At 38.5% G+C, this 144,179-nt stretch overlaps 1 protein-coding gene across 1 annotated transcript; it reads left to right on the forward strand.

Moving 5' to 3' along the window:
- Positions 1 to 53,871: 53,871 nt before the first annotated feature.
- LOC121950051 (contactin-4) lies at positions 53,872 to 112,244 on the forward strand. Its single transcript, XM_042495970.1, is given in 22 exon segments — positions 53,872 to 53,932; positions 60,045 to 60,168; positions 60,483 to 60,658; positions 64,074 to 64,169; positions 68,805 to 69,008; positions 69,556 to 69,658; positions 69,831 to 70,015; positions 75,838 to 75,980; positions 76,766 to 76,895; positions 77,225 to 77,375; positions 86,908 to 87,035; positions 87,618 to 87,790; positions 89,216 to 89,333; positions 92,464 to 92,622; positions 95,592 to 95,702; positions 95,705 to 95,740; positions 97,376 to 97,446; positions 97,858 to 98,092; positions 98,183 to 98,298; positions 107,444 to 107,624; positions 111,036 to 111,148; positions 111,969 to 112,244. Coding segments are annotated over 22 exon segments (3,090 nt in total).
- The last annotated feature ends 31,935 nt before the right edge of the window (positions 112,245 to 144,179 follow it).

The following is a 144,179-nucleotide window of genomic DNA, read 5'->3' on the forward strand; positions in this document are numbered from 1 at the left end:
TGTTCCATCCTTTGCCATTTCCGCTACTACTATGGACAGTAATGACACCTGCAAAATCACCCATTCACTGCAAAATTACTCCTCTGCTGCAGATAGCTAGTGCTGGACCTGGAACAACCAACGACACAGCTCTCTTCCTGCTTTTATTCAAGGAGTGTAAAGAGGAGAAGTCACGGTTTCAAAGTACATCACACAGTTAAAGTACAGCACATATGCAGTGAAATATGGTTTGCAGTTGCAGAGCAACTATTTCACTATGCATGTGCTGTACTCCAATTGCGTAATGTAATTTAAAACCATGACTTCTCCTCTGTCCACCCTCCTTGCTTTTGTTGCCCAATGGCTGACGTGCTTCCATTTGTGCCATAAATAGATTCTTAATTTTTCCCGGGAGATTGTACCCGGAGGTAGGGAGAATTGTATTGTGAAAACTAGGCTAATAGCAAACTAATTTTAACACTGTTTTTCATTGTTCTATAGCCATTACATTATGCAATCGACATTAAATTCAGAATTAAATGTTTAAACAAAAACTAAATCTCTGGAAGCTTTAAATAGGCTCACAATATGACTAAGTATGGGATCTGAATTAATTATACAGGCATTTTTCATTTCATCTTGACTTTAAGACTTAGTATCAGTAATATTTGTCATCTTTAATTTTGACAATATTTTCTTATATTTGTAATGTATAACTACAATGATTGCGTACTAGGCTCTTAGCACTGTCAAAATACAGATGACCTACTTAGCAGTACTATGCCTTAACTCATCCTGTTACACTGACACAGGATTTTTAAGCATTTATGTGTGCTATTCAAAAAAGCACTTCTTATTATGTCTGCTGTTTTGATCTTCACATTTCAGCGACTGTACCCCAATTACGGTATATCAGGTGAGTGCTTTGAGTGTCAGTGCTTGTGCGTCAATGACATGATTTCACATGACACAATGGTGTGTGATTCATTACGTTACGCAGCCGGTGTGCGTTAGTTCTCCTCGTGCTGATGGTCTAGTTCTTTATTCCAGGCAGAACCTCAGTGATTAAGGCTTCAGCAGATCTTTCCGGTGATCCATCAGATTGGGAGTGTTTAGGAGAGTATATATAGAAGTTTGCATGAACTCAGTCAAGGCTGAATAGAGGGTAACAAAACAGCAGAAAGTCTCAGATTAGAACTTTAATTCCCGCTGCCTCTTACTGGCTGAGATGTTGTAATGCTGAACTCGAGTCCAGCTGGACAGATCGTCTCTGACCCTTTATGTTGTGATGTGGGCTTTGACAGCACCCAGACGTCTCCCCTCCTGAGCTCTGGGCAAAAACAGACGGTGAGTGTTAGCTGTGATAGCAGAAGCAACTTTGAGTGCTGGCCTATCAGAGGCACACTGGCTGTGGGAGCTGGATGGGATTTGAAGACCTGGCCCTCCATTAATCATATTCAAATCAGCATCCGACCAAATGCCTACTCTAAGCTCCTCACTTCTCACTCGAGCTTATCTTAATATGGACAGATGAAGCCACAGTCTTGTTTGTCATTTCTATAGTCATTGTAATCATGCTTCCATCACTCATTACTGATGATGTCAAAATTCTTGATGACTTTACGATGTGCAGCCAGGTTGTTTACTAACATTTCATTAAATGTTAGCAGCAGTAATCAATTCCAGCTTCACACCGATTCACTTAATGTATGCTTTTAAGATGAGAAGATATAATAGTTGTTTTGTTATGAACATGGTGCATCATTTGTGCTGTCCAATGATCTAAATTAATAAGAGAGGTTATGGTTTAGTACAACTCTGAGTAAATCTTTGTTGTCTCATGCCACAGTTTCGACTTCAGTCCAGCATTAGTCAAAAATAGCAAGCGGTTCTGATAGATCTATCTCAAATATACAGCTGGTCAAAGAACTCTTAATTCTACTAAGAGCTTACTGAGATATATGCATGTTTAGAAAGATAAGAATTTCATTATGCTCTCAAGGACTATAAATGTCGAATGGGAATTTGTCTCAGATGGCTCGTCTCTGTCTGCATCTCAATGATATTCAGCACTACACGGAGCTTTAAGAGACGTATTTGCCTTTTGTGCCTATTTGAACAATTGTTCTGAATGGAAAATAATATTCACAACACCACTGCAGACTGCAATCAAGTCTAACCTTCAGTACAGAACATCCTGTACGGACACAACTCAGTCACCAAATTGATTTGTGAAAGTGTACATTTCTGCAAACCACAGAACATTACATTTCAGATGTGAATATATTAAAATTTAACCTTTATTTATGTTTGGGTTTTCAATTTTATGTTGTGATAATGCCTTGGTTAACGTGCGGTTAGGTGTAAACAACCTGCTCTCACTCCTAACTCATCAAATACTTCTGCTTGGTCAGTGGCACTAAGGCACCAAGGCACCATTCAATGGTGGTATAGGACACAATGGTGGTAGCACGTTTGAGGAGGCCACTGTATGTGTCCTATGTCATTTTTGCCCCACAGTCATTTATTTGTGCAGCTGGCGGCATCAGTTTGTAACACAGCTGAAAGATGATAAGTATATGATAAGTGGTTGGCCAGCGTCAGTTTGAAAGGCTGTCGGTAACATGGTAATATAAGGAGCTGGAAAGTCCTTAAAGGGTAAGTGGGAAGGCGGTCTATGGATCCAACAAACACTGGACTTTCGCTCAGGAGCCCACTGTCCGCTTCCTGTATGAATATTGAGCTGTGGTGTTTTTTTCCTAAACCTAACCACCTGCTTTTGTTTTTTAAACTTAACCACCTGCTTGTTTTCCTTAAACCTAACCATTTGCTTTTGTTGCCTCAAGCTAACCATTTGCTTGTGCTGCACAAGGAAATAAACATAAATACGAGGTGTTATACCAACATAAGTTTATTTTGTAAAAGGACTGTATGCATCTAATGAGCAGAAACTGTGCATTTTCTGTAAAAAAGGATGTGTATTTTGAAAAAGACACAATGCAATCAACAGGTGTAAATTGGACTGCCGTCCTGGATTGTCAACCATAGATTCAGGAGGATAAGTGGGATATGTAGAGAACGCAACTGGCTGAGTGGCAATATTTGACAAATTGGGATGAGAATGTGTTGATTGGTCTCTCACAGTGAAACAGAAAAATGAGAAGCATTCGTGGTTTGCAGAAACATACAGTGCCTCCATTTTTTCTGGCTACAGGACTGATGGACGGGTAGCCATATCAAAGAAACTTTATTTGCATGTATGTTATATACTGTGAAGTCTTAATGAAGCATGATGGCATTAAGTCCAAACTAATTACCAGCTCTAAAGCTGCTGCTGTTTGCTGATGAATCTCTTTGTTATAGTGTGTTTGAATTTCTCTCTGATGATGTACAAATTTATGTATTACATGTCCTTTTATATTGCGTATTCATGCAGCATAAAGGGACACGGTGCATCCACTGATGCGATCACATTGCTTGACACTGCTTGAAATTTTGTTAATTATATTTTTATGCAAACAATAATATAATTAGTGTTTTCGCTCCGAGTATAAATATCATTTAATTAAACAGTTTGTTACAGAAAAGATTAATTGCTATAATATTCCCATTTTCATGCAATACGTCATGCTCTAATTATTGACTGAACAGATGAATCTTGCTCTCACCTCACAGGCTAAAAGAGACGTCTGTAAATTCTCCTCTGTTGCTCGGGTGCTGTGATATTATAGCTGTTGTTGAAGTCATAAAATACTGATTGTAAAAAAGATCCATGTACAAATACTGGCAATATGTTGAATGTCCACTGGGAAGATTTGATGAATTAGGAAACCTGTCATGAGTAAGACTTGGATTATGCTACACATCTGTCCAACAAAACCTGACTTTTTCACAAGTATTATACGCTAAGCTGCACCAGGCAAGCTCCTGTGTTAGAGGTGCCAAACGGTTGCAAAAGGGAGCAAAATGTAAATTTCAGAAAGCTGAAATCCTCTAAGGTGTTGTCAGAAAAATGCACACAGCACAGCTATTTTCTCTGGCTGCTCTGTGACGCTTCACGGCAAAGAGAAGCAAAAGATGTTAATGAGTCAGGCTTTCTCTGGACACTGCTCTTGTTTACTGCGCCCGTTAGTTTGGAATTTTGCTTTTGCAGTAAGTTTTGATTTATTGTTCCTGTGGGTGAAGAACTGAATATACCTGGCTTCCAAATTTGATTTAGATTAACAGGGTGAGGCTCTGGGGTCTCTATCAGTGCGTGTCGGACGCTCTCCTCTGCTGCAGCTGTGATTTAAGATGATAGGCTGGTGGAGTTTTTGCATGAAAATCTTGTTGAGTGTATATTTAGCTGTGATGGAAGAAGTATTCAGACCTCATTCAGTCCAATATTCACACTCTTTTACTTCTTTTTTTTTTTTGGTCTCTACAACTCCTGTGGGAAATATCTGGCTCTACAGCTGCTGAATGCTCCACTGTGTTCACCAGTTAGTCTCTAACTGTGTCTGTTTGCTGTTTGCTGCTGAGCAGGTTATATTCAGTGGGTTTTTGGAGCTTTATCTTTAAAACAGTAGTCTACCGTGGCCATAAATGAAGCTAAGAGCAGTAAGAGTAAAACAGAACACTAAAGCTGTTGGTCAGACAGCTAAACAATGAGCTGAAACTGCTGACAAAGCTTCTTGTGGTAATTCTCTATAGGTTTGATTAAAGTTGCTTTAGATAAAAAAAAAAAAAACACTTTCCACAATGTAAAAATACCCCAATTAAATACAGAGCCCTAGATTCATAACACTACTTAAAGTGATACTGGTCACTTAATGGTTAGACCCAGAATACTGACCAACTCTGCTCTCCATCTTTGAATGCCTGTCATTTATTTAATGTTTGGCATTTTCTTATGTTTATTTAAGATTACTGTATGCTCTGCTATACTCTCTGGTCTTCATTGTATGCCAAACATTTTCAGGTGCCTCCTTATTTTTAATATGTAAGTCTGTTTGAACGGACTGACTACTTGTGCACATTTATTGAGTGACATGAGCTCCCGTCTTTTCTTTTTTTTCCCTAGTACTAATTACATTTAAGCCAGACACAAGTTTAGATTTGTTACAGTAATTGTCTGTCCCTCGCTGTGAACAATAATAAGTCAGTCAGTCAGTCATTTTCTGTAACCGCTTGTCCTCGTAAGGGTCGCGGGGGGCTGGAGCCAATCCCAGCTGTCATCGGGCGGAAGGCGGGGTACACCCTGGACAGTTCGCCAGACTATCGCAGGGCCGACACATATAGACGAACAACCATACACACTCACAGTCACTCCTAAGGGCAATTTAGAGTCACCAATTAACCTGAGCTGCATGTCTTTGGACTGTGGGAGGAAGCCGGAGACCTCGGAGAGAACCCACACAGACACGGGGAGAACATGCAAACTCCGCACAGAAGGGCCCCCGCCCGGACCAAACCCCGTTCCAACCGGGATTTGAACCAGGGACTGTTGCTGTGAGGCAACAGTGCTAACCACAAAGCCACCGTGCTGCCCCTCAATAATAAGTCACTTTGCTAAATTAAAAAAAAAAAAAAAGTGTATGAATTTTGAATTTTGGTATTGAGTTATTTACAAATAAGCATTACTGTTATCAAAAGCGGTACTATAAAATCCTAATGATACCAAAACTATATAGATAAAGTGATCACAGCCAAAATACCCTGGATATGGCCGCTGTCACCTTGCGCTGGTAAAGTCATTCAGAGACAGATTCTGCGCAGCAGTTATCTCCGCGGCAGTGGAGTTCCCACCAAAACACCCATCAAAGAAATTGCGAGCAGCGCCATTGAACCTAATAGGGCTGGGTATTGTCAAGAACCTCACAATTAAATTCAATTTCGATTCTTTGGGTCCCGATTCGATTCGATTTGATATTGATCCAGTTCCTTCGATATCGATTCTGATATCGATGTCGGTTATGTGTGTTGATGACAGAAATACCCAGATAATTCATTCAAATACCTTCTAATATGTGTTCAATAAAGCGTGCATTATCTGTCTTGATTTAGAACAGACACCAAAACTTATTTTACCATTACATGATTCTTTATTAAATAAAAATTAAAACTAAAATAAATTAAAGTACAGAAAAGTTGACATTTTTGCCTGAGCTGAACTTAACAAAAGAAATAAACTTTTATGCAGGATTTGTGTGGGATCCACAGCTTTAGCATTAGCAACCGGTTGCAAAACATCTGCGTGGTCGGCTCCGATTGTTACATAGGTTCGTCGTATTGTTTCAGTGTTTTAACACTGACTCACGAGGCTCACACACAACGTAAACACTATCAACTTCGTGTATCCTAACGTCGGCCTTTAATGTTGTCAGTGCTGATTTTAACACACTGCAGCTTCACACCACTGTCGCCATTTTAATGAATACACAAAGGATGTTGTTGGGGGGTCAAGCGGGGCATCTGAACTCACACTCCGGCGGCACTCACACTGCCGCTGCAGGAGCAGGGCATCATTACAACGCAAATAATCGATTTCAGGATTTTATAAATCAATATTGAATTTGCAAAAAACATATTGCAATGCACTGATAATTGTTTTTTTTTTTTTTACCCAGCCCTAGACCCTAAGCGCACGGATTGGCATACACAGCTTTCAATCATGGTGGAATTTTTCTTAAACCTGCTGTGAAATCAAGCATTTCAGGTTGCAACAATCCCAAAAAACAGCCCACAAAATCCTGGAGGGACTGATATATACTTTTTGGATATTACACCACTGACCTTTAGGACCTGACTTTGAGAATGTGCTGTTGCAGGAATTGTTGAAGACTTAGGAGGAGTCTTATCTATCAATTATTCAGCTGGGTAATTAAAGTATGACCTACCACCTCACCGAATAGCTATTACATCATTACCATTACACCAGTTACATCAGAGCTCACTGTCTGACACTCCTAACAGACTCTGATGCATGTAATAATTCAAAGAAATGATGGGCGCTCTTCGACTTAAATCCAGTCCTGAGGAAAACTCAAGTGGTAAATAATGAAGCTGAGTTTGTTGCCAGACACAAAGCAGACCAGCAGCATTACTTAAGGACTTCCACTAGGTGATGGCTCGAACACTGCGGGGTGGATAACCTTTTGAAAAGGCTACAGGGCAGATAACCTTTTGAAACATTTAAACATTCATGCGGTGGCCATTAACTGTGATGCATGTTAAATCCTCTTGAGTTGTGAGAGGTTTCCTGCTACTATTTGCAGCCACTGGACAGGCTTTAATAATTAATTTTCATAATAGCCCTAGAAATCCCTGATTACATATTCAGATTTTACAGGGAAAGCTCGGAGGATTAATCTAATTGTCTCCTTAAATTACCAACCCAGCATAATGACTTTGACTTGATTCGACAAAATACACAAAACAGCAAACACCAAATATCTTGCAGTCATTTTGTCAGCAGCCATTTGCGAGGGGGCGGCCCTTTGGTTTACAAATGAACTACTGAACTAACCTCTCAGGTGAGTTGTCATCTCACCTGTCATCAGACTGTCTGAGGACCTAAAGGTGTCAAGGGTTACGAGATCTCTGGTTTAAACAAGCTGGCTCCAGCCAAAGGTCACAGACACCTCCGTGCTACCAAACCCAATTACAGGACCGGACTAGCAATGGAATTTAAAACAGCCTGCACCTGCTTTCAAAGCCAGTGCTTGCAAGCAAACAATATTGCCTGAAAAGAAGACGATAATTACCGCAGGAGGGTGTATGTTCACTCAGTTGCTGAGAAGAGGAAGTTGTCTTTTTCTCTAAATTGCTCTCCGCCTATTTCTGAACAATGTCTACATTTGTATCATAATTGTCTACAGGTAGTTTGTTTTGAAGAGCGTAGTTTCTCTTTGTTGTTGCTTTGAAAGACTCTGCAGACTTTGCTTTGACTACATTTGCAACGTGTAATTAATATCACATTGTATTAAACTGTTAGTGAAGCTCCCTTGTGACCCTAATCAGAGTAACTGGGTATTGAAGGCCTGCAGTGACACTGCCATTCAGCACTGAATGCTGTTTTGAAGTTGAGGAAGAATTGCACCATAAACAACAACAGCAAAGTCATTTTTGTTTTTTATTAATCAGTTCTAGTGCATGTTTTCATTGTCTGGCCACTTTTCTTGCCTCAGCTCTAAAATAGACATAATGTTAAAATCAGGAAACATACATAAAGCTTTTGTGATTCCTCGACAGCCCTTGCTCAGGTGTTTACAAACCCATAAACTGTAGCATGTATCCATATCCTGGAGTATGATAATGGGGTTCAGTTACTAGAGAGATTTATATAAAATTCCTTAGATGTGATTGGATCACTCAAATCTGGTTACATTGCATGACTGCTGGATTCTCACAATACCAGAAGATCAGACAAGAATCGCTGAATCTCAAGATCACATGGAAATCATTATCAGGCTTTAGGAAATGCTCCTCACAGTGTCCTGTGGGGATCTTGAGGCTGCTGCAGGTGTGGTTTAAGCCCGATATACACTGCAATTTTGGGCAGTTCCAGACGAAAAACAACCAGCATAAAAAAAATGTGATGATGTCTTTGGTCGTGACTCTAGAACAGAGAGGTTCAAGTATGGCCATTAAGACACTCATGTGATCAAAAACAGCTTGGGATAAAATTCTGACGGTGTCAGAAATTTGGGATGACCATCTTACTGTGTGACTGCTGTTACAACATATGTCTACTGACCAACCAAGAGAAATGCGGCGTTAAATGACGCACTGATCAGTGTGACACTGCTGAATGCTAGTTGATGCTAAAACTTACTTCGAGTTCTCGTTGCCAAATTTGCAATGAGAGCTGACCTCTTTTCCCCAGCGAAGACAGCATCCACATTCTCCTCCTCCTCTTCTTAAGACATTTTTCTACCTATAAATGCCACTATAGCGAGGGCTCGACTCATGTTCATTTACATTTTTCTCTTACTGCTACAGCGGCGTAGACTGATTACGTACCCTGATGACGTTTTGTTTCTGCGTATTGATGTCAATGGATGTACGGCCTGTGATTCAGTAGGCATTGTCGTCGTACAGTCTGCATACATCAAACTGATGTCTTACCCAAGGTTATTAGATCCATGTGACACAGTGTAGCTTGCACTAAACTTATAAGAAAAATCTCAGCCTGTAGGAAGCTGTAGGTGAAGACACAGATAGGTGACTGTTCAAATCAACAATGGCTTCTCTTGAAGATGTTAGCATAGAAGAGTAGATACTACTACACAAAGAGGTTAGTGTTGTACTGATGTAACTTATATAAGGGAAGAGCACTGCATCTTTTCTCAATGGAAAGTATTTTTTTGCTTTTCTTCTGACAGGTTTCAGCAAGACATTTGATTTGCCAACTGGCTTCGCTGGTAGTAGTAGACAAATCAACAAACAAACCATCTTGTATGTCAGGTTACAAATGTGGGTGTTGCTAACAAAAACAGCAATGTGATACATGAAATCCAAACACACACCTCCTGGTATGATATTGCTCTGCTGGCTATTCATTGAGCATTGAGTTTTCAGATTGTCTGTCTATCAATCCATCCGTCCATCCGTCCAGTCTGTCCGTCCATCCGTCCCTCTTATTCTCGTGAACACAATATCTCAGGAAGGCCTAGAGGAAATTTCTTCAAATTTGGCACAAACGTCTGCTTGGAGTAAAAAATAATTAAATTTTATATTCAAAAAGTAAAAAATCATAATGTTTTGCGAAAAAAACACTTTATCTGCCATTACATCGTGCCAGAAGGGAAGACATTTGGTCAGATACTGAATTGGTGACATGAATTTTAAAGCATCCATGTTTTAGAACTTATAGCTTCTTTGCAGCTATATCTATATTTAAAGTCGGCTGTCATGGCAACAAAGAGTCACCCCAAATTACATTTGCTCGCATACATTTATGTTTGAAACGGGTCACTCAGTTCAATTATTGTTATGTTTCACTGGAAGAAAGAAGTGAAGTGAAGATGAATTTACAAATTAGCAATAGATTAGAAGTTGAGTCTTTATTCTTTTTAATAGGGCCAGATCTTTGTGAACCACAGTGGTCCTTTCCTCTTTAGTTTCTCCCCCAGCACACTGCATCTAATTAATGTCCATAAATCTTTGTGGTGTGGTGTGTTTTTTACACAACACGTGGCTGGTGCAGTGGATATTTTCATTGATTAGCTTAGTTGACATGATTTACCTCAGTAATCAGTTTTCTTGCACCTACATACTTGCAGGACACAAAATATGATGTTTTCTTTGTGTGGCTATGACATCAATAGACTTAAATAGAGAATGAATAGCTGGATGGTTTAAAGGAGGTATAAAAGCACTGCATTTTCATTTGAGCACACAACTATGCAGGCTTTCAGCAACACTTAATGTTTGTCATCACACGGTAGTGTTGTCAGTGAATGTCATAGCTTGAATTCCTTCGCACTAAATAACCTGCATACCAACCAGAGTAATACTCTACAACACCAGCAGACAGCAGAGACGGAGAGCATTTAGCAATAGTGTTGGGAGTGGCGGTGTGAATCAACCTTGTTTCATTCCTTCCTTGACGCCGTGCGACATGTGTTTGATTGACATTCCTTTTTACCAGGAAATGCTTTGGTTCTTGTTCTGCATTGCGGCGGTTCCATTCCAATAAGTCCTGCCACCAAACTAATTGGGCTTGGTGTGAAACCTCAAATAGTTCAACAGGCTCTGACAGGCAGGAGAAAACAGTGATTGGTACAGTTGCATGCGCTTTAATAAAAGCTTGTGTGAAGTGTAGCACCATAGACTGTCACAGGTACAGGAAAAAAAAAACCTCTTTCACTGTTCTGTTTTTGACAACTAGGGAATCCACTGACAAGTTGCCCCTGTGTATTTTCTCATAGTTCCAGTGGGAATTTAATGCATTGTTCTGTGAGACAAATTAGTTTCCTTGATCAACACGAACAAGGTCACTGACTGAATTGTGTTGTTAAGCAAAAAGCAAGAAACAAAAATGACAAAAAATAATCTTTACAGGGTCATATGGGCCCTGTATATGCTAGCCTCAAAAAGATACATAGCCATGATTATATATGATTACATTTTTGCATTTTGGTTAATGCAACAGAGCCCTTCAGCCTGTTTCCTGTGTCTCGGCTCCAAAGACTTTATATTGTGGATCATATCTTGTTTTCTCCACTGTGCAATTGATCTTAGACTGTGAAAAGGAAACCTGCCAGCTTTACATAATTGGATTGCAAAAGATTGTTTCTCTCTTTGAGGCTCACATCAATCCCTGTACCTATTAGAGGGAATGAAGTAAATCTTATTGTCATTTCAATTGTCTTTTATTGAAGGTATGCATCAGAGGTGTGCATCCTATATGTCATGCTCCCCGGTGTTACAGTCTCTTCCTAAAGACAGCAATCAGATTCAAGCGAATATCAGTGAGTGACTGATTGTTTCAAGCAGCCTGCAGCCCAGAGGCAGGATATGCTCTCTGATCACTGCTTGTGTGTGCTTAATACTTTACTTCCAAATTGCAGTGACATTCTTAAACACAGTATATTTTATGCCTCCAGGCTGGCGATAGCTGTGGCCAGAGGCATTATATCTGTGGACTGTCCATCTCAATATTGTCAACATTGCATTTCAAGAACAACTCGAGGAATTTATTTCACAGACGTCCACTTGGACTCTAGGATGAAGAAATTTGATATTGTAGTCAAAGATCAAAGGTCAAGGTTACTGTGACCTTGTCTGTTCCATTCTCTTAAACTAGGTATCTTAAGAACACCTTGAAGAAATTTCTCCAAATTTGGTACACGTCCATTTGGACTTGTGTAGGTTTTGGTGATCATAAATCAAAGATCTAAGTCATGGTGAGCTTACATCCATCTCATTCTTGTGAATGTGATAGGTCAAGAACACCTTGAGGCAATTTCCATCAAATTAGACACCAAAATTCACTTTGAGTCATGGATTAACTGATTATATATTGGTGGCCAAAGGTCAAGATCACTGTGAACTCGTTTCTTGCATTCTTGTGAATGTGATATCACAAGAACAGCTTGAGGGAATTTCTTCAAATTTGGCGCAAACGTCCGTTTCGACTGACGAATGATCTCATCAGAATTTGGTGATCAAAGTTCAAGGTCTCTGTGACCTAATTTTTTACTCAGAATTACCCAGCTGTTTCTGGCCATAACTCTTGAATTCATATGCTAATAATGACAAATCACACAAATACCTAAGAGGATAAAATGATAAAGCGATCACATTTTATATACAAAAGGTTAAAGGTCAGCTTCACTGTGACATCATAATCTTCTGCAAAAACACTTTTCTGTCCATTACTCAATGTCATAACACAGGAACAGAATGGGAGACGTTTAGTCAGATATTGAATCAGTAACACTAATCTTGGGTGTCCACCTTGAAACTGTGCTGATTGTATTGATCTTCCCTGCAGCTTGGGGGAAGATGCATGTGAAGCATGTGTGTTTTTACAGACATGGATGTAATCTGGAACTGCAGTTTAAAAACCCAGTTTGGTGTATACATGGTGCAGTTAAATAAGTATTTTATGAGAAATGAAGTGCTTTAACTGTAGCAATAAACTGAGAAAAGATTGACAGGTGGAGACTGTGTGCACATATGTGACTGCTCAGATTACACAAACAAATAAATAAACCCCCCTCCCAATGCCTTCAGTGCTCTAAGCCTCTTTCCCCTTTGCAATAATTTCACTCTACTTTCCGCCACAGTAGACTGTTGTGTGAGCTGTGATTCCCAGTTTCTGTGCGCTTGATAAGGCCGTGCTCAATTCATTACGGTTTGTCACAGGCTGCAAACGACATGTTCAGTGGACAAAGGCTTTGCATACTAATTTCAGCCCTCACTACATTTTCCAAGCAGCAGCAGCAGCAGCCAGGTGTGGTCATGTCCCGAAGAGTGTTTCACCAAACTATCCCCTAGTCGCTCCTCCACTTACTACTGCTTTCCATTATCAAATGCTAAATGTTTGTCCTCACGCAGAGGTGAAGCACAGCATTTAATTGGTTGCTATGATCGACCAGGACAGCTTGTATTAAAGCGCATGAGAGGGGATTGGCAGGGCGGTTGTGATCTGCTACTGTGGGGATCAAACCAAAGTGCCAGAGAGGTATTTTACTGTGAAATGAGATCCATTCATTAACTTTACACCCTTTAGAGATAAAAGAAAATTCCAATTAATTACATCTTGGGTCCTGTTTTTGCCAGCTTTGGCAATTGTTTCTATTAGTAGAGATAATGTACTTACCGAAGTACTTGCTGAGACCTCTGAACAAAGTGTTTTACTTTTCTAACCATAACCATACCTTATTTGTCTTAAATGTAATCTTTCCTTAAAGGTAAACAGTACCATGCAGAAATTGTTGCTTGCAATTTCTAAGCAGTATTGCTATTGAAAGTTTGCAATTTTCGTAGCTTTCTTCTTGGTTGCATGCTGCTTATGGTCTGATACCCGTGCGCTACCTTTTTAAATTGTCCTGAACTCACCATTACATTGTTTACATAATTTTTAAGGAAAATCTTGCATAGCTTACCTTTTCTTTAACCATACCCCCCATGCCATGTGCATATTTTGTAGAAAGCAAGAATCTTAAAATGTTGGCATCGGTGGAACATAAATATAAGTACATTTATTCAAGAACTGTACTTAAGTACAAATGCATCTTTCATGCCACTTTGTACTTTTACTCCACTACCCAAGGAACTAGTTACTTTTTATGTTTGAGTTAAAAAACATAAAAGGAGTTTATAAGATTTTGTTATAAATTAAACTACCCAACAGTTTATAGAACAGCTGAAATGATAAGTCGATGAATCCAGTGGCTAGGTGACAGAATTAAAAGGCAACTATTTTGATCTGCATTAATCTTGTTTTCTTTTTAAATATCTGTTTCTGTATTGGGTACGTTAACTTTAAATACTTAAAGTACATATTCATGATTATACTTACTTTTACTTTAGTAACATTTTCAAGTTTCAATACAATTCTCAGTTTGGTATTCGTACTTTTACTCAAGTAAAGGATCTGAATACTTCCTCCACTACTGAATGTTGACATTGGACACAAAATAAATATCATCACTGAATATAATTCCAGGTTTTGCAGTATTTCCCAATATCAATGTTTTTGTCTGACAGGGTTAAGACGTTGCTACAAAGAAGTCTGACAGGGCAAGAAATGTGTACTGTCTGACAATCAGACAGGTTGTAAACAAGATAACAGTTCAGCTTGATTATCCAAACCACTTTGGGACCACTTGCAGTGCTGGGTAGCTAACCCTGGCTAGCCAGCTGTCTGCAGATATCAGGCTGATGTGTTGTCAAGAAGCACAAACAGCAGCAGATGAATGAGAGTGCAGATCTTTCTGCTCTCTTTCCACTGAAACTGATTATTGAAGTGGTATGTATGGTATAGACAGTACATAGTTGTGAGGACTAATCTGTACTTTTATTTAATGTGCTTTACTTAGACAGACTCACAGGTGGTGCAGGTTTTTCATTCTTTAAAAGATACAGTCATGTTTCAGTGGAAAAATGTTTTTGTTTTTTTTTTTGGAAAAACTATCGAAAAATGCACCAAACTATGAAATTGTATGAAATCCAAATTTTGGTTACTTGAAAAGCAACTGCTGGCATATGATCCATAGTTAGTGGTGCAATCGTAATGGCATTATTTTACAAGATTACCGTGTAAACATCAGTAATCATTTAAGGAAAATATGAAGAAGATGGGAGCCAGCTACAACCCCTCCAACATGGACAAGCAAGACTATCACTGCATCCATATTTACATCAGAGGCACCATTGCAAGCGTGGAGAAATCAAACACCAGCTATGATCCAGATCACACGGATCAGTCTGCCAAACTTGCATCCTGCTAGCCATTGTGGATATTAAACTGGAAAACCTCCAGGCCTGTGTCACTTGCAAACGGGATATCAGGAACTGTAATATCCTTTGTTTTGCCGAAACTTGGCTAAATCCTTGAAAACGCCATTCAACCAGGTGACTCTTTCACTATATCTGACATAACAGAGGCGTGGGCTCAAGAGTGACTGAGGACTGGTGTGACAGTCCAAATGTGAGGTGCTATCCCATTCGTGTAGGCTCATGGCCACAAGGGTAATTAAAACTCTGGATCACTGCTATACGCCATTCAGAGGTGACTACAGAGCAGAGTAACTACCCAAACTTTCAGCTACAATGAAACTTTTAAATTCCCTATTGCTAGCATCCCTTGCTTTATAGATTACAAAAGCCAATCGCCAAAACCAGTCTCTAAATTATGCCCAATAACAAGTTGTTTCTCAATCCATCTGATTTTTGTTTACAAACTTTTGTAGGTGGGCAGCTGGGAAAAAATAAAAAGGTGGAACAAAGCAAACTTTAACACTTTGTAAGTAGAATCCCACACAACAAAACACTAATTCCAAGCAGAGAGAAGTAATAACTTTAAGAGGGAACTGTCTTACACCAAAATGCTTCTCACAATCGACTTTGCTCCGGTTCAGGTTATGCTCACTCAATTCTGTCTGTCTGCTTGCAAGTTGCATTTTTGTTCCCACAGCTGGAGTTCCTGCTGCGTTGTTGGAAACCCTGTATGCGATCAAGCTTTGACTTGTGAGCTCAGCAGCCCTCTGCCTCTCAGAATAGTTTTCTCTGAAATGCAAAACAGCCTTTTGTGGTATTTTGAAGAAGTTTGTAGTGCACTTTATGTTACCTTTTGGGCTGTTTTTTAAGAATTTGGGGTAATTTTAGTGATAATATTTGTACACTTTGAACTGCTTTTGGTGGCTGGAAATCTTAAATCACAAGGATACTATTAATCTGTAATTTCAGCTTTGTACTCAGACAGGACACTAAATTTGGGCTTGCATTCATTTATACCTCCAACCACTTGGTCATTCACCAGCTCTTTGGCTACCAGGTTATCACTGGTAACATGTAATCATAAACAGAAAAGTGTAGCCTGACATACATCTGTTATTCTGCTCATGCCCATGTTGTTTACTAATGCAGCTCCCTTCACCACTCCAATCGCCTTTTTCGCTCCAAGAGATTATGTTCATGTATAAGTTGTCCGCTTGGATTTCTTTACAGCTTAGCGTCCAATTCCAAATAAATTATTTACAATGTATGGAGGCCAAACTGAAATGTTGAATATGTAATTTTCTTATATGCATTAAAAATTGCATGTATGCAGTTGTATTGTCACAATACTGGGATGTATACCTTCATCCCAATTCCTTAAAAATATCATTATTAGATATCACAAGTAAAGCTGACATTCTGGGAATACAATTTTTTTTTTGTTGTTGTTTGTTGTTTTTTTAATGTATATTTTCACAGAAATTTTAAATTTCTATGAAAATATAAATATAAAGACACCATGAAATGACAACAATGCCTTTTTCTTTCTTTCTTTTTTTAGAATGTTTTTGGGCTTTTTGCCCTTATTAGATAGGATAGCTTTAAGCGTGAAAGAGAGAGAGGGGGGATGACATGCAGCAAAGGGCGGAGGTTGGAATCACATCTGCGGTCACTGTCACGAGGACATAGCTTTGGTACATGAGGTGCACGCTCTACCGACTGAGCTACTGGGCGTTGCAGTTAAAACAATGCCTTTTCTTTTCTTGGATAGTAGCAGAGAACAGCATGATGACTAATTACCATTAACAATAAGAGAGAGCAAGAAAGCGCTGCTGGAAGGAGTGTATCACTGCTGCAAAAAATGAACATTGAAATCATCTTAAATATTCATAATTAATCTGTCTCAATAAATTTGTATTTTTGACAACACTAGCACATGGTGAAAATGATGCATTTTATATTAGTGCTTTTTCATTACCATACATACAGTCAGTTTGAACATCAAACATTGCACATTGTCTGATGTAATAAAATATAAAATTTAAAGCCAGCATTCAATAGTTGAGAATCCTTTTTGTTTTTTTATTCAGCACTGGAACTGTAAATTTGGGCAAGTTGTTTTTTTCCAGACTGATCTTTCAATGAAATGTAATAATGATGACAATTGTTTCTTAGACTTGATCTAAATTTAATAGTTTTAAATTTTATCAGAACCAATAAGTATTTTAACCCATATTATAGGTAGCGTTCTGTAAACAGACCCAGAGCATCCAAAGTAATAACATGACACACAGTTTTTACAGAATAATACAGGATGAAGACTCTTGTTGCCATGGAACTGTAAAACCAAACAGTATATTTTATTTGGCTTAGAAAAGCAATGTTTTTTGTTTGTTTGGGTTTTTTTTTTTTTTTTTTTAATCCAAATGGGTCTCCTTGCTTCCATTTACTCTTTACTCTGTCACAGAGAGGGACTTGGCCTGCTGATGTGCAGCTGGCTCATTCACTGTTGCTTTGAAGCCACTTGATGCCTTGGAGAGGCTTTCGGCCTGTGTGACCTGACATCAGCCTGCATGTCCGCCTGGCTGTAAAAACAGACACCAGCACTGAAGTCTTGGAACTAACATGTTTCTCTGTGTCTGCCAAAAGAGTCTGAACCAGAACCCCCACCCACTGGCTTAGCTCAAGTCCAATTCTGCTCCCTGTCTGTCAGGACAGGAACAAGGGAGAAGCTCACAAAAATTGAAATAGCATATGCATACTTTTGCATTACATGTAGCGGTATGTCCACTTAAGACTCTAAAGTGAGATTTATACCTTTATGTTGAATCCACGCTGCAACTACAGCTCTGTTAAGATGCTTACCCTACGCTGCACTGTGCACCATACCCTAAATGTACCCTACAGTGTACTCACACCATAAAGTACACTCTATCATATGCCTCGTCCTTTACCTTACCATACACTGTACCCTACACCATACCACACACCTTACCCTATACCTTACACAATGCCATACCCTATGCCGTACCCTATGCTTTACTTTAGGCCATACTCTCTGACATAGAGATGAAACTATATGTCGCAGCAACATAGTGCACATTTGTGCATTTATCGAGAAAATGTGTCTTTAGCCAAATACAATTGTTTTGTGAAACAATTCTCTGAACCTTGTGAATAATAATGGAGCCAAATTTTGAACTTTTGTTCAATATTGTCAATATTGGTTTTTGAAAAAATCGAACTCTACTGCACTTTACAGAAACCCACATGGCATAGAAACCCACTTGCAACTAGCATTTTGGAGGTGTAATTGCAGAATGGCACAGAAAAACCACTACAATAATATATGTCGTACACCGCTTGCGTAGGCTGCAGCACAGACTCTGTGTAGACGTTACACAGACATTAACCAAGGCCGTGGACTTGCAAACCGAACAAGGATACACATGCAGGGTCTGTGTACATGTGTACATTCCACACATGTGCGCTACAAACATGGTGGTGACCTCCTGACACAAAGAAGAGGAGCTCCTTTGTTTGTTGGATTGGGCTGAACTTAAAAAAGTTTGTTTTTTTAAAAAAAAAACAAAAAAAAAAAAAACAGAACAAACAAAAAAGAAAGCAATGGAGCAAGGATCTAGTGTGTACAGTCAAAGCAGTCACACATTTTGGGCTGCGGTTTCACGCAAACTCCACGCTCTGCATGGAACCCTGGCTTTGACTGAACTACTTACTTACTTACTGCAAAACGAGTCCAAAAAAGTATATCAGCACCAAGGAGAGCTCCTTAGTGCAGAAGTCAGTAAAAGCATTGACAGGCCTTGATTTCTGCCACCATCATGTTACAACAGAATTTATGAGCAAGTAGCTTTCAGTTGTGATGGAAAGGGCTAAGGATTTCCTGCTCTGTGTCAGTAGATGTACTCTGCTAACACATAGCTCAAATCCTGAACACATTAATCCTGAACTGATTAAATGAACGCATGCATGTATGTCTTTGTTTAAACTTTACACAGTTTACTTCAATCAGTATTACATTCTGGTCTGTTTGAATTGTTTTTCTTTTTGTTCCCGAATAGATAGACAGATATATATATATATATATATATATATAGAGAACAGGTGTATTCAGAGAGAATTATATGGAAATAATAGATAGATAGATAGATAGATAGATGATAGACAGATAGATAGATAGATAGAAGCTAAAATCATCCCCTTGGGAAATGATACCATCTGCATTATAAAGGTATCCCTCCCTGGGATTCCCGTTTCTTTGCTTTGTGAGAATTTTTTTACTTTGTATTGCATCAGATTCATGACTATTTCTGGATTTCTTTCACTGAAATGCCCTACTCCTGTCTGAATCTCATTTTGCACCATTTTACTACTCATGGATGATGTATAACATACAGAATGAGGCAACCCTCCGGTTCCCTTGATAAAATCCTCAGTGAATTTGTCAAAGTGATCATGAAGGTTGGAGCTACCAATGTTGCTCCCAACAGTGAACAACTATCTTTCCTCAGGGTGCAGATGAACCTGAACAACATACAAAAGCTGCTTTGAGGCCCGTGCACAAATTTTACACTGGTCTACCTGCTTGTGTGTGTGCAGTTAGATGAGCGTGTCATTGTAATGTACATTTTGATAACCTTATGCTGATGACATGTCTGTTTTCCTGAAACCTTGTTATTGACCCAAACTTACCTTTCCCCTGGGTTCCTCTAACCACAAAAATCTTTTGCCTCAACCCATGGTTTTGAGGCTGAACTAGATTTTGCTTTAACTGTACTTTTATCTGGGGTCTTTAGCCCCACTACAGCTAGAGGTCAATTGCTAAAAATCACATTCACTGTGGATTGTGGGTATTGGTAAAACTTAGGTAGCTAGATAAAAAGTGATGATGATTTGACAGTTGTGGGTTTAGCCGATGTAGTTAGGTCTAAGTCAATATGATCTCATTCCTACTCATCCTGTTCTGACACTTGGGCAGTAGCCCTTGGCGTTATTATAATGACGCCAGTGGCAGCCTTTTGTGTTGTGTCTTGACACAAAAAGGATTGGCAGATCTTGACCATGGATATATAAAGAGAGCTGAATACAGCACTGGAGGCTAGAGTCATTCCTAATAAAGTTGCTCAGTGGCCCATGAAGCCAAAAACGTTTAAAAAAAATGTATAAAATTACTTTGACTCTCCAAATGTTATCAGACCAATTGGATTAAATCCCAGTAGTGAAAACAGTCATTTCAAGGAGGTTGTGACACTGTCTACTGATTTACAGATGTCTCTTTTACAATGTAAGTCTGTTGGAAAATGTCTCTATGGACCTCATGGCATCATGTGATGCACTCAGAAGTTATTTCACTGTTTGGCCACTATGAAAATTGGCTATAAAGCCTGGTGCACTTCCTGGGGGCCCGATCCCCAAGGAGAAATTGTCAGTGGTAAGTCATGTAAGTCAGAAAGAGCTGGTGGTTAGATCAATCAACAGAGCTACCTGGTTAGGGTTAAAATCGATCGTGGTTGACTGGAGTCACATGAGTTGACTCACATAATTAATAGCTGATTCAACAGAATAACTAAACATTGATTTTTAGTTCCACACAGAACAAGAACACAGGTCTTCTGGGTGAAAGTCCTGTGTTTGTTGAATTCATCCTTCTCTCATCCACCCTAAGTGCATTTCCTGCTCTTTATACTGCATCTGTTGTTCTTAAAGTTGTCACAACAGTGTGTGGCTTAGCCTTGTTAACCGCCTCCCAGCTTTTTTTTCTGGTTGCTCTTAGAAGCACCCTAGTTGTGGGAGTTCAGATACCAGCATTATCAGTTTCTCCATCTTGTCTTATTTCTGCTTCTGCCATCCTTGCTTTTTGATAGACTAAACCCAGGTGGCAACCCCCAAGAAGTTCAACACGGTGAACTCTGCATGGCAGAGAAAACTCTGTGCACGTGGGCGACAACAGCTTCATGCCCCTGTCGCCTTGTTCAAAACTGCTTCCCTTCTGCTGCTTTGCCCTCACTGAAATGACTGGAGCCAGCGAGTTTCTGCCAAGCGGTGTGAAAACAGCTTCACTTTTAGTAATGAAGCAGACTGGTTTGCTAAGGAGTTGACCGAAAACCCATTGCATATCATACAGATACTTAAGGGTGCCCTCTGCGTTATTATAGATTCCGAGGGATGGATTTTGAAGCCCTGGGAGTGAGGTCAGGCTGCCTAAGTAGATACAATGTGGATAAGGCTGTGTCATGCCTCTGTAGGGGTGATGGGTTGGCATGCCGCATATCTGACTTTTATTATTGTCAAAATAATCACAACACTTTGTTTTTTGACTCCTCTTTTTAATGGTTGTTTGTATAGCTATTATTAATTTTGCGCCATTAACTGGTATGACAATTAATGACACATTTGGAGAAAACCTTGCATTCATTACCATTAATTGAGGTAAGAAGAAAGGCTCAGTGGATGATAAACGAGTTGAAAGCTCTCAACGCCGAGCCACCTGCAGTCAGAAGTGCTCTAAGTTGTTAATGATCACCAGTAGCAATTTTGCCATCAATTAAAGTGACAAGAGGATGTCAAAGGTGCCTCCACAGGAAGTCTCTCTTCTACAGCGTTGAAGCACTGACAGGAAAGTGAAAATGAGCCTTTGGAGTGCTGACTGCAGCAACATAGTTCCCCTGTATGCGCCAGATAGTGCCACTGCAATTAAGAGGCGAGCTTGTCTAATGGGGCAAAAACATGATGAACATGTGGAGGCCACCAGTGTGAAAAGGCTCGGCAGCGTGAGCCGTGTAAAGGCTCTGAGCTTCAAATAGACTGCGAGTAAATCTCCTCTTAAATGATGGCTAGCAGATCAAAGTCACAGGACTTTAGCATGGATAAAGAGCACAAAGCATTCAGGGGAGTTCAGGAGAGTAATACAGGGCTTTTAAGGAATGTGGCTCTTAGACACAGTGACAGCCATTTTCACACCCACTCTTAATCTCCATGCACAACAGCAGCACAGACCCAGGAGCTGCACTGTTACTTAGCCATAGTCTCATGTATAATGGATGATGAAATGTGTTGCATGACTTCAGCGACCTTTGCTCTTATGATTACTGCATGAAGATCGCAGTGTGTTATCCAGCTGTGTGCTGCTGCGTTTGCCATGGAGAACTGTTCTTTGTTCCTTGTTTTCTTAGAGAGCGAGTGCCAGGTCAGGAGCCATTGTTGTTGTAGGTTTGTAAAACCCATTGGGACATTGCATGTGGTATTAGCGTAAATGAACTTGACTCTGTGTTCAGGGCCAGCGCTAGAAAGCACAACGTGATTTTTGACCTTATTTAACATTGTAAACCATGCAGGTTAATGTTTTTGTTTTGGTTTTTTTTCTTGCCATGCTAGCACCATGGCAATGTTGATCCGTCAGCCTGTTGGTTGAACATTTTGGTCCAGACTAAATTATCTGCTGGATGGATCTCAATGAAATACGGTACAGATATCCATAGTTATCAGAAAATGAATCCCTCTGACTGTGGTGATCCCCTGAGTTTTCATTTAGTTCCACCAGTAGGTTGAAATGTTCACTTATTCAGTGAAATACCACAAGATATTTAAGATGGAATGGCTAAATATTTTATGACATTCATGATTTCCCAGGGGTCAAATACTAATGACTTTAATGTTCCCCTGACTTTTCCTTAAGTGCAGGGGTCCTTAGTGTTTCTCAGGCAAAGGACTTGGCTCAAAAAGAGATGGAGCAGGGGCACCTTACTGCATATACTGTATAAAGTTGAGTTGCATTTGAGATTCTGGTTCGTCTTTAAAGTTTTTTGGTCCTTTCATGTTTTTGCTTACATGTAGATGCTAAATTAGAAGCAGTTAAAGCATGGCTTGATGCATTAATCTTGCTCTTAGCATTTCTGCTGGTGGTTTCTGAGGTGAACAATATGTCAGAGTCTGTAGCTCAAAAAGCTACAAAACAATTCATTGTAGTTTACAAGAATGTCCATACACTTGGAATAATATTACAGCTAATATGCTCATATGTTTAAAAATACATAAATGTAAGCTAACTAGTTCACCTTGGTGATTAAGGACAGGTTATGCACAGGGATTGAGTGTTAGCTAGCTCACATGATTTTATAAGGGTTCATGGGCGACAGCATATCATTAATTTTTTTTTGCTGTGTGTTTTGCGATAATTAGCTTTTTTGATTGTTATAAAATGCTGAACTAAGATGGTGAACACAATAAATATTACAACTGCTAAAACATATCTATTAGTGTTGTTAGTGTGAGCATGTTAGCATGCTGTTAGCATTTTGTTTATAGCAAAGCCTCACAGAGCCGGCCACAGAATAGTTTTATTTTAGAAAAATTTAAGTTTTAGAACCAAAGAGTTGCCTGAGAATTAACTGCCAGTAAGAATGATTTGTTTAACTTTTAAATTTTGTATATCCCCTATGGCTTCTGAATATGCTATATTGTGCAATCGTTCAAAAACTGAACTGCATTAGGCCGAGTGTCCATATATTGTTTTTTTCTGATTACCTGCGTCTTTTTGTAATTGTTCCCAATGCCTGCAAGAAACACCTCAGCCTTATGCTCCAGCAGCACTTTGTCAAAAGCTGTTTTTCAGAGACACCAGAAAGTTTGAAATTCCAACTTACTTTCGCCACAAAATCCAATTCTGAGTTTCTTAAAGTTCAAGTAGGAAATGTCAAGATTTTTCTTCCACAGTGTTTATGAGACCCTCACTGTTTTTGAGACCCGAACTGTTCATGAAATGTAGTCATATTAATGTACTATTATCTTGCAGTGTGATGGCAAATTCAAAATTCCCTGCCGAATGCTGTTGTTGAAACAGCCACCATATCTGTGTTACTGTATATTTACATATTTTTGTTTTCAGCAAGCTGGTTAATGTGTTTTTTTGGTGATATTTGTTGCTCGAGTACTTGTCATATGCACCTCTTGAATACATTTTCTCATCTTAAAGGTGCAAGACATCCCATACCTCTGCAGACACCACTGTCATGCATTTCTTATCTACAGAAATTGGCATTATTATTTAAAAAAGTAGGGCTGTAGTGAATGGCATTTTTATTACATTTGAAGTGTAGAGGTTTTGATTTCAAGCTTTAAATGTCTGTCGTCACTATGTCGTGGCCACCATGAGTGACAGGTGAGTGTCAGTGACAATTTGCTGTCATTCAGTGGTTAGGTTCAGTTTTTGGTTGTACTAACCAGTCCTCTATCTGGCCAGACATTAAATTTGTTACTTTAAGTACATTTTGTTTAACTGGTTTTTAAGCAGGCTGAATGGATTTTTGGTTACATGTCTGAAATAAGGTCTGTGGTTAGCACAAGAGACGTTCACGTTTTGTCAGTAAATACCCCACTTGCAAACTTTGAAGCTTTTATTTGTCTTAAAAATGGCGATTGCTAACAAACAGATAAATGAGATTACAGAACGTCATCACATTGAGCCGTGCCGAACAAGACTTTACAGCCTCGTAGCAGTAGCAACGCGACTGTATTGTAGTTTGTTATAGCTTAGCAATAGCTTTTCACTTTGGGTGATAACATTAAGGCTTCAAAAATCCTGAAAGTGGTTTTCATTTGTGAAGATTATCATGCTGAACAAAACATCCAAGTATCATAAAGGTTTGTCTGCCACAGAGCATACTTTCTGTTATGTTTCAAAATCCAATGGAAAAAATCCATAGGCTTTTTGAAGAGGGAACCAGGGTAAAGCTAACTTCCTGGCTGGCCTGCAGAAAAAGGGTCATCCCTGGGGCACTCGATATGGTCACCTTTAGCTCCAAAAATCCAAGATGGCAATGGCCAAACTGCCAAACTCCAGGCTTAAAAACAGTAGTCCATGAAAGTCTTACCATATCTGCAACTGTGCAGAAATACAGGGTTTAAACAGGATGAATCATGCAAAAATAAAAATGATATGAATGAAGCTTTGAACTGGTACAGCCCGATAAATAAGCATTAAATGCAGTAGGAGGAATACACGTTTTCTTTTGCTTTTATCCTTCAACAAATAATTTAAGGTTGCACAGTTTTCTCAGGAAGGATTTTTTTTTATCTAGAGAGAAATATTTGCTCATATAGGCTAGATGTTTTATCACCTCATCAACTACCTGTGTAAGTTTCAAGAAACCTTTATCAACACCACATTTGCTATTGTCTTTGCTCCCACATCATTAACATCTGTGGGATTTTCTTGTACAACAAAACTTTAACCTTCATTCTCACAGCTTGACTTATGTGTCTCTTGTGTAAATGGCAAGCAGTTATCTTGTTAGTGCCTGACAAAGGATCCAGGTGGCTTGCTAACCAAATATAGACCAATCACCAAGAAGTACAAGGACACGCTCAGGCAACCTTCGGCACACCTCCATGCACTGACCTGTTTTATTTTTCCATCTCAGTATTCATTGGCTTCAATTTTTTAAAAAGTGGTAAATGTCATTAGAGAACCTCAATAATGAACACCAATGCCTATTCCAGATGTACCGAATAGTTTTATTATCCACAGAGTGTTAGAGCATTCTTCCCTCAGCTGTATAGACTGAATGGAGCTGGAGACCTGGCAGTAATGGGTGTCTTGTGTCCTGGGTTGATATGCTCAGGCTAAGAGTCTGTGAGAGACACAATAATTGAAACCTGAGGCTGGGGATGTGAGCTTTTACTTTGGGCATTCATCTCTAGTAGCAGTATTAACATTATTAACTTAAGAGAAGAAGAAAAAGGCAAGACGGACCATTCTGACCTGTTAGGCTGAAGGAAACGTGAAACTCAGGGTTGACGATATGCGTTGGGTGCTTAGGTAAAACCAGAAGTGACTGCACCCCAAAATATTGGCATATTTGACTAACCTGGGAGTTTGTCTAAAATCTGTGTGATGGCCTGATTGCTTGTGTTTCTTGTCCTAGCTGTCAAACTTTTTAATAGCAATATTGCCACATTTCCATCTAGCAAGATGTAGCAAATGAAGGCTCAAGCCGCCATGTGCTGATTTCAGCTTTTATAAAAATAGTTGTCGTTACTCAGCCACACTTAATTAACATAAACATTGTCTTGATTAAATCTTGGCTGCATCGTTTTATCTGATTTTGTTTCTGTTTCCTGTTTCTAGAAGTCTAGAAATAGGGTAAAGGTTTGATTATGCTTGGTACATTCATGTCTTATTTAGTACTATAGCCACAAATCGGGCCTGTAGCTTAATGTATGTAAAGCAATGTCATTTAAATGGAATCAGATTAAGATATTTTCTATAAATTATTCAGCTCCCAATGACAGAAATGTGGACAAAACATCAAAAGGGACATAGGAACTGGAATTGTCATTTCAGGGAACATCTCAAGCACGACATAAATAATATCTTCCGCCACAGTCAATAGTTCTCTGAAATTTGACATTTCTATAGCTTTACTTTGAGAGTTAATGCTCAGCTGTATTATGATATGAAGCCTTTTTAATCCTCTTGTGAAACTGCATTGTGTGCAGGGATTGTTTTGCTCTTGAAGAGGCGGTTCTTGATTTTTGCAGAGCGTGACCCTTTAGCAAGAGAAATCCCAGGCTATTTGCATTCTGAAATTGAAATGTCTCAGCTTTGAAAACAGGTGCAGTGATGTCCTCTATGACTGTTTGTGCACCCACTTTGTGTACAGACCAATGATGTTATTTTTTTGATACATGTAGTTCTGTCAACCCCCTTTGGCTGGAGTAGCTGCTTGAGATTTGACATTTTGGTGACAGCTGTGGAATGAGTGAAATACAAGGTGCTTTTGTGACCTGTGAACCAAGCTTTTTAGCTTTTGACATCTTTATATAACTGAATATCATATCATCGCTATATGTTATGTGTTTATTTCATGACTGCTGTGTGAAACAGTTAACTTTTGATGAGCTTTGACAATGGGCCATCACTGCACAAACAAGCCTTCCAGTATTAATATAGATTAACCGGAGGCTTCTCATGTATTGAGAAAAATGAAGAAGCAGCAGCAGAGACAATTGTTCCCCAGTGAGTTCTGCTCCACGATTCAGTACCACAGTAATGAAAACAGAGAATAATGTACTCCATTACATAATTTCATTACCTAATTTCCCACAGAGATGAGTATCAGCGTGTGATGTAATATATCTTAACTTCTCATCATGGATCTGGGGAGTTAAGTAAGCTGTTTTTGGCTACACAGCATTTAGAATACACGGGGTGCTTGATAAAGGCGGGCTCCAAACATTTCTTTAAATTTAGTTTATTTGTCAAGTGGAGTGCTACTGAGGCTGTGAACAGTATTTTAGTGTCCTTTTTTAATGGGATTTTACAATGTTGACATTGAAACATCCCAGTGGGTGATGGCATAATTGAGAGAGGAAGAGAAGTTGAAAGGTGGACTATTGCATGCAATTTTTCTGTAGGCCCAAGTATTAATGACTTACTTGCAATGCTGCTTAGACACCTTTTGACTCACCTGCTGGAGCCCATGATATTTATAAAATGTTACTAGTGTATTAACCCCCTAGCCCCAAAAAACAGTAGGCAGTCCAGCAAATGAAAGATATTGATCAGTGAGTTTGGCAAATCTTCATGATGGTGATGACTACTTGGGTCACTAAAAGGTTACCATTTTGGCCATCTGGCAGCCCACAGTCCATCTGATCTGTAGATAAATCAGAATTTTTACTGTTTAAGCAACCAGTGAATGCCATTAGCACCATCTAAAACCTGTGCCCTTTCATTGGTTTTTGTGGAGGGTAGGTTTAAACACAATTTCCAGCTCAGAAGTTGATGATCGAGAATCGTTGGCAATGGACGATGTCGGAGGCCATCAGCCTAATAGTCATCATAGTTAGATTACCTTGTACTGGAGATTACAAAGGTTGCATTACATTTGGCTGTCTTCAGTTTGAAAAACATAGCTCAGTGGTCAGTGAGGGTCTAACAAAGGGAGCTGTGCGGTGGCATTACAGAAAATACAGGATTGAGTGTTTTTGGGCCGTACTAGTGGTTGCATTGATTTTAACTCTTCTTTTTAAAATATTTCTTTCTCAGGTTCCCCAGCTGTACACAGCAACTATCACTGAAATGCCAATGTTGTCACAGCATAGTTCCCACTATGCAAACATGGACAACTTTCCCCACGTCATATTTTTGGCCTGCATATCATGTTTTTCCAACATCATTTTTAATGGGATATCAAATGAATGACACCCTCAATTAAACACCAATAAACCCTTTTCTTTTTTTTTGTGAAGGAAAACAAAGCACAAAACACATCATCGTCATCATGATCATTTGGAAGCTAATCAAGTAAAACAGATTTCTGTAAATTCTTTAATTGTACCATCTATAACATAATTAATTTTAAGATGCTTTTAATAACATATCTTCAATGCACCGGGTGAGGCCAATGTCTGCACACTGGTGAGAGAAAGCGTGCGTGTGGGTGGAGAGAGGGGTTTAAGCAGAAGGACTGCTATCAATTGATGTTGACCGTCTGAGACCCCTAAATCCACTGGCCTTTGTTGTTTTAAGAAGCTTTGAAGCCCTCCTCATCCTTACAAATTAAATTTAGACTGGAGCGTTTTGCACAGGTTGAGGGGCTGTAATCTTCCCTTTTGACAATCTGGCTCTCGCTTAACAAGCTAATAGACGGGCAGCCATTTGATCCATGCACTGCTGCAGAATGCACATGAAAGAGCCATTGTTAACAACAACATCAGACATGAATGTAATCTATATGTTAGCTCAAAGCTGGTGTGTACAGATCCTTCCCGCAGGCTCTCACTGAGACTGACATTTAAAATCTCCTGAGAACTGAGAGCAGACTCCTCACTTCATCAAGCGCCTTCCAAGAACAGAACCTCTGAAGAGACTCAACTGTGGAAGTAACAAAATGGCATGAATTTTTTATGTAGTAATTGTATTGTGGGGTTTCGTCTTATGTTCATTTCCCATTGAAGTCGCTTGCTGTGAGCCTCCCAACCCGAGCAAACTCCTTGTAGACTCACTCCCAGGATGTCGGGATAATCAGACAGTCATGAATCTAAATTTCGCCTACAGTGAAGCTCAGTCAGAGCCTTGTCAAGAAAAGCAGTGGCTGTTTACACCCCACCTTTACAAAAGTTAGTCATTTGCTGTGTGACCTACTGGAGGAGAGATGATAAAATCCCCCTCTCTTGTCTGAAATACCACCGCTGTCTCCCACATTATTCAGGTGACTGACAGCCACAATTGCCCAGCCAGCAAGACGAGCGGGCAGTGCCGACAGAAGCCTGAGTAGCTGTGATGATACTGTATGGTGTGATAAAGCGGCTGTACAGCATCAGCAATTTATGATTGAGCCTTTTTTTTCTTCAGCAAAATTTGTTTTGGTGTTTTTTTACATCAAACAGAGAGCTGTCACTGCATTGCTCTGAAAACAGTAATTTTCGGTGGACGGTTTTTCCTTTCCTCAGCTTATTTTTTTTCACAGGTATAATATGCTGAAAGCGCTCGCCAAAACACTTTTCATTTCAATTTTAGTTCACTTTACTGGGGCAACAAAGATGGGTTGATTGGTTTTGGTGGCATTGTCATTCTGTTTTGCTTTTTTGATTGCTTGACTTTTAAAACTGGAGAAATGCTGTAATTCAGCCTTACAAAGTAGTCCTCAAAATAATACAAATAGTTTCAAAAACATCCTTGAATTTGCAATTTTCAAAAACAGTCACTTAGACACAGTCTTCACAATTGGTTTAAACCTATCTGACTGTCAGCATTTTCCCACAAAAATTAGCAGGGCTAGAAGTGTTCTTTTTTTCTTTTTTTTCATGTAGGCAAACCTGCTAGAAGTTTGCAATTACGACTAGACCAGCGCTATGTACACAGCTCTACAAAAAACAAATAAATGTTTGGGGTTTTTTGTTTTGTTTGTTTGTTTTCAATGGGTCATGTCCAACATCACAAAAGTGCAGGAAAACAGTATTTGTAAAAAGTGAAGCAGCATGAAGGCTAGTAAAATGGTATAGTGGTTACTGTTTCTGTTTATAAGTTGATACTCTTTGAATCTTATTTTTAAATTTGGTGGAAACTAACTTGGAATGCTGTTGAAGCACTGTTTGGCAGGAGATGGACACAATTCGTGATGGTGCTTCATTAGTCAGCAGACTTCCTGAATTTTTTATATTGTGTATGTGTGTCCTCGCTACATTTGAATATTTTGAAGCCAGAACTCTTTCTCTTTTTCCTTAGCAGCAGTTTCAGATCAATGAATGAGGGGAGCAGCCGCTGTGAGGGAATGCTAACTTTTAGACCCAGTGCAATTAGTGATAAATTTTTACTTTCACTGGCATTCTGTTGCTGGGTCTGTGCCCAGAGTACGCTCTGCGCTCCGAGATTGTGGTGAAAAGCATAATTAAATGATATATATATATATATATATATATATATATATATATAGTCCAATAGTGCTTCTAATGAATGGTGCAGCTCAAAAAAATATAAAATCAATACGTGGCAGCAAATGTTTTGATTGTGGTGGGCTGCCAAAAAGAAATTAATGTGTGGAAAACCCTGTCACTCCTCTTTCCTAAACCTAACCAACAAAGGCAAAGAGTACTGGCTATTCAGAGGGAGGGTAGGGCATGTCATTTCCTCGCTATCCTAGGAAATGAAAATTTGCACCTCTATGTCATGTTTCCATCACTGCCAGTTGTAGCCGAACAGAGCTTAAGGCCAATGATTGCAGTAGTCACAGTTTTTATTTGATCTAGGAATAGAGACGGCTGTAACCTTTCCCATTAAAGACAAAAAACGGGTGCTGGTGAGTGTTAATTGTTTTTTGTTTTGTTTTGTTTTTCAAGTGGAAAAAGGGCCTCAGTTTCATGAAACTATAACACTATCATAGCAATCACAAGGGCTGTATGAATGGTACAGCAGTATGAAAAATCTATGTGATTACTCCCTCCTGGGTTATAATCCTGGTTCCCAGACAACTGCGCACTACACCTAGAGCGCGTGTAAAAAGAGATTATTTTAGTGTCATAATGGATCAGGCTCTCATTACTCTCTGCACCTGTTAAACACAAATTTGACAACATGTTTAGATTTCCATTTCCATCTGACTCTGAGCACAATGTCTACACAGGCTGTGTAGTGAAAGCAGCATGTTAGCAGAGCAGCAGCTTCAGTGCTCCATCTGTGTCTACACAGTCTGCATTCAGACACAGTATGGAGTGTGGGTCACCTGTGTTTTGGTTATGCAAGGAAGAAATTAGACTTGAGACATTAAAATACACTTTAAGTCACATTTGTTTATTTGCACAAGTTAAACATGCGCTATTACACAGCCTGTCCAGTGAGCTGCATTGTTTAAAATAGAAGGGCATCTGTTACGACTAATGTGTGTGATAGAAAACATAGCTGAAAATCCCGCTTTGTTGACAAGCTGTAAAATATAGCCTTAGAGCTAGCTATTATTTCCTCTTACCCTGCACTTTGGGCTGTCACAGACTTTAGGCTGTTGGGTCTGTGGGGGCCAGAAACCCCTTTTAGGGATATGTGTGGCAAAATGATGTAAATGCAAATATGAAGGTTGTACAAATGTATTGTAATGCAATTATGTGTTTCCTGGTCTGGCAGGACCATCCTGATCACAGTAACTCTCCTTGTCTCAGGCTGAACTTTCTGCCAGCCCAAATGATTTCAATCCACCATAGTCTAGTTGGGCCAATCAGGGATCTGCTCTGTGGCTGAAAACGTCGGCAGTCAATCACGTCCTTATTACGTCATAGTAGCTGACGTAGCTTGCAGGCTTCTGCTTTCAAAACAGTAATAGCAGCTTGTGCAGCAACAAGTAAGCAAAGCTTTATTTATATAGCACTTTTTAAATCATGCAGTGACAAAGAGCTTCATAAATACATATATACACACTTGAAATACATCAGTGAATGACTTAATTGAGTTTCAGTAAATTACAGTATGGAACACAGTTTAATGAGGAACAGACAAGATGAAAATAAAAACATTGCAGGTGGAGTTGCTATAGGAATGCTTGCCTATAAAGGTGGGTTTTAAGTAGATGTTTAAAATAGTACAAGGACGCAGCTTATCTGATGGAATGGGTAAGATTGTTCCAGAGGGCAGGAGCTTAAAACAGCAAATGCAAGATTACCTTTTGTTTTAAAGTTGGAGCGGGGGATGGGTAAGAGACCAAGATTTGTGGATTGGAGTGGTCGAGAAGTAGAATAAGGAACAAGGAGATCAGAAACGTAATTGGGGGCGAGGTTGTGCTGTGCTTCTGTATGTTATCAAGAGCTGACTTAAGCATTAGCAGAGTAAACACAGAAATAAGGGAAGTTAATTCAGTAATAGTCGTTAAAGAAAAAACAGTAGAAAGAGGATGCACACGCAGAATTTCTCATGGGAAAGGACTTTTTCACTATTTTTCTGACTGGATTTGGCAAAAACTTGATTTACTAACTGGCTCTGTTGGTGATGAAGAAGATGCTACCCTGTACAAATACATATTTTATTGTTGTTTGGCCATTGATTGGCTAATGGAGGAGCAGATACAAGAGGCTGCAAAACTTGGGATCACAGCCTTGCAGATTGGTGTTCACAACGCTTCAGACAGACAAGTACCCTGCCAGTTGGTATTCTGGAGTCTAGTGCTTAGGTTCCGAAAAAGAAACATGGTAAGGTCTTGCCTTCAAATGACCCAAAGGCCACACAGTTCTGAACACAGATCTCCTAGGAGTCCTGTGTTTTGTGATTCTACCACCAACGTAACTGACCTGCTACCTGGACAGCTCAGGACCATTTCCTTGTTAATTCCGGCCAGTGCATTGGTCACTTGATTCCAGCCTTCCAAAATAATTGGGGTTATGCATGAATTACTTGCTCGTGATTACATGGGATATGCACAAATTCTGCATTACTTTTCCTAGGAAAGCGTACGCTCATTGCATGAGAACAGCTTGAGCCACAGCTGTGTTGAGCTAGCCGAGCTAACATCGCAACAGGACCAGCTTGAAAAAGCTAAGAAGGCCTTAGCATCCTAAGTAGATGACCTTGAAAATCGTTCTAGACAGAAACTGAGAATCGATGGCTTACCAGGGGAGACTGAAAGAGGTTTCGCCTCATTATTTGATCTCACAGCTCGTCCATAAAGTCACTGGACGTGAGATTTTCTGGAAATCAGAATTGGAGGCACCAAACGTTGGCTATCCCCACCGAATCCCACAACCTTCAGAAAAATGAGTGTGTGCTTTGTCGGGCCAGAATGGACAAAGAGGACATAACATTTCAATGGCAACAGGATCCTGTTCTTCCCTGACCTGAGTGCACACAGCAGGCAGGGTTCAAGGATATCAAGGCTGAAGTCACTTTTATTCTGTGCCAAATAGCATCACTCTGCATCACCAGCAACAGTTACAAACATCACTGGACATGTTTTTACTTTCAGATACTGTGTTAATATGAGGTGATGTCCCATTAAAAACAAAATTATAAAAAAAAACATCACTGGCTCCCTCTAGTCCCTCTACCTAGCTGCAGCAAAGTATCAGAACAAGACACACAAGCTGAGTATGGGCAAGCTTCTGTGCAGACACACCACAGGAGATCATATCGGTCAGCAGAGCACACAATGTGACTCTAATTACCAGACTGAGGTCTCCATCATCTAGTACATGTTGGATGCAACCAGGCGTGGAGCTACAACTGTCCACATTCCCAGCGAAGACACTGATGTATTTGTGTTCACAGACTTTTGTTGCTGAAAGGTGGGCAACACATGTCACCTGCAGATCGAAAGATGCGATGACACGGTTTTACATCTGTTCAACCACCACCTCCTATCTTGCCAGGAAAGGGAAAGTGTCTCGGTGTTCAAGGCCATGAAAGCAGTACTTGGTGACCTGCTTTACTTCATTGTTAAATGGGGGCAGGGTTTCCTCCACATTTATTTGTCCTTGGCTGCCACAATTGAAACATCTGCCACCATCAATAGGTTTTTTAGCGCTATTGAAATATATATAGCCTGCGATTATTCAATGTGCCACACTCGTCACAAATGGAGCAGCAAAACACCAGTCGCAGTGAAAGTGAAACTTAACCATTCATTTTGCTTGGTCTAAAAGTTTGCATTTACTCACTCTGCACTCTGCTTCAACTCTGATTCATCAGTCTGATCAGCTCTGACAACTGAATTATCTATGCTGCAACTCAAACTGCTGCTGAGGGATAAAAATATATATAAAATAGTTTCACCTGTGCTGCGTTCAACGACCCACAGAAACACCAGAATTTAGAGATGGAGCATAAAACAACAAAGAAGAGCGCACAAGCTGGAGGGAAAAAAAGGGCTAAGCCAGCAAGCCAAATGATTTTCAAATGTAATCAGTCAACATCAAGGATTAGATGGAGAAGAACGGACACCAGCTGAACTTGCATTGCACAGACGTGAAAAAATAAACTGGACGCTGCATCAGTTTCCAACAGGATTTCAGGAACTGTAATATCCTTTGATTCACCAAGATTTAGCTAAATCCTGGGCAGCACCATTTAGCCAGGAGGCTCCTTGTCTACATGCCGATCCGACAGAGTAGAGGACTCTGGTGAGAGAAGGCGTGTAATTTACATTGAATATGGTGGGAATGTGAGGTGCTGTCCTGTTCCTGCTGTGGATCATTGAGAATGACATTCAGATGCAGCTGCAGCATGGCGCTGCCCCTGAGGCGACCATGCGGCCGTCTTGTTGGGTTAGGGTATGTGCGGAAAGCTAAATCATCATCATGACACAACCAGAAACCATGGAGTACCAGAACCATTCAGAAACATGGACAGTTCTGAAGCAGCAGCCAGCAATGTAAGAAGACGCAAAAACTGAGAAAATCGCAGTGCATAAGTTAAAAGAGTTGATGAGATCACATTCCATTGGAGTTATTCATTGCATAATTCTGTGTGACAAAGAAATTATTGGTTGGTTGATTAGTATGGTAAACGTGTTGGCAAACTGTTACTTAATACACATACGCAATAATGGAGCAACAATACTATTTATTTTGGGTAGATTTTCTTGTTACCAGGTGAATGTAAAGCTGTATTTACATATGTATTTATTTTATACAGGAGTCCCATCATAGACACCTCTGGTGTAGGTAACATGCTTTAATCATACTCCTTACAGAAACTGTTCTTAAATATTTTCATTTACCTTGTGAAGTGAAACAGTGGGAAGGTCTGTCTTGTTTAATTATTGTATATGGCTTTGCTCCGTAGAGTCGGCATGTTCACAACATTTTATTCACTTCACATGTAATGGAGAAAAGTTACCCCTTAAATGCTGACTGCAACACACCTAATCTCTGGGGTTATGGGAGATACTTATCAATCTTTTCAATTACCCTTTACGTTACAGAGAAGTATAAGATTACTGCATAAACTTACCAACTCTGCATTGCCATCCTAAACGGGTGATTTATTTCTACAAGAGATAATACAATCTGAATATAAATAGGCTGCACAAGCCCCTCAAGGAGGTTGGTGTTTATGCAGTTTATGCAAGCAGGGATCATATGTCACATATCTGCAGGCCAGAGGGCGAATTATGAGGATAACAATGTTACTGTCTCTTCCAAGCAGCTCTAGGAAGAAACTAACTGACATGGTTTCTTGTGGGTGGTTTATTCCTTTAAGCAATCTTTCCTGTAAGTGGAATATTTAAATGAGCAATGCATAGTTGTAACAAAGTACTTATTATGATTGGCAGCTTAGACAAATAATGTACTGCATCATATCTTTGTAGCAGCAAGTGCTTACTGTATTATATTTACAAAACAAAAACATCTATTCATTCAAACACTATTGAAGTGGTGTCTGTTGATGAATTTGGCTCACTTTATTTGCTTTAATGTTTCAATCGCTGTCATTTTCAGAAACCTGCAGGGCTTTTTCCGGGTGTTTTCATTGAATGGGATACAGATCCCTGACCAGCAAATGCATCACTTGTACTGGAAGCAATCAATTGGAGAAGAAAGGCCCTGACGCAACACAGTTGAATATTTGGAGGCCCTGAACTTTGATTCCATGAATTATTCATTTGCGGCACTTTAATGAATGTGAAAAGAGTTTCCCTATCATTCATAATCTGTACAGCTGCTGTAATGGGACTCTCTTGCTGTGGGCACTTAGTGGGGTTTCCAACAGGCCATGTGATACCTGGGCATGGAGAAGAGGGGTTGAAATAAATGCTCAGTGCACGCAGAGATGGAGAAAAGCCTAGAATTGTCACACCATAACTGATACAATTTCAGGAAGGAAAAAGATGTATGATAACAGAGTAATGCATCATGATTTATATTCTAAAAGTGCTCTGCATCACAATAACATTTTCTTTTAAAAAAAAACTAAAATCTTTATTATTTTTCACTTGAGACATTGAAACTGTAATCTGAATTGTCTTTGATTTATCACTCACTTTATGAATTTAGTCATGTACTGCTGCTTGTTCCTTGGGTATGCCGTCATTGATGTCAAAATCTCTGTATTTGTTGTCCGGATAACTATGGTGGCTTGTTGTACATGTTAACCAGTGAGGTCTTCTACTTCTAGAAGAAGCCTCGTTGTTGCTGCCAGAGTCATAAAATGCATTACTTTTGTAGTTTGTTTTTTTTCCCTAAGAGTCTGACTCTGACTCGACTATAGGTTGAATCTCATCATCATAATGTTGTGTTCAAGAACAGACCTCTTTTGTAATTGAGATTGATTGGTAGATTTCCTTGAGTATTTAATTATCTACTGACTTTCCATGAAAAACTGTTGTGAAAGAATGGCAACACTGTCAAAATCTACATTAGATTCTGTTCAGGGATTTTTTGCGATATTCATGGTTAATGTATTGAGCTGTGTTTTCAGGAATTTTCATCTGGCAAATGCTGCTTACTGACATTAGTACTTTTCAAGTGCTGAACTGAAGACCTTGTGCTGCTCTGACAAGAAAAAAACACGCATTGAAAAAGATGGTATAGATTCTCAGTCATCCACATCATGGTAATTCTTAGTGCTATATCGTTGGCATTAGACTACTTTTTAGAGTTTGTTGTAGACATTTCACTTCTCATTCAAGAAGCCTCTTTAGTTTTAACTGACTGGTGGGGAGTTGCAGGCTTTAAACCCTGCGTGGGAGTGAACAGTGCACCAAATTTGAAAGTGTACCTCTACTGACCATCTTTATTGTTCATGTTCTATCCTAGAGAACGTGAAACACTGGTTTCAGTGGGGTACTTCACAAACCTCCACCTTAAACCCTTACGGCCCGCTTCAATAATGCATACGCTCGCATCGCTCTGCACACAAAACATGCTTTTTTAAGATCAGGCTATAAAAAATTTATTACACTTATATGATTTTCTACCTTCATTGAGTTAGTCCCAATATATTCATTAATTTTCCAAATTTTAACCTTTTAAATTGCCAGGTTGTTGTTATGATGCCAATATGTTTTTAGATGGAACAAAATAATTATTTTCACTTTACTACATGCAAAGTGAACTTTTTTTTAATCATAGCCTTGGATATGTCAGTGATTTACCGCTGCATTCATTGTGACATTGCACCTAGTTGAAATAGCATGTATTTTCTTCATATGACAATGGCAAAAAATTATGTCATCAAGTGGAAAAAGTAGAAATGATGGTTTTTAAGGCCTGTTTTTGCCAGCTGGGTTAATAAGAAAGAAAATAAATAAATCATGAAAGCACTGTAATCAAGTTTCAAACCATGCTTTAAGACTTACATTTAAGACAAAATAAATGAAAATAAAAGCAAAACAATATGAGGGATTTATGATGACCTGAAAATGAAGTTAAGTTAAAATTTCGTTAAGGTAGCAGCCAGAATGTATTGCTTTCTGTCCTCTCTGATGGAGAAGCCAAATCAAACAGCAGGTATATGCAGCCATGCATCCAGGACCCAAATGTGGTTTTATCCCAGTCCTCCAGGAACAGTGCCTGGCTTTGAAGCTAATTTGACATGGTGGCCAAGCCATGGCATTGCAACTTCTGGGTCTGTCACGTGATGCCACTGGGCCCCGAAAGACATTTCCCCTTAGACTTACATCGGGGATGGTGTGTTTGTAATTCAGTGAATACATTTTTTTCATTTGAACAATCTCTAGTTATTTATTTACCTTATGGATTTGATCCATTCGGCCCAATAACATTTGGAATATCTAGAAAATGATTTATAATTTAATTATTTAATCCCCATTCAAGTTAGCAGAGAGCTAAACCAGAAGGTAGCCACTCAGCAAGCAAAAGTATCTAGCGGCCTGCCCTATGAGTCCAACAGTGTAGAAGCAGAGTGGAAGATCTGGATAATTTTACACACAGAAGTCGAACTTTTTTGGCTTCATGTGCCACTGAGCAACTTTCATAGGAATATACATGTCTCAGTTTCTGATTTTTTTTCCTATTTAGTATGCCTACACTGTAGAGAGGTTGAGTCTGAAAATGTGGTAGAAAAATTTGGAGTGACCATAGGTCGTGGGACTGAACATTTCAAAGATGTTGGAGATAGACTTGGTTATTAATGATTTTCACTATGAGACAAGCAAAAAGGAGGAGGAGAGAGACTGCAACTGCAGATATGAAGAGGGATTACGGGGCTATATTTTTTTTCTCATATAACAAGTAAGTAGCCTCTCCTGTATATCACAGAAATAAATTAGTTGGCCCAGGTGTCTCATCGACACCAGCAGGTGTTAGCCTACAGTCTGTGTCGCAGTGAATCATCTTCCATCTAAGAGGCTGAGGCTGGTTATTGTTAGCCTTGTTTCATTGTATTAATACAGGATCAGAAGGGGCTGTAGTAGGCAGACGTGTATATAAGTATGCTTTCTATCCACTTTCTCAGATTGAGATTCTGGGAATTGTAGTCTATACCAGAACCAACATTTAGGTCATCCCTTATATCCTATATCTGACTTCATGAAGGAAGAGCAGCATACTCTTGAACATGTGAAAGTGGACTGTATGTCCCAGTTGTGGGTCTACCTTTTATTGCAGACAATATACCCTTTAGGTTTTGTCAAAATCCATTTTATTTTAAAGACGCAACATTCACTTAACCCTGATGTGACAATAGAGACAGAGTTTTTCTTTGTCCACCTCTGGAACTTGTTCAGATCATTTCCATAGAGGTGTGTGGACTTTTGTTTGTCCTTTTCATAGCACTGAAAAAAAATACATTTGAAGAATCTCAACAAAAATGTGTCTTCTAATAACAATGTCCAGGCTACCACTGTTGACCGGACCTCTCTGTCAGCCCTTTTTACAGGGACTATTAGGGCTCATTTATGCTTAAAGTGATACCCCTTTTTCACCAAAATAAGCATGTGCAAGCAGGTGTTTTAAATCTGGGTAAACCCACTAAACATAGGCTATAGGCTGCTTTCTCATTGCCAGAAGAGCAGAACTGTGTACACGGCTCTGCAGCAGATGAGTATGTGTGTGTGTGTGTGTGTGTGTGTGTGTGTGTGTATGGATTGTTTTAGTGTGTCCACTCCACATCACAGACAAGTTAGAAAACAGGCAAACAGTAGAAAGCAGCACGGATAGAGGTCTGTGGAATCTTTATGGCGGTTACTTCTCTTTGTATGTATTTTAATTATTCAGTCTTTCGATCAATGTTTTAGCACTACTTAGGGGATTATGGGTAGTAATTATTGGTGCCACGTCATTACATCTCGCGGGTTAAGTGGCTAAAATTAGCACCTTCACTCAGGTGTATTGTTCAACTCTTCAACTCTGCCCTTTAATGCCATCTATTGGCTGTATCTATGCTATCATAAAGTATGCATGGAGACTTGATGACACTGACGTTTACGTTTGAAACGGACATAGCTTTTTTCGTTCATAGAGGGAGAATAAATGAGTAATCACCTTGTTAAGTTGTTTTGGCTAACATTAACATCGATTCTTGAGGGTTGATAGGAGTGTTGAGACTGAAACATCCACTTTCAATGGCATCCAGAGTTGGGAGGTATTCCTTACTGGGTTTTGTCACGTTGAGCTTTCTACTTTGCATACAGTACTTTGATTGATTGGTAATCTAAAATGTATTAATTACTGGAGCTATATTGACCTCTATGGAAAAAAAACATGAATTATAGAACATTTTGAAGCCATTTCTGATGAAATACAAATTTCACATTAATAATAAATCATCTAAAATTTAGTCAGCGTAGTGTACAAATATGACAGACAGGACACCAGTTTGCCGAAATGGAAACAATTCAACAATTTCAAGTGTTCAAAAGATCCACTCTCTCAAACAAGTTCCCAAAGAACGCTGCTTAAAGCAGAGCTTTATGTTTTCCCCTTGCATAATACCAAAGACCTGTTACCTATTTTTCCCAAAAAAAATACTCCTTGGTGTAAAATTGTTTGCTATTTTCTTTTCTCGAGAAAAAGACCCCTTTTTCGTCTGATGTTTACAGTGCAATCTGTTGAATATAGAGTGTTTTTTATTATGGGCAGTGCAAGCAGGGCTCTATCCACCTGCAGAATCAATCAGTCTTTTTTGTGATAGCTCTGCTGGAGTCTATCTTGCTGGAAACCAAATTACACTGAGTAAATGGCCTCTGTGGTGCCGGTGCAGACATTTAGGTCATTATGATTAGTTTTTGTGTGTCTGGAAGTACTACATGTTTGTGATATCTGACTTTTTTTGTCCTAATAAATGCAATCTTGTACGGAAGCTCATTTTCCTATTCAGAAAAGTCGGACTAATGTTTGTTCCAATAGCACATGCCTTATATAATGGTCTCTTTAAGAAGGAGATTTATGCCTTAGCAAGATTCATTAAAAATGCATGGACATTACGCCAGAAAACACTGTATCTGGTGTAATTGTCTATTATTGGTTTACATATTATTAAGTGTTCCTTGTATAATATATATTTTGTACTGTGGACGTATTAGAAAAGACTATGCGACCATCTTTGTATTTTTTGTATTGTTATCGTCAGTGTCTTATAAGCCCATGTGGGCTGGGCACAATTGAGTGCATGACCCTTAAATAAACTAATCAATCAATTAATCAGTCAATAATGGTATGATTAGTCTTCTTTGTGGACTGACAGCTGTTCAACACAGTGGCCTGAAGGCTACACCTTTGTAGTCCTCGTTCTGCAAAGGAGGCAGCCCTTTAAATGGGTCACAGCTGCTGACACAAAGCACAGTGAAGAGGAAGGGTGCTAAAGTGGGAGCTAGGAATCATTATGTAGTCTAAAGTGCACCTTCCTATTGAAACCAGATAGTTTTCCAAGTTTAAGGTAGTTGCTCTAGCATGTAACCATCAAGATAAATTATGTTGAGTTTCTAGAATTATGAGTACGATGAATAAACCAGAAAGAAAGTCACTTTACCCATGTTGAGAAGTAGTGCCACTGAATTATCTTCAAGTAAATTTCCCAGTAACATTTGTGTGACCTGGCTGTTTCCAATATGTTACAAATTTTCGTTTTTCTCTGTCTCTGTCTCTGTCTTTTGTCTGATAATCCTTGTTAGGGAGTAATGCCACTAAATTAATTGTACTACCTTTACTGGCAACGGATAGCATATATATCTGTATCACTTTTGATGAACCCATTGCCACTTTTGCATAATGAAAGTAGGCTGCCAGATGTTAAGGCCCATGATTAGCTGCCAGTCTACTGCTAGTCTGCACTATTAGAAAAGATTGCTGCTAACTATGATAGCTAGCTATTGCACCCCGCATTCTGCCAGTGGATAGCATAACTGCTTTCATGATACGTTTTGAGTTGAGTATCATCATCTCATCATGAGTTTGCTCTGATATCCTTTTTGTAAGTTGCTCATAGCTTGCTACTTTGAAAATGCTGAAGAGTTCCTCTTGCTTGTAGTTTCCAATGACGATTAGCTTGTAGTATCTATAAAATGCCCCAGGAATAACATCTATCTGTGGGCCAACATGGAAGTTAGCATCCCCCTGGTTCCCTCGATAAAAAGCCTATGGGATTTTTCCATTTTGGATTTTGAATTATTGCAGAAAATAAGCTCTGTGGCAGACAAAGGTTTATCATGCTTACACATTTTTCCATCAAAATGATCTTCACAAATGAACATCACTTTTTTGATTTTTTGAGGTGTAAATGCAAGCACCAAAAGTAAAAAGTCAACGTTTCACAAAGGCTTCAAAATGTATAAGTGGGTCACACTGATGTAGCCCAGTTCATCTTGTTGAACAGAACACATGAATCTCTAAAGCTTTAGACCTTATTTTGGAAATCTAACCAAAAACCCCCTTCGGAAAAAACATTGACTTCCAAACAAGGGAAGTGCTAAAATGTTAACTTATTTCAGGGCTTTAGGAGTCATTCCTGCACCCTCATAGGGGTCTTGAAGTAGCTTCCCTCAAGACTGCTGTTACCCAAGAGAGTTGGTTATGATTTTTTTTGTTAGGCTACTACTATCTGTACCACAGTTGAATTGCTGTAGAAGCAAGAAATAGACTATTGCAATAGTTTGAGCCGTTCATTCATTTTTATTAAGTGTCATGCCTTTTTTCGCCCACGTGGGATGAAAAGACACTGTTATTTAATATTTTATTTTTATCTTACCAAACACATTATTGCACAGTTTACAATAAAAAGGACAGTAGAAAACAAAGAGGAACTCTTTTTTTTTTAAATTGTTTAGACAGAACATTGGACATATTCGCCTCTTATTCTGGAATCATATACCTTTCAGTTTTAACAGTCAAAGGTAAAATACCAGATCTCAACTGAGTACATAGAGATCTTTGTTTTTTGGACAAATTATATACAGCATTATTCTTCGTACCACATTGAGTTTTTATCATCCGAAAAGCACACAGTTTTATTTAGTCCGTATATCGTCAGCTCACTGTCCTTTGTCCTTGGCAAACACAGATACTCTAAACAAACCAATATTGACTTTTTCATTATTAAAAAAAGAAAAAGCCTCACTAAACCCACAGTTGCAAAACATTGTCCATATATCTTTAGATTAAGAACAAATAATTTGTTTATCCTAGATAAATATTTGCATATTTAAATATTTACTCATTAAAGTAATGAGCTGCTTGGGTTATGCCTGTACCAAGCACATACTGTATATGACTAATATTATGTAACTTACCACAAGCATAATTAGCATAATTTTATTTCAGATCAGTGACGCTTCAGTTCATGCATAAGTTCTACCAGCCACCAGGCAAAACACATCATACTTATCTGTTAACATGAGCAGTAATGCAAGGAAACAGACTGGGGTCAATATCTTTAAAAGACAGCATTTTATAGTGGCTTCTGCATGCATGAAACAAAGTATTTTTATTATACTGTATTTCTGAGTCACTTATCTGTCCTTGAAGCTTATGCATGAGTAATGGAACAAATACAAGCCTATGAAGGACTATGTAAAGTACACTGTGGACTGTATAAATACAGCTTATAAATTTATAATCTTTTCACAGTGTATATAAATATTGCAAGACCATAGTGAAGGCATTATTTTGGAAAATTTCTTGTTGGTCTAGATACTGCAAATATGACATTGACAGTTGTCTGTCCCTTTCATTCGTGTTCTAACAGAGAAGTGAGTCTATTTGATCTCTAAATGCTGATTGAATGCGCTCATGCACAAAGAATGTATTTTATTGATACTCAACTTAAGGCCTGCAGGCCAAATCTGCTCCCCCAATCATTTTCCAGTGCCAGAGTTAATGAAACAGCATCAAAATGAGCATTTTTATTAAAAAAGTGCCAGTGGAGAATCCCCTCACAGACCCCAACAGAAGTTCTAAGCCCCTAATGTCTCAAAAACCAAGAAACATCCTAAAATCCTAAAAATGTCCCAACATCCTAAAACCCTAGAAATGTTCTAAAATCCTGGAAATGTCCTAAAATCCTAGAAACAACCTGTAAATTTTTCTAAAGTCATGGCGATTTCCTAAAATTCGAGAAACGTCCCATCATCCAAGAAACATCCAAAAATCCTAAAAATGTCCCAGCATCCTAAAATCCTAGAAATGTCCCCAAATCGTAGAAACATGTAGGGGGCTGCTGCGACTGGCCCTGGGCCTCTTGTCATTTTGCAAAAGTGGCCCCCAAGGAAAGCAAGTGGAATAGCCCTGCTGTGTTTGTTTAAAGGATGAATTGTTGACAGCAGTAAAATCATGATTTTAATGGAATATAATCTTAGACATGTCCTACGCTTTTACAAAAAACATTTATCCATTCACCCACAGCCCTGTTTAGTTTAAGATTATTTCTGCATATTTAAGTATTCATAAGCAAACCTCAGTCTGCACTACATTCAGTGAGGGCAATGTTTGTTAAGGTACATGCTGTACATTTATTCTGTGTCGAGGGAGCGGACTGAATCCTGCTGTGTCTTGCAGATTGTATCCTTCCTGCTATGCTAACTAAACTCTGACCGTTTCAGCCCTCATGTCTTTACATTATTACTACAAGGACTCTCAATATTTCCTCTCACCATGTGTCTCTCTTTACATTCTTTCTCTTTTTTTTTAGCTGGCCAAAGGGCTGATTGTGTCTTGGCTGTGGAGGAAAGAGCGAGCAGACTCCTCTTACTCTGTGAGTACTCAATCAGTGGGAAACATGCTTGTCTGTTGGGCTTCGTGATTTATTGCATGCTATAAATGACTGCGACTATAGCTGTTTTTCCAGGTGGAGGAGCTGTGCTAGCATACAGTAATCTCCTCTTCTTTGAAATGTGTGCATGGTCAGTGTGTTCTTGTAAACTACGATCTATTATTGCAGATTATTTTGTAATATGTTTTTTTCTGGTTATATGGGTGATTATTTATTTAAGAATTTTATCAAGAAACATAACTTATCTGCCTAAACAATTCAGTTCTGTTCAATTGGACAGATAGTTGATATATTAAATCGTTAATAGTCATGAATAAGGATAAACATAGACATAGTTACACAACCCTCATTTATGTCTTATTTGTTATATCACAGAAATACATTAAATAACCATGCTGTTGTAATACCACATCATGTGGTAGTGGCATGTATTGTGTTGAAATAATTTGTTGGTTAAAGTTAATAAGATATTGTTTCGGGTAAAAACTATATTTGTTATGTACAAGTATGCTGTTAATTGACATAAGTGCTTCACGTAATGTGACATATGTACGTAAAGGACTTAGTACATTAAGTTAAAGGCTGTCCTCATTGACTTTTAGTTTAACAATGGACACAAACAGCATTCTTCTGGGTGAAAGTTCTGTGTTTGTTTGACCCTTCCGCCTACCAACCTACTTTGTACTTCCTATATCACCGATGGGGCAAAAAACTAACCACATTGCCTGATTCTGCATTGGCACTGTTTCAGTGATGCCAGCATATAATTACAACATGCCACAATGTGATGTGGTGTTAAGAGGTTGAAGTCATTTTGCATTTGTTTTTGAGACCAGGATTGATTTTTTTTAAGAGTAGATTGTTGAAGATGCTAGAACTGAAAATGTTTCTAAAAAGGGCTCACTAACAATCTTCTGTATCATCAATCACAAAAATAAAGGGGTAATTACAGCTATAAACTGTCTCGACAGTAAGCACTTATGTCTTTTGCTGAAGCCCTATGATGTGCAGAAAGAGTAAACTGGATGTTTCGGGCCAATACTCACATAAATATTGAGTTTTTAATTAAAACTGGGTAATAGGTTGCTCCCCATGGATTAGAGGTTAAGAAGCCAACCATGGCAGTTACAACATCCCCAATTCAGTCAAACTTGGAACCTTTGCATCTATTTCTACCTAATTTTCTGTCAATTCTACACTGCTGCACCGAAAAAAGGAATAAAAAGCCCCCCAAATAATTTACATCATATGTGAAGATATTCTTTTTTTTAATTTTCTATTTCTGACCTCATATATTTTTGACAAGGACACCTTAAATGTGGAGAGAATAGCCTAATGCAACTTCAGCATTTTTGAGTGTGTAAATTAAAATATATATATATTATATATATTATATATACGGTATATCCATCTTTATATACATACATTATATATATGTATATAAAGATAGAAGATGTGTGTCCACTTCTTTGCACTGTAGCCACTGAAGCCAAAATATCCTGGATACAGTTGCTGCCATCTTGCATTGGTGGCATCATTCGGAGCAAGAGTCTGCGCAATAGTGGTCTCAAAGTGGAGCAGTGGTATAGAAGTCCTGCCCATACACCCGTCTAACCCAGTGGTAAGCAGTGCCATTGATCACGAGCACACTGCACACATAGCAAATCCCCTTTTTATAACATCAAATAACGCATTAAAACCAAACTTATCAGAAAAATCAATTATTGTACAAACAGCAGTATGATAAGGACTACTGTAATCATAATACACGGGTCATGGGCTACACCGTGTTTGAGTTTATTCTGGTCCCATAATATCATTTTTTCCAGAAAAAAGTCGTTATTTAAAGGTCTAGTGCAGGATTTAGGGGACTATATTGGCAGAAATGGAATATAATATAAGTATGTTTTCCTTAGTGTGCAATCACCTGAAAATAAGACTTGTCATCATCTATAACCGTAGAATGAGCTGTGTATATCTACATAGAGAGCAGGCCATGTTGCAACACCATGTTTCTACAGTAGCCCAGAATGGACAAACCAGTCACTGGCTATAAATAGGGCCATTCGTGTTTTTGTACTGGCTGCTTTGGTTAGCATCCATTCTGCATTAAGCAGCACTGGAAAAACACAGATTTTTTAACATGACAGTGCTTTATCCAATGTTTTTACCGGTTTAAATCACCGGGTCAGCTTGTTTCTGAGAGAAAAGAAACCTATGTGGATAACTCAGCCTTGAATGTCTGGATATTAAGTTATCAGGGAAAAAAGGCGAGCACACGTTAGCAGGTGCTGGGCTAGTGGCCTGTGTACAATGAGCCGAACAGAGCATGAGAGAGTGAAATTGCTTTATTCAGTGTTTTTGCTCATTTTAATCCTTTATTTTGGCAAGGAAGAAACCTCTGTGGATAATTTGTCTTCTTGTTAAAATGTTCTGATTAATGAACACTGAAAAACTTCGAACACACCATCCGATGCCACTAAATTCGAACACACCATCATAGGCATAAGTCCACTCTTATGGATGTGGGAAGTATGGCATTAATATTTACAAAGAACTGAGAGAACTTATGAGGTCTATCTATCCTCTCTCTGAAAAGTGAAGCAAAAAAAATTGATTCACAGTTACACAAATAAGTATGCAAAGGATATAACGCAGAAGTTGGTCAGTTCAGCCTCTTTGTATCATCACACTTTGAGTGCTTATAATTATTCATCTCACATCCGAGGTCTTCCCTACACTTTGCACGCCCAAACTTCATGTACAGCTCTGTTTGCTGAGTCTGTACTGAATTGACAGGATGTTAGCTTTCAATATTCTCCTCCTCCTCTTAGTCAATGAGTAATATGCACTTGCACTGTGAGTGACAGTTTGCTACCCCAGCTGCAGCACCGCTCCTGCTCCCTTGTGGCTGACTGGATTTAAGAAGGACTGCAATCTGAGATCAGGAGGCTTTTCCGGATATTTACAGCCTGGCACCTTCTACGATGAAACAAAGCTGTGAACCGAAGCCTATAAGACATGTTTTAATATGAGCATTAGTTTATTGAACAATTACTGCAATGAGGGGGGCTATATGTTTTCAGGCTGCTGGGGCTCTGAGCCATGATAATGTGGTGTCAGTTTGATGTCTCTATGGAGCCTTGTGCGATGCTGAATGGCGCTTTTACCATGGTATGCTCCCCCCTCCAAAAATGAAAGCCTTAATTACCTCTCACAAGACTGCTGAAGTTAATTTCTGTAGTCACGTGTTCAGCCAATTACTCAGTGTGTAATGAAGTGGAACATGGCTCACCAGAGTTCACAGGACACCCTCCATCTCCCCTTTTTCTCAGCCTAGTTTGGCTATTCCAGAGTGGAAAGCTGATCATCACTAAACATTAAACCAGGCAATGCTTCACTCTGGATACATACATTTATCCGTGTCAATATCCATTCCTCCTTTAATCATTTCTCCACAGCTATCTCAATATCATAGGCTAGCGAGTGAGGCGGGGGAAGCACATTATCTATGCCGGGGTGTTACAGTATTAGGGATTATCCCTGACAGATAGTTTCCCTTCCAGGCACCATTAGCTTGGCCTCATCCCATTTGGTATTTCCAACACCTGCGACCACCATCCGCTGGGCACAAGAATTATTACCATTGTATTTTTTCTAGGGTATATAAATTAATCATGGGGATCACAAGCAACTACTTTAAATTTCTGGACTGTGACCAAGAAACACATCCTCCCCAAGGATGCCGAGGGCCTATGCATCATTAAAACAGAGCTGTGCTATCTGACAGAGGAACAGTGCCAGCTCCCTCACTTATATACCTTACGGGATTGTGGCCTCTGCATTTCCACACTATGCATAATAGCTACTGTCTTCGGCTAAATGCAATCAGGGTCCTTGAGTCTGACTTTGAATGCTAAATGAACGAGGGACACGTGTTTGCGAGTGGACGAAATAAAGTTGATCAGCTCGAAAGTGAATGTGGACAGCTGACTACAGCGAACATAAATTAACATCGATCACCGGGCAGAGCACGTACGCTAATGACTCAAGGCTGCAGGGGCTTGTTAGACAACCTCCGCAATGGACTGTAATGGTTCCCATATCCTCACAATCCACTAAATACCAATGGCTGCAATTCCTCATTGAGCATCCTGCGCATTGGCAAATGATCCGTCTGCAATTCACATGCATGAATGAATTATATGGATATAAATGTAGATATTACCTAGGTGTTATATGTCCGATAATGCAATTAGACCCACCTAATGCTGCAGAGAGGGGTAAATGCTCCACAGTACAAGCCTCTTAATCATTTAAACTCAAATTCAGGCTCAAAGTGGCAAAAACATGAATCAGTCTAATCAATACGAAGAACCTTGCGCTCTTTCATATGTATCGGTTTATAAAGCAGCTGGTTGTTAAGTGTCAGTCAAAACCATGAGACCACTTTGAAGAGGCAGGTTTTTCAGTATTTTCATCTGAGTCTAATTTGACTCGTTCTGAGTTCCTCCGCTCACATGGTGCTCGGCAAGCGCTTCTGAATTTTAAAACATATTGATTTGGAATTACTTACAGGTGCCGGCCTATAACAGTATTGATTACAGATAGGCGTTTTGACAAAATGTCTGGAAAACATTTCGCATCGATTTAAAGTTTCTCAGGGCCCAAAATAAAAAGCCCTAGCATCTAACAGTAATTGCCACGTACAGCTTTATGTCATTCACTTAGCACCTATTCAGCCAGCACCTTTATCAACACATAGTTTTACCCAGGGGTGGATTTTGATTTCGAAGGGTTGAGAAGGACACAGTTAGTACAGGCACAAATCCTCAAAGGGGCTTTCGTTTTTCAGATACAGCATGCCCATATTTTCTCATCATTTTGATAAGTCCTCCTCATGAAATAGATGATTGTAACAAAAACATTTCATACAACAAAAAGTGGCAGAGTTGATCAACATATTGACTTACCCCATAACAGATAGAGTGCAGAATGAAACCACTCTAGAGATGGTAGAGGGACCCAATTAATCTCATGTAACATTTTACCATTCGCTTAGATTTAGTTTAAATATTCACTGATAAAACACTAATACCTTCCCTACACCTCAAAGCAATATGAATATCAAAACATTTATTTATTATAAAAATAGAAGCTTTTAAATACAAAGTTGTCATAGGCAGCAATTTTGCACACCAAAGAAAATTATTTATACTCAAGGTAATATACAGTGGTATGTTGTTACAGTTTCAGGCCATTGATAAGGTAAGGTAAAAGTAAAAGTGTAATGTGAGGATTAAAATGTTTTTTTTTTTCAAATGTTACCATGAAAAAAAGCATGCAAAAGAAAGAGTTTTAAATCTTTTTTTGTCCTTTTGGAGATTTATGTAAAATTATATTTAAAACCTATCATCTCAATGGAGCTCAAGATTTCAAATTCCTCTACCAATGTTTAAATTACACATTCTAAGCTCCACTATAATGAATATTGTTACCACTTGTGAAGATTTTATACAGATTTTTCAAACTTCTTTTAGTTTTCAAGCTGCTCTTATTTCCGTACCCTCCATTCATTCTCTATGTAATTTCCTACAAATTCTAAGTTGCAAACATTATCCAACGACCATACATGTTTTTTAAAATAACACATTGGACTGTAAACATTGAAACCAGCCTGACTTTAGCATTAGCCCTGTCTAGGCATTTTTGTACCAAGCAGGACTCTCAGAGGAACTGCCCATTGGGGAACTTCCCTAAGAACTGCATACCTTCAAGGACTTTTTTTTCTGTTTGCAGTCATACTGCTGTGCTTTTTTTGCTGTGTTCGACCAATCAACATACCAATCTGGACCAATCACTGTACACTCAAGTCACTTATGATTCTACTTGCACTGTTTGAGTACCTACTTTGAAATAGAAGCTAAAAAAGCCTCCCTCAAAACAGCACTCTGAGAACTTCGATCGTTCCTAGTTCTTGCGATGAGGACTCTACAAAAAGGTGGTTCTCAGAACTATGTAAAACTTTCTAAGCTGACTCTAAATTAGACTGAAAACAGCACGAGGTAAAGCAGTTTATTGAAGGATCAATCATAGCTCAGAGTCCCAAGTAGGTCAAAAGAATGTGTCTTCTTCTTCTTCTTGTTACATGGATAGAGTTTCTTTATTGGTTTTCTCCAGAACAGGCAAATATTATCTATACAGTGAGTCTCATAAGGAAAGACATCAACCAGATTTCCTGTCATTGATCCATCGCTCCATATTTGATTGAGACTTATAGCAAGAGTGTGGTCAGGATGGCAAACAAAAACGCAGAAGGTTAAAAAAGTGGAAACCAAATCGATGATGATGACTGACAAGATGAAGCTTGGATGATCAGTATTGCGCTCCCCTAGAATAAATAATGGAGAGCAGAATAAATCTGCTTCACTCCCCACACGGCTAATGATTTTTCTCCCTGCTTCCCTTCATGACTGGTGATTCTTCCTGTTTTGTTGCATCCATCTGTTGCTAACAATTTACTACAGGCACTGAGACAGAAAAGGACAAAGAAAAGCTGCAGGAAAAATACTTTTTTGGTGAAACTGTGTGTATTTTTTTTATGAGAGCTCATATTTGCACATATAAAAATTCTCAATTTTGTCTGGGGTGAGGGATGGAGTGGGGGGTCCACACCTCCAAACACACAACTGCCCAACTACCAAACTTCTCTACCAAACTCACACTTTGGAATTTGTGCTCTGCACATAGGAAAAATACCTTCTTTTAATGCAATGGGTCAACACAACAGTAATAGTTTGCTTCACAGGGTGGTTCATATCAAAAAAAAAAAAAAAAAGCTTGTAACAGAACAACCTGTACTGGCTGGTTTTGATAGGAATACATTTACAGTCATGGCCAGGTTTTTAGAAATAAGTGAGTTCCAGAAGTTTTTCCTTTAATGGAGCATATTTTGCATTTCAGGACGAGCAAAATTCTTACCAAAATGACACATGCAAACATAACCCAGGCTATGGGATGTCAAATATTCTTTGAGACTGCCTATTCAAGGAAAAATGAATCGACCCTCTCCCTGGACATGTTATATAAGAAAATATTTTGCTGAATGCAGTTGCTTACCTTTTATGTTTTGCACTGTTGACCAAATTTCTTCCTTGGTTTGCTTAAATTGAGCAGTTACTGGCATTCATATATTCACATGTCTTGTATGTTTATGTGAATGTCATAACATAAGATACTGTTAGGATGTGAGCAGTGGTGGGAGAAGTATTCAAACCCTTTATTTAATTTCTCATACTACAATGTAAATATACTTACAAGAAACAGCCCTGCATTCAAAGCCTTACTTTAGTAAAAGTCTTATCAGATTAATATACTTTAATAACTTTAAATACTGATTGTGCAGTAAAATGGCCCCTGTCAGTGTTTTGCTATTATATGTGATGTTTCATTTCATCCTTCAGTTTATTGCAACATTCAAAATCAGAAAATACAATGGGTCCACTTGACAGGAAAAAACTTTAAAGTTATCGAATAAATGAAGTGGATTTGAAATTACAATATTTGCCTCTGAGATGTAGTGGAATAGAGGTATGAGGTTGCCTAAATTGGTAATAGGAAAGTACAGCTACCTCAAATCTGCACTGGTACAGTAGCCTATTTGAGTCAATGTAGTGTGATCCTTTCCACCACATGATGTGAGTAACTTTGACCAAAATAGTACAAGAAGCATTTTAGCCATTTGTATAAGGTTAACAAACTATAAGTATATTTTACATTATTTGAACAATCCTTGTTCCCTCCAAAATTAAATGCAAAAAAGCTGATTCATACTCCATTACTCCCCATTACAAAGATATCATATGTGTTAAACAGAAGTGTAGGTAATGCAGTAGTCAATGCACATTATGCATTAATACTGACTATATGAGCCATGTTTGCTATCTTCACTTGTCCATGCAATTTAAGTGCAAATAAATGCCTGAAAACATTATTACATGCGTTGCAATTTTTAAAAGGAAATTATGCTAAAAATCAGGCATTTCAGGTAACAGTTATTCCAAAAAGAACCTGCAACATCCTGGATCCGTATCTCCCACACAGAAGGCTATGTTGTTTATAGCTGTCATTTTTTAAGTGTTTTTTACATCGTTCAGATGAAAAGACAGTGTTTCTTAAAAGGTTTGGATGTCAGTGACCTAATAAAAGCTGGCTACAGCCATGCATACAGTCACAACATTTAAAAGCATGTAACAGAGATATCAGGCTGTGCTTTTACATGTCTTGAATCTGCATTAATTGATTTTGTGGCCAGTGGGGGGCAGCAAAAACTAGCTGTACATAAAAAAGTTGGTTGTTAAAGTTAACTTGTTAGCAAATAGTAGCTTATGTACACAACTTTCAGACATGGAGCATATTAGTACTCATGTTTTTGGCCACCTGATGCATGTAAATCCCACATCCATGCTTCTTAGAGCTAAGGGGAAAGGCAGAGTCAGGTGATGGTTCTCTGGGGGTTCAAATAATGATTATAGAAGCTTTTAACAGTAGGCTCAGAGGTAATATCCATATACCCCGACAGCACCAAAGTAACATAAACTGCACTATGTTACTTGTAATGTTATTTGACAAGGTTTGCTAAATTATAAAAGCTTCTTTTTGTAGTTCTAAATCAGCAGCAATAGTTCTTGGCATCATGATTCACGGTAGATGTTTCTGTCTGTTCGTGTTTTGAAGCGGTTTGAATGATTTGCCCAGGATCGTTTTTTCTGCAATAGTACAGTTTGTCTGCATTCATTAGTATTCCCTGTGATATATACCACACATTGATACATCGCACATTTTGCTTGAGTAAATATGTTGAACTAACAGTATTTAGAAAGCTTAGCATTACCTTTGGCAGGCTGCTCTACTCATCTGTTGCTGCTGCTGTGAGCATCTTTTTCTCTCCTTTTTTTTTTTTAATGCTTGACTTCTCCTGAGAGATAGTGTAGCAGCGGTATGTATACACTAAATATCAGCTCCCCGGTATCTGCTGTGAGCTGGCCCTTCGGCACGGGATCTTGGCTCAGCTTATTTGGTTGAATGAATTATTAATGGCTCACCGATTTTCCACAAGTTCCAGCATGTTTTCTATTTTTTTTTCCAGAATGCTTGTTGTAGACTGCATCTTCTCATCTCCACAGCACTCATTTGCCCTCCTTTTCTTCCAGAGCCAAAAGGAGGAGCGTCTGCCCAGGAAATATTCTTCACTTTCTGGACTGGATGGGAAGGAGGAGAATCTTTGACCTTGGAAAATGAAAATGTTGTTGCCATGGGAACTGTTAATCCTTCTGTCACTCAAAGAGTGCCTGGCTGGTGAGACGCAAACTCAAGCCGCCTTTCATGACACACCTGATATGCATACAGTGCATCTCACACAGGGAGGGTTTGCCTCTTTCTCAGGCACATATCATTTCATTTGAAAGCAGTCTCAGAAGGGTTCATTATTTTAGTAGCTTTTCTTTTCAGGTAAATATGCTACGGTTTTATGCCTCTGCGCAGGCGACAGCTGTGGCCAGAGGCACTATGTTTCTGGTTGTCCATTCGTACATCTGTCCGTCCAGCCCATTCTTGTGAACATGATATCTCAAGAAGGCCTTGAGCGAAATGCTTCAAATTTTGCGCAAACCTCCACATGAACTCAACAATGAGGCTAGATAGATTTTGGTGAAGGTCGGTGACTTTGTCTGTCTCATTCTTGAAAAAGTAATATTTCAAGAACATGTTTAGGGAGTCTTTTCAAATTTGGCAAAAACATCCACCTGGACTCAACAATGAAGTCAATAGATTTTGGTAGTCAAAGGTCAAGGTCACTGTGACCTTTTTTTATAACTAATTTATGTAAAAGCGATATCTCAAGAACACCTTGAGAGAATTTCTTCAAATTTGGCATGAATGTACGAGTGAATTCAAGGATGATCTGATTGAATTTTGGTGGTCAAAGGTCAAGCTCATTGTGACCCTACAATTTTCTCATTCTCCTGAAGGCATTTTCTCTTGAACACCTTAAGGACATTTTCTCAAATTTGGCATAGACCTTCACTTGGATGGGGTCACTGTGACCTTGCATCCATCTAATGCTTTTTAACGTGACATTTCAAGATGGCCTTAAAGGTGAGTTTCCTAAAATTTAGTACAAATGTCCACTTGGATTTGAGGACGAATTTGCCAATCAAAGGTCAAGGTCACTGTGACCTAACAAAATGCGTTTTTGAACTTTAAAAATTGATAATTATGATTAAATTTCACACAAATGTCTGACAGGATAAATTGATGACAGTTTATATCCAAAGGTTAACTTCACTGTGACATCATTATGTTCTGCAAAAACTTTACTGTCATTATTCAACATCATTAATCAAAGGCGGACAGAGAGACATTGATCAGATACTGAATTGATGACACTAATCTTGGGCGTAGTGTTTAAAACTATGGTTATTGTATGGATTGTCTGTGCTGCCAGGGGAAGCTGTGTTTGAAGCATCCATGTTTTCATAGACATGGATGGAAACTATAAGCTCAACTTGATTGATTAGCAAAAGTGTACAACTGTGTGCAATAATTCTAGTTTTTGTTTATTTGTTTTTTGTTTTTTAATGTGGAAAAACATGACCAAATCTGGAGATTTCACTTGGGTTTTAAAGAACTTAATGGAGCAATGCAGAGCAAATAACCTCAGAGGCAGACATTTTAATTTAGTGATGAAGTTTTGTTTTTTTAACAAGATGAAGTCACAGGGTAAAGTGAATCTGCCTTGTGTCATTCTAAAGATTTACTGTTACATTTACATCTTTATCTCATATTTAACCGCAGCCAGAGTTTGAACGCTAAATGTGACTCCATGTTAGATTTACATTCGAAGAGAGACCAAACGAGAATTCACTCTCTGGTCTTTTTACACCTCCCTGTTTTACTATGCAATTTCCTAGCTTTATGTCCAACTGCTGGCTCTTACGTGAAATGTGGTAAGCACTATAAAAATCCACACTAACTCTTTTCTTAACGCTAATTTATTCTGCACGCCATTCTCAGCAACTTAGATCCACTGTGTGCGGAGGCGCTCCTCTCTGCTGAGACAAAGCAGAGCAACATTATCCTTCAGTTCCTTAATACCTGTGTGAGCTACAGCTGAGGAGCTAAAATCTCTCCAAGAGCTCTCACTTTATGTGTGGATACGGTAACCTGTGCAACAGAGAGAACCAAGTGAGATTTAATGTCGACAGTCCCATTAGACAGATATACTGTATACTGAACTTAAGCCAACCATTTACAAGTAATCAAACAAATGCATTTAAATATATACAGCATATGGAGTGGGACCTGTTTTATTGTTATTCATGCTTTCTTTTCCATTGATTTAGCATCAGATCTCAAGTCAGCAGTTTCATTTTATCTTTGCAGCCTGCAAACACAAGAGAAAAGAATGAAGGGTTATGCAAATAGCAGTGCATCCCGTACTGTACATACATACCGGCTACTGAGCTCGCATTTGCATGCATTCCCATGAAAACTAATTAGGTACAATATTGTGTGTGTGTATGTTTGTGCGTGTGTGTGTGTGTTTGTTTTCGTGTGCTGGTGGTCAGTCCAGTTTGGTGTGTTTACAGGGGAGGCCTGTTTTCAAGCATAACACATAAACCCCCCGATCATTTCCCAGGTGAAATAGCCCGGCTATTAAAGGTTCATTAATTTGTTTAATTTAAAGGACATCGCAAGCGGGGTGAAAATGAAGCACCTCTCTCAGAGGCCGGGGAAACAAGGCCCTTACCTGAAGCAAAGACTCCCTCTCTCATTAGGATGATGATGGTGATGATAAGGGAGGGAGCACTCTGTGTCCTAGTCAAGGTTAGAGACAAAAGGAAAAAAGGGGATGATTTTTCAACAGTGGCGTGTAGCTCGGCGTATCACGCACAGTGTCAGGGGAAAGGGAGGCTGGACACCAGTGTGTGAGCGTGCGTCCATTGAAGAAATGTTAGATTTCATGGGAGTAATTAGTGCAACATCGGTTAATTACTCCTGTGTATTGATCGTTTGGCTGGAACTAACCAAAACAACAAGCTCGACTAAACAGACACACATACACAAACAACATGCATACAGACAACAGCTTTGCAGGCTCTCGAATAATTAAATAATATCCAGAGAAAAGCAATACTCTGATGCTGAAACTCTCATCGTAACATCTTAACCAAGTTATCCTGCATGCATTTAGATTATAATTCATTAATGCAGAACTCAATTAGCCAGGTGGGTTACTTGTCAATCTTTCTAATTACGTTTGACGTGCAATATAGCTTAGATCAGTGTCTGTTTGGATTCTCCACACAGTGAACCAGATGCAGAAAGAATGCCTTTATTGTCACTGCACACTGTACAATGAATTTTGCTGTGCAGCGCTGACATGGTACATTATCATTCCTCATATGCACTCACACTAACACCCACTCAAATATGCACACCTGCCATACAGATAAATATCAGTAATAACAGAGAAAGATAAAATAGCAGTAATAAAAAGAAGTGGCATATAAGAAGCTAGTATTTGTACAATGTGCCAAATGCTATTCCACCAGCACTGTATGAAAATATTACTACACGTTATATACAGTGAGCGTGAGTTTAAATAAAGAGTAGTGGATTTAGTGCACAGTGAAACACCTTTAAATATAGTTATCACTACGAGTAACAGAGCCTGTTTAAAGTGTGCTGTGAAGCGATTATTAGCTGAAGCCCTTTTCAAACAGCAGTATTGGGAAGCATGAGGCTGTTGTAAGACTGATATTGTGTAAAGTTTGGAGATTACTGACTTTTAATTTGTCTCTTTCCAAAATCTCCAGATTAAAGTTTGTTTTTCCTGCTGCAACATAAGCCACAATCGTTAGCGTGTCTGGCTAATTAGTTTGATAATTCCACTAATAACAGCATTACCTCCACAACCAAGGAGGAAGCGTATCCCTAATAAAATTTTTTTGGTGAATAAAATCATTAGTTTTAATTAGCCAGCCAGCTACTGCTGATTAAATCTGCTAGCAACAGCTGTCATTAAAGTCTGCAGCAAGAAATCAGGAGCCAGGACCACTTTTCTTTTTCTTTAAATGCGTTTAGTCAGTGGTTTGACAGGTCAGCATTTGTTGCTCGATGTGCCACTCCAGTGTAGGTTTTGGAAGCTGAAGGATAGCATGTCAGTGTGTCTTGTTACATGTATTGTGTCTTTTCAAAACAAATTTGTGGTTTCACAGGATATGTTCGTTTTCCACTTGTTAATGCTCACAGTCTATTTTAGGTTTACTTCCTTAGGTTCAGGTAACAAAAGAACATGTTTAGGTTTAAAAGAAAACTTCATGGTTTGGCTTAAATTAAGTATGATTGTTTCTAACATAAATGTCATGTCATGTGACGTATAACGTGACATACGTCACTAGAGTAGTATACAGTACGCTACACAAAGTAGCACACTATGTTGTTATTGATAAGTTGACTTTTCACAGGGGACACTGGGTGCCAGGGTGGAAGTCTGTAGTTTGACCCACACACCTCACCTCCCACCCGTCCAATGTAGATTCTCCTACTCTTTACACTACAGAAGTTGCCCGTCAGAAAATACCATAGTCAAAGGGTACCCTGGTGCATCAGGATCTGACCCTGAACGCCACTATCAAAGTGTCCATATTTGATGATTTTAGGGTGAAATTAGGATGATTTTGATTATTAAATCAGCTTCTGTTATCATTGAAAACTAATGTTTGTGTTGTGTGAGAATATAAAGTGTAGACAAGGGTAGCAGTAATAATAAGGATAAGCTTTAAAGAACAATCAATTCATTGGCAGCCTTCAATACTGTTGTTTCTTTTATTTTTTTCATTTTTTCAGACTCAATTTGCTTCAATTTTCTGAGCACTGAGTCAGAAATACATTTGCCCAAAGTCAGTTTTTACTTGCCCCATATACAAACTGTTTTATATATTAGCAGTTATCAAATAACAACAAAGATTGAGCGAGTGTACACAAAGTCCACGATGTCAATTTGTGTACACTCACTCAGTGAGTTCTGTTAGATCCTCGTCGCACTGCAATTGGGCAATCACCTTTTCTGTAAAAGCTACAGTGGAACACTCTGCCTGCCGATGTGAGGAGCTGCAGCTCTATCAGGACTTTCAAAACCACCTTAAAAAGACTGCTCAGCTCTGTACTCACTGCCCTTGACCTTTTGTTTTTAATTTTAAAAACATTCACTTGTGATATACTATTGTGTGTAGCTTTTTATTCTGTGTTTTGTGAGTGATGTGCTTTTTTGTGTAGTTTTATGTTGTCTGTCTTGTGTCTTTGTATCACTTTATATCATGTGAATTATTTGTCTTGTGTATGTCTTTTCTTTTTCTCTTGTTCTTGTACAACTTTGTATTATCATGTCATCGTGCTGTGCACTTGTTCTGACCCGCCAAGGGACTGCAGATGCAAATTAGCTCTAAGCTATTATCTGGTGTGGTGAATCACAAAATAAAGTTAAAAAAAAAAAAAAAAAAACGTATCTGCCTTGCTCTCAAACTTATGGTAAACTGCACAACACATAGTTTTACTTTTTCCTACATCCTCTAATGCCACTCAGCTCAGCTCCTGTTTCCAGGATAATTGAAATGCATGTGCTCATAAAATTTGTCTTTACTTGCTGCCACTTTCTTGCAAGTGCCGAATTGGTGTATGTGCAACTCTCAGTCAACTCTCATCAACAGGAAGCGAGATGGCTCTCTCTTTAGCTACCTCCCAGAAAAAAAAACTGTTTATTTCTTTTATACTCCTTGCCCAATCTGGCAAATGGTAAAAAAAAAAAAAAAAACTCACTTACTGTATTGCTCCACACCTGAGTTGCTAGATTTACTTGCCTGATGTTGATGGTGGCATTTTACTTGCCCTGGGGCAATCGAGTAATCCTATGGTTGAGCCCTGATCAGTGCAACAATATATTTTTTCTCTTCCATTTCCTGTAACTGCTTTTATTCCCTTTCATTGGTAACTTGCAAATAAAGAAAAAACCTGTTAGCTCCATGTTACAGGTGAAGTCATTTTGCTGGTATTTACACTAATAAAATGACAGCTGTGCATGTAAGCAATCCTGACAGTGAATGTGGACAGAAAAATAAAAGACAACTTCATGACTCATGTGTCAAGCGCCGCTTAGAATATGCCAGCTCGGGCTTATTTTAAGTTAATTGCTCTCTCATCGCGCTGCATTATCTGCCTTGTGACATGTGCACAAGAGGGTTTATTAAATGCAGAATCCACTCAAAGAGCCATGTTGGCAGCTAATTATATGGGTGTAGGCTTTATATACAGTTTTCTGAGCACCGAGTGATTTATTCTGCATTAATTCAGTGTCACTTGCTCAGCACCATTGTACAGCTAATGTGTTTTTGTTTTTTTTTCCATGCAGAGAACACTCGGCACGGACCTGTCTTCACCCAGGAGCCCAGTGACAGTATATTCCCCCTGAGTACTGATGATAAGCAGGTGTTTATTAATTGCAAAGCAAAGGGAAACCCACCTCCACATTATAGGTAAGTGTTTTGCTGCCCTTTAACTGTCTATAAGGCAAGACTACAGTGTGTTGCATCAGCAAATATGCTCACTGAGCTGTTTACGATACCAGGCTGCGCTACTGTATCGGCTGCATTTGCATTTCAGTGTATTCATGCTTCAGAAGTGGGAGGGTAATTACATTTTTAACCATGTGTGTCCTTGTGGGATGTTTTCTGTAGTTTTTCCCAAACACTCCATGGAAGATGAAAAGGATCTTACAGTTATAGGCAGTCTTGAAAAACTGGAGCGAGAAGTGTTTGATGATGATCTTTATGTTGTAATTTATCTACAGGTGGAAAATAGATGGCAGTGAAATAAACACAGAGAGCGATCCAAGCTACAGCCTCGTGGAGGGGAACCTGTTGATCAGTAATCCTCATGTCATCAATCATGGGGGAGTGTATCAGTGCATCACCACCAATGCGTTCGGGACTGTTGTCAGCAGGGAGGCCAAAGTCCAATTCGCATGTGAGTCTCGTGCATTTTTGTATGTTCTATGCATGGTGCAACTGACATGAAATCGTTTTTCCCTCTGATTGGTTGTGATATTATGCATGACTAAATTGATTACAAATTTTTCGTAGTAGGGCTGCAACTAATGATTATTTTCATTATCAGCTGGTTAATTAATTATGTGACTGACCATCAGACTACCAATCCAAAAAAACAACAGTATTAAGTGTAATAAAATGGAAGACAAAAACCAGTGGACCTCAATAACTTTTTTTTCTTTTACCATTTATGCTTCAGGGAAGCAGAAACAGCAGAAAGCATTGAAACTGTGTCAACATTTTACAGTAACAAATGATATATATTGTTATTTTGTTCCCAGTAGTAATTATTTACTTTTAGTAGTTGCACATTTTAGTATATGCATCTATTAGCTGTAGCAAGCAAGCAAACTTTTAGCTATAAAGCATGCCAGGCGAGTATACTAACATTTATAACAACATTATTAACATGAGTTGCTGATTTGACGTCATAAATGCATAAACATGGCGGGCAAAAGTCAGTATTTGGTCAATAGTAAGAAACTTTTTCATTAATTCAGGTATAAAATATTTTGCTTTTTATATCATGTTAAGTCGAATATGGTGTTAATGTTAACTGTTGTCCAAGAAGAGTTACCTAGATTACATATAAAAATATATGAAAATGGAATCAGCAATCAGCCTCTTGTTTAAACGGTCTTAGGGTTAAATGGAAACCCGTCTTCTTTTTAGCTTCCATGTTGTTTGCACTGTGCGACTTTAAAGCACACGAACACTGCGAAGTTGGAAGTTTATAAGTTAGCCAAGTATGAGTAATAAGAGCCATAACAGTGACTATTACTGTGATAGGTCTCACTTTCTCCATGGTTATTCCATCAACTTTAGTTGAAAACTAAAGAGTTCTGGTCTAAATTCTATCTAACAGCCAAAAGCTTTTCGACTGAAAGTCACAGACGTGTAATCTTATCAAACAGGAGTCCCTGAACTAACGTTTATCAACTGAGGGGTCCTTGACATGAAAAAAGTTGAGAACCAGTGAACCATGAATGATTAATCGATTGTCCAAATATTTTCAGATTTTTTTTATTATTTTCAAACCTTTACCAGCTAATGAATTAATTGACTAATAAATGCAACTCTAACTGAGATAATGAACAGAAACTACTTTTGTAATACTAGTCATTTGTCTGTTGGTCCACCGCTTTGATCCAGAGTGAAATATTTGGATAAGCATGTATGCAGTATTTTGAGCTAACATGGGACATTAACATGCTAATGGTAGTGACAAAGTAACCATTTATTTATTTGATATTAATTACTCACCCTTTGTAATGTTGAATTTGTCAAGAAAAACAGTTTTTCCCCATATGCCTCCACAGTGAACTTAGAATAAAAAAACCCCAGAAAATTCTTCATGAGTTGACGTAAACGGGGGCCGTGTTAGACAACATCAAAACTATCAAAGCAATGTTAACGAATGCTCACAAATCGAGTGCAGCATAATTAAAGTCTCACTTCTCCACTTGTAGTCAGTACTACCCACACATGCATTTTCATGCCTTCAAAATCTTAAATATTTAACACACTTCCACATACTAGTTACACGCATGGGCAAGCGTGTGTGTTTGAACTCTTCTAATGAGGTGAGTTCAAACAAACACATGCTTGTCCAGGCACGCTGCTTGTCCAGACTGTTTACGCTGAAGTGTTTTATAGTGTAACTTTTTAGCAAAAATCGATGTGTTTTAGAAGCACTGAGCATATGACCAGATACATGAGACTTGGATTATACTGCACAAGTTGTGTGAGAGTTTGCAAACAGATATTTGTTATTTTTTTGCTGCTGTTAAATGTGGTCGTCTTTTACATGAATTCATTGAGAATTCTTCCAGCTTTTGGATTCTTCGTTCACCATGTAGGCATGTGGGAAAAACAGTTTTCTTCACAAATTGAATGTAAAACAGGGTGAGTAATGGATAAACAAATGGTCGTTTTGTGGGTGAAGTATTCTTTTCATCTGCAAATATAGTAGTATTAGCATGTTTAGATGCTAAACATTAATGTAATTTTGCTCCTATTTTGGTTATATTTTTATAGTTTTGTTTGCAGTCGTAAGATTTATTTATTTTTTTAAATCTGCAGATTTTAGCAGGCTTCATTTTCTCAGTGTCACGCCAGAAAAATGGTACTTCTCTGGGGTGCACTGAGGTTATTTCCTTGACTGTGCCAGTTTGGTCTCTTGGTGATTTGTCCACAATAATTACCTCAACCAAAAGGAGTCCTCACTAGCTGTTTGCAGTGTATTTGTGCACCGTCTTTAACCCTTTGAAACTTTAGCAAAGTGGCTGGACCTCTTTCAAAAACATGGGAAGAAGGCATTGAGCAACAAAAGAAGAAAATACCTACAAATTATCAAGAAATAAGTTAAAAAAAAAAAAAAAGAAAAAGTACAAGAGAATGACCTGAAAATTATTTTTAATGTGGAAATAAATTAATACAAAAATAAAAAAATCAAAATAAAATAAATTTGGAAATGGCCTGGAAAGGGTGATTAAAATTCTAATCATTCTGTAACATAATTTTAAATACATAATTTTGGTATTTATGAATGTAGTTTTTCCCTGGCTTTTTTATTTTTCCCTTAATATTTTTTCTCAGCCTTATCAAAAATAATTTTCTAAATTTACTAGTGTCTTCCAACATGTGGAACATTTCTTACCAAGTTACTGATTGCCTTTTTTTTCTCCAGATTTTTGAGAGAAATGGCACCTGTTTGTTGGGGTTGAAAGGTGTAAATTTACGTGAAAGCAGTGCAAAAAATATGATGTTGTTCCAGGTTTCATAGACTTAATAAAGGACAGTTTACAAAGGACATGTGATTGGGCGTGATTGTCACATGTCAAACGTGTTATTTCTATTCCCATTGTATTTCCAAGTGCGCCATTTAGGATTGAATGTCAATTGCCATGTCGGAAACAACTGTGTTATCTCTTTGTACTAGCCTGTAGCACAGATTTTTTTTTATCAGTCAAGTACTGATTGACCACTGCTGATATTTGCTTGATCCCTCCTGGGACTCGGCTGGTATTTTTTAGACTTTGGAATTGATATGTCTTCCCGCTGTTTATTCTCTCCCACCGCACAGCAGCATTTAATTAAAGGTGAAAGTAATCTCTCAAGCTTGATTGGTGAGGGGCACGTTGGTGCACCCTCCACCAGATCTCCTGCGATATTGCCAGGGGACTGTCGGGTTTGACTCGTAAGCAATGTGGACAGACAAGGAAATATTCTGCAGAATGAAATGCCCTTCACTGGATGTCACCTTTGTGTAAAGTTATTTCAGTCGTCAAACACTGAAAAGTTGTTGTTTTTTTTTATTTCTCGTTCGACAGTTCTGCAGAACTTCAGCAGGAAGACGAGGAACACGGTGTCAGTGAGAGAGGGTCAAGCTGTGGTTCTGCTCTGCGGCCCGCCACCCCATTACGGAGGTACAGCACTGTGTCCTAACTCTTCTGCATTGTCTGCTGTAGTCTCACACTCCTGCTTGCCTCAGCAGTCTTTATTGTTCCTCACTGTGCGCCTTATTATCTCCCTGTAACACTGCTGTGTCTCTTTTTGTTTTTATACCTTCCCCACCTTCTCTTTTCTTTCTTTTCGAACTCTGTGACACTGTTTTCCACCCCCTTCTCCTTATCTGTCAGATGCGGGAACTTTTTATGATCAGCCACTGCTTTACCTGCCCGGGCCCGTGTCTTCACATAGTTCATAGCGTCACACTTCTTAACCTTGAGCTCACTTTTCTCGCCCATATGATCTGTGACCATGCTGTCATCTATAAAGTCTCTAGTGCTCCACTTCCTTCAGGTTTTTTTTTTTTCTCGGTGTGGGCAGGTTATCTTTTGGGTAATAAAGTCTGCTGGTGGCTGCTGCGGCCGGGGGAGCATTTATCCCATGGCACAGCTGCGAGTCGGCTCGCGTGTCTGTGTGCTGCTGATTAGCAGACCCTCAAAGTGGTCCGCACTCCTGCAGCCATTCGGTGCCCACCAGCACAATTTCACGCCAGCGTCCCAGCCTTTTCTGAGCTCGCCGCTGCCAGCTGAATCCTACGGCCACGTGGGATTCCACACTTTAGCAATTTGCCCTCCAGCCTTCCCTCCCTCCCCCTTTAAAAGCCTCCATCTCTTTATTTTTTTTCCTCTTAAACACAGCATAGTCACACATTTGATGGGATTTGCACGACACGATAATGCTAGCTGGAGGTGCTTTAAAATTGAAAAATGGTGTTTTTTTTCCCCGTTGCCACAAGGTTTAAATAATGTCAGAGCTTCTGAAATGCTTGTTGATGCACCACTCGAGGAGCACGCTGATGCACCTCTGTAAAAGAGAAACCATCTGAAGCTTCTTTGAGCAATCAATAGGTAAGTGGTCTAAAAGGAAACGTGCTGAGAGTTAAACTCTGTCAGAGGACATGAGATTATGTGCCTGCAAGTCCTCTGTTGCTGTGAGACTGCAGCTCTTAAACAGACCCACTCTCTGATAGTCCCTAATCATGAAAGGTCTGTCAGTTTCTGCCCTGACTTTCCCCTGTAATGATTTTAATTCACTGTTTTCCCTCAAGGAAGCGAGTGGGACTTTTTAACCGTCTGCCCAGTCAAAAGGGCTGACTGCAGAATGTCATGTGTCTGATACAGGAGGGCTGCACTAACAGCCAAGTTCACAATGCGGTCCCTGCAGACATCTTTGCCCCGACCGTCTCCCCCCTGCTGTGTCTGTGTTTTACACTGCCACATTGACATTCCTATCATTCCTTTTCATTCTTTATTTTGACTTTAATCCTCCTCATTGTTGTTTGTGACAAGCGTTAGAGAAGGACTGAAATAGATGCATGCCATCAAATCTATAATATAGACTACTATAAAGGAAGAATATAGGAACTAAAAAGCTCACGTGTGATCTGCTAACATCAAATTTCACTGATTTTTACTGCGATTCAATGGGCCTCATGCAAGAAACAATATACACACATATTTTCTCATGTTTTTGTTGGTATCCACGATTTGTTCTTATTTTGTTCATGCCCATTGACTTATGGGTTTTCTTGTTTTGACTCTTCTCTTAGGTAAGAAAAAAATAAAAAAAAGGTAGCGAGCACCTGTACCAAGATAAGGGAAAAATATCTTGTTTTCACAGACCACAAATTGTTGCCCAGCGCAAGGAAAAATTTAATGATTTAATCAAATTAACATTATCTTTTAGAAGTAAATGGATTATAAATGTCAGGGTAGAAGAAATACAACTATACTTTGTGCATTGATCCCAGTTATTTTAATTTTAGTTGCTGACCAGAGTTGGAATGTAAGTAAGCACATTTACACTTTCAACCTCTACTCCACTAAATTTCAGAGGTAAATGTTACACTTTATACTGAACTACTGCTATTAGACAAATGCTTTACAAATTGCACACAAACAATATGAAAATATACAAGTGCAGCTGAAGCAATCGGTTGATTAAATAGAAAATTTGCTGGCAACTATTTTTTATAATTCTGTAAATCATTTTTCATGCTAAAAAAAAACATCCCATGGTTCCAGCTCGTCATTTATTCTGTATGTATGAGGACCTGCTGCTCTTCCTTTTAATTTGATTGAGTTTCCCTGTCTTTCACATTTATTTTTATTTCAATCAACAATAAACTTGTGTCATTTTCACTACTGCACTTCTTCTTGTAACACCCTTTTTTGGTGTCATCTCTTCAGTCTTGGCCATGTGCCAGAGTGTTTGCACACATCACAACACCTGTCTTTATATAGTAGTGTTAAGGGTGTGTTACCTGTGCTAATAGGTGACTTACAATTACCTTCAAGGGTAAGCGCAAATTTAGATGGTTAAGAAGGCTTGGTGCATCTGGAGTTGACTTCTCTTATATTTTCTCTAAACAGAAAATTTGAGAGGAATTTTAGAGAACGTTGCTGTGAATGTATGATAGCACATACATCTGACTGCGGGAGGATGTTGAGCGAGGTTATGCTTCTTAACAGGACGACCCTGCATCCTTTTGCTGGAGCCCTCAGTGTCAACACCCCTGCAGAGCAACACAGCAGGCTAATTCAAAAGAATGAGGGGGCTGCATTATTTCACACAGTCTGTCTGAACTCAACCTTAGTACATCTCTCAATACTTACTGACTTCCCGACTCAGTCTGTGGCACTCAGTCCCAAGCCAATTCAGTCCTTCTGAAGACAAAAAGCTTTGGAAACTACAAAATTCAATTTTTTGAAAATGAAATATTTTTTTATAAACCACTGGGCACTATAATAAATCTCAAAAGAAAGTGGTACATTTGTTGTATTCAATAGATATGGACTGATACACATTTGTGGTCATGTGAGTGTCTGTGGAAGCAGAATGGTTTATGTGTGATTGACTCACATTTACTGCAGTGCCCAAAAAACAGCTCCAATGTCAAGTGTAATAAAAGATGCCAAGCCACCCAGTGCAACAGTGCTGCTGATTTATGTATTCTGTTATACATAAAATCATTTTGATGACTCATCCTATCCTTAGGAGTAAATGCATAAACAGGCTAACCCTGCACACGATGTACTTATATTTTGTGGTTTGTAGTAGTTGGCAAAATGATGTCATGGGGCTGAAGTGTGGGTTTGGTTGTCAGTTGGCTCAAATGTTCCTCTTTAAAGCGACATATCCAGCCAATTTCACAAAGCCACACCTACTTTTGAGGGATCAAATCAAGCCTGAACAATTTAATCCTTTATATTTTGTAATAATAACCCTGCTCACATATTCTGTTTAAAGTACCCTATTATCAAGAATGTGCTTGTTTCTGTTTGTTACTAGAGCGGGTCAATGTCTGTGCATTTCCCTAAAATCTGACATTCAAATGTATGCCTCGCAAACTGAGATTAAGGCCATGTTTAGACGACAGCAAGCCTACTGAGGTGAAAAGGTCTTTCCTTTTACTCTTTTAGTAAAACTGTGTTCATATGATATAATTGTGTAAACAATCCTGGTATACACGGATCCACAAAAACAATTGAAAACGCTGTAGTATGCATGCCAGGCCAGTAGTTGGCGGTGTAACATTTTAATGAAGCACTAACTAAAGAAGCTATCTAACTGCCATCTAGTGAGGCCTTTAAATAGGCAGGCTTTAACTACATGGACAATATTGTGCAATCAATTCATGTTGATTTTGTTTTTTTTCATGGGATTTGTTGGCATAAAGAAAAATATAAAATATCACCAGCCTCATCCTTTGAGGTCATCTTATGTTTTTGGCAGAGAAATAGATTATCTCATAATTTATTTATAGCAATATATCTTCCCATACTGAATATGTACTGCAGGTCTTGCAGTTATTTTGGGAATATGACTGGATGGTGTTTTTGTTTTTTGTTATGCCTCTGCAGCAGTGATAGCCGAAGCCAGAGGTATTATGTTTTCAGGTTGTTCGTCCATCCATCCGTCCCATTCTCATGAATGCAATATCTCAAAAACGTCTTGAGGGAATCTCTTCATATTTGGCACAAACATCCACTTTGAGTCAAGGTTGAACTGAGTAGAATTTGGTGGTTGAAGGTCAAAGGTCAAGATCTCTGTGACTTTGTCCATCTCATTTTGTGAACACAAAATCTCAAGAAGGCCATGAGGGAATTTTCTCAAATTTGCCACAAACGTCCACTTGGACTGGTTGAAGTTCAAAGGCCAAGGTCACTGTGACCTGACAAAACATGTGTTTGGCCATAAATATGCTAATTATGACAACATTTCAAACACTGCCTAAAAGGATAAATATTAAAGTGATGACATTTTATCTCCAAATGGTCAAAGGTCAGCTGCTGGCCTTTACTCAGTGCCATAACTCAGAAACAGAAGTGGAAACATTTGGTCAGATAGTGAATTGGTGACATTAAATTTGGGTGTCCACCTTGAAACTGTGCTGATTGTATAGATCTTGTGTACTGATGGGGGGAAGATGTGTGTGAAGCATCCATGTTTGCACAGACATGGATGTAAACTGTGAGTGCAACATGACAGATTTGTCGAGGCACACAACCACAAGGCAGTACTTGGAGTTACATATTCTCTTTTGTTTTCAGAGATCAAATATTCTTGGGTTTTCAACGGACAGCGGAGTTTCCTGCAACAAGACGCCCGTCGTTTCATCTCTCAGAGGACAGGCAACTTGTACATAGCCAAAGTTGAAGCCTCGGATGTGGGGAACTACACGTGTGCGGTGAGAAACATGATGACCAACACCACCGTGTTCAGCTCTCCAACCCCTGTGGTGGTGCGGAGGGACGGTAAGCATCCTCAGTTCGCCTCCGCTGCCTCCTGGTTATCTTGCGCAATGAACTGACACGTGCTGTCGGAGGGAGGGCGAGCCTGGGAGATAAATCGCTTGTCTTGAGCATGACACTGTTTTTGCTTTTGCTTATGAGCGAGGATTGTTTTTCTTTTATTCTTTGCACCATCCCAAAGCTTCTGAACTATACAGGGTTATGTATTCGAGAAAACCTCTCTATCTGCATGAAGGCACACATTTACATAACCAGAAATGTAGCTGGCAAATATGCATGCAGGCACACACACAGCAAGGAGCTTGCCACACATACTAAACCCCATCAGGACCATTTATGTGTACCACTTCAGATTGGAGCTGAGGCAGATATGTAATCCAAACTCATCCATCCGCTAAGCCAAATGCTGTTGTATACGCCGTCAACACGCACTCGATCTCTGCCAGTGTCATCCGCACCACGGCTCTTACATCCAATACGAATTACAGGAAAACTGCATGTCCATGTTTTGTGTTTTGACTGATGTGATTTGCTTTTATCCCCAATGCAGCAGTGATGGGTGAATACGAGCCAAAGATTGAGGTTCAGTTTCCCGAAACCCTTCAAGTCTCTAAAGGATCATCAGTGAAGCTGGAGTGCTTTGCCTTAGGAAAGTAAGTGTCAGAAACATTAGCACAGTGCAGCTCTGCCCATCACATTGCATTGTCAAATTTATGAAGCGGCCAGACACACTCTGTTACAACAAACAATCCCGGCCGCAGTCCTTCTGGACAGAGTGAGCAGGAGCATGTGGCCAGCGTGACCTTTTGTATGTGACCTCTGCAGCCCTGTGCCTTCCATCTCATGGAGAAGAGCTGATGGAAACCCACTCCCTGGCAAGATAAAAATCAACCACTCCAGTGGGGTTCTGGAAATTCCATATTTTCGCCCGGAGGATGCCGGCGTATACGAGTGTGTAGCTGAAAACAGCAGAGGACGAAATGTTGCCAGAGGGCAACTTGTATTCCACAGTAAGAGCCTCGTATACTTTTGCTTCCTGTTTCATGGAGATGACTGCTAATGTTTTGCATCTTAATCAGTACTAGTTAATATCCAGATATATTATATTTGTTGGAAAATTATCTTAAGTGCTTTACTATTATCTAAAATGGTTGAGTTATTTTCTCAGTGTGAAATAGCCTCAGAATGCCAGAATAATGTGGAGGTAATTTGTGCTCATTAGGCCTCATGCAGCAGCGTGCTTTTACTTTTTTCTCATATTTTCTCTTAAATTTCAACTCCAGGGGGTGTATTCACAAAGGAGTCCTAGCTTAGGAGTGATTTAGGAAAGGTCTCGAAGCAACTCAGTGAGGAGGTGCGGTTGACGCTGTTGCTAGATATGATACATTATTTTGATAGATGTGATTGGCTGTCACAGACACACGGTGACACCCAGTGGAAATGAAATTAACTGCGTCACAATATGAGACTGTGAAGTGCTTTTTTGTGATTATACTACTGCGCTGTTACAGTTTCACTTTATTTTTCATTATTGTGCTGGGTTGAAGATGTGAGAATGACTATAAACATTATCCCTGCAAGATGTAATCTTTTGTAACATGCATAAATGCACTTGTAGATAGCCTGGCCTTTAATATGACTCAAAAAGGGTCCCAAAATCCACGTAAACATAGAATAGCAGTTAGACATAGAGTGCCTCACAAAAAATTATTTATGATTATCTAAATAATTGCCCCTGAATTTTACAATCAATCAACTTATCATCTCAGCTGCACTTGTATAATTTCATATGGTTTGTGTGCAAAAAATTGTAAAGTAACTAGTAGCTAACGTTTTCAAATAATTGTAGTTGAGTAAACTGAACATAGTTTCCCTTTGAAGTGAGGTGGAACAGAAGTAGAAAGTGGCATGAGATTAAGTACTCAAGTATATTCATATTTGATCAGTCTATTCATAGTTCTTCAAATTTGGTAAAAACATTCGAGTGGACTCAGCAATGAACCAATTAGATTTTGGTGTTCACGGTGACTTTGCATTTGTCTCATTCTTGTGGAAGGGAACATCTTGATGGAATTTCTTCAAATTTGACACAAACATCCACTTGGACTCAAAGATGAACTGATTAGAATCTGGTGGTCAAAGTTCAAGGTCACGGTGACCTCATAAAACATGTTTTTGGCCGTAACTCCATAATTCATTTGCTCAAATTTCACACAAATGTCTAATTGGATATAATGATGATGTTCTGAAATTTTATATCAAAGAGGTCAATGGTCGACTCTGACATCATAATTTTCTGGAAAAACACATTCCTGGCCATTACTCAACATCATAACTCAGACATTTGGTTAGATACTAAATTGGTGACACTAATCTTGGGTGTCCACCTTGAAACTGTGCTGATTGTAGAGATCTTCTGCATGAGAAGCATCCATGTTTTTACAGACATGGATGTAAACTATTAAGTGCAATTTGCGCAGAGGTATACAACCATGTGTTGGTAATTAGGGTCAGTGGACCAATGGTATTTCTTTAGCCCACACATTTAAAATTCAATCATTGTAATTACTCAAAAACATATAAAAATCTGAAATTCATTGTATGATATTAATGCATTTCTTTTGTCCCTCAAATTAATTCTCTTACCTGAGAAAAGAGCAAAAATAAGAAAACATTGACGAATCCCAGTACTAACAGAATAAGAACAAATTGTGGATTCAAACACAGAGAACATTTTATTCATATATTGCTTCCCGCACAAGGCCCACTGTCTGCACTTTTTCTGTGATAGTGACATTAAAGATCTCCCTATACTGGACATTTCTTTAAAGCTGTGGCTTGAGGTAGAAAATGAGATTACTCATATGTCAAGATAGGTCTACCACCTCCAAAGAATCAAAAGAAACTGGCTGTCAAACTGCAGGCTTTGAAATTAGTCACTGTCTACATCAGTGAGTGTTCACAACTGTCTCCTATAGAGAGATAAGAGAGTGTCCACTATTCCTGTCTGCTGTCTGTTTTGATGTACAAATGGAAAAGATGGATACTCGTCTGTACATTTTTAATTTTATGCAGAACTTTTTCACTTGCTGATTTGATTCTAAGCCTTCCAGTTCCTTCCAGGTCAGCATTGCCAACTATGAAGGCATAAGTGATTGTAGACACAAAGCTGTAGTACGGCACACCAAGGCAGGTTTATTTGTCTAGCACATTTCATACACAAATGCAATTCAAAGTGATTTACATTATCTATTCAAAAGGAGATAAGTCATTTAAACCATTAACACACCAATTCAAAAGATAGAAACCCTTTCAAAGAAATTAAAAATGTAAAAAAACAGCAACAAATTTAAGTGCAAGGTGGAAAATAATTAGGGCCGAAGGTTCAGTCAAAGGCGGGGGAGAACATAAAAGAGGCTGAATTTAAGGGTAGTATTAAAAGTTGGGCCCAATCAGAAATCTTGAGGAAGTTAGTTCCAGTTCTGTGGTGCAGAGTAAGTAAATGTTGCTTCTCCATGTTTAATTTGGATTCTGCTCAAAGACCAGAGAGGCAGAGAGGCCTCATTTGGTAAAAGACAGTCAGAGATGTATCAAGGTCCTAAACGATTGAGAGATTTATAGACAAGCAACAGTGATTCAGACTATTTTATGACTCACTGGAAGCCTGTGCAGACATCTGAGAATTTGTGTGATGTGTTCAGTTTGGTTTGTCTTTGTTAGGAGTGAATGAGCTGAAGTCGAGTTTGTTTCAGGAGATCCAAGAGGAGAAAGTTAAAAGCTTTAGCCTGCATGTACGTGAATCCTACCAATCTCACTATGATAGTATGCAGACTTGATTATTGATTTGATGTGGCTTTCAAAGTTTGCTCAGAGTCCATAATTATACCAAGATTGATTTTTATTTTTCTTTTTTTTTGTATTTATTTCGATCCCCTCAGCTGTTACCAGGGCAACAGCTACCCTTCCTGGGCTCCATAGAAAAAAAGAACAACAATTTGATGTGATTATGTTAATCAAAAGGAGTAAAAGTAATACTGCATGGGTATATTAATATGACATACATGTGTATATACTTTATAAATACATGCTTTTACATAAAAGACAGAAACAAAAGACAACACAGTACTAAGCTGTAAAGTAATCACTATTACCATACCATAAACACTGCAATCAAATGTCCAAAACTAGTCTACAAGTACATTATAGAACAATGCACGTCCCCAACAAGTTCTTCCCATAAACTATAAATCCCTGTATGAGTCAGAATCTCCTTATATCTGTTTTTGCCTCATTAGCAGTCTCCTTAGCTGTTTTTTGGAGGTAATTCTCTCAGGTATTTCCAGATATACAAAAAAAATAAATATGTAAACTGAGCAGTGTTGCTAAGCCTATTCTAACTTGACTGAAAACTTTGCCAACAGATAAGAGGTACTGCACAATTGATATTGATTGATTTTGCAAAAACAGTGTGTTGAGATAAAGTGGCAACTGAAAAATGAGTTCATCACAAAAATGCCAAAAACTGCAGTTTTGCTAATGGCCACTTGAGGCTGGCTCCAAGAGCAAGTCAGTCCCCAAACACCCCCATGTTAAAATGCCCAACGTTACAGAACAAATAAACTTTTAACTTTAAAGCCTGGTATAAAAAAGTGGGTTTGGTCTTCATAGCTTGTTTTCCTGTTCATGGCAACTGTATAGAGGGTGAATTTGTATTACCTACATGTTTCAGTGTTATTTAGGCTTCAAGGTATGCATAAGTATGGATGTGGCCACTTTAAGTAATAGAGTGCTCCAATAATTAGCCTAAACACGGGAAAAAAGTAGCATTATAGCTAGGTGGCTATATGGCTAGAAGCTTGAAATAAGATCTGTAGTTAACACAAGATGAAGAGAATTTCATGTCTTAATCTACGATGGCCACTCTTTCCATTGACAAGTTGCTACGACAACAGCAACATTGGTTAGGTAACATAACCAGCGCATAAGCCCCAGTTTACAGAATATAGGCCTCGCTGTCACTAATTCAGTTAGTTTTCAGCTCATGAAAGTTGATTGTAGCATTATGATTGCCTAAAAAATTCTTATTACCTATATACTAAAAAAACTCTAGATTTTTAGTCTTTCTGGTAATTGTATCTTGTTTTAATGTTTTTGAGCCTATTTATTTGCCAGCAAAATCTTAGCATTATTACAGGACCATAATAATAAACACACCAATATGGTCACTTCCAGCTCAAAAAGTTCGCCATGGCTGATTGTGTATTCAGGTTTTTCATGATATCACAATTTAGCTTTTAATTTAGCTGTCCAAAGACAATCAATTAATAAATGCAGCATGACTAAAGTCGATGCTTAGAAAGAAAAACAGGAAAGAAATAGACAATAAATGATGTCTAAGAATATTTAAAATTATGAAACAAGGATGGCATTTATGGTTTTGTACTTGTTAAATTAGAACTTGATGATCACTTAAGTGTGAAATACTTTTCTAAATTGTTAAGATATTTATAGTGTTAACTTGGCGTCACTCCTATAAGTGTTGCAATGAGATATCAGATATCAGCAAATCTCCTTTCCCTTATGCCTAACTCTCAAGTTCAGGATATATTGTCATTTAATAGTAGTACATACAGTAGTTGAGTTGAACTACAACCTAAATTCATTGAATACATTGAATTTGGAGTCTTGCTCTTTCATTTTAGTATTTGCAGCCAAAACATTTTCATTTTCGCTCAAAACTTTGTGCAATCCATGAACGGCACCTACTGTTCAGTGTGCCTGCAGGTCAGTCCCAGGCATGGACTACATGATGAGCTGTTGCCCCACTGAATAAGGAGCTAATTACACGCAGATTGCAAGCACAAATTGAATGAAACAAGCAGTGGAAATTTGCCATGGCCTTTCATGTATGTCAATCTGACCTGAAATCACCAGCAGTCAAGATAAGATCAGGATTATCTTCACATTAAGCATGTGTCAATGCAGTAACAGAAACTTGATTTATAATTGATCAGCGCTGCCTAATATGACAGTTTTACTACACACAAACAATGAATGACGTGATTGACAGCTGCCTTAGTGACTCCTTGGCTCTGCTTAGTTGTTTTTGAAAGCCCTTAGAGGCAGCAGGAAGAGGAGAAAGGACTTGTTTTTTTTTCACAGACTATTTTCTTTCTTGTGCTTCTCACATAATATAGTAAACGTTTCAGCAAATATGACAGTTATTTTTTATGGGCAACCAACTTAAGCTTGAATCAACATTGGAGTATGAGGTCCATTATAGGTAAAATAAATAGATAAATATGGAGCTGGGGAAGGGGAAGGCAATATTCCAAGCAAAATTGTAAATATGAAGATTAAAGTGGGAAGTACAAATAAAAAATCTGAATGAGATTTTATCAGTAAATTTAAGAAAGAAGAAAAAATAGCAAAATGTACTGCCAGAAAGTCAGGTTGCTGTATTCAGCAGTTTTTTACATCCTAAAAACTGAAAATTCTAAATCCACCATGTTAAAGATATTAAATGTTGACTCACATGCGACATAAACCCCCATCTCTCAGGTGAAAGTCCTTTGCTTGCTTATATCAGAAAATATCTGGGTTTATTTTCTTGTAAATATATGATTTTAATCTTCTTAATTCAGTTGTTTCAGAGTTGTTTCTTGGAATATAACTCCCCTCCCCAGGCTATATTTTTCTGTTTATTTTACCTACTGTTACCCTAATATGCTGTTATATTAAACAGATATTTGTAAAACTAATCATATCTGCAATATGACTTTGACATTTTTGTGAATAAATATTCATAATTGGTGCTATTTTTTTTTTACAGATGTTGAACATCTGCACTGGGTCCAGACGCTGAAAGATGCTCACATGGCGATAGATGCTAATCTGCAGTGGGAATGTAAAGCCATTGGTAAACCCAGGCCTACATACAAATGGCTAAAGAACGGTCAAACGTTAACAGCAGAGGTAAGACACCATTTTCAGTTTTGGTATTTATCAGAAAAGTTAGAACCTCACTGTGATTTTACGCACAAAAAAAGCACTATTCTCTCAAACAATACTGCAAAGGTCTCAAAGTAATTTAGTTATGAATCAGTAGCAGCAAACACTGAACTGAAAACTTTACAGGGAAAGGGTAATCCAAAGCAAACAAATGGTCATTTTGCAGCTGCATTATTCCTTTAACCCTTTGAAACCTGAGCAAATTGATTAGATTTATTTCAAAACCACTGAGAGAAGGCAATGAGCAATGAGGAACATAAAAACACATGGCACAGAAAACAGCAAGAAATTAGAATTGAATGCTACAAGAAAATTACCTAATAAATAAGCAAAAAGAAATAAAAAAATAAAGAAAATGAGCTGAAAAAAAAGTTCAGGAAATCAAAAATATATGTATGTATGTATGTATGTATGTATATGTATTATTTTGTTACTTAATTTCAATATGTATTTATAAAGATTATAAAAATAGTTTACTAGACATTGTTCCCTATTTATTTTTTAAAATATTTTCTGCATCACATTTACTAATTCCTTGCAATTTGTGGGACATTTCATGCCCAGTTGGTCATTACCTTTTGATTCCTGTTTTTTAAAGAAATCAAAAGTTTCGAAGGGTTAAATAGCTTGTGAAAGACGTCTAAACGCAGCACAATAAAACTGATGTTGAACCAGGTTTTTTGAGGGTTAAAACCTGTAATTAAATGAGTGAATAATGTCAGGCGTTGATCAGCTGGTTTGGTTTGCAGGGGAGGATCCATGTGGAATCTGGTCGACTGACCATATCCAGGATTAGTCTTTTGGACTCTGGGATGTATCAGTGTGTGGCAGAGAATGAACATGGAGCTGTTTATGCCAGCGCTGAGCTCAAGGTTGTAGGTAAGCAGTTTATTTTGCCTGTATTATTTACAATGACTTAAACCGGAGGCAAGGTAGAGACATATTGTGTGTACATTTTGTTGTCAGTGAAAGGAAAGGGTTTTCTATCCAGAGAAGACAATAAATAAATAATCAGAGGCTGAAGTAGCTCCTCACTGAGCCATAGCCTTCCTCTTTCATTTCCATAATTCTTTCATACAATAAGCCAGTCTGGTGGTAAAATATAATTTCAGTAATTGCCGGTGATGCACTTGACATTTTTGCTGATGCACGGCTGCTGACCCTCCACAAAGCGAGACAAATGGCCTTAACACGGGTCTGTTCCTCAGCCTCCCCACCGGACTTCACCCGGCGGCCCGTGAAGAAGTCCACGGTGATCCAGAGGGGGGGCGAGGTGGTCCTGGAGTGTCGCCCCCATGCCTCCCCAAGGGCTGCAATCTCCTGGTGGAAAGGGGGTGAACCCCTGAAGGACAGCAAGAGGTAGGGTATGCACCGCTGCTCATGCTACTGATGGCATCTGTTAAAGGGTTTGCTCATGTGGTCATTTTCATTTCTGGGACTCATTGTTATTTATGCCTCTGCTCAAGGGGACTTTGGAAGTCAGCAGTGCAAGAACAGCCAAGAAAGTGATTTTTTTTTTTTTTTGTTGGGGATAGACACCTTATTCTTCACGTAGAAATAGATTTTCTGTTGACATATAGTAGTTTTGTCTGAAGCCTTTTTTTTTTTTTTTTTTTACTGGATGTAAGACTGAGGCCATGACCCAGACTCTATCATTTTTTTAAGGCACAAGATAAAGAGTGCAATCTGATTTAGCTGTTTGAAACTTCAAAGTGTCCCACAGTTTCACAGCTCTTCAAGGCTGGATGTAGAACAGAGATCCTGTAGGGATGCTCTCTGTGTGAAAACCACAGAGAAAAACGATCTCACTACATCACGAGTGAAACTCCACCTCGGGCTACATGACAGGCCACACCGTGTCATGATCCAAAGTCTTTGTTGATGCACTCGGCCTTAGCGGAGACTAATACATACAATAACAGCCGAGTTCAAGCACAGTATGAGAGCTGCTTTCATTAAATGCTCAATGAAAGAGTAGGGGAGGTAAATGTTGATGTTGGTTCAGAAAAACAGGGGCTGGGTAAGTGCTAGCAAGGTCAGAAAGGTAAAGAGACTCAAACCATAGCCAGAGAACAGTTCAGCAGTCGTCAACAATCAGTGGAAATCACTTTCCAGCGTGACTCCACTCGCAGCGCTGTGGGACTGAAGACAGATCTGACCCTCTTAGAGATGCTCCAAATAGAAACTCTACAGGTTGTGCTGTTGATATCATTATTTTAGCCTAATGACATAATTTTGGATCATTTTGGTAATCTCATGGGGAAAGGAAAGACACTACCCTGGTGTTTTTTCCTTTTAAACCACTGTTCAGTGGCTCTCACACGCACAACTGAAAGCATGTACTTTATGTTAAACGCCATCAGAAGCATTGTCATTCTCAAGCTGTATAATTAACTTAATTGCTCAATTTTCTCAGAGAGCCTTGCTTCCTTGGTCTGTTCAACTTTAGTGCCTTACAAAAACTTTCCACACAGGGAGACTTAAAAATAAAGAGGACAAGAGAATAAAATAGTCTGATTTCAGTCTGTCCGACTTGTCTAACAGCTGTACCTTTTCGACCAAGTAGCTGTTTCAAAGTAGGTATTTATTCTCCAAAACGTCGTTTCAGAGAAAGTTTTTTTTCTGACTCTGTGATAGCCAAGGCCAGAGGTATTATATTTTTGGGTTGTGTGTCTGTCCATATGTCTGGATGTCTGGCCCATTCTTGTGACAGCGATAACTTGAGAACAGAACTCAAGAACTTGAGGGAATTTTTCCTTTGTTTCTTTTTTCTTTTTTTTAAGATTATTTTGGGCATTTTGCCTTTAATTGGTAGGACAGTTTAACTGTGAAAGGGGAGAGAGAAGGGATGACATGAAGCAAAGGTTGTGACAAGGACATCATTGCCTTTGTACATGGGAAACCCACTCTACCAGGTGAGCTTCTGGGAGCCCTGAAGGAATTTCTTTTCATTTTGCGTAAATATTCACTTGGACTCAGGGATCAACTGATTAGATTTTAGTGGTCATAGGTGAAAGGTCGAGGTCAGTGTAACCTTGCATCTGTCTTATTCTTGTCAACACATTATCTCATGAACACCTTGAGGGAATTTCTTCGACTTTGGTACAAATGTTCATTTGAATTCAAGGATGAACGGATCAGATTTGGGTGATCCAAGATCAGAAGTGAAGGTCATTGTGAACTTGCATCCATCTCATTCTCATGAGCTTGAAATATAATTATAACCATAACAAACACCTAAAGGGAATTCCTTTAAATTTGGCACAGACATCCACATAAAAATAAACTGATTATAATTTTGTGGTCAAAGGTTAAGGTCACTCTATCTCAACGTCCGTCCCATTTTCATTAACTCAATATTTCAAGAGGGCCTTGAAGTAGTTTCCTCAAATTTGACACAGATGTCCACTTGGACTCAAGATTGAACTGATTTGAATTTGGTGGTAAAAGTTCAGAGATCAAGGTCTCTGTGACCCAAAAAATATGTTTTTGGCCATAACTAAGGGATTCATTTATTATTATTATAACAAAAAAATGACGCAAATGTCTAATAGAGTGATAATAATATAAGTGTAATAATATAAGAATAAGTGACGACATTTTAGATCTACTACGTTTAACAAATTTAACTTCACTTTGACATCATAATGTTCTGAAAAAAACACTTTTCTGGCCTTTACTCATTGTCATATATCAAAAACAGAAAGTGAGACATTTGGTAGGATGAATTGGTGAAATTAACCTTGGTTGTCCACCTGTGCTAATTGTTTAGATCTTCTAAATTTATGTGAAGTATCCATGTTTTCACTGATATAGGTGTAAACTCTAAGTGCAACTTGACTGGTGTGCAGAAGCATACAACTGCAGGGCGTTAATTCTAGTTTTATTTCTTGAGTTCACTGAGTAGAAACATTTTTGTTTAGTAATGCCTCTTCAATGTTATTAGGCATTCTGGCATGACAGCAAAACAGCATCCAAATAAATGCAATATGATAGAATGTTGCACATCTGCCATTAGCTTGTGTATTAATAGACACTTATGACAAGACTGTAAATGGGAGCTCAAAGCAGAATCACTGACACCATGTGAAATGTGTATGTGCAAAGTCATCTGCCCATCCTCAAGTGGCTTGCTTCTGACAGCTGTGAACATTTAGTCAAAAAGCCGAGGTTCTCTCACAGCCTCCTAGGAAGGGAAATGGCTCTCTTTTAGTAAAGGTGTGTATCAAACAGAAAAACACTCTAAAAAGGTACATTTTTGAAAATGTGAACAAAGATTATGCTAAGCAGCCAAACAGGGTTATGCTGTTATGATGTTATTTTTGCTTATCAAACATTACTGTATATTAGCACTTTACACTGCATTACAAGAGCAATACTGTTTCTTTATTACCTTGTCTTATCAGTGGCTACTCAGCTAGTGAGACTGTTTGCATGGAACGTGCAGCTCTGTCCTCAGTCTTTCAGCATGATATCATGTCAGTGGCCGTCATGTCCATACTTAGGACTACTTTTGACGGTACTGGTCTGTAAAAGCAGTCAGCTAGAAAAAGTAGAAAGTGACTGAGAGACAATGTTTTTAACCAAATCATGACGCTGACATTAGCTTAATTAATTGTTTTGTAACTTTTGCAAGAATGGGTCCCTGATTTCAGATAGACACAAAAGCAGTTTATAATTTCAGTCTTTCAACCATCCATTTTATCGGTTAAAAAGACAAGCAGCTTTTGTCTCTGTTTGAAATCAAGGAACCATTGTTTCAAACGTAACAAAAACCTTTAATGGCATTCATGACACAAACTGCATATGTGGATTCAAACATTCAATTTCCTCTAGAAAAAAATATCAGGTTTTGGATTTAAATAACTACGTTTGTTGCGTATTGTGACATGATGTAAATATGTCAGGTGGCTGACATCATTTTGTAGCTTTTAGCTTAACAACACTGAGTTTTAGTTTTATACTGGACACAAAACTCCCCTCCATCGAGCCTTTTACAGGCTTTCTCGCTCTTTATACTATATCTGTTGTTCTCACCATCAAGTATCGGCATGAGTAGGTTTACATTGGAGATACTTGAAAGCCCCTTGCGTATCATACTTGCATGACAGGGTGTCTATGGCATCCATGTCACACACCATCTGGTCTTTCCACCTGCAGACATTTTCAAGTGCATTAGTTGGAAAATATGCTCTTTTAGCTGTGGAGTATATTTCTTTTAACTGCAGCATTACCAGAGTAATTTTCATTAAACAGTTCACAGTTTGGTTTTTGTTGTTTTTTTACCACCTAAAATTCAGCAATTGTTTGAATTTGAAATATTTCCCCTTCCCAATAGCTGCTGCATCGTATAGATGTACTTAAAAAAATGTATACTATCATCCGTATGTTATACTGTCCCAGCAGTAGATAAAATGCTATTTTAATCTAACACTCTGATTTAAAATAGAATCATTGCATCATTGAGCCAAACACTATTGTGCGACACTGTATTATTTATAACTGTTTTAAAAAATGCACTATAGGGCACCCTGTAGTTCAGTTGGTAGAGCTGGTGCCCCATGTACAGAGGCTTAGTCCTTACCTCAGCAGCCACGGGGTTTGACTCCAGCCTCGGCCCTTTGCTGCATTTCATCGGCCCTCTCTCTCCCGCCTTTCACACTTAATCTGTCCTGTCAGAATAAAGGCAAAAGCCAAAAAATATCTTTAAAAAAAAAAGCACTACAATGAAAGAACAGAAATTCAGCATCTCATTTGATAACTCAAATTGGTCTTTCCACTTTATCCAACCCATCCAAGTTTTCTTTTTAGACCTCTTGGGCTTAACCAGTAAATCTAAAAGTACATTCTATACGAACTTCAAAAAAGCAATATGTTGCTGAACATAGTGACTCGACAGTACTAGTCTTTTGACAATCAAACTCCCGACTTGTGATTTATCTTAGAATTGAGTTGAGTGTTGGAATCTAGAGGGAAGTTTTTACTGACTTTCTAAAATTGGTTTCATTAGAAAAAGATTCAGATGGAAAATTTTGTGCTTTAAAAAGGTGTATCCAGGGTACAGTTCATTCCACTGAATTTATTTCCTCAGCGCAAATACATTTGATGAGTCTGTACCTTTAGTATGGTACCTTTAGTATGGTAGGAATTCATTAAGGTGACTCCCTTGTGTGAATACTGGAAGATAAATCATAGAGGCTCACTTAAATTTATTGACCAAAGTCCTGAGCAAAGTATACAAAAATATTTGTTCTGGTTATTATATGCTTGTATTATTTGATGCTCGCTTATTTCAGTGGATGATCAGAACAGGCAAAAATCTAAAAAGATCATTTCTGATGTTATATGCCTTCAAAAGGGATTTTACTGAGTTAATCATGAGTCAGCTATACACTCGTATTTTCTCAGATCTCTCTTTTATTATAATCACAATCTAGATGTAACCAGCTTGTGGTTTTAATTAAATGTCTTATTTCAGATTACAACACAAATATTGTGGTGTTGAGGGTCAAATTTGCCTTTTCCATCAAGTAGAGAACTGTAGATCCTAAAAAGATTGCAGAAAAGAGAGAAATCATGAGTCACAACAATGATAAGGCTGATAAATGTACATATTTAACATTTTACATACTTTGTAAACTCAGTGGACCTGCCTCAACATGTGACCAGAGGGATTGATTAGTTTTCACATTTTTTCTTGCTTTGGTCATGAGAAAATGGAGAAAAAAAATCACCCATGCATTTGCCAGGCAACGCATTAAGACAAGAATAGAAATTCACAGCATAACGGAGTTTGTCCACAAAGCAGATAGTTCTTTACGTTTCTATTTGTTTTGCAGCTCATTGCCCCTCAGGTCATGTTCTCAGTGCGCCTCCATCACTCAGCGTTTGATATTTTTGTCAATAAATCAGCGCAAAGCACCCTGTGTCAGACATGCTCCCTGGATCTCAGCTCGGCCCGAGTGAATACATATTTATTCCAATGTGGAGCCAATGTGAAATTGTTTGATTTTTGTGCTGGCTGCTCACAGCATTTCTGTTTGATTTACTCGATCCAAAGGTCACAACAGGAGCACATTATCGGCCTCATTTATGCATATGTTTACATGCTTTCCAACTTGTCTGTGTGGAGCCAAGGCACCAAAATAACTGTTCCAGGCTTAAATGTGAAGTATTTAAAAATAAATATATTCTGTGTGTGTGTATGTATATACGTATAGACTTTAAAATCCTGTTTTTACCCTCAATTTAATTGTTTCAGATTGATTTTCTTTTGTGAGTCTCTTTGAGCAGTGTCTTATTGTCCTGCTAACATAGGCCAGATTAGAGAATACACTCATCTGAGTGGCCCGTAATTATAACCGTGCAATGAGCTTAATTAGCAGTAAAGAGGGGTTTTTTTGCCCTCAGTTTTAGCTCTCAGGCTACATACAGGATGCCCTACTTATTGGTAAAGTCTGTCTGGGCTGTAAGAAAAGTAGTAAGTGCACTACTCAGGGCAGAAAAGAAAGGTCCTGCCACTACGTTTTTTCCAGTGATATTTTAATGTACAATTCATATTCTCATTTTAAAAAAGTGCTAAAATTTAACATCAGTCAAAGAGAAGACATGAAAGGACAGCACTATTTCTCTCAAAGAGTATACGAAACAAAGGTATTTAAAGAGGGGTCAGTGCATTGAAGCTGTAGTGCCTGTAATGTTATTGTGGGGTTTTTTTGGAACAAATATGAAAAAATGTGAACTGAATCAGTGCTATGTTTGAAATGATGAAAATTACAGATATAGGTTGGATGTACCAAATATATTTGTGTGGAATCTTTTAACAAACTAGAATTAGGTAAAATTAATCAGTGAAAAAGAAATTCGCTGAAAATGTATTTTAATTAATTTAACTTAAAGAAAAAAATGTATTACCACAAATAAAATATATGTTGAAAGGGCTAATGTGAAATATGTAGCCTTTAAATATATATTCCTTAAGTCTACATAACATAACTGACTTAATTTGGGTAAGTGTCTCATTGATCCAGCGTTATTTATTTGGCTCATTTTATATTCATTGTGCAACTGTAATACAAGATATGTAATTTAGATGACCTTAAGATCCAGCAGACAATATCAAAGTTATATGGAAAAAAAACTTGTACCCCTGGACAATATTTATTTTGATGAATAATGAATAAACTCGATGAGCCACAGTTTATCATACATGAATTTACAGGTTTAATGACAACATAAATCAGCTCTTGGTGTAGCATGTGTAGGACAAAAACAAAATCAAAAACGTAAGACAGAAGTGCATTTCACATGTCACACAGTTTTGTCTAACATTTGAGTTTGAACATCTACAAGGTCTTAATCTTGCACCATCTTAACCTTCAGACAATCTGGAGCTTCCTCATATGCTTATATGCAGACAGTGAAGGATTCTGAAATTACCTAAACCATGACCATGGATGAATCATACATTCATACAGTTATTATTTTACAAATTGTTTTATACTGAATAATGTTCCACAACAGTTTGGTTCTTAACTGATCTAATAAACTTTCATGAAACCTGTAGACAAAGCAAATGTAATTAGTGTCAGCTTAAATATATAAACTTAAATATAAAACTTAACTTAAATATATAAAAAAAATACTTACAGAAATAACTTTTTATCATGTTTGCTCAACTTTTCACTATATCCAGACAGTAATAGACAGATGATCTGTGAACTGCCTCCCTGTGTTGCTTATAATGTCATTACTGCATTCAAATGAAAACAACCAATCAAAGCCGAGGAGTCTCTAAGGCAGCTGTCAATCACGCCAACCACTGCTTGTGAACAGTGGTTAAACTGTCAAACTAGGCATCGTGTATCAAATATGAATCAAGATTCCTTGCATATTTCTCACCTCAAATGTTTCAGAAATGTATTTTAGTGTACTGTTTAGCTGTAAAAGAATATTTATTATTGTTTGCAGTTCATGAGCAGTGATTGACATGATTGACAGCTGCTGTAGAGACATCTCAGCTCTGATGCCAATAGAAACACTGTGAGGAGACAGAGGAACATGTTTATTTTTTTCACTGACTGATCTGTCTCATGCACCTTTATGGATATAGCAACACTTTCAGAAAATATGACAAAAAGTTATTTTCAAAATAGGCACCAATTGTAGTTATAACAATAGAAAAGTTAACAAGTTAACTTTTTTTTTATAGATATATCTTTAAATATTGTTGTGTATAAGTTTTATGCCTCTACCTCGGTAATAGCATTATGTTTTCGGGTTGTCCATCTATCCGTCCATTCATACGGCCCATTGTTGTGAAAACAATATCTCAAGAACGCCTCGAGGGAATTTCTTCATATTTAGCACAAATGTCCACTTAGACGCAGGCACGACCTGGTCGTAGGTTGGTTTAGTTAGTTTGGTGGTCATAGGTCAAAGGTCAAGGTCACTGTGATCTTGTCTGTCTCATTCTGTGAACACAGTATCTCAAGAACACCTTGAGTGTTGGGTTTTTTTGTTTTTTTTTCAAATTTGGCACAAATGTTTGAGTGGACTTCACAATGACCTGATGAGAATTTGGTGTTCAAAAGTCAAGGTCACTGTGAACTTGCATCCCTCTCATTCTTGTAAATTTAATATCTGAAGATTGTTTTAAGGGAGTTTCCTCAACTTTGGCAAAAACATCCATTTGGACTCAAGAATGAACTGATTCAAATCTTGTGGTCAAAGGTCAAGGTCACTGTGACCTCATAAAACATGTTTTTGGCTATCACTAATAAAAATGTATATGCTCAAATTTAGCACATATGTCGAAAAGCATATTTTGATTTTCTGACATTTTATGTCCAAGTCAATTGTGATATTATAACACTCTGCTGAAGCACTTTTCTGGCTGTTACTCAACATCATCTCTCAGGAACAGAAAAAGCAGACATTTGATTGGATACTGAAGTGGTGACACTAATCTTGGGTGTCCACCATCAAACTGTGGTGACTGTATATATCATCTGTGCTGTCAGAGGGGGAAAGATGTGTGTGAAGCATCCATGTTTCCGCAGACATGGATGTAAACTGTAACTGTGGCTTGACTGATGCACTGATGGTATTTGTAGTTTTACTTCAATCTATGTCCTTGGGTATAAATATTTTCACAGTTTTAGAAAATCCAATTTTACTGGCCATGTTTTCATCAGAGGATCGTACAACAAAGGGAAATGTAGTTCATGAAAGTAAGTCACAAGCTGTTACAGCCAGACAACAAGGGGGTCAAAATTCCTTTGTGTAATCGTTGTTTTAGTCACGTCTTTTCCAAGCACTCTCATCTCACTCCCACTTTATTTCTCCCACGAAACTGGCCTGACTGACTTTTTTTTTTTTTTCAAGTGAGATACTTCCATTTTTCTCCTTGTTATTACTATTCAGAAACGGCTCATAGCATGTTGATACTATCTCCACATGTTGTAGAGCGATAAGGCTGCAGGTAAAGATCCCATTCAAATTGCCTCTCTCCAGAGCTGCTCTCCTCTGCCTATCGCCGTCCTGCCCGGCCCTGGTGGCCTGTTGTGTATCCTATTAATATGTGCATTTAAGCTATTGTGCTGTCAATACTGTGCTGACCCTAAAGCAAATCTGTTCTGCTCCAGCTAAGATAATTGTTATCTTCTGAGGCGTGCAAATAGACTTTTGGAATAGATTCTGAAGGCGTCATTCAAAATGAAATAAATGGGGGGAAAAAAGTTCAAAAGGCGATGAATAGAGAACTGATACCATATCTCAGGCAGGAGTAGTTTCTAATTTGATTCTTATCATCACTTTTCATTCAATTAACAGCTAATGAATTGATAACCAAATGAGAGGACTCTGTTTCAGTTTTTGTCCCTCTCCTCAGACAGACCATCATGCAGGATGGGACTCTACGTATCACCAACATCTCCAAATCTGATGGAGGCAGATACACGTGTTTGGCCAGAAACAATTTTGGAACATCCAGCAGCACTGGGACACTGGTGGTGAAAGGTATTGCTTTTTTTTTCTCCCTAGGTTTTCTCTACTGTACCTTTCAAGCCAAGGATTTAAACTTTTGTTAAGGGAAAAAAATTCTAGCTCAAGCATGAAATTGATAATGAAATATATAGCAGTTTTATGTTCCCGCCGGTTTGACAGACGTATAAGTCATCCGTGGTTTTGTCAGCTGTGAGTTATTGTTCATGTAGCGGAGTGAGGCAAACCACCACCGTCTACTGCTGTGAGTGAGGAATATTTTGTCACTAACATTTAATTTAAAAAGAGCCGCTGTAGCATTTTTGGATTTGGGTTTTTAAATAATGATGATTATAGAGAGGGAGAGTTCTTTTTTTTCTTTCTAGTTGACAGTGTGATTGCAGTGTGCTTAATTATTCATTACTGAGTTATGGGAGGCATTTGCTTCCTAAGTGAAGTTATTTAAGGTCACTTAATTACACTGATAGAGCAGAATCTGTCGCATTGTTCTGGGCAAATTAAGCTTTATTACCTTCTTCATTTTGCTGGATTTTATAGAGATACAGTGCTGCATACAGTAACAAATAATTCTCGCTTTTTTCTCCCAAAATGCTGCAGAGCCAACTAGGATCATAGTGCCCCCCTTGAGTTTGGACGCCACTGTGGGACAGAGTCTTGTGCTGCCATGCGAGGTGTCCAGTGATTCGTCCCTGAGTCCCATCTTCAAGTGGTTCTTCAGTGGGAAAGCCATTGATTTCAGCAGGCAGGAGCACTTTGAGATGATTGGAGGGGTATGTATAAGATGGATGAACACTTGTTCTTTGGGATTTTGGGTAAGAAAATCAGTGCCAGGGATTTGACCTACATCACTTTTTAAGCTGGAACTGATATTCAAGCTCCTGAGATTCTTTCCACTTTTTGTCTGTAATAGGAATATGCTTCTCAACCATCTAATTCTTTATCAAAACCTTGATTCAAAATATGTGTATTAAATAACAGGCTTTGTAATACCAGGAGACCCACTTTGGCTATTCAGTGATAACGACACCTATCCCAATCCCAAAGGTATGCTTGTCAATACCGTAATAGAAGCAGGCGTTCTTCTTTCTATTAAACTCATGGTATGTAGTGCACAGCACACACCAATAGAGCTCAGTCTCTACTGGTGGAAAAGACAGCTGAGCTGAAAGACACAGTGAACCGTGACACCTAGTGATGGAGAAAGTGGCCTGAAAAACGTAAACTTTCGAAACCCGGCTCCAGTGTGTAATGTTTTGGAAAATGCACCCCCCTCTGTCACTGTGTAAACTGGCAATGTGCAGATCTTTTAAGAACAGTGACATCATGGGTCACAGCGGGGGTGTCAGTGGGATGGTCTGCAATTGTTTCAGGGTGGTCATGGCCTCCTCTGGTCCTCCCTAGAAGGTGCCACAGCTTAAAAGCACCAAGGGAATTGTTGTTTTGGTATCACCTTTACAGTATTAGCCACCATTTTGTGTGTATATTTAATTCAGAGAGCCTGCAAGTGTTACTGTGTGTTGTGTCTTAGGGGAAAACCTGTAAACAGGGATGACATTCCTCCATACCAGAGGTGATCTCACTGTATGAGCAAATCAATCAATTTCTCCCCGAACAAAGGAGTCTAAATGTTTGTAATTATGAGATTTATGCTCCCTCTGATCGAGCACAGCAGGCCCACTCGAGTCTCTGTGCAGCACTGACATTTCCACAGTGAACATAATCACAACAGCTGTTTAGCTTGCCTTTCTCTTTTCACACAAAGGGACTGATTTCTGTATTTTGCTGGAAAAAAGTTTTGTGTGTGTGTGTATATATGCGTGCGTGCAAGACAGTACAGCAAAAAGCAGCAACAACAAGTCCTGCTAGAGCCATTCATCTAAGCTGTAAGGGTAAACACTGATCCAAAGAAAACAAAAAAAAAACAGTTTCAAAACAAGTCATTTTGTGTAGCCTTCCTCACAATTTAAAGCTGAATTAATTTGTTTTGCTACACTGTCATGTCGTCTTTTTTTCTAACCATACTGTGGTGAAATCTTCCAAGATTCTTTTGTGGAGGATTTACTTTGTATGACTGAGAAAGAAATTTAATGTGTTCTGAGGATTTTTCATACTCCTTTTTTGACTTTGACTTTGCTACTTTTGCTGTTTTTCTTCCTCTGCAATAGTTTTTTTTACAGCTGTGTCTTCGTCTTCAGGGATTTGCAGGTGACCTGATGGTGAGGAACATTCAGCTGAAGCATTCTGGGAAGTATGTGTGTATGGTACACACTGAAGTTGACACTGTCTCAGCGGCAGCAGACTTAATTGTCAGAGGTATGCCTCTTACTCCTTTCTTACAGGGCTTGTCATTTTGTAGGACTCTCTATGGAGATTTCAAATTCTTGTTTTTTTTTTTGTGGAGTGTGTTTCTTAAGATTGTGACACACACACACATCTCACTGCTGTCAGATAAGAGCTGTATCACCAAGATGTCAGTTTTCAGAGATTCAGAGAAAAACAGATTTAAGAGACTTTTAGATTGACAACCATGAACATTTTGAAATTAATGATTATTTTTCAACCCCTGGGCTCGGTGATCATCATACCTACCTTAATTAGAGACACGTTAGTTACTCTGAAAGCTTCGGGGTGATCAGTAAGATCAGTGACCGGCTTCACACAAGAGCAAAAACTCTTTTTGAAGGAAGTTTTTTTTAACAAATTAAACACCATGTGCACCATGTACATCTTTGATAATAAGACACAGGTATCTTAAGGGACTTTATACACCTGTTTTGAGGTTGATGATTCATGTCATTTAAGGTTCCTACATGATTTTTGATGCAGCATTTTGGATAGTTAGCTTTTCTCTAGTTTGGCAGTTACTGATGAGTATGATGAAATCTGTCCTTAACCCTCTGGTTCGATATCAGTTTTCTTGTGCTCATTCAGATGTCCTTCACAAGCATTTAAACATAGCTAAAAAGGCAAAGAGCAACTTGGCATGAAATCTCCTGCAATTTGCAAGAAATTAGGAAAAGAAAAAGGGAGAGAAAGAGAGAGAAATGATTCCACATTAAAATAACTAAAAATCAATCATTAAAAAAGGGAAAAATGTCCAGAAAACTATATTTATTATAATAATAATTACTATTATTAACTTTTTTTTAGTTATTATTATTATTTACATTATTAGTATTATTACTGTTATTTTTATTTTATTTTATTTACCTTTTTTATTTTGTTATGGTAAACATTATTTATTTTCATTCTTTTTTGGGGGGGATACATGCACAATGTTTCTGTTAATGCAGATAATTGTTTTTAGCCCAAAAAAACATGCATGGACCAGCTATTAGCAAAGACCTCTGCACAACCTTTTTTTCTGATGATTTCTTACTTGACTTCTCTATCCTCTCAGTCAAAATGTGACAAGCCCACTGATGTCATCACAGTTCACACTTAGGGTTAAAGAAAACCTGCTGTTTTTGCTTCTAACTGAGAACCAAACTTTTTGGGTTCAATTTATATTTGGTTGAAATTCTCTGAAAGGTTTATACAGTATTAGTTGAAGATATCAGAACAGAACCAGTTGCATTTTGGTGGAGGGGTACAACTTTGTGGGGATTTTTCTTCTTCTTTTTTTTTGGTTTTCCTCTCTTTGTAGTCATTTTTGATTCCTTGTGATTTTTTTTGTCCTTTCTTTGGTCGTTTCCTGTCGCTTTGAGGTCATTTTATGTCTCATCTGTGTGTCATCTTGTGTTTCTTTGTGGTTATTTTGAGTCTCCTCAAAATGTGTTAATGTAAGTGGTATTTTGCAGGTAAAAGGTTAGGGGGCCCTTGGACCTGTGCCCAGTAGGCCTCTATAGTAATCCTTTCATGCAGGGGAATGAGTAATAATGATAGCTGTAACCTGTAGGAGTTTGAAGAAGATATAGATCTTTCATTCAACATTTTAAATGAACACATTGGTATATCCCATTTGAATGGTTTTAAATGCAGTAGCTGACAGGAAGGAAACAGGAACCAAAGCTGCTGACCTAGCAACAGGAATGAAAGGTCTGTATGTTCAGGTGTTGCCAGTACTGGCATTTCTGACTTTGATATATCTTGAAATAGCAATAATCAGTACCATTTTTGATACCGGGGGGAAAAAATTGACATTTAGGAGATACAAGTTAAATTTTTCATCCCCCCTACAAAAAGTGCCTCAAGGCTGTAACATGACAACATTTATTTTCATGGTAAGTTGCAGAGAACAGCAGAATGACCGTAGTAAACGTGATCAATAAGAGAAAGCATGAAAGCAGAGCTGGTACTGGTGTATTAATACTAGAGAGAAAAGGAGTATTAACACTTGTGTTCACAAAAAGACAAGTCCTGAAAGCTGAGGATTGTGTGAGCAAAGAAAACTCCCATACACTAGAGCAAATGCTGCTTTCATTTATTGTGGCACAGTGCACTACAATATGCTCCAAAAAGGTCACGGAATAAATAATTGGAGGGATGTTGATTTGTTTTCATGTTCTCAGCCAGTCACACTGTTGGCCTGGTCCTTTTCACTGTAAACTGCTGAGCCAATCACGGACAGTCAGCCATGATTGAAATGGATAACCAAATGGAGAGGAAAATAATGCTATTGTCTGGGAGGTTCAGATTGGCAAAGCATGACTTCAGCAGCTTTTACATACTGATGGTGTGTTTCTGTATGCACGACCTGGAACGAAGCATTGCTGATACCCAGTGATCTTTTTCTAGCAGCAGGTAGTCCCGCTGAGGGCTCAGTGCTACTTTTACAGATTTGTGGGCTTAGCGGGAAATCTCATGTCAGTTACCCAAGTCCCAGTCTCTTGTTTGATCTCATGTTGCTGCATTTTATAATTTCAGTGAGATCCCAATTAAAAATTGCCACGTTTTTTTTTTACAAATCCCTGGTCATTAATGATCTTGTGTTATTGCTTCATAACAATTTCTCACTTATTGGATTGCTAGTTTGGGCAACCGGGCTCTTTGGGTGAAGGCACATATGTCTCTAGGCAAGAAATAGTTCCTCCAACTTGACAAGATTCACCTGAACGTGATTTCTTTCATAGCAAAAAAATATAGATCTTTGTTCATGACTAGGAGTGCAATGATGTTATCACAAATCAGGGATGGGGATATTTTATACTAATTTTAGTTGCTCTTTAACTGAACTGAAACTCACTGGCCTTATATATAAGTAAACGGCTACAGTAGATGGTCTAACCCAAGTGAATTGCGTTATTAAATGTATTGATTAGACTGGGCCGATAGAATCTATTATATCTCCACTAGCCCTGAACAGAGCTTGTTAGCTGAGTTATGAATCACTTAATACCTGTGGTGGGCCCAGAGTTTGCCATGCTTACCAGAAGTGATTTCATTCAATTTGGCTGCAGTTGTGCATTGTGGTTAATATCTGTCCTTGTTTCTGATGTTGCAGGACCTCCTGGTGCCCCGGAGGGCCTGGTGGTGAGTGGCATTACTGACACCACTGTACATCTGTCCTGGGGCTCCGGACCTGACAACCACAGTCCTGTTACCATGTACATGGTGCAGGCCAGGACTGCCTTCTCTATAGGCTGGCAGACTGTGAGAACAGGTAATAGCTGCACCACATCCAAACACTTTTTATCGATCAATGTATGTCAGTGCTGAGGAATTACACTGTTATATGTGAGTCTGTGGTTATAAGAGACTTCAGTCTCTCTGAGATGTAGATAATTTCTATTTTGTAAGTGGTCAAAAGGCATAAGCAATATAAGGAGAAATTGATAGAATTAACCAATACAGGATTATTTTAGGTGATTTCTAATATCTAAGAGTTGAAATAATCCAATAATAATGCATGACTTAATATTATCTTTTAAGCAAACAAAAGCAAACATTTTGATCCCAAGAATCCCTTACTTCAGGATTGTCCTTTGGGCCATACTAGAGTGTAGAAACATACCATACCATTGTTCCAATGGCCCATTATTTCAAAAAAGTTCGAAAAAATGTCCCATTTGAGCCAAAAGGCCATTTGTTTGATAGCCCTTTCAGTTGTCCTAAAAAAAAGGCACCAGTTGGTCTGAGGGACCGTTACTCAAAAACAGACACTCTTTCTGTTGTTAGAAAGATTCAAGGCCTGTAATCAGTCAGCCCCAATATTTTTCCTCCTACTATGGTAAAAGCTTGACCGTTTTTCTCTGCCTTTGGCTTAATCTGATATTGTTATCCTAATCAATCTCACTTCTCTTGCTAAAGCAAACTTAGTGGTCAATGAGAGGTAGAGCAGGATGAGTCGTGCCCTGCATATATGAAAAAAAAACAGTGACATCTGGTAAGGTCAGAGGATCTTTTTTGGAGAGCAATTGTATTTTTGTATTGTATTGTATTGTAAATGTATTTTCAGAGCAATGGGTGTGTTTTGGGATAACAGGCTGTTGGACAAATGGGCTTTTGGTCCGATGGGACATTTTTCTGACTATTGGGGTTGCAGAATAAGGAGCTTTCAAATCAATGGGCAGGCTCCCACCCTATGTGGTCAAATGGGTTGAGAAACTTGTTGCCAGTTTTCCGTCAATCTCTTGTTAAAATAGCTACAGTACACCGAGCAGCCAAAACATAAAAAAGGCTGGCTGGTGAAGTGGATGTCATTCATCATCTTGTTACAGTGCAATGTTCTGCTGGGGAAACTTGGACCCTGGCGTTCATGTGGAGGCACCTGACACGCTCCACCCACCCAAACACTGTTACAGACCAAGTGCCCGCCCCCCATGGAGATAGCAGTGACCTTCCTCAGCAGAACCACTCACCATGTCACACCATAACAGCTGCTTGGGAATGGCCTGAGGAGGAACGTGATGGCGAGCTCAAGGCTTCTACCTGACCTCCAAATTTCCCTAAACCCAGTCTGACTGAGCATCTGTGGGATCTGCTGGTACTCCACCTCATAACCCACGGGACTCAAAAAATCTGCTGCCAACGTCTTGGTGCCATACACCACAGGACACCCCTAAAGGTCCTGTGTCCATGCCTCCACAGGTCAGAGTCCTCACTGTGGATCGGAGTAGTACCTCTGAGGTACCAGCACATCCAACAGATGCTCAATCATTTTGGGATTTGGGGATTTGGGTCGATGCCTTGAGCTTTTTGACACGTTCCTTGGGCCATTCCCGACGAGTTTTTGCAGTTTGGCATTGTGCATTTTCCTGATGGGTGGGCCAGTGCCAACAGGGAGTGCCTTTGCTAAGAGGTGGGAGTACTTGGTCCACAATGGTGTTTGTATGGGTGGAACACATCAAGTGGCATCCACATGAATGCCAGGACCCAAGGTTTCCCAACAGAACATAGTATTGTAATGGAATAATCAATGATATTCACTTCACCTGTCAGTGGTTTTAATGTTTTGGCTAATAGGTGTATGTGTGCAATTAGGAGAAAACCTATGCCCCCCATGACCAACCCTTGGAAAATAAACAAAACCTGCTGCATACCAAAAAAAAAGCAAACTAAAAAACATATGTTTACGTTTATTTGGCTCGTCATTAGCTACAATAACAGTCATTAGGACCAGCAGTCCTGGGGTCAACACAGAAATCACTGTAATAACAGCGGACAGTCATCGGTAAAAAGACTTAACACGGACTGAATTGCAGACACAATCAAGTATTTTGATTTAACTAAAGCAATCCACTACAACAGCCCTGCAGTAAATCCTAGCTTTGTCATACTAATCATATTCAATTTTTTAGACACCATGTCAAAGAGGCTTTTCAACTTAGACTGTAGTAAGTGGTGCTGCTGTGTTATTATGAAAGGTATTTATAATATAAAAGGGGATGAACGAAGTATTAGACACATTTGTATATCTCTATTCTTTGTTACGGGTGAATGGCATTAGAGGCCTGAATTACAGCTTGTTAGCTGCCTCTATAATTCTAACCTTTTCCTGTGATAGTCCTGGTTATTCTTTTTCTTTTGTTTGTCTGTGTACTCCTTTAAAGTTTTAAAAAGTCAGTTTGAGAATATATAAAGATATCAGCCTTCTCCTCATATTCCCTATACTCCATGCTACTTAGCAGAACATTTGTCAGGAATAATCATTACAGCCTGATTAAGGGAAAAGCCTTTTTTTTCATCGGATCTAAATTAATTTCACCCTTCTATAACCTCAACCCTGGTTCATTTAAAATTACAGTTTTATCTGTGAGACGCTGATTAAAACATAACAAGCTGGAAGATGTTGATGTCAATAATGTCAGCTGCGTTAACTGAGGCAGCATCTTCTGACAGCTTCTTAATGCTATTTATTAATTGCATTTATGTGTAAAATTGCATTATGGCATGCAGGCATTGCTGTGCAGCACTCAAATAATTTCACAATGCATCTAGTCCTGCACGTATTATAATTGGACTAATATTAAAAGGTTTGCAGATGTCACCATTTCATTCTGATGTACCATCACTGCTTTGTGAAATGTTTTGATATTTGTTGGACAGAAAATACTGTGTGAAATGTGCCTCAGTCAAACATTAAAAAAGAAAGAAAAAAACACATCTCAATTCTAAATTCTTTAATCCTAGTTCCTGATTCTGTGCCTGGACAGATGATGCATGCAACAGTAAAAGATTTGAACCCCTGGGTGGATTATGAATTCAGGGTGGTGGCAATCAACAGTGTTGGCGTTGGAGAACCAGCACGCCATCAAAACAGATTCGAACCAAAGCAGCAGGTAACCTCTCAATTTGTTGTTTCTCTTCATAACAAATTAATCAGCCCCACTTGGAAAATGTAATTTGACTGTTTCCTTCAGTGCTCCCTGTGATGTTGCTTATTTCAAATGTGTTTTCATGCCAATACTTTGATTACTCAGTCACGTGCAAAACAAGTGGAAAACTTTTAAACATTTAAAGGGATAGTTCGGATTTTTGGATGTGGGGTTGTATGAGGTACTTATCCACAGTCAGTCTATTACAAAGAGTAGATGTTAATAGGAATGCCCTCAGTTTGGAGAAGCAGGCTGGAGTCCATCAAGGAAGCCAAGCAATGTGGGAGGATGGGGGTCTGCTCTGGAAGGGTAGAAAAACATATATTACCGACCCCCAAAAAGTCCCACCATAAAATATCAATATTAGTTTAAATGTACAGTATATTGACAGTATTTTCAGTGCTTTACCTATGCAACAGTTAGCCCATTCCAACAGAATAGCTGTTAACAGCTTCAATTTCACTTTCGCTTTCATTAAAGCCACCAGGCTCCAATAAAAAAGCAGTACTTTTAGCTTGTTGAACATGGGAGCTGCTGGTCTGCTGCTGGTTTTGTCAGTTAGTCAGTTTGTGTTTTTGGTGAATCCAAACTAACTCTTTTAAACGCCAATGTCACACAACAACAGGAACAATAAAGCTATTCAAGGCAGTGGTAAAGCAGCTGTTCCTGTGTTCAGCAGTGTTAAATCACTGTTTATCTCAATGGAGTCTGACCTCGAAGAGAGTGAAATAATAATTTTTTATTTGGAAACCAATGTTTGACCGGCCCATTCTCACTCCGAATACCAACTATTTGACAGTGCTTTTGGTGTAAGATCACAAAAAAGGCCACCTTTCATGTCTGCCTGAAATGTGCTGGGTGGCGTCAGATGAGAATCCTGCCGGACAGAACCGGTCGTGGTGTTATTATATGTCGGCAGACGGCCAGACTGCACCTGCCGCGTCTGCATAATAGGTGCACGGATGACATCACTTGCAAATGCAACCGGACATAACCTGTCACGTCTGCATAAAAGGCAACAAGATACCATTACTTTTTTTTGGACCTTTTTAGTTTTAGAAACCCATTTTGTTTTTGACCCCTCCACAGCAGTACACTGCTTTTATGCTGAAGCCTGCTTCTCCCAAAAAGGAGTGATGACGTACATCTACTGAATCTAATTTTCTCACTTTGTATAAGATCCCCATACAACCCCACCTGAGTATCAATGTAAAGCTTGTATGTGTCAGCACTCTGGAGCATTATTAATTAATACGAAAAAAATTGTGACCTATCCGCACATGAGGACATGAAAGTGTCTATTTTGAGCTGGGTAATTCCACCCCGCTGGGAACATGCCTCCCGTTGTGCCTCAAACATGGGGCTGACATACGGCGCTCAGCTATTAGCATCACCTTACACGAGCGGTAATACCACTGTCAACAACGCCCAAATTCCTCCGCTGTGTGATTAACCTGTTTTGTGTAAATTAGAAGCTCTCCGGAGTGACTGTTAGCGCTTCATTCAAAGCTGCGTGGTTTAAAACAGAATCCTCCGCACCTGCCTGAGACATAACAGTCCAAACAGAGGGATGATTAAGTTTCCTTTGTGCCTGTTTAGTTCCCAAGGTTGCACCAGTTAATGTGAGCGGTGGCGGAGGAGCTCGAGGAGAACTTGTCATCATGTGGGAGGTAAGAGGATCACGGGCATTTTTGAGTGGGCATTCATTGTGACAGAGCTGAATCTTTTGACGAGAATGGAGTCCTGGCAGAGTTAGTGTGTCGACTGTGGCCTGGCTTTAGTGGAACGGCTTTTAATTAAAGACAGAGCTTTTCTGATTTGCTGGCTGCTGACTCTCCCTGTTGTGTAAATCAAATCACAGAGCTAGGGCAAATTTCGTTTGTGTAAATCTAGAATTGGGTGACACTTTTACATTTTTGGACATAGTTCAAAGTGCAGAAAGATGCTGTATCGGTACATTTGCTCAATAGTTTGTTAGACATAAAACACCATTTCTACTCTACTTTTATTACAACTCCCTCATTTAATTTCTGCTCACAGTTGTTTGGGCCAAAGGCGTAACTCCTCTGTCCCTATCTCAGCCAGTTCCAGAGGAACAGCAGAGCGGTGAGGACTTTGGCTATGTCGTGGCTTTCCGCCCGCTTGGCAGCAACACCTGGATCCAAACAGTGCTGGCATCACCTGATGCATCGAGATATATTTACAGAAACGACAGCAACGCACCTCTCTCCCAGTTTGAAGTGAAAGTGGGAGTCTACAACAGCATGGGAGAGGGGCCGTTCAGCCACGTTGTCAGAGTCTTTTCTGCAGAAGAAGGTCTGTTCACATGGAAACACCCCAAAACGCCAATTTAAGAAATCTTCTCTTAATTGCAAACATGTATAATTCATGATCTGTCCTATTTAGAGCCCTCTGAGGCGCCATCAAGAGTTTGGGCCCGCGCTGTGTCATCCTCTGAGATTGAGGTGTACTGGGAACCCATTCCCCCTGGGGCCAACAGCGAGAAGATCATTGCATACGAGGTAGGAAAAAAGAAAAGTTGAAATAATAGTGCCACAAGGAATATTCAAACGAGGAGCAGACATTAATCCCAGAATGACTGGCAGTACAATAAGCCGGCATTCATTTGAATGGAACCACCGGTGGCGATAACGTGGAAATATTCTGACATTGAAATACTGCATGTGTTGAAGCGGACGATTTTTCACAGGCTAATCTAGGGGATGAAGAGGTCTGTTGGCAGCTGTTCCACTCTCCCAGAGACCTCAATACCAAGGCTGTCTGAAAGCTTGTGTTCACGATAATAAATAAATAAAAGAAAGTGTGAACATCATACATCACTATCCTGTACAACAAACACTCTCCTGGGATTTGACTGTGGAGAACTGAGATAAAAATAACATTCTCTCCTAAACCCCAAACATTATACGGTAGGGTATGCCCAGGTGGCTTGACCTCTGCTGGGAAGCTTTGAGGTCACTGGCAGTGTTTGGTGCACACATTGTGATGTATCAGGGGTCTGAAGCACCATGCTGAAGTGTTTGGGAGCTTGACAGAGCTGTTTCACTGAGCTGAGACTGATGCTTGCTGGAATATTCATGCTGAAATAAGGATACTGATTTTACAAATTTTTGCTCCAATATAAAAATATACAGCTCCTTAACAATACCAATTTACCGTCAATTTTACAACTTTTAAAGGAGCAGTGAGTAGGATTTAGTGGCATCTTGTGGTGAGGACCACAGAATGTGATTTCTTTCATGTGCCAAGCATGAACTCCTGGTTAGAATTCCATCAGTGTACTTTGTTTAGGAGGTTTTTACCAAGAGCCAAATTATCTACAGAGGTCTGTTGTTCTTCTACACAAACAGACTCAGTGTTTAAAACTGGTAAAAGCACTCAATAAAGTAGTTCTACGTTACAAATCAGTTATTATGTTTTCATGCGCAGTTTAGTGGAGCTATCGAGCTCAGTTAGACCATTTAATTTGACTACTGTCGTTGTCCCAGTTGACAAGCACTGAGGGAGAATCAATTTATTGACGGAAGTGTGTCTGAACCCCTTTCAGCTAGTTGCTGTTGGGCCGTCTTTCGGTTGATCTATTACGTCACATACCAAACAAGTTAGCAAGTGGCAAACAGGTTGCGTATCGAATGGTGGCAGCATGAATTACTTCTCAGCACTGTACATTTCGTACATACTCTACCCTTTTACTATTGTCTTGTCTTGTTTCCTTACCTTCTTCTTCTTCTTCTTCTTCTTCTTCTTCTTCTTCTTCTTCTTCTTCTTCTTCTTCTTCTTCTTTTGTTTTTCCTGGATTTGTTCTACAGACTTATGCTGTTTGACTTCCGGTTTAAAGCCCGGCGCAGGGACTTCAGGTCAGGTTGAGGTGTAAACGTGAAAGATTAAATGAACCCCCAACCACATTATTATAGGTGTGTTAATCCGACTTTGAGAAATTCGATTTAGCACAATTTTAGTTGGATTAATGTGTGCACATATGTTTTAAACGCCCAATTTTAGACAGACTAACACAATAATTTGCCTTTTTCTAACATCATGCAAACATATTGAATGTTTTTCCAATGCTGTTCAGCTTGTCACAGATGGGCTAGTAGCCTAGCACCTGCTAGTGTGTGATCACCTTTTTCCTCTGCGAACTCGAGATCCAGACATTCAGGATGTTTTTACTGGGAGCAAAGTTATCAGCAGAGGTCTCTTCTTCTGAAAAACAATTGGGCCTGGTTATTTAAACTTGTAAAAACACTGATTAAAGCAATCTGTGTTCTCTCGATGCTGCTTATTGCAGAGAGACTACTAACTACAATGGCCGACACAAAAATGCAGACATAGCTCCTGTGACATTATTTACTGGTTTGTGCACTCCATTCTTGGTGCCATCAGTTTGGTGTTACAGCCATTGCTGCTTTGGATTTTTTGGAGCTTGAGGTGACCATACTTGGGTGGGAAGCTAAAGGTGGGGAGGAGTGATGGGTGGATCTGACTGAGAAGCAGAGGACACTATTTACAGATGGCCTGTCATTCAAAGCAGCAGCATAAATGTCCGCTGATGTTTTATATATTAATTTACCACTGTACAGTTGTCATTAATGTTGAAATGAGCTGTAGAGCTCAAAACTGTTTTTGTATCAGGCTGTAAACATGTAAACAGCCTTAGAGGTTGCAGCTTGTAGAAACGTGGCTTTGCAACATGGTGGACTTAGTAAACAAGGAACCGCTTGCCTCCATAGATATAAAACAGCTCTTTCTAAGGTAATGAAAACAAAATCATTCTTATTTTTGTTGATTAGAAACTTACTTACACTTATTATGTTCCATTTCTGCAAATAAATCCCTTTAATTCCCACATACTAGACCTTTAAATGTTGACAATTACTCTTTTTTTTGTATATCTTTATCTTGAAAAACGCCAACACGCCTTATCTCACTGTAGGAATTATATTCATAAATTCTATTTTTGCAGCCCCAGCTTCATCTGACAAAAGTGTCAAAAACATCTGGGCAGATATTAATTTAAATTCTCACAATAACAAACTTTTCATAAACAAGTCCACTGGATTTTTGTGACATTTTCTAATGTATCTAATCTTAGCTTAAATTGCCTCTCACATCATGTTTCAATGCCACATTTAAAGTTGCAGAGGCTGGGCATGATGCCAACAAGTATATGGTATAAGTCTGCTACAGTCAGTTATGTTTCACTTTGGTTTCTAACTAAAGTGATACAGCAACTGCAAACTACAAGGTAATCAAATATTGTATTCTGGATGAACAAATGCTGAGTCTGATTTTAGAAAGTGACTCATTTAATCATTATTGAGGTATTTTGTTCCAGAATTTCACCACTTTTTAACGCTTATACGAAGAGTTCAACATTAAAACAGACAGAAGATGTCGCATGACTTTAATGGGGGAGAACACACAATTTCAAGGAATGATTTAGTTTAAGTTATGAATGAAGTCAGTACTTGTTTGAGATTCATGTGATTATTCTGATATTTACTGTACAGTTTTTATAGGTCGCATATCTGTGAAAAACACACATGCTTTTAGATGAGAACAGCTACAGGGCCTTTCTCATGATGAATTGTTAGCCCTGAGCTAATCCTAACTAGCCTGCCGTCATGAAACCAATTCTCAAATGGATATTTGTGTAAAACTTCTCAGTTTATTTTTGATTTCCAAGGAGCATTATCAGTGGCCATAGATAGATAAACTGATAACCAATCAGAGCAACAGAATATGTCACGCCACTGCATCATAATGCCCTTTTTTTCCTTTAAAATTTGAAAATAGTGCTTCATCAAAAAGTTAAAATATTAGCTGCAGCTGTCTTGGTTTATTAAAAAAAAAAAGTCTCACTGACGCTTCTCTTTTCTAAACTAGCTGTGTGTTTGCCTTAGTTTCTTCACTATAAGCGAGTAGCTAAAGCTGCAGCTGGAGTAGCCACATATACAGTTTTGTTTCCCACAAGGGCAGTTTTCCCACATATCCCAAAAATGTTCCTGAAACTAAAACTTCTTCATCCCTCCAGTAGATTAGTTCCTTTCTAGCTGTCAGGGGAATGGGCATCAGGTGCACTGACACTTAAACCCGCTAAAATTTTCAAACCTATTGGCCAGCTTTAGTGCCTGGGAACATGTCCAATATTTTTGGGGTTCCAGCGTAGCCAGTGGATATCTGGATAAAGGATAGTGGATATTTTGGCCGAGACTTTCTCCTCTGTGTGCTGGTCATATAAATGCAGATAAATGAAAAAACCTGCCAACCACTTGAGTTGTAGTTTACATCCATGTCTGTCCAGGCTGTCAGATATAAAATGCCATGATGTCATCATTTTGTTCCATTAGACATTTGTGGGAAGTTTAATCATTATTACAATATCAATTTTTAAGTTATAACCATAGCAATTACAATTTACGTCATTTTAGGGTTAATGGAAATCTGTCTGGTGACTCTTACAGTTGACCACCAAAATCAAATCAGTTCGTCCATATGTCTGAGTGGACATTTGTGGCAAATTTGAAGAAATTCCATCAAGGCCTATCAGGTTCACGACAATGGAGTGCACAATCAGCAGAAAAAAAGAAATGCCTCCGGAAGCTGGTGTAAAGGCATTAAATTGTCATCAGACTAAAGCCAATGGGTTCCAAGATGGCATTTTGGCAATCCCGCCTCTTTTAATCTCTGCTCTCACTGTTAACCTGTCCACTCAAATTTGATTGATCAGACTACAAACAGACAACAAACGGAAATCAGAATGCCTCCAATACCAAAATCCTGTCCTGTGGCATACATATTCTGCATTCATTTGCAGATATCTGTTTGTAGCTGGCATGCTAGTATGCTGGCAATAACTGATTGCCACTTAGGGGACAGTGGAAACAAGCTGTAAACATAAAGGTGACATGTTGTCATGTTTTTTAGCTCATATGACAAGCTTGTTCACATACTGTTATTTCCACATCCAGCAGATATGGAGCAACATTAGCATAAGCAACACCCTGTGCTGAGCTATTAGAATGATGATATCTATTTAGAAGAAGACGTAAGTGACTGTAATGTATCAACACGCAGTTAAAAGATGTGAGAGGCTACAGAATGGCCATATGGTTACCTGTTACTCATATAGGTTATTCGATGAAAGGTAAGCAGCCAGGGTATCACTGACGCATGAAAACAGATGTGTTTAAGTTTATTGGGGTAAATCCAAACTTGATTGGACTAGTTCCAGTAGCTCCTCACAGTAAAACTGTGCCATGGTGGCTTATTAGATAGTGCTTGAAAAGGTTTTGTGCACCTGCTTTTTCCGAGTCTCAGAAAATAACTGCAGTACAAAACTTTTGTATCTCTTGCCCTCTGGACGAACCCCAGAAATAACCTCCTCCGGTAGTTGCCCCTGAATGTCCTATAGGAGGACACCCACAGCCTCATAAGATGCCATAGTGAGACTGTCAATCCAGCCAAGGAGGGAGGGGGAGAATTAAACTAGAGAGCATGGCCCATTCATAATGTCCTGTTCATACAATGCCAGAACACAGCACTTTGCCAAAATGTATTTTATGGGAAGCCTTTAGTGTTGGAAATGAAGAAGTGATCCCTTTCTAGAGGCAGCTGCACATGCTTTTTTTCTCTGGGTGATCATTTAGAGTCAAGTCACCAGGACCCATGCTTTCTAAATATGTTTTCATACTGGGATAAAAGATGTCACATTGTGTGGGTGTATTGTATCAAACAGATGTTTTTGCTTTGTTGGGTTTTTTTTTCTCTTAATGGATATACCTTCCTTTTGGTATAAAAGTTTTTGTTCGCCGTAAATCAGGTGCTCACTAAAAAACCTGTATGTCTTTATTAAATCAGGATCAATAAAGGGACGAATAAAGACACAGGTCTGGAAGTAGAAAACAATACTGCAGTCTGAAGTGATAAAATCCTCTCAGCAGTCAGCTGTGGAGCAGAGACCCTGGAGAGCTCTCGAATGCCTCCGCCTGTCTGTCCCAGCAGGGTACATCAGGCCCCAAAGGGCTCTCCATGCATGGCGACCAACAAATACCAGTTAGGCATCGGTAGCAGTGCCTTTGGTTTCAGTGAAGTGTCCTCTAAAATGTTTGATGTGTTAGAAGATGACAAATACACATTCAAGTTAGGACTGGCTATTGCTGAAGATACATCTAAACCACACTATAGCAGACAAAAAAAATTATAAGAAACACACTTTAACTTCAGATTTGAGGTGCCCTGCAGTCATGTCTTACCTGCACCACCACAGTGGCATTGTCTTGATATGTCATTTTGACAGGATCAGCTGTTTGAAAGGTATGAGAGACATAACGTGACTGGCTGAGAGGATGACTCATCACCACACCCTTCAATTTATCTCCCACTTCACCCAACCTTGTGGCTCATAGCCCGTCTTCACCTACAGGAACAAAAATAGCTGGAGCACTTGGATACGTCTTCACTGACTGAATGCACAACACCTAAATACAGCTGAAAGTGTTGCAGCCTGAAAAAGTAGAAAATACCTCAGCAAAACTCAAACTATCAACACTTTGAACAACAAACTTTTGAAGCTGTCTGCTTCACCATTAAACTACAGTATATACCACTATAAAAGTCTCTGAGCATGGCAGGATTAACCTGTTAGAGGGCCCCAAGGCAAAATTACCCTGCCCTGTCCCAGTCCATCAGATCTATCACACAGCAAACTAAACATGGCAGCTTCATTATCTGCCTGGACAACAACACAAACACTTCATGGCCCCAGGTTTTCTGTGTGTCGCTTTAATGTGGTTATATCAATTGCGACTTTATTTTGTTGTATTCACCATATAAGCACAAGATAAACTAAAATAATGCAGCTTGCTAAACTCCTCTAACTCAGGACTCCTCTGCAGGACAGGCCCACAAAGTTTGAACAACGGGACATTCAGTTTGACAGGGGGATTTGTGTAATATAGTAAACAAGCTAATGGCACTTATGATGGCTCGGCAATGTGCAACAATTTCTTTGCCGAATATAGATATCAAAGGAAAGCCAGAGACTGCGTCGTTCACCACTTCTAAGCAGAGGAAAGAAGATAATGTTCTCTCAGAGCCTTACGGTACAGAGTTTCTCTTCCTTTGTGCCGTTTCATCGGGTTCGCTGCAGCATTTACCAAAGAGTAACCTGACAGGGAAGAGCACTCACTCAGAAGCAAAGTCTGGGGACCAAAATATTTCCACAAACACACTGCAAATCACACTGACTAGCAAGAAACAAGCTAGTTGACAGTAATGTCCTTAATGTTGGAGACCCTGCACTGCCTCCCACTGTACAAAAATAACGCCAAAATATGCGCCCAATGCCATCTTGTGCAGGTGACGTAATTCAGAGCCAGAGTCTGCGTAGTAGTGTTCTCCACTGTATCAAGTTCTTGCCTGCCAAAGATGGCGACTATACCGATACAGCTATCAATCATGACATCATGCCCTTTTTTAATAGCATCAAATAAATCATTATATCATATAGTCATCGTCAATGACAGAGACTTGGACTGGTTTAAAAGTAAAATGTTTACCCTTACATAGTACATTTTACAGTGATATGGCGACACGTTTGTCACTAAAATGTGTGGTAATCTCTGAAACAAAGGGTTCTTGATTTCAGTTAGATATAGACAAAGGTAGGCTTCTGATTTACAGCCAGTGACTCTGTTTTTCGATGAAATGACAACTGTCTCTGGCAGATTTGATTACATTTTAATGTATTCGTCTGACTCATATGAAAGTGAGAAACCTTTAAAAGCTTCACAAATAAGTGATCTCACCAGCTGATGATTCATGTTGAAAACAAAGACATTAAGGCTCAGCATTGTTCTAGCATTACAGTACCTTGTCTGCTATAAGAAAATGTAAAACTACAGAAAAAGAAATGTAATATGAATATTATTTCATTCTATTGGCAATGATACAAATTTATGGCTCAAAAACACAGACTAATTATTTTCTTTATCATTTGCATCTTCGAGGTAAATATTTCACTTTTACATGAGAAAAGAATTTGAGTAGAGAGACTACCTGATTAGTTTGGCAGAGTTATCATGTGTAGCCTTTCCAAAAGCAAATAACATTATAGAGCAGGACAGAGGTGCTAATGTGGACCTGATGCCCTAAATGTTGTAGTAAATTATCAAATGAGGTGATAACTTTTGGAGGTAAAACGAGATTTCTACAGTGATTAAGTCAGGCCAGGCATTTTAACGTTAACGGCTTTCCTCTGAGTGAATTAATCAGTGGTTTTATCTGCTCTCTTTGGATTTTGTATTTTCAGGTTTAGAAAAGGATATAAAAATGCTGGTTAGGATTAGGGGAAGGAGGCTGATGACAAAGTGTAGAGAAAATAAAAATCACATTCAGACAGGAAGCAAACACCAGACTCCGGCACGAAAGTCCAGAGTAAGTTGGACCATCCACTGCCCCTCCCACCAGCACGCCCGCCGTACAAAGACCTTCGCACTCCTTATATTACGTCGTTAGCAGCAGTGTTTCAACCTGACACCGTTCTGTGGCGTATTATGCACACATGACAGGTTCCACCCGCCCTCTTTCTCCACTGACAGTGCCCATCCACGCATCAGGCTGACGTGGCAGGTGCTGCAATAGGTTCTGTCTGGCTGCATTCTCAGTTGATGCCGTCCAAGGGCGCATCATGTGGATGTGAAAGTTGCCTTTTGGCGTCAGGATTGAAGCTGGCTATATAAAAACATTATTAAATATCTGTGCTTCCCACACACAAACATTGGCATTGTTCAAACACTGCCTGTATGATGCACTTTCCTGCCACTGTCTCTGTAAGACTTTAAGATGCAGCAAGACAGCTTAAGGCTCCTCAGATCCCTCTCTTTCATCCCTCTCTGAGTGTGTGTTTAGTTTCTTAGCAGAGATGATGTTAAAAACTCTAAACTTCTTCCTCTCAGGTATTTCAGTTTTTTTTCCCCTAAGTGTCGGTAAAACTGCTATAATTAAACTGCTAGCGTTAAAAAAAGAAAAACACCCTAGATGCATCTGTTATCAGCAACTCCAGGCCCTGTCGCTAATCTGCCTTTCCCAAGCAAGATTCCTGGAAACCTGTGTGCAGTCAATTGAATAAGTACCTCCTCTCAAACCATCTGTTTGACATTTTCCTGTCTGGTTTTTCCTGTCTCGTGTTGGGGTCATAAATGATCTCCCTATGAATACAGATTCTGACAAGCTCCTTATCCTTGTACTCCTCACTCCCCAGTCCTCTGGTATTGCTGATTGTCAGATACAGTATCACTCGGTAGTTAAAAAATGTGGGTTGGACTGCCTCGGGAGCTACAGTGGCTGAACTGATATAGAAGGGAACTGATTTTCTCCCCTTCTCCTTTAGAGTTAGCTCCTATGGAATCACAGTTTCAGCATATTAAAGCCTTACCCAAAATGTTTGCTTTTTTTAGTTTAATGAATTAAATACTCTGTAATACTTTTTTAAAACAAATTGTGATACTCTCAATAGGAAATTGGCAAAATAAATATGGTTTGACTCCAAGGCTTCACAGATGTCTAAACACTTTAAAAATGGAAAAAGGCAAAGATAGAGGATATAGCTGGAGGTCTATGTTAACCCTCGTATCTTTGGTCCAGGTTCTCTTTTGGGAGAGAGGATCTCAGCAGAGTGAAGCGGAGACAGTGAGAGTTATCGACACCACAGCTCTGCTCTCTGGCTTGAAGGGCAGCACAGTCTATCTGATCTCAGTCAGAGCCCAAAACAGCGCTGGACTCGGACCCTGCAGCTCTACTTTTAACATCACCACCAAGAAACCACGTGAGTCCACACATAAGATAAAAATAATGTGCATTATTTAATTTTCTGCTTCGCCTTTTTACCTCAGTCACATCCCACAGTAGGTTCAAATGTACAGTTTTTGACCCTTTGAAACCTGGTTTAACATTACTTTTCTTGTGATGCATTCAGACCCCTTTCACATGTATTTAAACTTTTGAACCCTGAGAAAACTGGTGTGATTTCTTTCAAAAACATGGGGAAAAAGGCAATGAGCAACTTGGCAAGAAATGTTCTGCAAATTTCAAGAATATTAGTAGATTTAGAAAAATTATTCTTATTAAAGCGTAAAGGAAAAAAATCTTGCAAACTATTTATAATTATTATAATTGTATATATAAAATTATTTTGACAGAATAAGGATAATATGGAGGGTTATTTTGCTAATTTTCAGGTAATTTTCTTGTACTTTGCACTAATTACTTGCCAATTGCTGGGTCATTGTGTAAGATTTAGGGGGATTTAGTGGCATGTAGTGGTGAGGACTACAGATTGCAGCTAGCTGAAACTTCTCTGGGGTCGATTTCCATCTGTGTTCATTGTTCAGGAGATTTTTTACATATACATTTACGCATATACTGCAGCGGGGGTCAACTAATTATTGATAATTTTCTGATTTTTTTTTTCTGTTTAAGAATTAAAATATGTCCTAAAATACCCATTTACCTTAATCCAACATATTTTGCCATTAATAACAACGTATATTTTAGACAGTTTCCTCCATCCATGAAAAGCAAATACAGGTCAGGCCTGAGACTGTTAACCTCCATACGCACAGATTAATATGCATCACAGTTTTGTACAATATAAGCAGTTGGGGGTCCCTGGTTTGTCTCTCTTTCAGCTAAGGGTTCCTTGGCCTAAAAAACATTGCAGACCCTGTCCTACACTGTCTGGCACATCATGGGCTGTTTGCCCAGCACCTGCTAACATGTGCTCATCTTTTTCTTTGATAACCTATGTGTGCTCACCTTATCTCTGATCCAGATGTTAAGAAGGTTTTTACTGTGAGCCAACTGGAGAGGGAGCGGCAAAAACACTGAAAAAAGCAGTTTCATATTTAAACAAATCTGTTTTTTCTGATGCTTTCATTGCAAACAAGTCAGCGCAAAAATATATATGGCCCCATCTAAATCCAGTATTTGGATTGTCCTTTCCGGGCTGCTGTAGAAACCCGAATGTGCAAAATGGCACACTGTAGACATGGACCCTCTACCTAGATAGATATAAAAAGCTCATTGGGAGGTAACAATAGCACAACAATTATTATTTTCAGGTTATTTCGCACTAAAGAAAACATACTTATCTAGATCATATTCCAGTTTTCCAATCTATCCCCTAAATCCTACACACTTAAATGCAAGAATCACATGCCATACTGAATGTACAGTATGGTGGATGAGTTATTAGTCACTGTCATCATTTCTGCTGTCTGTGGTGGCCATGACGCCAGGGCCGTAGATACCATTAAGGTCATGTCCTCTGTAATATTTCGGGGACTTTAGGCTGTTTAATAACATCAAAGGAACTTTTACAGCTGATACACACAAATTATGGATGTTTCGAGGCTGATTCTGGTAGTGAGAGTGCGAGGTTGATGTTGGATGTTGTACAAAGCTCCTTTAAAAGCCTTGCAGTGTAGAAACGGCTTTTGAATATTGTGGGAATGGAATTCACTCTTAATATATTTGAAAAAGTTGAATGAATCATGAATGGGTTTTTTTTAATTAGTCATTTTAGATAATCAGAAAAAATGCACAATGTTTGGTTGGTGTCCATTCTAATAAAAATAAGTGTTTGGGTTCTGCTGGAAGAATTTCTAACATTTCTAAAACTGTGACCTTCCTAATGTGACTAATGAAAGAGACAGGGCTCGAAATCCGGTCCTTTTCATCTCCGTAAAAAAGCATAAAGCAGTCAGAGTAAATCCGATAAAGTGCATATTTTCCATTTTTATGTACAAAATCACCACCTTGTGTTCCTCTGGGCAGCGTTTCTTTACTGAGCCACATCCTGGCAGAGGCATGTGGGTTGTGTTGGCGCTGACAATAAACCTACACACGACGACCAGGAAGAAGATTATTGCATTCTCCTGGTAGTTGTCTGTAGGTTGTCCCTCGAGGAACGGGTTGCTTCACTGCCAGTACGGAGAGGAGGAATAAAGACAGGCCAGGGACTTTTCCAATGTGCATACAACACACGAATGATGGCTTAAGATGGACTTTTGTGTTTTTGTTTCTGTTATTATTGTTCTTATTAGATAAAATGACAAATAATATTCAACCTGCTGTCAGCCTCAGATACACCATTTTTTTATTATCCAACTAACAGGTCAGATAATTGAGCTACACTTGTAATATCAATTTGCATTTTAACTACTGTCGCCACCTACACGCTAACACTTGTTCCCACACTTCAACCTGAGCTGAAATTTCATCAAAACTATTGAGAACATCTCTGCGTTTATCGTTCACAACAGACAGTTGACCTGTTTCCAAGACTGAATTCAACATTTATTGTGAAACATGGAATCATACAACCATATGAAAATGTAGCTCAAACAATCAATTTTGGGGCTTTGGACATGTCTGGAATACAACGTGGTGTAGATACACCAGAGGATTAGTACTGTAAATCTCATATTGTCCGCCCAAGAGAGTTCAAGGCATGTGTGGAAAGGGTAGTCACACTAAATACCTGCAAAGATTTGCATTTTTTAATACTGTATACATATTTCTTGTATGTTCTGGTTGTATTTTAGTAAGGACACTACTGAGAAATAAATATTTATGATCATAACAAAGTTTAGGGTGGCTGAAGACTTTTGCACAGCACTATAAATAAAGACAAAGCACGATGTAGAGCGCCACTGATGTACGTTGGTGGTCCTTATACAATTTTGAGAGGCTACTAGTGCAAAAGTGTATCTTTGTCTTATGTTCCATAAAAAGGGATCTGCAGATAAGAAACTGGACAGTGTGTGAACCTGTTTGAGTAATTTTTTTCTTGCAGAACCTGTTGGTAGTCTAACTGAGAATTAACGTAAACATTAATTGTTTTGTTTTCTTCGTTGTTGTGTCTTTTTTAATATTCTAAAACATGATTATTAATCCTTTTTTTCCAAAGTATTTGATCAGAGAATAAAGACCCCCCCAAAATGTGTCCTGTTACATTGATCAGGTCACAAAAAGAAAAAAAGTAGTAAATATGTGTGTGCTTTTTATTTCTACCTTATTTGAAGCACGTACATTTTCCATTTTTTCTGGACGTCAGCTGGGTCACAGAAGATTACATCTAAGCTGAGTTAGTTAGAAAATACTATTGATGACATTGGTTAACTATATGCACTCATTTGTGAACCTTGTGTCTGTATAATTACACACTATCTTACAGCTCCGAGTCAGCCTCCAGGGAATATTGAGTGGAACCTGACCAACTCGAAGATCTCTCTGAATTGGGAACACGTCAAGGCGATGGAAAATGAGTCTGAGGTGACAGGATACAAGGTGAGTTTGTCAGAGTAATAGCAGAAAGTCAGGAACTGGAGAAACAAATAGCGCCTCGGCAGCTGTCATCCCAATAAATGGCTTTCTCATCGCACTGGAAAGATAGACCTCAGCACTCCAGTGTTACTTTATGGATTGGCCCTGTCTGGCCTTTCAAAATTAAAAGATCTGTTCCAGGTGATAAAAATGAAAAGCATCATGCCACAGAAGGAATTCAAGCTTCTTTCAACCAGAACAACAATGAATCACATTTTATCCACTTTGCATGCTTATGTGAAAAAAACTGTTTTTCATAATGCTTTGCACGCACACAAAAAAAAGATATTTATGCAGTGCTGCTTATTTAATGATAAGTCTGTTGTGAATTCTTTTGAGCCCGTAGACAGGAATGGGTTCATAATTTAGTATAACTGTGAATCAAAAGTTGAAAAATTGGTACATATTTTGAATGTTTTTAAAACTAAATTCACCATTTGGGTCTTGCTGCCACGTCTTTTTTTTATTTCTTTATTTTTTAAGTATGAAATAAAACATTATGCTGCATTTTGACATTAAAAAAACATCATCTAAGGTCATGTTTTAAAAATATGTCCTTCCACCTTACAAGGCGTTTTAAATTCATTACCTCCTCTGGAGAGCAACTGGATAACCAAAATTTGGTTGCACACACTTCTGCTTTTGGGGAATTTGATTTGTTTTTCACACGCTGTAATGTGTTGAATGAAGCCATGCATCCTGTTGCTAAGAGGTCATAAAGTTTTAATTTCCGACTGTTACGACTGAAGAATGAAATGCTCACCCCAGGATCCACGCTCTCCAGGTTGTGTATCGGCAGAACTGGCACGGCAGAACGACAGTACTGGAAACCAATAAGACCAGTGTTGAGCTGCAAATCCCCTCCGGAGAGGACTACCTCATTGAGATCAAAGCTCTGACCGAAGGCGGCGATGGCACCAGCAGCGGCCCCATCCGCATACCAAAGATGTCCAGTAAGTTTCCAATACTATGCGGCATGCAAATGATTGCAGTTGGAATTAAGCAGAGAGGAGGCAGTGGGATGGGTGCACTCTGTGTAACTAATCCCCTGTGTGACTGATACTGTTTATCAGCTTTACCGAGGCTTGAACAAGGCCTTCAGAATACACATATGAATTGCAATAAGACTGCACTTTATGCCTAGCATGAAGAGACACAAAATACAGTCATGTCCGTCCAGAAGGTTGTGTCTTCAGTTTTTCTTTGTCTCTGTAAGCCAGATATTTCAAATTAGATTCTGGTGTGTGTACTGCTATCATGTCTATGGCACGTCCAATAAACATTTAATCAGTGGAAGTTATGGTTAAATTGTAGTTATTACTAACTGCTTTTTTACAAGTAAGAATTCCAAGCCAACAATTTTGGACAAGAAGCAATACTAACTAAGGATTTCTGCAACTCAGTTCTTACTAGTCAAAATGTTAATTCTTGATATTATATAAGTAATTGCTTGCTAGTGGAAATGTCAATTGTGGATGTCAAGAATTTATTTCTTACTGGTGTAAATGTTCACTGCAGATAACATGTAACATATTTACAACTAGTCAACTTGCCGTCATCTTTGAAATGATATTGCGATATGGCCTTAAAATATTGCAATATTATTTTAAAGCTACAGTATATATATGTCATATGTCTTTAAATTTCCTTTAAACTACTGTACTGTAAACTACTGAAATACATAATTATGAATGAAATGCAGTTACAATAAATTAAACTAAAGTAGTTACTGTCCTATAACAAACCTGCATATGAACATCGGCATGCAGATTTAAAAAAAAAAAAAAAAAAACAAATTTAGAGTGCAATGCAACCTTTGAAGAGGTTTAGCATGTGCCACATTGTCACTATTTATTATAGTTTTCTATAGGTCAACATGCTTTCTGTTAATATTTTATTTTTCTTTTCTTCCCAGGTCTTAATTCAGATGGGTCTTTATGTCCAGTTCCAATGAGGATTTGCAGTTTTATGACATTTTTTGTATTTTTTATGTTCTTTTTGTAGCTTCTGATGCCTCTATATTCAGCTCTGGACATTACAATGAATATAGTTTATGATTCTCTTCGACGTTTCAGATATTTGGAATAACAATCTAACTCGCGAGTTTCTCAACCCCTGGTTTGCAAACCAAAACTGGATGATGGGAGCGTTCTGACAGGTCGTCAAATGCTGACAAATTTGTGGCTGGACTGTTACTCATAGGACACAGCAAAGTTACAAAACATTTTCATCTGCCTATTTTCAGGACCACTGCAGTCCTCACGGATGTTGAGTTTGATAAACATGGAAAGATGAATTTCTTATGTCATTTTAAAATGAACCTGAGCACAGGTTCATGTCCCAGTTTCCCCATTTATGCTGTCTGTTTCCACCTATTTTTGCCTCTACTTCCAAGTTATTTCTTGGCTCGCTGTGACCTCTGTGAATGTTACAGACCAAAAGGGACTAGTTTATCTCACCTCACCTACCACACATATGCATTGTGAAAACTAAGAGTTTAGTGAATATGTATTTACGTTATTCTCATCATTTCATCCTTAATTGTTAATCCTTTACATGAAAACACATTTAAATGAGGTCCTACGGTATTTTTCATTGTTGCTGGTGGAGCCAGAACTACCCCACAAAATTAAATTCATTTTTTATGTATTTTCTCATTTGAGGAATTACACTCTTCTCGCTACACTAAGCCAATTGACTCCAGCTCCAGCTCCATAGTTAATGCACAAATACAGGAGTGATATTGATTTTCTCATCTAACTCTCAACAAGTAAATGAAAAAGCATATTTTCCTAAATGTCAGGTACATCTTATAGCAGTATCCACCCAAAATGATGCATTTATCCAGAGTTCTGTGCATTTTGATGTAAAGAGCCTCTGGCTAGCCATCTTTCATCTAACAATGGATCATCCTTTGGTTTCATACAACATAAAATGTACCTGATAGAGGCTGTACACCCATGTATTTCATAATTATATGTGAACACTTTTTGTGTAGTGCTGAACACTACATAAACACACAACCACATCTCAGTTTGTTTCAAAGTTAACTATTAGCTCTAAGTAATATTAGCTTAGCTCCTTAGCCTTAACCAGAAACAAATCAGGCCTGTTTTTCTTAAAAGAAGTACTCTACCGATTTTGCATCACACCCCCTTTACATTGCTGCTGTCAGGATGGACAGTTGATTAGAAAAATTCAAAACTGATGCAGTTTTGTTATAAATTTGGTTGTGTTATGCTAGTAGCAGCAAGTGTAGCCTTGAGCTGCTGACCTCAATCAGAGATGAGAACAAACTACTGAGGTCTGGTTAAAAAAAAGGAAAAAAATCTAAGAATTTTTTCATTTTCTTTCTAATTGATGCTGACTCAAGTGACACCACTTAAATCAGTTTTTATGGAACTTTTAATTTTCAAGAAAAGTTTGAGAGGATTTTTAAAAGTCATCCTTGTATGATTGACTGAGGGCCGACTGGACGCTACAGTGACTCAATGTAGCCACGAGCAATGAGTGACATCATAAGACAGGGCATGTTAGGGCTAGCTGGTTAGCATGCTAATGTCAGTAGAAATCTCTATAACATAGGCCACAGTGGTCTTTGACATGAAGTCAAAACTGCTACTTCTTCATATTCTGTTGATAACATTGGTTCATTTTTGGAATGTTTTGACCCAAAATTCAGGCCATATCCCATAGAACTTCAAATAAAAGCAGAGTCCCAATTAAATGCCCAGTCCCTTTTACGATGTGGCAACACATTTTGACAAATAAACACTTGTCTCAATTAGAGGTCTTGTTGCCATGCAGTTCATTTTTATAAAAGTTCTTTGGATGTATAAAACCAGGTTGTTGGCTACCTGCTGGAGCAAACGTTAGTTAGCTGCTTAGATGGCACATACAAATATAAATGTTCAGACTTTTGTCAATATGGACATGCTCTAGCATTGTTAGCTTGGTAAGATTCTCTACAGTTACATGTATCAGTTCATTTTACTGACACCATGAGCACCAAAGACGACAGAAATACTGGCATAGTAAACAAGAGAGGCACAAAAATGACTGTATTTCACATCTTTGCAGAGCAACAGTTTTTGTTAAAGGACTTAAAAAGCCCATCCCAAAAAGATGGCAGTCCCAAATACAAGCCCGTTGAGTTCAGAGGTTTAAGCAAATAGTAGCCTGGGCTTTTAATTGAAGTTTTATGGTATATCTGACACATTGTACCCTTTAAAGAAAGTCACTGATCATGTTTTCTGCTCTTGGATTACTAAATCCAATCTTGTTGCACGTCATATAAGTTAAAAGTGGGGCAACACTGGTCTAGCTTCTCAGTTTTATTTCACAATGAGACTATTTAGGTCACAGGTGAAACCTGATGGGACCACCAGGGACCGCCGGTGTCACTAAATACATTAAAAACAGACAATTTTGACTTATACCAGCCTCTATTCATCCACAGAGTTCAGACAGATGTGAATGTTGTCTGTGTTGACTTTATGCAAGGGACCAGCGGCTAATCTCATGATGCTTTTTAAACATGTATCAAGGAACTCTTGGAGTTACTGCTGAAATGGGTTGTATATTAGGAACAGATGCAACCTCAGATAAGATGAATTACTCTTGTGTTTAACAAAGCTTCTTTGCCTTATCAAATTTTGTCAACCACTCTTTAAAAAAGCATACAGATTGTCATTTTGCAAAGGGCAGGCTTATTAAACATAAATTGTATGTTATTTACCTTATCATTTTATCTGTTAAATTTTATGTTGTTTATTTTTGTGTGATTTTTGTTAGAAGAAATGGCACAAGATGGGAAAAATTTAAAACACCTACCATATGGATTTGTTACAGCTCATACCTGAATAACAATTCAGTATTAAAGTCCTCCTGAAGCTGTCTTGTTTTGAATAAATTCTGTCAAATACGACCAGGACATTTTTCAATATTAACCTTCATATCTTGCTATTTAACATACCTTAACAAGATATCACATCGTAACACTGAATATTATGTAGATACTTTACATTCAGCTGTCTGATATGATGAATAACAGAATCTGCATTGCAGCATTTTAACATTTAATCGTACTTCCCTGATGCAAAATAGCTGTAGATGTACATGATTTGTATGAGAGGAGTTTCCTGTCAGTTGTCACCTTCATACAAAGCACTACTGATTGACTAAAAAGGTGTAAGAGAGAAGTTGTTGTTAATGTTGTGATGAACTGTAAAAATGTGCTAATGTAATAAGTTTGATTTCAGATTTATTTGCACAGGTTTTATTTAATGCCGTCGATCATCTGTCATTCATTAATATGTGTAGGTTGTATTGAAAAGTAGCACTAATATGATTTTTTTCTTAAGAGGAGTGTAGAATAGTTTGTCCTCCATTTTTCTTTGTATGCATTATTCTTTATGTTGATGACTGAAGTGCTAAAAATGTTTTATTATATTGGTTTATTTTTGATTTATATAGATATATACATTAAGTCAAACCTGGCTTTGAAGGACTTTGTGCTGTCTCCTTCCCTAAAATATGAAATCCCTTTACATTTTTTCAATTTATTGCTTTTATTTATTATAATTATTTCTTTCTGCTGGAATATCTCATTATGATGTCCCAAATTGATATTTTTGAAACTTTTTCCACTTTCGCCTCTGATAAATCTGCTTCTCAATCTGAACCTGCAATTTGTTAATTTTAGAAATGTAATACCATTGTATTAATATAATGATATATCTCTGTGAGATGGCAAAAGAGACTCAATAAATTCTTCACATTGAATCTTTAATTACTAGATGTGTTTTAGCACGTTTTTTAGTGTGTGTGTGTGTGTGCGTGCGTGTGTGTGTGTGTGTGTGCACTCGCGCATATATATAACAGGGAACATACTCATCGTTACACAGTCACCAACAGGGAACGGCAAAACTAACAGGGGACATTTTTTAAGTCCCCACTTGGACATGCTCTAAATCATCATAAAATCATGTGTTATGGCCTCTGGTGAAATTTTTCAGATTTTGCCAAGAGGGGACCAAAGTGTGTGTGAGTGTTTATATCCATATTCAGAGCTCTCCCTCCTGGTTGGAGCTTTTAACACCAAATTACTAATTCATCGGCGGCGCTCTAGGATACATTACGCTGTGGTGCAGAGAGCTCCTTATTATCTTTAGTAAAAAATCTTATAAAAACATCTAGTCCAACATAACAAACCCTTAAAACAAACATAAAACACAATATCTGATATTGTTAGCTTAGCTCTCGCATTAAGAGAAGAGTTGTATAAATCTCTTATTATGATAATATCGATATTCTTATTAGCTTCTCTGTACAGCATACAGTACTTCTTTCAACATATAACCACAGATAGTGCTGTGTCCTTATTGTAATAGTTTATTCTTTATTATGTTCAGACTGTATCTTATTATCTATGATTGTATTAGATACGTTTGTTTGAACTGTGCTGGAGATCAACTTAAGCCCTTATTAAATAGTATTTATTGCCTTTATTGTATTATATATATATATTATATTTATTAACTATTTATATATTTAAATATATATATTTATCGTATATAATCCATTTGTTGATCCACCATGTAACGCTAGTGAATATAGAAGTCAATTTTTTTGGCCTCTCAAGATGTAATCTATCCATATAATTCATTTCACATACGACTTTGATATATAACATTTCATGTGTGTTCATAAATCATCTATGACGATCACATATTTCTCTTTAACATATATATACTCACTTTACACAATACAATCTATACTCCAAGCACCTTAACGCCTCACCGATACGCTCTCATTTACACCTCGCGACATAACTCCTGTAACTGTTTCGATACCTATCTAACAATAAATACTAATCACCCCAAATACATCGACCACTCCGACCCTCCTCCTACATCACTACTCTCCTCCATCACTAATACTTTTACTCTGTCAAACTCCCACTTTAAACCTACCCTCACTGATAACTTAATATCTAGATTATTCATACTAGACCAATGTGTTCTGTTTTGTTATTTATCCTACTTTTAATAATCCTTTCTGATTAAACGCCTTCATCCCATAAATATTTCATGTATGTGTGTGTGTGTGTGTGTGTGTGTGTGTGAATGACTGAAAATATTGTGACAAAGTAAACTGTGGGACTCAACAGTTACACTGATGGAAGAAAGTTGTTAAGAAAGAGGCAGATTTCCTTCAGAACCAAATACCGCCACTCTTGCACTCAGTGCTGCTGGTAATAACGTAATATATAACAATCACGAATGTCACTATAGGGTAGATGGATCCAACAAACATCGGACTTTTATGTGAGAGTCTGGTGTTCACTTCCTGTCTGAATGTTGTGGGCTTTTTTTTTACACCTTACTGTGTGCCTCCTCCCCCTAATCCTAACCATCTGTGGCAGCATGTGCTTTTGTTGACATCTCAGCGTTGGTTGACATGTGCTTTTGTTGCTCAAACGTAATGATGTGCAGCATAATCCACCATGTGCTTGTGTTGACATCACGGTAGCGACATCCCAAAATGACATTAGCAGATGCAGAGGGACACCTAGACTGTAATATGTAAATGCTCAACTGAAAAAAGGGGCAAATGCGACTTCTCGTTTGTTGCCTCCTCCATCTAATCCTCTATTTCCCTGCCCACTCTTTTTGTCATGATTTGCACTTCAAGTTAAGGAGAACCTTTCTTTTCAGTTCCAGCTGTAAACCAGTTTTTTTAGGGTTTCAAACCAATTTCTATTTGGTAGAAATACTCTTAACAGTCCAGGATTTGGTGTACAAATTTCAACTGAAACCATTCCATGTTTGTGGAAAAGGTGTAAAAGTGTCTCCTGAAACCAAGACACATGATATGGAACACTCTGAAGTGCGCCAATAGTAATGCAGCCAGTGTCATGTCAGCCGCCAAACCTTTCAAGGATCATCTCACCAAGCAGGTATTTCTCTGCGTGACTTTCAGCCCCATAATATTATCAGTTATTTCAAGAGGCAGAATATTTAATCAAAGTTATGTACACACTCATAAAGTTGATATCAGTAGCAAAGATCCTGGTTGAGGCAATTAAATGTATGATGGATTAGGCAGTTTATCCCCAGCATTAGTCTTGGAAGATAAAATCAGCAGCGATATGACTTTCCTCAGAGCTCACTCGAAGCTTTCTGATCTCAGTGTCATAAAGAAATTGATTTACTGTAAACATGTCCAACATGGTGGGATATATTTGGCTTTTTTGAGACAACAACTAAACATCCTCAGTTACAAATTCACCAGGGGAAAGTCAAAGATAAACTCTCCTAAACCTGATAACGCATGCACTGTATGCTGAGAATTTCAGGAACTTACATCAATATACTCGTCCGACACTCGTCCCCTGCTTTACAAAACTGCTGCACAATCTCCTTTGACTTTAAGCCGCCTGTTCTGCGGGTGCAAAATTCGGCCTTAAATATGTAAAGCAAGTGGAAGAACCAGAGCTTGACTCACAGCTTGAAGCTAATCCTTTATTCATGGAAATCTCCTGAGAATGGCAGCATGCGAGGGGTGGCTTCTTTACCTTTGCTGGGCTGTGCATGTTGTGCCGCTCGGATTCCACCTCCACTCATTATTGTCAACATGTGACGGCTCGTGTGGGACAATCCGTAGAAACTGCTTGGGTCACCTGATAAGCATGGTGTGATCTGTCATAAACTAAACCTGAAGCTCTTATTTTATTCCACATATGGGTTCATCCCCTCACACACACACACACACACACACACACACACACACACACACACACACACAGGGCTAAGAAAAGTCAAATACCAAGTGGATTGGTGTGGGGAGGTAGGCAGGAGGCTCTGTTCCTACATCCAGTTTGAAAATATGATTTGATGTTCATATTGAAAGTGTGTAGGGGGTGGGGAGGAACTGACAATATTTTCTGGTATTGTCGAGGTGTAGGCTGCGAGATATGTCAAAAAGTGACAGCATGTGGACCTGAGCAGAGCTCTAAAGTAGGGATAAAGTGGTGTGATGGACAGAAGATTGGCTGTGAATTAAAAAGACCATGAGCCCTCTCCAAGCACCATGGGACAGCTGACAGGCAGCCTGCGGAGCTCTCCTCCCAGGTTCACAGGAAGAAGGCTCTGTGCGGAAGACCACTGGTGAAGGCCGGGACTGACAAACACTGTGCTCATCACTTTCATTCTGCACTGTGGTCTCTGGATACCAACATTTATTTAACATTCCTTTACAGGATCTCAGTGTTACTGGATATTGTGTTGTTGCTGCAGATATAAAATAGTTTCAATTTAAACCTTGAAACTTGAGCAAATTGGCTTGATTTCTTTCAAAAACATGGGGAGAAGGCAAAGAGAAACCTAACAAGAAATGGCCCCAAATATGAGCAAGAAATAAGTAAAAAGTTACAAGAAAATTACCTGAAAATAAGCAAAAAAGAAAAATTAAACATAAATAGAGACATAACTGATGTTAAGAAAGTGTGAAAAAAAATTGTAACATAATTTTAAATATCTAATTATAAATATAGTTTTCTAGACATTTTTCCCTATTGTGTGATGATATCTAATCATCTCCTCACAGCTAATTTAAAAGTCATTTCCATGTTACCTTTTCCTCTTTTTTTTTTGCAATTTCCGAGGCATTTCTCACCAAGTTGCTTATCTCATTTTTCCCATGTTTTTAAAAAAGAAATCGAACCCATTTTCTCAGGTTGCAGAAGTGGAAAATGCTCATGAAAGGAGTTAGTTCTAGTTAGGTTCTCAAGAGTTAAATGGTACCATGGAAGAAAAAAAATCATGGTTAATTTAAAAACAAACAGGACATTTTAGGGAATTGACTCAAAGCATACATTTGGATTTTCATAGTTTTGGCAATAATTCATAACATTAAATTTTGTCCTGTCTTGGAAAAAGTATTCCCACATTTAACTTAAAAACTGTTTCAAGTAAAAGTCCTGCATTTAAAATCCCATTCAGATTCCCTGACCTTTATAATGGACAAAACATCTCTAGGATGTATCAGGGATGTATAGCTCTATGACTCATTTCCAATGTACAGGCTTATACGATTGGTTGTCCAAAAGCCAATCACAGTGTTCCAGATCATTTAAAATCGACTGAAGTTCGGCTACGCCCCCTTTTGTCAACAAACATTTCCCAAACAGGAGGCAAGGAGGAGAGGTGAGGCACATAGAAATTCTATTTATCTTACTGTTAAAGTACATAATTTGTGTTTGGTGGAGGGATCTGAATGTCACTGAAAAATGAACCAGGAAGTAGTGATTTATTTCAACTGCTCTGATTCGATTTTCTAACAAAACATTTCACCTTTAATACATCAAATTGATTAAGTTTGAAGAATATTCATCTCAGGAGGGTTTCAACACACTGTTTTCAGGAGATACTTCAGAATTGGGGATATTTGGAGAACAAAATACATATGGAATGTGTTTTAAAAGTAGAACTTTATTCATTGGTATGTATTAACCATTCAAGGTCTCCATGTTTGTGTAATTGGTTGTACATTTTTTCTATTATAAGGTGGTTACTGTGTTAAGATTCTCATGGATAATAAAACCATGTAACACTCAAATTAAATGTTTTTCTTTCCTTTTCTTTTTGCTAGTGATTAATGAGTATATTCAGAGTAGAAATACACCACAACAATGCTGTTTTGTGTTTGGAGCGTAGTTAATTTTTTTGAGCAGTTTAAGTAAAAGTACTAGCTAAGTAAGCTAAGTAAATATTAGCACCATTAGCAAAAGAAAAAGTACTATACAATATGACCTATGTAGTGAATAATATGTATAATATATCACTTAATTATAATTAATGATGCATTTATGTATAAGTGTAGCTTGTTTTCTATACTTTTTACTTATGTTATGAGTTAGTTTGTGGATTTAGTTAGTTTGTGGATTTAGTTAGTCGGTTGGTTGGTTGGTTGGTTTGTTGGGTAGTTGATCAGTAAGTTAGTTAGTTGGGTAATTGGTTGGTTAGTTAGTTGGTTAGTAAGTTAGGTGGCTGGCTGGCTGGCTGGCTGGCTGGTTGGTTAGTTAGCTGGTTGGGTAAGTAGTTTTGGGGTAGATCTTTATTTCAAACATGGCAAGTAAACAACAAAAGTAAAATATGATCAAGAAAAAAACCACATCAGAATGCTCATCAGAGATATTTGGTAAACATGTTTGTTTACTGTATGTGTCTGATGGGCATTCTGATGTGGGTTTTTTCTTGATCATATTTTACTTTTGTTGTCTTATTTTACTTGCCATGTTTGAAATAAAGTACAGTAAAACTCCATTGTGTGAGATTTAGGGGGATTTGTGGCATCTAGTGGTGAAAAATGCAAAGTGTGACCAGATGAAACTTCCTCCAGTTAGAGATCCTTCCATGTTCATTATTCAGGAGGTTTTTACCACGACCTGAATTATCTGCAGAGGTCTTTTCCTCTCAAAAACAAACAGACTTGATGATTAAAACTGGCAAAAATATTGAATAAAGCAGTTTCAAGTTTGAAAAAATCTGTTTTTCCAGCAGTGCTTGTTGCAGAGGGGCTGCTAACTTCAGAGCCTGATGTGAAGATGTGAGTGTCCCTATCTAGAGCCAGTGTTTGTTTGTTTTCACTCTGGGCTTCTGTAGAAATATGGCAGACTCTGTGAACAAGGACCCATTGTGGATTTAAAACAAAAAAAACTCATTCTTAGGTAACAAAAAAAAACAAACATTCTTATTTCCAGGTGATTATACAGTAAAGAAAACACACTTTGTTATATTCCTTTTCTGCAGATAGATCCCCCTAAATCCCCCACACTGGACCTATAATGTACACTTGATTTAATGTAATGTTATTTAATGTACTGTTGATTATATCATAGACTGATGTTTTAACTGTAGTACTGTGGCAGCTGGGTGTAGCCAGGATTTTCTTCGTCCTGCAAGACAATAAATAGCAACAGTGGGAAGGATGTGGAATTGATGGCTCGAGTGATATTTGGGGAGAAGCCTCAATTCATGTCAAAAATAGAGGGCAGACATCAAAACCAGGATGTGTTCAAAACGAGCTGCAGATATGTGACGTCTTTTGTTACTGTCACTCTTCACACAGTCTTTTCAACATGGCTGTCAGTTCACATCGGTGTCATGTATTGGTTACATCCTAGAATAGACATGAAGAAAACATCCCAAAAAGTCTGATATATGTGCGGCAATTCAGCGCCAAGCATGAAGGTCTGGATGTGGCCTATTTTATGCTCCTGCAATGGTGTGAGTGCTCGCACCAACGACGCTGCTGCAACACTGATATGATCCTGTAGCTGTGAATGCAGTCTGTGTCTAATCTGCTGTCATATAGTGCAGCATGTTTTCTCTTCTTTATTCCTGGTGAGTGTATTCACTGCAGTGTGTGTCAGTCTTCCATTATTGATTAGCTGCTGTAGGGCTGCAACGATAACCACAATCATCTCTTGAATCCACCATCAAATGACCAGTTTTACTCAAAGTTTACACGTTTTACACTCGTGGGCAATCTGTCTTTTCATTCGCCATTAGACACAATGGCTGCTGTGTCATTCAGAACAAAACAATAATGTCTTCTTATCTGTCGTACGCTGCCAAACGACCTTTAGTAGCCCATTAATGCACGTGTGCCATTAACCTTGGAAATCCCCCTGGGATGTGAACGTTGCCATGTAGATCACTTCTTTGTAAATTATTGATTAGAGAAACATGAGTTTATACGACATCACATTTTGCCTACATATATGTGACACAAGGAGCTTCGAGTGCATTTTTTAGATTGATTCATAACTCTCTTGATAACAGTCATGCTAAAAATGCTTTTGTAAAAACAATAACACACCATTTTAGACCATAGAATGTTAACAAAATGCATCAGTTTATTAAGAAAAAAAGTCTCCAAGTATGCATTGTAAAAAGCACAAAAGTCAATGTTATATACTAGAAATCTGAAAATAAAAGTAACTTCATACAATAAACATATCAAAATAAATAAACAATAATAAATCCATAAAAATAATTAATCTAGTAAAAACAATTGGTATGAAATATACAGTTAAAAAAACAACAATTCATCAATGTTTTATGATTAAAAATACAGATTAAAGTTACTTCATAAATAAACAAATAAACAAACAAATTAAATATTTTTTTTAAATCTGTAAATAAAAATAAATACAAACAATAATGAATCTAGTAACAAAATCTGTTTAAAATTTATGGTAGAAAAAAAACAAAAAGTCTATTTAATATAATTTTAAAAAATAGAATTGAAGAGAATTACAGTGTATTTTAAAAAAACATCTGTATGAAATTTAATTGGGCTTTGCCAAGTTTGATCGCAGAAAATGTCAACCATGTGGTTACAATTTCTGTTAAAGGGTTAAACCTTTGAACTCTGCAGTAGAAATGGTCCTCCAGTGCCTATTCATTGTTTTGTTTTGTTTTTTTGCTTATTGTGTTGTTGATTCTTCAAGTGTCTTTAATTGCTTCAACATGTTTTTTATCAGATTTTACAAATTGAGGCTTTGCCACGGTCACACGGTTTTATGAAAACTCAAACTTTGCATAACTCTTCCCAGCTGTAGGAAGAGTTTGTGAAAGTATGACCCCTGTAAACTGCCCAAAATGCAAAAAAACTGGACATTAAATTCAAATTGGCTGACTTCTGGTTGTTTCCAATATGGCTGCTCAAGACATTTTTTTGAAGCCTTGGGATGTTATATGTGTCTCCCAATTTTCGTATATTTAGGTGAAACTAACAGTGGGGGCTGCTTTATTGAAATCCTGTAGGGGGCGCTACTAAGCCATATTTTACATGCACAAAAATGAGACATAAAATATAGAAAGAATACACCAGTTCTGATAAGAGTGCAATGTTTCACAAGTTTGTGAGCATCTTAAGCCCCAAAAAAAGCAATTAATTTGCATAAATTCCTTCAACATTAATAGGGCCTTTGCCCACCTGCAGTCAGTGCTCAGGCCCTAAATAATTTGTAACACTCTATAAGTTATTTGTAGTTTTTGCATTACTACATTTTTGACATTTTCTCATCTTTATGAGCAAAATGCAGAGGCATTATGATGGATTCATTGTTCATTCTTCTGGCGCTGTTTACACATGTTTACCACATGTAAAGTAGTGCAGGAACATCATGACAGCATCCAACATCTGGACAGGAGAGCCAGAAGCCTTAGCTTTCTGCTGCAAAAAGAATCAATGTTGTTGTTATTATGTTGTTGTTGTTGTTGTTGTTGTTGTTGTTGTTGTTGTTTTCAGATTTCTGTAATTAAGGTGACGCAAACAATAATCTCACAGAGTGATAAGAGAGAATTTCTGGCATATTTCCAGAAAACGCTACGTTAGCATGCCATGTAAGGTAAGGCAACATAAGGTAATGACATGATGGCGGAGAAGACAGAGGGCCTTAGCTTTCTGCTGTAAAAAGACCAAATGTTCTTGGTTTTATGGTTTTTATTTAAGATCTATTCAACAAACAATCAAACAAACAATCATCTCCTGTGACTGTGCACGGACTGTCTGATTTTAAGAGTTAACTACCATTGATTCAAATCAAACTTTATTTATAGAGCACTTTTCATACATTTAATGTAGCACAAAGTGCTTTACAAGTTAAAAACATTTTTAAAAAAAACAAAAAAACAAAAACATATGAACCAACCCTCCTTTCCTGGCCCACCCCCCCCCCCGGGACACAAACAGAAAGATGACATTAAAAAGGCACAGAACAGAATGGCTTTGGAAATTCAACTTATCTGCATCGTCTCTGTTCTAGATAAACAGGAAATACAATAGATGCTTTCATACTCTTTATTTTAGTGCGAGTTGATTCTGGGCTTCTATCTTATAAAAGTGTAAATAGTGATTCTATCTTCTGTGGACTCTCTTGCCTGATAAACATACAGCACATTTAATCTCTTGTGTAAATAGGATGATGCACTGGTTGGAAGATAAAATTTGATATAAGACAACGCTGCGCGGCACTGATGTACTGTAAGGCTGCCTCCACACGGCCACAGATTGGACGTGCTTGCTAAATATTTGCAGTGGCGTTAATGCATCGGGTGTGCATGTGTGTGTAAAAACTGCTCATCTATCATTGTGTGATTATTCAAATAGATAACGAGGAAAGATTTGCCAAACTGGTAACCGTGAAGACGTGCACAGTGTTAACAGTAAGCAGTTTCACAAGGTTGCAGCACTGCATGTAAGAAAACACAAACGCTGACAGGAAAATAACTTCTTAGGAACACCAAAAAGTCGGATGGTCAAGTTATCATGCCGATGTGTTTAATGCTCCACAAACTGCCATCGACACACACACTGATGAAGCTCAGGAGGGAGCACAGAGACATACAGAGACAGCTATCAAATTATTTCACATGAGCCTGATTAAGAGAACGTAAGTGGTTGATTATTTTGTTACAAAAGCAGAATGTAAATTACTAAGTAAAGTTCAACCTGTTCTCATTCTCAGGGGCCGAATACCGATGCTTAGTCACCTCTCCTTGTGACATCTTTTTCAGCCCTTTATAACCTAAGAAAATTGTCTTGATTTCTATCAAAAACATGGGAAAAAAGTAAAGCGACAAAAGATGAAATTACCTATAAATTATCAAGAAATTAGTTTTTAGTACAAGAAAATTAGCCTACCTGAAAATGAGTAAAACAAACAAATAAACAAATCAAAAAGGAAAAGAAAGGGGAAAAATACATCATGGCCAATAAGACTTGGAAAAAGTGCTCAAAAATGTATGATAATTCTGTAACATTATACAACCGTATAATGTTAAATATGTTATCATATATAATACTAAATATCCTTAGTCTTTTTTTAGTCTTTTTTCTTTTTACCTCAGGGTTAATATGCGCAGGGCTTTCAACTGATTCCAATAATCATTAATCCTTTTCCACTGCAATGTAATATATGCTGAGAGCAACTGACGAAGTATCAAAGGTGAGAAAGTCTGTGTGGACGAAGTTCTGTTTGGATCAAACAAACAGCCTCTTAGCCATGAGACCACAGATCGTGTCCCGTGTGAAATCATAAGTTTGTGATTAATGATCTATATCCGGGTACATTTGCCATCAGCTGTTTAACCCTTTAAAGCTTGACCAAATTTGGTTTGATTTCTTTCAAAAACATGGATAGAAAGCAAGGAGCAACATAACAAGGTGTGGCCCAAACGTTAGCAGGAATTTGTTTTGTTTTTTTAAAGAAAAAAACTGAAAATGATCACCAAAAAACCTTTAAAAAATAGAAAAAAAGTATACTTTTTTTAGTATAGTTTAGTAGTTTTTAGTATAGTTTTCTGGACCCTTTTCCCTTTTAAAAAAACATAAAGTCATTTTTTTTATCACCTTTTACTAAATTCTTGCATTTTGTGGGACATTTCATGTCAAGTTGCTCAGTGCCTTTTTCTTAATGTTTTCGAAAGAAATCAAACCAACTTGCTAGACAACTTAAATAGACCAACACAGTAAAATGTAAGATGAGAAAATCAGTTTGTACACATGTTCTGAGAGGACATTGGGCAACTTAAAGTTGTGTTTGAGGCTGACTTTCACTACTGTAATACATTCTTCTAAGGAAACTCAAGAAGTTAAATGCAATAATGTGAAGTGTCCCTTGGACAATAAGAATAGTCATAATTGATGTCACCTTGAAGGCCATATTGGAATCTGAGTATTTAGACAAGGAGCTAGATAAAACAGAATGCAGATACACTTGTGTGGAGTTGGTGAAGACCAAAACAGAGCTAGAAGGAGTAAAAACTGAATATTGAGGTAAAGTAACTCCAAATGAATGCCAACATTGTTCTGTCTTCTGGATGAGTAAATAAGCAGCTGTGTGGTAACAGCTTTACCATAATAACTTCGAAAGATCATAGTATTTCAAGTGTGTGTGTGTGTGTGTGTGTGTGTGTGTGTGTGTGTGTGTGTGTGTGTGTGTGTGTGTGTGTGTGTGTGTGAGTGAATGACAGGGCTACACAGATACTGCTTGTGCACTGTGTTATGTTATCAATACAATTTAATTCCGTCGTCTGTCGGCAGAGTCTGCACTGCCTTAATCATCCCATCCCAGCTCCGACTGCACACTTTTAATTACCAATCTGAGGACTGCCATTTGTGCTCTGTGTGAAGCAGTTGTCTTCAAAGATGCAATTACTGAGACAACCAATGCTTCAACATCATTAAGATGCATAGATGTTGCAGAAACAACTAAGCTTGTTAGCTATATCACCACACTCTTTGTTAACGATGAAGTAAAAACAAAAACTTTGAAATGTTGGAACAAAAAAAAAAAAGCTGACCAAAAAATTAAAATAATTAAATCAAGTGAACACGGCACCTAACAAGACCCACTCTGCAGTTACCTTAAATGCCCCGTCTCACTTCACTAGCTGTCTTTTCTTCTGTCCTTCAGCTCTGATCTGATCTGGATTTTCCTCTGCTGAAGGCATTTATTTTCATTGCTCACTTTGTCTCAGGCAATCAGTCTGAGTACTGTGTAGACATCTGGACAGTGTCAGCACTATCTGACACTAACGGGAGAGGCAAGGCAGGACACAGGCTGCATGTTGCTCTGCTGCTTACGTGTGTTTGTTTGGATGGGTGAGATGCTGGCTTTATATATCCTCATTGGAACAGTTGATGTAACTTAAGATGAATTGACTGAAATAAAAAAATATTACCCTTTGTGGGAAAAAAAACCTCTCCATCTTATATATGTATACATATACATTGTATATGGACCATAGATATTGTAAAAAAGAAAATCCCAAAACACTCCACCTTACATATATGTACACACATGTATATATTTATATGTGTATGGGGTGGACAATTAATCTAAAAATGTTGCAAATATAGTGTGTATATACTGTATATGGACATAGAAGGTTGTTGTTTTATTATATATATATATATATATATATATATATATATATATATATATATATATATATATATATATATATATATATATATATATATATATATATATAAATATATATATATATATATGCTTATACACTGCATAAAAACTGACCCCACCTTATATCTGCAAATATACAATATCATATATGATATACACCTATGTATTGCAATCTACAAAAATGTAATAAGCTGCATTAAAGATTGTAAACCCAACCACATCAACAGTGCATTTCGTTGTTTTCGTTGTATTCCTCATAAACAGTATAGTATAGAGTGGTGGAGTAATGACTCCTAAAACGCATAAGGTTTTTGACGATGGATGGAACATGGATCTGTTATGGGGATTATTATTATTATGGGATGGAACCATGGGATGGAACGAGTGCGATGCTAACTTCCTGGTTGGCCTACAAAAATACATCATCCCTTCACCACAAGCCCCCAGGAAGTGCGCCAGTCTCTGATGCAAACTTTTCATAGTGGCCAAAACTATAATACATCCATGGGCCAAAAGCGGAGTTACAGAGTCACGTGATGCACACTGGCCCAGAAAGACTTCTCCCAATTTGCCTAACATTGGGAAAGAGACCTCCTTAAATCACTGGATAATTTTTTGAGACAAATTAATAGACCCATGCTCTATAGTATGTTGGCTGCTTTTCTCCATGGATGTATTAAAAGGAAGTCTCACTTCTCTCTACTTCTCACTAACATTCATTTCCGGCCCGCCCATTTGACGTCATGTCTCTGCTTGCACAATTCACTAGCAAGTTTTCGAACTTTGAAACCGGAGCAGCTATGTAAACTAAAAAAAAAACATCTAGCAGTGGCAGTATTGTTTTAAATAAAAATCGATTTGTGAAAATGGTGTAAAACGGCAGCTATAGTCTGTCAGGTGAGAGAGCTGCAGCCATGGATGACCTGCGCCTGCGGCAGCTAGCCGGGAAGTTGCACATGCTAGCTTATTTTCAGCTTTGAAAACGGTTTTCACTGATCACTGAAGAAGTTCACTTTGTCCTGGCAGAGTTCACCTCACTCAACTCTAAAAGGATTTGACCCAGAAATGCAAGGATGAGTAGAAGGACTGTGTTGAGGAAGATCAGTTCCAGGAGAAAACGGTGTATCCAGCTTCATTAGCATCAACGAGGAGCAGAGCAGCGCTGACTGGAGGGGTGAGTGCATTGTTTTCATGTTTATCTCGTTTCTGCTGTTTGTTGCTGTATGTTATAGTGTTGTTTCTCTGTGTTGTGTGTATTCGTGGCCCATGGTCAGCTGGTTGGGGGAGTGTAAACAAAGCTGCTGTTGTTGTGGTTTTTGGTGCGCATTTATGTGCCTAAACGCAGTGGTTTGGGCCGTGTTGCTGTGTAATTGTGCCACTTTTCGCAGCGTTACTCCTCATGCTGTTCAGTTGTTGTGTATTTGTGCCTAACTGGTCATGCTGTTGTGTTGGTTTGTGCGTATTTACGCGTGGCGTGCGTCTGTATGCAGTGTTATGGATTGTTGGTCATGTTTAGCCGTTTTTTAGGTATTTGCGCAATTGTGCGCCTTCTTCTAGCAACAAGTCCACCTGTTGCTGCTGCTGAGTTTAAAAAGTGCATCTGTGGTGATACTTTTAGTGCCCGCCTCCCCATCACATGCCCTCTCTTCAGATATGCCCAGGCGCTGGGCCTGAATAATTTATTCTTGTTTTAAATTAAGATTTTCTTGTTAATCAGAGGCTTAATATGAGAAGAGTTTTATGATCTGTGGTGTTGTTTGATGGTTTGTGTTGGTCTGCATCATTAGCTCCTCTCAGCAGTGATTATCGTCAAGTTGTGGGGAAACAGTAAATAGTGTTTTATCAAACCTGTTAAAACAGATTTGTCATCACCTCTAGAGTTGAAATGGCAAACTTGTAATCAAACAGAGGCTTTTTTTTCCACATCAGGCACTTGGAAGTCTAATATTCAGCTTTTTTGGGGGGTTATTTTTGGTTTTTATGAACTCTTTTTCTTTAAAAAACACAATTTTGTATGAGTGCCATCGCAAGTACAAAATAATAAAAATGGAGCCAGAGGAGGGAAGTAATATTCTGGAAAAACAACAAACAAACAAACAAACAAAAAAAAACCCCATTATATTTTCAAGATTTCAGTTGTAAATTTACTATGGAAATTCTGTGAGATTCAAGTGGTAAATTTTGATAGGAAAAAAAACGTATGAATTTCAGATAAATGAAAGAAAGTGAACCTAAAACACATGTTAAAGCTGTATATAATGGTGTATCACTGTTAGTAGCTCTCTAATTAATGGCAAATAGTATTGCGAGACCAAAATGAGTAATAGATGCACAATTTTGTATATTACTATCACTATTACACTCGGGCTGTCGCATTTAAAGACCATATATGCTGAATAAAATATGTAGTACATTATTTTAAAAGTTACCTCTTTGCTTAAAAGTAGTAAGTGTGCCCTGAAAGTGACCTAAAAATAGCATTTAAAAATATCAGGCTCTGCATATCTAACACAAGCAAACAGAGCATGTGTGTGTAGAGACCCCTTTTGAAGGTAACCCTATTCCCAGGTCCCCACTGAAACGTTGCACCAACCATATGGTGGACATAAACAAGTGAAATATCCTCCTAAACCATCGGGGAGCGTGTAGCTCTTATGAGCTGTGTTCATTAGCCCCAAATGAACTTTGAAGGTGAGAGGGAACAGCGAGAGACACACTGTACGCAGGGAGCAATTTGAGTGTTACACAGTGTTGCCACCGTGATTATCATGAAATTGAATAATTGTTTTTCTAATTATAGATGTTGTGAAACCACAGTTAAGGCCACAGTCTGTTCCTAGCTCCTTGGAGAAAATGGAGTAATTGAGTGTGGCACGCAACAGATTAATGACATGGTGTTTGCAACTTGGCAACTAGTACTTATTATTATTGGCAAAGGAGGACTGCTGCATATTGTGCCTAAACACCGCTATGATTTGATGAAATGATCCCAGTTTTCCCTCTTCACCACTAAGTCTCTAACGAAAAATTGGCTAATTTGTACCAGTTTCTCCTCTGATCCTGTGGGCAAGTCATCTGCTGAAGAAAATTACACTGAAAGGAGAGAATGTCCCAGAGGGGTGACCCCAATTAACGTTGTCAACTTCTGTGTCTGAATAGTGCTCAACCTTTAGTGACCGCGAGCATCCCAAAATCTGTCGCCTGTCCTGTCCTTCCGTTCTTCAGGGGGGACTGTCTCACTCACTAATTTCCCTGCTTCAGTCTTCCTATCAGCACTTCATCAGCAGCTGCTCGATGCATTGATATTTCAAGGACTCACTCTGTCCATCTAGGTGAGCAGCACAGGCATGTTTGGATATTTTCTGCTAAGTAGACGGCTTAAATCAGGGGTCTTTGTAGTTAGACATCGGCTGCCATTGATTAGCCTTCAAAGCCGCTCAAAAATGATTCTCGAGTGACAGAATGAACTGCTGCTCCTGCACCTCCAAAGGCTTGACAGAGTCCTATTTTGCATTCATCTTTGAGCCATTACTGCATCTTACAAATTGTTTGAATGCAGATTAATAGAGGGCTGTTTTTAAATTTTAGAGTGCACCACTCAACTTTGCAAACACACAGGTGCCAACACTAACTAGAAGGAGTGTTTACACTCCTGGCTTTAATACACTCTCCTGCAAGAGGCTCATTTCTCCATCTTGGTTGTTAAGCTCTACTTTAAAAAAAAGCTGGTGCAGGAACCACATCTGTGACACAAGACAATCTTCATACAGATAGCTGGAGCAGGGCCGTAGCACCAAATTCTGGGCCCTATGCATCATCAGTCTCTTTGGGCCCCCACCCTTCCTCTCTTGATCTCTCATGCACTTTTGAAATGTTTTTCATCAGATATTAGGGAGGGTTGATTTAATGAGCCATTTGCAGTTTTACTGCACCGGCCATGTGTACTCAGACTTGTACATTATGGCAGTATCACTAACTGTCAACAGCAAATTCAGAAAAAGGGCAGGGCATTGAGTTGTGATGGATTAGATATGGAGATTGATGGATATTGATCTGGTCCAAGCTGATCACATTGATGGATGAGAGGAGCAGCTGCTGAAGAGGCAAAAATAATATTTTAGACCCAACGCAATAAACATTTTAGTCTCACTTTTCACTGCACCTGGCAATCTGTTACTTCATCTGTGCCCAGAGTAGGCTCTTTGCTCTTAGAGTGTGGTGCAGTGAATGGATATACAGTATAATCCAATAGCACTTCAAATGAGCTCACAATGAAGCTCCAAAAATATAAAACTGATTTGTTGCAGCACATGTTTTGATCGTGGTGGGCTGCCACAAATAAATTAATGTGAAGAACACCCTGGAAAGTCAATTTGCTTTCTTTCCCTTTCCTTTTTTTTGTTTTTTAATTTTTTTTTAGCCCTACTTTCCCTTCCTTGGGGAAAGACATGATAGTGTTAGTTGGTGATCCACCAGCATAGCAGCAGTTGACCACCAAGTGCAAGGGTCAACTAGACCATTTTGCACCTTAAAGGGGTGAGAGGAGCCTCAGAGAGCCTCGACATCTTTATACAAAGGTCACTCAAATAGATTTATTCAGTTATTGAACTTATTTCTTGCGAACAAAACCAAACTTTTCATTCCAGGCCTTTCAAGAAAGACTGAGCCTGAGTTCGTGAAGAGTTTGTGTGTGGCACACTCTCGCCTAAATACCAGTGCAAGCATACCTCTACAAGCATCAGGACTAGATTCCAGCGTGCAAGATTCATGAGTTTCTTTGTGCTTGATTGAAGATGGAAATGCAGCAAAGCCTCCACAAGTCTTTGATTGACAGATGTTCCTTGGAGGCATCCGTCTCCCGAGAGCGACTGCTCAGTGGTCAGGAGAGGCCCGGTAGCTCGGCTTGATGATGATAGATGATGCCAATGGGACAAGCCTACCTCATGGATCAAACATAAAGAAATGTGACATTGAAAAATAGCTTGACTGAAAAGTTTCATTTGATCGAACGGTCCTGGATTAGTCTCATCATCTCTCTCATGGGGGAAAAAGCACAAGAGTTGCTACATGACTGAGCTTCCCGATTTTACTGGAAATAGCTATGTGGAGATGTGGGCTGCAGAATGCTGGAAATAACAGATCATGTCTTATTAACCCAATGGGAACATCCACAGGATGTTCTACAGAAACATGCATGCACTTTTTTTCCACTCAAATTTCAAATGTTCAGAGTCCTCTCTTATTCATATGTGGCAGTGTTCAGGAAATAAACATACTCCTCTCCCTGAGATATTTGCAATACCAACACAACTGAAGCCAGCGTACTGGGTTACAGTTAAAAGCAGCTCAGACTTGACTATGTTCCTCCGGGCTATAGGAGAGCAGCCATCTGCGAGGGTAGTAAATGCTATTGAAGCATCACTGAGCAAATACGTCCAAGTCAGGTCTGTTTTATTCAAGGAAATACAGTCCATGCTTCGTCGACAATCCAACAATATACATGGTGGATCTGCGAAAAGCATGAAAAAATAACAATGAAATGTGCTCTGTCCGTGTCTTTCTGGCTGTTTGCACAGAAATTGAAGCCAGTTGTAGCTCCGTAGCCATCCAATCTGTGACATCTCTGCTTGTATTTGCTTTGTGAAATCTGCTTGTGAAAAGTTTTATCATAATGATGCAAATAATCCATCCACTTGATTGGTGACTTTTGATCATTACCTTCTTTGTAACCCCAGTGTGGCCCCCCAGGCTTTTCAATTTAATGAAATGTGGTGAATGGGTCTATTATAAAGAAATTGTGCCCTTTTGTTTATTTTTTTTTAATGTTTTGTTTTTTCTTTTTTGGTTCCATGGTTGTCAGTACTCTTATAGTTATTTGTTCAACAATTGTTGTATGGTATACAATTACTTTCTAAAAGTACTAATACAAATCTATTCATTTCATACACCAGTGGTTCTCAATCTTTGAGGGCCAGCGCCCCTCAATCCATTATCTAGGTCCCTTACTGTCCCCCCAATCAGTTAAAATCTAGGCAATTTTTTTTCTTGTTTCTTGTTTTGATTAAACTGAGCTGCTGGAATATCATTATAATTAGTTTCTCAGACAGTGAAAAAGCCATGTAGAAAATTATATTTAAGAGTGTAAAACATGTGCATCAGTTAGGAAGTTGACAGTCAAACCCAAATTAAGTCTTATTGATCACAAACAGCAGCCCTAAACACCTCATTTCTTGCATTCTGGTGAATTTCCATGCACAATTTATCATATCATATCTCATATATACTGTATATTATACTGTATATATATATATATATATATATATATATATATATATATATATATGTATGTGTGTGTATATATATATATATATATATATATATATATATATATATATATATATCTATATATATATCTGTCTATATATCAATATGTATACGTATCAACACACATGTAGGCATGGTTTACTTTTACATCCTCCTTTGAGTCCACCACTTGTATGAATTGTACCCCCCTTCCCCCCTTTTGAGGCACCACTGTGGTTAACATTACTGTATAGTGCAGCTCATCTTATTCCTCGACAGTTTGTGACAGTTAAGTGATTGTGTTGTGTCAGACGCATGTGAGACAGACTGAAACATGCAGTTACATGCACAATTTAGTGAACACTTATTTGCGTGTGTGTGTGTGTGTCCTATGGGCAATCAGTGATGGTCACGTCTCCGTCACAAAACCCACCACGTGATCAAACTCTCTGGTAGTCTGATCAGCATTTACCAACATCTTCGACAGATGTTGGGCAATGCATCTTCCCTCCAGCTTAGGTTTGCACCGTCCTCATCAAGCTGCACAATAGACTTTTGTATGTGAGACACAAATTGAAGCTGCAACATTCAGAAATGTTCCTTGCCTGCTAATTAAAATCCTGTTGACTGATCATTTCCCTCAAGTTAATTCTAGTACACAGGCACAGACAGGAAACAATCTCACCTCAGAGCGATGCATTCACAGGTTTTTTTTTTTTTTTTTTTTTTTTACCTTTATCCAATGCCAGGAACCTATAGGATGATGGGAGTTCTGAGTGTTCTATGAATACACATTGGGAAAATGTATCTACATACTCATCCTCTGAAGTAAGTACCTCCTCAGTATAATGCAATGAGAGCTGTTGCTTTTCAACGGCAGTACCTCAGAGAACCAGAGCAAGCAACAGCATCTAGCAACATATGACAAAGGTCATTGACAAAATGTAAAGCATGGTGTTCTATTCTTCATGACCTCCACTCCTTAGATGGTCTTAATATAGCAAACATATATACTGAGGTGTGAGTAAAGAGGTCTGAAGCTAGTGTCATAGGAAAGGTAAGTAATTGGCTCAGTGACTGCACCACTTCAAGTTTCGTGGCCATTATTCAGATATTCTCTTGCTGGTGACCTAATTGGGGTGAGTGAGGCTCATGCTGTTTTCGTTTCTTTGCACCAGGAAGTTTATACCCACTATAGTAGTGTGGCTCTGAGGATGGTAATGCTGGTCTGTCCAACAGGCAAACATCAATTGCATCCCTATTAACTTTTGTTCCAATGTATCATTGTAATGATTAGAAGATTTTTATTTTTATTAATTAGCTTATGGAACTCTTTCACTATAAGCTCATACTAACAATTAATTAGGTAAACATAATTACTGCCAGAACAAAGCAACAGAACAGATAACTCTGTCATGCCTATGAATGACGATGAAAGGGCCATTAACCCATAATAACATGTCTAGAGTGCTTTTGATTCGGATACAGAGTTACTGGTCCAGAGGAACTAACAATATTAAATGCTCATACCCAGTGGTGAAGTGCTAGTTTGTAGTGGAGAAGGTATTTGTACTACCAGGAAGATGGATAAGTTCTATCTCTGACTGAAATCATCAGATACCACTGCTTTTGCAGTGCTTTTAGCGTAAGATACCAATGCTATAAGCCACCTTTCGCATTTGCATGATATGCAGCTGGACGGCTTCAGCTGAGAACCTTGGCGGACAGAATCGTTTGCCGTGCTATTATTCGCTGCCGGGTTGCACCTGCTGCAGCAGCGTGATATGCAGACGGGCGGTGTAGGCTTAGAAAGTCCCGTCACATCCTGATGAGACGCCACTGAACAGCGCCAGGTTGAAATGCTGCTTGAATGTTTTTTTTGGTGAGATGCCTGAAATAAGGTCTGTAGCTAACACAAGCTTTAAGAGACTTTCACGTTTTGTTCTTTGACACAAAATAAACCAGTCAATACCCCACTTGTAATTTCTGAAGCTTTTACTTGTCTTAAAAAAAACAATGATTTGCTTTCAAGTGGCTAAATGAGATTACGGTGTGTCATCATGCCAAACACGGCTGTATAGCCTCGCTGTGGTGGCGACATTGAAGTCATGTGACTGTGGTGTAGTTTGTTCATAGCCTAAATTTAGCTTTTCACTTCTGAGGATTGCATTTACGCTTATCAAATCATATAATGGTTCATTTAAAGATTATCTTACTAAACAAAACATTTCAGTATCAAAAATGTTTGTTTGCCACAGATCTGACTTTCTGCAGTAATTCAAAATCCAGTGAAAAAAACCCCTTTGGATTTTTGTCAATGGAACCAGGGTGACACTAACTTTTGTGCTGAGCTACAAATAAACATTGTCCCTGCAGCACTTTATTCCCACAGTTTCAATTTGCATAAATGGACCATGTCTTATAAACCTCTTAAACTACCAGTGTTTATACTTTATTTGTTTTTTTGTAGAAAAGGGAAAAAATAAGATGAATAAATAAATAAACTTTACCCAAACAAAACAAATTATGGTATAATCAAAAGGAAAAGCTATTTTCAAGTGCATATACAACAGACAATGAAACAATCATAATGCAAAATGCAAGCACATGCACTGGTTTATGCTCATGTACTCAGACCAGGATATTACACTTATTATAAAATGAAACATTGCATATAGAGTGGATATTTTATTTTTTATTTGATCTTATTTGTATTTTTTGTCCTTTTTTTAGCACTCAAATCTTTTTTCCGACAATATTCTCCTGCTTCTGACTCTTGAGCAAAGTGTGAATTTCCCTGGTGTGGGATTAATAGTCTTATGTTATTTTATCTTAAAATGTCCCGGAAAGCCGATGATATAATTCAAGCTTAGCAACAAATGTTGCCAACTTTTTCACTAATGGGTGAATTAATACGAAATGCCAGTTTGAAATATAATGATGTATTGGCTAATGGTGCTGCAACTGCTGGTGCTTTTATAGGCTAGCTGTGCAAACTATAGGCTAATTAATATAAACTCCCAAATTCTGCTCTTCCTCTGCATATTTAAAAAGCTCTGTCTTTAAAGTCAGATAAACATAAACTTTCATATGCATTCATATGCAAAGTTGTAGTTAACAGAAAAAAAATCTATCTGTACTTGTACTGATTTATGTATAGTGTTATATAATAAACTTTATACATGGGCTGGGCTCAGAATAATGTAATTATCCAAAATTGCCTTTTTTGATAATTTATTTATCAAAATCTTTGCAGCAGCATAAATCTTAAAGGTTATATTAAAAAAAATGGAGATCCTCCACCCTGCCAGTATTCACCCAAGGCTGCGTATAACATTTTGCAGAGACTTTTGGCTCTGAAGGAAAGAGAGCAAAACAAAGCTGGCTGCATAGGTAACAACAAGACACAACTGGGAATAGTGGAGTTGAAAACTTGGGGAAAAAAACAATGCAAATTAGTCTAACAAGATCCTCTGTGATGGCCACCTCTGAGCAGTTATGTTCTCACTTCAGTCTCTCACGCTCACATGGTTACCGTTATTCCTCTTGCATAAAGTGAAACTGCAAATTAACAGGAAATGCATGCAGCTGCCCTCATTATGTCATTAAAATCCCACAGTTTGAGTGTTCCTCTGGCGTTCTCCAGGGCATCTATCTGTTTTATTGCGCCTCCTCTCTTTGCATTCCCACACTGGGAACCATCACTTTGGTTTGTGAGTATCACAGCCTATTGTCAGACTTACAACCGGGGAGTCATCACGCCCTCACAGCCTCGCCGTCTTCCGCACGAGAGGCGAATAGCGGGGCAGAGGAAGTGGGGGGTAATTTCGGGTATGTGGCTCTCAGAAGAAATCTACACTTCTGAAGGCATGGGATGCAGCGGGCCTTTTTTTTTTTTTTTTTTTTTTAAATTCACCTTAACACCTCCCCGAGAGTTGTAGCTTGATGTTGCTGAGGCATGTGTTTCTTTGCCCAGTGATTGCATTAAGTGCTGTTGTGAGCCATGTTTACCCTCTGCCTTTGAGGATGCCTTGTAGGTGGTGTCTGCTTCCCTCCTGGCGATATACAAGAGGTGGATGGAGGGGCGGTGGAGAGCCTGTCTGAATGAAAGAACAGGCCGGGGAGGTTTATAAATAAAATTGACAGCAGGCACCTTACTGAACCATGACTTGAATGTTTAAAGGGTGGCAGCGTTTTTGTGAGAGGCTAGGGAAATCTCTCGCTCAAAAGCGCAGCGAAGTACACCATCTCCTCACTAGGTATAAATATGAAATAGGTCGTTCCCTTTGGAGGGGCACTCTGTGGAATTACGTGATGTTGTTGTAGTTTGTGTCAAAGGTGTGCAGGATGTTGTGGTGGGCGGGTGTGCTTGCAGGCGCGATTGTTGAGGATATGCTGATTTTTAGGATGAATTTTGTTAGCTCGAACCCGACTTCAGCAGAAATGCTCTTCGGAGGATAGCGACGAGAGGAGGAACTTACCGAGACTAAAAAGGGGAGGAAATTGCATGGGAATCAAAGCGTAATGAATCTTCGGCTCCAGAGATACACTCCGCTTTTCTCAACTCCTTTCAGCCTTCACTTTTTGAGTGTCTCATGATGGATCGTCTTATCCCAGCAAATAATGGCGATGTCAAAGACTTTTGATGTACAGTATGTAGGAGGGTCTCATATTACTTGCGTAAATCAATACTTATCAAATCCTGTTATCACCTTGAGACCCTGTATGAAATGTTTGTGTGTGTGTGTGTTTCATTAAATGCAGAGTGAATCTGCTGCTGGGGCACATTTCAGCACAGCGTTCTATTTAGAAGACAGATCAAGCTGCTTCTTTTCATCAACAACAAAGCCTGGGGTCGCCAGGTTAGTGTAAGCAGGGACCGTGTTAGGAGGAACTACAGCTGCGGGTTTTTAACATCACAGTCAGACTTTACACCGCATTTTTAATTTGAACATGTTTTTTTTCTGCCTCACTGTGACATTCTGTAAAAGCAGTGAAAGCTCCTCCCTCAGGGAGGTCGCTCTCCTGAGACTGCTCAGAATTAGACTCTGAGATACTATCGTGAAAATGGCATTGTATATGTATTACATAACGGATACTATTATTAGGATTTTTTTTCTTCTAATGTAAATCTTAGTACAGTTTACTTTATCAGGCAGTGGTGAAAGAAATATTCAGATTCTTTGCTTAACGTTTAAAAAACCTGAGAAATTTGTATTGATTTTTTTCAAAAACATGGAAAGCAACTTAACAAGAAATTAACAAAAAATAAGCAAAAAATGCGTCAAAGTTACAGGAAAATTACGTCAAAAATAGCATAAATATAAAAAAGAAAAAAAGGAAATAACCAAAGTGCAAATAATAAATTAAAAAAACATGCAAAGTTTATCATCTGAAGAAAATTAGCTAAACCAAATAATTCTGATAATTATACTGCAGCTGACACAAAGATATGCACATTAAACTCCATCACATATCAGTATATGCATGAATACATATAAATTTGCTTTGATAAAGGTAAATATTTTTAGAACTTTATTAAAAATCTAAACAAACTATTTCAAAATGTAAATGAGATTATCAGCAGGCTGAAATGTTGATGTAGAAGTGTAATGCTAACAATCTCTTAGTATGCCAACTATTTGCCATTAGCACTAGACACAAAATAGAGTGCTGCAGAGATGTCATTAGTTGTGGAGATATTTAATCATAGAACAACAGGAATCCTGACATGATGGCACCAGATGAAAAAGATCCATCCAATGATTTTTGAGATTTTTCATATAAAATCGCTCAACTAAACTTATATTGGTGTCAGAGGAAAAATCAAGAAATCAGCAGCCTCTTGCCAAAAATAGGTAAGCCAAAATTTGTTGAGATTATGCAGTCTGGATCAATATCAGCAACACCGTGTATTTCTAGCAATCAGGGAATGTTATTTGTGACATGTTTTGAAATAAAGAATTGATCTGGGGTGATAATTAGCACCAAAATCCCCATTAAAACACACTTTACAACATGTCCAGCACATGTGTAGCAGTGTATTCATACTCTCCTGTTCCTTTAATTTCTTTGTTCCAGGATGCAGAGCAGGAATGAGGTTTAGAAATCCGGTCAGTACGGAGATGTTAACATTTAAGTGAACCCTCGGGAGATAATAGCGCTGCCCATTCCCCGTCTGCTAAAGACACAGCAGTATTACTCATAAAGAGACCTACATGCTGCCTCTCTTCCTAGGACTCCAGAGGTCAAAGTATTTCTCCTTTCAAAATGTTCCTTCTTTTTTAACTTTGTTACTGTCAAATGATTTGTACATAGTGTCTCAGCCCACTTATTACACTGCCAGCCGGAGGGATACGCTCCAATAATTCCTCAGTAGGAAATGGGTGAATCTTGTGCATTCTAACCACCTCTTCTTTTCTTGTTAGTGTGCCTTTTTGCGTTTAAAAAAAAAAAAAAAAAGGACACGGTAATTTGGATATATGAGCCGAGTGCATCCACTTTGGGACTTTGCTTCAAGGCAATTGAAAGCCTAAAAATGGATCCGCACCCTTAGGTCATTCATTTGATTGACACAGTGCAGCGACATACAAAGTGTACCCTTTCAAGAAAAATGAAATTTCATCCATGTTTGCAAGTTTGAGAATATAGTTTTAGGGGACATGAGCAGCGGAAGAAGCACTTCTGTTAAACAGAGTCAATAACTTGCACAAGTGCTATGGCACCTTAGGGTAATATCACACCACCTGAAAAAAGCATAAGTGGATATTTATTGAGTAGCTGTCATAGCTCCTATTACTATTGAAAGTATAATGGAAGGAGCGTTTAAAAAAAAACATCAAATGGCCTAAAGATACGCATCTGTCTGAAACTGACTGCCTGTTACTAATCAGGAGCTTGTACAGAACATTAGTCACAACTTTGTATGCCTCCACACTGGCGATAGCCCTGGTCAGGGACTTCATGTTTACTAGTTGTCCGTCCATCTGTCCATCTGTCCCTCTGTATGTCAGTGGGCTACATTCTTGTGAGCTGGATGTCTCAAGAATGCCTTGAGGGAATTTCTTTAAATTTGGCACAAACTACCACTTGGACTAAGTGATGAACTGGTTAGATTTTGATGGTCAAAGTTCAAGTTCAATGTGGCCTTATATCTGTCTCTTTCTTGTGATTGGATATCTCACGAATGCCTTGAGGGTATTTCTTCAATTTTGGCACAAATGTCCACTTGGACTCAAGGATGAGGTGATTAGATTTTGGTGGTTTAAGGTCAAGGTCACTGTGATCTTGCATCCGTCTCTTTCTTGTAAACACTTTTTTTCTCAAGAACAACTTGAGCAAAAATGTTCAAATTTGGCACAAATGTCCACTTTGACCCAACGATGAACTGATTTTGATGGTCAATGGTCAAGGTCACTGTGCCCTTGCATCCGTCTCATTCTTGTGATTGGATATCTCATTAACGTCTTTAGGGAATTTCCTTAAATTTGGCACAAACACTTACTTGAACTCAAAAGCAAACTGATTAGATTTTGGCGGTCAAAGGTCAAGAACACTATGACCCATTCTGTTTCATTCTTGTGATCTTGATATCTCAAGAACACCTTGAGAGAATGTCTTCACATTTTGCACAAATGTCCACTTGAACTTAACAATTAACCATTTTAAAATGTGGTGGTCAAATGTCAACGTCAAGGTCATTGTGACCTTACAAAACATGATTTTGGCCATAAGTCAAGAATTCATCTACTTATGACAAAACTTCACTCAAATCTACAAGGTCAAAGGTCAACTTCACTGTGACATCATGTTCTGCAAAAACACTTTTCCTGACCATTTCTAGACATCATATCTCACGAACAGAAGGGGAGACACTTTGTCAGACACTAAATTGGCGACACTTATCTTGGGTTCCCACCTTGGAACTGTGCTGATTGTATAGATCTTCCGTGCTGCCGGGGGGAGGACGTGTGTGTCAAACATCCATGTTTTCACAGACATGGACGTAAACTGTAAGTGTGACTTGATTGGAAGCATTCAGCCATGAGGTGATATTTAAATTTTTTCCTTCTTTTTTTGTGGATATGACATTAATGACTGAAAATAACACAACTTTGAATGTCAACCACACAACAGCATCATCTCTACAGAAACCGTGTCTCTCCAGGGAGCTGATTAGGTGAGAGTTGAGATAAGAGTTGTTCACCTGGTTCCCAGTTGGGGAAACACTTAACACTGGCCATAATGAATAGAGCCGGACAGGATATTTGAATGTCATTTCTACCTCCTGAGACACTTCCAATTTGGTACTGTGTAATAATAATGTCAGGGAAGAGCCGTGAACTTGGGGTGTGTTATCACAGGGAAGGCAGCCCAGGGTTATTATACATCTCTGGGGCAGAAAGGAAAGAATGAGTGAGAAGACTAAAGACTTCTTTGCTGCCAAGAAAGTCATGTCAAATACTGTCATTTCAGGAAGCAGTCAAAACTCTTTGTCTTCAACTTTATATGCTCAGTCAAGCTTTAAATGAGTGTATGGATACTGGTTTTTAGAATGCTTAAAAACCTCAGATTTACATTATTTTTGGAAGAGATTGGGCACCATGGCATCTTAGTTGGCTCTGCTCCTCTGACAGGCAGGGGCTCATTGGCAGTCAGGCATTCCCATTGTCAAAGATATCATTATGAATC

This window comes from Plectropomus leopardus, chromosome 2 (assembly GCF_008729295.1).
Source record: "Plectropomus leopardus isolate mb chromosome 2, YSFRI_Pleo_2.0, whole genome shotgun sequence".
NCBI lineage: Eukaryota > Metazoa > Chordata > Actinopteri > Perciformes > Serranidae > Plectropomus > Plectropomus leopardus.